This window comes from Clupea harengus, chromosome 21, assembly GCF_900700415.2.
Source record: "Clupea harengus chromosome 21, Ch_v2.0.2, whole genome shotgun sequence".
NCBI classification, from domain to species: domain Eukaryota; kingdom Metazoa; phylum Chordata; class Actinopteri; order Clupeiformes; family Clupeidae; genus Clupea; species Clupea harengus.
Window position 1 is genome coordinate 12,829,328 of NC_045172.1, and position 120,000 is coordinate 12,949,327.

Here is a 120,000-nt window from a genome sequence, read left to right on the forward strand (position 1 = left end):
CTGGGTCAAAGAAAGCTAAAACAATATCTCATTATTGGTTTTCACATCTTCCATTGCAGCACTGAGCCAATATGGAGGATCAGATTATACATTAAAAGAAATTGGGATTTAAATGAAGGCTTCCCAGAAATTCAAGCTATTTTAAAGTGATGACAATGCAGACGTTTGTGCATGGACCATGATGACAGAGACTCAGAGACTCAGACAGCACCATCAAGACATATACTGGATCTCATAACAAATGTATGAATAGCTTTCAATTTTCAATCTTAAAAAAAAAGTGAATACCAACAGGAGAATATTGCAGGGGATTTTGGCACATTTTTTTGGGCCGCTACCCACACAGTTAGCTGTGTTGCTCATTCCACGAATGCACGATCCTTACAAGTTGTACCTCGTTGTAAAGGTGACTAATAAGGCTTTCCAACGATATAAAATACAATACCAATTGGTATTATTAAAGGGGAGGAATAATCGACCAAAATAACGTTTCCGAACTTTTTTTGAGGAGTTTATCATGAACGCTGATGAGATCCATTCAAAACAGTGAAAAAAGATGGATTGCTTCCATGGTTAGATGCAACACAGTCCTAAAGGTTTTACAAATATCAAATTACATTAAGATGAAAGAGTGTGTGTGTGTGTGTGTGTGTGTGTGTGTGTGTGTGTGTGTGTGTGTGTGTGTGTGTGTGTGTGTGTGTGTGTGTGTAGACTTTAATTGAACACCTGAGGTTATATTTTCACCATTCCTCACTCTATTTAATACAAATATACAAGTATACAGTATACAATTTGATATTTCCTCCCCACTCCAGTGTATCATCTCCAGCCCCTTGACTCCCAAGGACTACCAGCCCCATTAAAAAGCAGGACTCTCAGCCTTATCAGGCATTGCTTGGGGACAACTGGTTTCTCTCCTCCATCCAGTCCCACACATGGACTTTCTATTGGGGATTTCTGGACCTATTTTGTACACAGACCTCAAGACACGCGCCCTATGTACAGGCAATAGCCATTAAAAACATGCTTGCTTGCTTGAAGAGGAGAAGATACCGCTTATTTCCATTTTCCCCGGGCCAATTAGTTGTACTGCTCCATGTTTGCTCAGAGAGATAGTTTGCCAGAGGCTGATCTGGTGACATTCTCTGTGTGCATGCGTGAACTTCGAGCAAATGAGAGAGAGAGAGAGAGAGAGAGAGAGAGTGAGAGAGAGAGAGAGATAGTGTTGTTGTCATGCAGTTGGGCCTAATGATAGCAGGAGCAAAAAAACTTCCAGAGGTAAATGTTTCGAGAGGCAATAAGAAACAACCACACGGTACTTATTTATGAAATTTCAGCATTTCTGCTCGCAGTGAGACCTGTCGATTGTAAATATACACGTATTTCTATCAATAAAGGCATTGACAACTCAATCAGTGAGCTACAGCTCGTTTGAGAATAGGTATTAGTGTTAGAACAGCTTGCTTCAACGCCATCAAACAGTATTGATTAGGCCATTATTAAGAGAGTGCACATGCTTTCATTGATCAGTTGTAGGATGCAGATCAGCGAACAGTGCTCGGGGGCGGGAGTGGGGCTAGGTACGATGAATGATAAGGATATTTTCCTCTCTGAGCCTTCCAGGAAGTTGAGGTGAGGATGGGTCAATGGGGGGGTGTTGCTCTGATGTGGTTTAGTATACCCAAAAACAATGACTGGCATCACTACCATTTGACAATTTTATCTACGTGTCTACATATAGACAAACACACACACATTGGTTTGATTTCATGCTCCTCCATTTTGTCCAGAACTCCCTATCGCAAGACCCCATCATCACCAAGGCAACCCTAGTTCACATACACTGCGTGTCTTTTGTGTTGTATTCACAATTCATAGAACACAGTTGACAGAATGTCTCTCTTTATCAGCTCAGGCATGATGAGTATTAATAGATAATCACACACACACACACACACACACACACACACACACACACACACACACCTTTGCAACACATATTCACACACATACAGCACAGACACACAGTGAAATACCAGCTTGTACACATAGATATGAAGCCCATTATCTGGTTGCCACGTGGACGCATATGAGCTCACGCTTCCTCATCTTTCTCTTTCGACTCTCTCTCTCTCTCACTCATACGCTCTCTGGTACTGGTGCTCTAATGAGCGAGGCTCTTCAGTGAGCCATTTATCTGGCTGATGAGGTCTTTCCTGACGGTGGCATGCTCAACCACAACTCTAATCATCTTCCCCGTCTCTCAAAGCCCAAACAGCCTTCTCTCCTCCTCTCTCACTGCAGCCCTCTCCAGTACACTCACACACACACATTCTGTCACACGGACACACATATGCACACAAGAACACACACACACACACACACACACACACACACACTCACACACACACACAAACACTCACACACACACACACACACACACACACACACACACACACACACAAACACACAACATCAAAGGTGCCACATAAACACACTCACACACACTATCTAACAAAGATCCACATGCATACACACACACAAATGCCAATGTTACCAGCATCACACATATGCACACACACATAGCATAATCAAAGAAATGCACATGTCTGCAAAAATGCTCATGAACACAGGGATTTGCTGACACAGGCACATTCACACTTATACGCACAACTCCTCGATCTGTCTCTTATTTTCATTCACTAATCAGTCCAGGGAATCGCCTATTCTGACTGCAATCAGAGAATGTACATATGAATACAAGACACATAAGCAGCTAAGCTCTCTACTCTCTGATTTATTTTTCGCTCTCCCTCTTTTTCTCCCGCGTTCCTATCTCAAATTCAAATTCAGTTGTTTCACTATATTAGCATGACTGCCAAAACACAAAGAACAATAAAAACTAATCAACAACAGCTAACAACACACTCTCTTGCTCTTTCTGCCTTTCACATACACACACTGTCTAAAACACACAACCAAACACACATAAAAACAATAGCACTCTCTTGCTCATCAACTCATTCTTATTCAAACTCAAACCCACTCACTCACTCACTCACTCTCACACACACACACACACACACACACACACACACACACACACACACATACACACACACACACACACAAACACACACACACATGGCCCTAAATCAAAACCAAACCAATCCTAGCGTCATCATCTATGAGGTTGCATGTCAGTACAAATTACTGTTATCTCTGAGATTAATGTCAGTTATAAATTCAGAACACTACCGTAGCTCTGATGGAGACACTTAGCCATGCCCCAATTTATACCACACTTACTGATCGCTTGTCAACATCATGAATCATCCCTCTGTTGCAAATCCTCCAGTGGGGAACACTCCTCGTCTCTCCCTGCAGTTAAATTGGTTCCTCGTTGAGGTAAATAAACACAGGTCTGTCCTCAACCCTCAAGCCTTTCATCGCCATGGGAACCAGTGAGGTTTCCATTTGTGTGTCTCTTTTTAGGTTTTTATCCTTGATGTGCAGCTATCTTTCTCATCATCTGTGCGATACGTGATGAAGCTAATGGGAAAAGAGGGCTCAGTCGTCTTGTCCGTAACACTTACGGTTGCAGTCTTGCTTCATCATTTGGATTTGGTAGCCATTGTACAGCTGGAAGGAAAATATAAAGTGAGTGGGTGTTGGATTCTGTGACAAAGTACTCTACGCACAAGATGGAAGATGGCTTTTGTCTGGTTGTCTCACCATCACACAGATTCCTGTGTTTACCAGCTGAGTTGTCTTCTCTGCTGACATGGTAACTACAGTGAGCCAAGCACTCCACTCACAGATGCTCCACTCAGTAGGGGAGGCGCAACATAAAAAAAAAAAAAATTCTTTTGAGCAGAAGAGTGCCATTTAAACCACAGCACTGGGTCAGGCGACATCCGTGTTTTTGTCACGGCCAGCCCAATGTTGTTGATGGAGTACTCGGGATTGAAATGCGACTCGTGGTTAGAATGGCAGAGGAGCGCTTAGGCGTGTGTGAATAGGCACCCGGGGCCTGCTGCTGCGGCATCGCTGATCCAGAGCCTGCCGCCGGGTCGATGGTATCTGGGCTCATATCTGACCGTCTGGTGGGAGAAGCGGTGGCTGACCCGCAGGCTGCTGCTTCGATGTCAGCGCTCCCTCTGTGGGGTTTCGACAGCACTGCTCTGCAGCAGAAGCGGTTGTTGGACAGAAATAGCCCAGTCCAGTTGGGTCAGCCCAGGGGGGAGTGTTCCACAACCCGCATGAAGGAGATCCGCTATCCTGCATGGACACACACAGTAAGATGCACAAATTCTTTCTCTCTCTCACACACACACACAAACCTGCAAGTTACCTTATCTCTATGCGCACACAAATGCCCCCACACACACACACACTCCTACATAATGTAAACAAGCACACAGCAGGTCTGCAATAGCAGGGGAGCTACCTAACTGCAACACTCCAATACAGCCACAGACAGCAATCTGAAGTGACTCATTCCTCATTATTCCCTTAGGTACAGGATCATGGCAGTAGCTGTAGACACGGTTGGCTAATGTATGGTGACCATGTTTGAACTGAAAGCTGTAAGAAACTTTGAGGGTGTGCAAGATCTATGCTGTCATTCAGTGTGCTGGATTTTCTCCAGGCCCTTGGCCCTTTTATGTCCTCATGTGCTGAGAGACTACGAGGGTCACTGTGTGAGGTGAAGAAACATTCACACGATGGCTGAAAGACTACGAGGGTCATTGTGTAAGTGTGTGAGTGTGCTCAAGGGAGTGTGTGAGTGTGGGAGTGTGTGAGTGTGCTCATGGGAGTGTGTGAGGTGAAGAAGCATTCACACGAATGCTCCTAAGCAGCGGTTTTAAAGATGGAGGGTGATTTCTGCCTACAGTGGCCTTCTTTAGCAGAGCATACAGCAGTCTACTTTTACATTAAAATGCATGTAGAAAACACAAAGCACACCAAATCTATTATCGCACCAAATCAGTCTATTAAATCTGTCATGGTTGGAGAGCTGAAACGGACGCGCTTGGCTCCTTAAGTCACACTCAGTGTTAAATGCTTCAGACACGCTTCAGTGTATCCACAAGTATATTTATAGGTATTGATGAACCAATAAAGAATGCAATCAATAATGGTCATGTCCTACAAAGAGACTTCTTCAGAGAGCAAGAAGGACAGAGAGAGAGAGAGAGAGAGAGAGAGAGAGAGAGAGAAAGAGAAAGAGTGAGAGAGTGAAAGAGAGAAAAAATAGTCAGGGAGAGAAAAGAAAAGAACAGGTGAAGGGGAAAAGAGAGAGTGAAAAAGAGGAGAGAGAAAGGGAGGAAAGGTGAATAGAAAGGCAAAGATTGATGGTGCTAACATAGAAGGAGAGGCTAGCACAGGCTTTATTTTTGGCCTCCTCTTTTGGGCTCCTATTGTTCTGCAGTCAACAGTCACCATCTCAAGTGTAAAATCACCTCTTTCAACAAAGGCTGCGCGGGGGGGGGGGGGTAGGCAGGCAGGCAGGCAGGCAGGGCGCCCCAGGGGGATGGCTGGAGCCTCGGCTGCCTCACTCTTGAGCCGGCCGCCTGTCAGGACCAAGTTTTATAAGGCAGATGGGTTTGTCTGTGTGTTGAGAAAATGCCCCAGATCTCAGCCCCTCATCCAGAGCAGCATGCAGTGAAATCTATGCTGCCGGCCGTGTCGACCTGTGAATTCAACACATGCTGTTTTACAGACCTTGACAGAATGAAATCGGTCTTTAGGGATACCTGGGGGATGGAGTTGGTGGAGCATCCCCTGGCAGAAGTATGAGGAGGGAGATGTGTACATTGTGTGCTTTAAAAAAGAAACTGTGTGTTAAATGCAATAAAGACTGATCCAGCCAGAGTAACTTAAAGTCACGCAAAAGAAAACCTTGGGTGTAGGTCTATCCAGCTGTATTTTTTGCCTGTTTTTGACTTGAAATTGCAGACTCTAACGTCTTTAAGAGCTGCTTGGGATTCTTCTCTGGGGCAAACTCCCTGCTGCCTCTGGCCACCGAGCAGAGAGAAAAAAAAACGTGTCAGCCGCGACAGGTAGCCTCCGGTTGACCAAACCCACAAATGGCTTAACACCTTCCTTCATCATCTCCCAGCCTCAGGGCAAAGCCAATCTGTAATTCATTCATGGCAAAGTATATCTATGACTCCAACCTCCATTCCCCCACCCCCCCCACACACACACACACACAAATACATATTTTTTCCTCCCAACCTGCACTGACTAGTTCCTATTACCTTGGCTAATTTAAGCTGATACTGCTGAGGTGTATCGCTCAGCTGCAGGGGATGACTAAATCACCATGAAGACACCAAGTTTTACAGGGCTGGCATTATGGGATGGACAGGGAAGGTAGCGGGGGGGGGGGGGGGGTGGCTGTGGGGATGTTAGTGTCTTCCCTGCAGGTAGTTGCCTGGTATAGTGGGTTTTCTGGGTGAGAGAGGTGATGAGGAGAGGAATGGTGCCTGTGGGGATGCTGCTGCTGGTAATGATCCACACGAGACACTGGAACAGGATATCAAGGGCTGCTCATGCCACAAGCAACACACACACACACACACACACACACACACACACACACACCTAACTCTCAGTAAACAAATGCTTTAAAAAGCACAAGAAACACAATAAAAACAAACAAGCAAAAAACTCACTACGCTACATACAGAAAAATAACTCACTAAATACACTACATACAGAAAACAAACTCACTAAGTACTCTACATACAGAAAACAAACTCACTAAGTATGCTACATACAGGAAAAAAATCACTAAGTACACTACATACAGAAAACATTCGTTCAAAGACATACATATAGAGAACTGTGAAGTCACATACATTAAACATATGAACACAGATACACACGTGCATACACACACTAAACACCCTGTGGACACACAGGACAACAAACGAGGCAAAAACACAAGCACTAAGGAAACACTAAGGATTGGCATATACCAATGAGTGAGTCGTGAAACCTTAGGGATATACAGGCAGTTGTGTGTATAAATGCAGCATGTTTTCATAATGCTCTAAGGTGGTAAATGTATTCTGTTTCAGTGGACTATTATGAGCTTTTGTTGTTGTTTTGCCTTAGTGTGGGTATGCTTATATTAGCACTGGCAGAGTTTCTGTGAGTATGCATGAATAGTTCATACGTTTCTGTGCCAGCCAATATATTTTTGTGACCTGCTGCGGGTTGGTGATGTTAGACTTCATGGCAGATGTAAACAGTTTTTGACAGTGGGGGGAGGCAGCGAGGTTGATATCAGAAAAAGGTTGTGCACTCTGCAATATTTAGTTTTGACATAAAGAGAACATGAAGGCCAGAAAAATCAATGCTTTTAGTGTTTGTGAGTGGATTTTCAAGGATACTGCATGTCAGAGGCCACGCTAAAATCATGAATGAATTACATGAAAAGGAATCATCAACTTTTGCCTTAAACTCAGCATACTTTGGTTCACATCTCAGTATGACCCCTTGCAGAGAACTGATGTATGCAAAGCATAAATTCAGGTGCACATCTATGAGATATCAGCACTAGCAGTTTTGCATGCATGTTTCAGTTCATGGTCATAGTTCCAGCAAAAAGACGTATGAATGGTCTACCTGAATGAATACACTCTCCATTCTTGTTTATTATCATAGTCTCTGTGGATCCTATAACCCATTTCCCCAGCAACCATGCCAACCGAATCATTTTGTAGAAATCGATAAAACATATGAATTCCATGTTTGGGACATAAAAGAGCTATGCAAAGAGCATGCAAAGAGTAGAGACAACAATGCAACATGACATGCACTTCACATAAAGCAGCATTTGAGCACGATTGCGTACAAATCGATTTCTCGCTTTCACAACCGTCTTCTCGGAGAGGCTGGTTTGGGAGATCTGAGCTGATCTCGGCCCGGAGACTTCAGTGATGATCTTTTATTCCGTGAGCCACAGGGGCACCAATCATACATGCACTCGCGTAGAGATACGCACCTTCATACGCTTGAATGAGTTATTGATTGATGGAGAAAATTAAAAGTGCTTTGCCAAGCAATCAATGCAGATCCCACCGGGGCAAACACGCACACACATGCATACAGAAAATGGTTCATGTTTAGCACTGTTCATTGAATATTACGCCATCATATTTTTGTGTTGCACAACTGTAAAACACTGAATTATTATTGGATTTTTATTATCTGCACAATTTAAGGGAGAGGGTGTTTCTAAGTGGCCAAGACTTGGAGTGGTCTAGACTAAGAACTACCGGAGGCACTGGGTGAAGCGGGCAGCTCTACCAATGCATTTTCTCATTACCTTGAATGGACTGGGCCGTGAACCAAGGCTTTTTCAGTCTATTTCTGTGAGCTATTAGAAGGGAGCAGCTTGCATGCAGAATGAGACTGGGCTCTCTCTCCACGTGGCTGAGGTTTACCCTCCTGCATCCATGTCTGGCTTGAGTGGAAATACTCATGGAGAAAGTAATTTAGGACCATGTGTTTTAGAGGTTATTACTGTTCCTCCCACCCACACACACACACACACACACACACACACACACACACACACACACACACACACACACACACACACACAGATACACAGTGCACGGTACAAACACACACACACACACACACACACACACACACACACACACACACACACACAGATACACAGTGCAGGGTACAAACAGACACACACAACAAATACATGGACCTCACACTCCCATGCACTCTCATAGCTCTCAGGTTGCATGAAGCAGAACCCAGGTAGAGGGCATACACTTGCAGTTCACTGTGCCTCTTACCATCTCTTCCTGCAGGAAAGGAATATCAATTTCCACTCTTTCCTACTTTCACTGGTAAGTGCACTCACACTCACATTCTCTCTCTTATACACTCACAAATGCACACACACACACACACACAGAGAAGCACACATCTACACACACACACACACACACACACAGAGTAGCACACATCTACACACACACACACACACACACACACACACACACACACACACACACACACACGCACAAACACACACACACACACTCTGTGACCACACTCATGGTGTCACCGGAGTACGTGAGAGGTCCCAGTATGACAGTTGTCAACAGAGTCACAGCAGCACTGTCTGCTACTTCGTTTTACCCAAAACACCTTCTCTCCCTCTCCTTCTCATCCCCTCTTTCCCACACACTTACTCTCTCTCTCTCCCTCTCTCCTTTGCTCTTCTTCTCACTCACTCAAAGTCATTCACTCATTTCTCTCTAGCTTCCATTTTCACTCTCGACTCTCTCTCTCTCTCTCTCTCTCTCTCTCTCTCTCTTTCGCTTAATTTTCTTCCCCCCAAACCATCCCGGTGTGCCTTTCTCCCTATGAATCCTTCAATCTCTCACTCTCTCTTTCCCCCTCCATCTTTCTCTCTCTCTCTCTCTCTTACTCAGTCTGCTTCTCTACTCCCCTCTCGGCACTCCCTCCCAATCTCTTGAAAAAAATGTCCCAGGTTGGCGAGAGCGACATATTAATTCAGAGGGCTGTGCCCTATCATGTCTAGCATCTGTAAAACGTTTTGCCCTCCCCAGGCTCCTGCCTACAGATGCAAGTTATCAGACACTTGACACCGGGGCCCTGTGGCTGCAGGTAGCCAACGTGAACCGATACACTTGTTTAAGATTGCAGATAATGAAAATATGGTAATACATATATATTGCAGTCTTCAATATTTAATGAGAAGAAAGTCAGGGAATACAAAAAATAATACTGCAGACCTTGAAGACAAAAAGGCTGAAACAGGACTCTGGATAAATAATTAAAATATATTATACTGCACTTTATTGATTCATATTTGTTTTCCTTTTTGTTTTTGCTCTCAGGCACATGTAAGAGAGCATTTACTAGAAGGACAGTGTTGCTGTTCCACTGCACAAAACAGCGTTTGAACTTAGGTACTTAGGTCACAGCAAATCTGACATCTGCCAGGCAGACTGGGGGTATGATTAAACTGCTTGTCATTTTTCTTTTGTTTTCATTTTTTCCCATCTATCCTTTTCAAGCCAGCTGTCACAAAACGGTAATCCCTTGCTAAGATGGCGTCCTCCTTACTTAACTGACAGGAGAAATAAGCGACTGCTTTTCTGAAGGATTTCCCTGTCCGCCTATTTATTTGTTCACTGCTGACTTGTGTGCCATCATTTTGAAAGCTGATATTTTGCAAACCCTATCACAACATCAACTGCCCACAACAAGTGAGGAGTGACAGTAAATAATAGGTAGAATTACAGTTTTATTTAAAGTTATGGGGGGGAGGACACAACCCAGCAGTTCGGGCACCACCTCACTGTTTTCAAAGATGGAAACAGTGAGAAGAGAGTGCCTGGGGCCGCTTGTCTTTAGGGCCTCTGGGAGACTTGAAGGGCAGCTTTGTCATTTAATCGTGCCTGTTTGAGCGTGCTGTCATTAGTGAGAGCCCCCGCCCGCAGGTCCGCACCACGCTGCTGTAATAATACCAGGCAGAGAGGGAGCAACTGAGAGAGGATAGGAGAGGAGAGAAGGGCGAGGACAGTAGACACCTGCGTGGGGGTGGCCGAGCCGTCTGCCAAGTCAAAATAACATTTATATCACAAGGAAGGGCTGCATCGCTCAAGGAAGAAAAAGGTGACAAACAAGGGACAGAGACAGAGAGAGAGAGGGAGAGAGAGAAAGAGAGATGGAGAATGAGGGAAGAATAGAGAGTGAGGAAGAGAGAGAGAGAAAGGGAGCAAGGACAGGAGAAATAAAAAAGTGGAGGAATGAATGAGACATGTTAATGTTTAAAAATACCATCACAGTATTATCATTATTCCGAAATAGGAGGTGGTTTGTCCTCACATCCCCTTTAAGGTCACCCTCACAGTGGCTTAGGATTCATCCATCTGGAATGATAATGGGGGGAAAATAATATCCAACTTAACAAAAGAATGTCTAAAAAATGGGCCATTTCGATTCAGGCTGTACCTCACAGACATTCTGGTTGGGCATCCGCTTGCAGTTATGGGGTTAAAAGAGAGATTGTCCTGACCCAAATGTGATTGATTTTAAAAGTAGACTGGACATTTAATATCGGTCAAAGCAATAAAGCTCGCATCGTGGCATGTTGCTGCGCGTGTAATTTCTCTGCCCCGCAGAAGCGCTCCATTGTCTCTGATTGGACATGGGCCTGTGGATGATGAGAGAATAGATTACATTCAGATATAGAACGGAGAAAAAAAGAGATGGAGAGAATAAGAGAGAGACAGAGTGAAGAGCAAGAGAGAGAAATGAGAAAATGATAAAAAGGGAAAGCAAGGGAATGGAGAGAAAGAGGGAGAGAAGGAGAAACAAAGCGAGAGGGAGAGAAAGAGAGAGAAAGGTAGGGAGAGAAAAAAAGAATAGAGAAAGACAAAGAAAAATGGAGTGAGAGAATAGAGAGATTGTGTTTGCATTTTGAAGGGCGTGCCTCATTTCTCCTGATCTTGTGCTTTATCCTGGCCCCAGGGGAGAGAGTGCTTCTCAGAGCCATGGCCTCAGTGAGCTCTTCCTGAGCTCACTGGAGCTCCTTTGAGCTCAAATCCTCAAAGGCAGCCACACTAGGCAGAGGTCAGGCTGGAGTGTGCCACTGTTTGACTAAGGGCTTCTCACGCCAGCTCTGGAGCTGCTGCTGTTGTTGTTATTGTCATTGTTTGGTTCGTTTTCTCTGTAGTGACGGCCTTAGGAGGCGTGTTTGATTCTTAGGGAGCGAGTAAGATGTTGTCTCCTGTTACAGCCCAGAATTTGTTTTAGTGGTGATGAGTCGGCCAGAATTCCTTTTTCGAGCAGAGGAATCAATCCGACTTAACAATCCATACATTGATACCAATGACCTATCACAAGCCCTCAAGCGATTACTCTCTTTGAAGTCACCTTGGTTAGATCCCTTCAAGCCTGTGTGTGTGTGTGTGTGTGTGTCTATGCCTGTGTGGTAGAAAGAAAAAACACAAGAGGCTTTGCTCTCCCCACCCGAAAAGAAAATATTCATCACTTGTCCTAGTTTGTTTTTTCCCCTCTAGCTTCATCCCACTGAAAACACACAAGTAACAGCTCCTGATGCACTTCAAAAATTTCCAGTAGCTAAAACTACACCTCTCAGACTAATCCAAAGCTTTCTTTCCATTTGGAATTGGTTATTAGCTTATTTACTCAACCCATTTGCTTCTCAAAGTCAAGAGAGCCAGAGTCTCCGCGGTGACATCTTAAACACAGCTCTTTGAAGTGACGTGGCTTTGATCTTGGCTTCCCAGCTTTCGTCTTTGAATTGTTGCATACTTTTATTTTGATCAGATGCCAATTTTTATCACTGTATGCCGCCAGCCTAAAAGGTTGGATCTTTCTTTATTTCTTTCTCTCTCTCTCTCTCTCTCTTTGTATGGGTCTCAAAGGGACCTTCAACACATACCGTGACCCACCTGAAATTACTCTAAACCCGCCTTTGTTCTTGTGGGCACTGTCCAGTGCGATTCACAGGGACCGCACCACAACCACAACACATATCTTTGAAGATACTTGGCGGTCTCGGAGGCCTTAAGACTGCCTGTCTAACAGCCTGTTGTTCAAGAGACACAATATATGTGAGAACTTCAAAGCTGTTTTTCTCGTTGACATTGCTGGGAGAACCGGGCTGTCCTGACATACCTCCTACTAACAGAGACTTTAACTCCTCTCTTACAGATACATTCACTTATGGATTCATTTTTATTGCAGTTCTCCGAGTTTTTCTTCCACCAGGAACAGGTAGATTCCAGTACAATCCCGACTCACAACATTTGAAGTCTACAGATGATGGTGGGTCAAGCCAAATCTGGGAGAAATGCCTACTTCACTTTCTGACCGCCAGCCCCAGAGAACACTCCGTTCCTGCCTGGGAAGTGTGAGTCACAGTTTACTGACACATGCCTTCACTTTTTGGGGCAGCAGGACTTGTCATCCTGATACCCAAAGTACGCAAACAAGTATCTCCTCTTTTGAAGACCTGTTTTCAGACAGCCGTAGGCAAAGTCCTGTCCTACTTTATGCCTGTAGGAGAAAAACAGAGCCATATCACATAGCTGTTCACTATTTAAAACTTGACAGACATGTGAATCTATGAGATGATGCCAGGGCATATGCACTGCTCGGATGCTAAAGATAAAAAAGAAAGGGGAGAAGGTAAAGCGAAGCGTGTTCTATTCCCGCGTGTGAGTGTTTGTGTAGTGTGTGCGTGTGAGAGAGAGAAAGAGAGTGTGTGTGTGTGTGTGTGTGTGTGTGTGTGTGTGTGTGTGTGTGTGTGTGTGTGTGTGAGTGTTTGTGTAGTGTGTGTGTGTCCCAGAGTGAAGAGGCTGCCGAGTGTGTTTGAGGGCAGCATCTGACTCACAGTTTTGGGTCTTAGCTCTCAGTTCCCACTGACTCAGCTCAGTAGGGGTGCAGTGGGGCAACCCCATGCGGGTATGTGTGTGTGTATGTGTGAAAAAGTGTGTGTGTGTGGGTGGCTGCAAGCCCATGGATACATGAGTTTGTATACTTGAGTTTGTGTGTGAGAGAGTGTGTGTGTGCGTGTATGTGTGCATGTTCACTTAGATGCATGAGTTTGTTTGTGTGTGTGTGTGTGTGTGTGTGTGTGTGTGTGTGTGTGTGTGTGTGTGTGTGTGTGTGTGTGTGTGTGTGTGTGTGTGTGTGGGTGTGTGTGGGTGTGTGAGAGAGAGATAAAGTGTATGTGTGTGTGTATGGGTGCATGTTCACTTAGATGTATGAGTTTGCATACGTGTGTGTGTAGATACTTGTGAAGAAGCTTGCATATGAAGTGAAAAGGAGTGTGGATGGAATAAGATCAAAGTCACCCTCCAGGGGGTCTGCACAGATTGAGTTGTGTCAGCGCTCCTTTTGGCTGTAATGAGATGAAGATGTTGAGGGCTTTAAAGCCTGGGAGTCACTGTGCGATGGCCACAGGACAGTCTCTATTCCCTCAGAGACCTCCTTTGAGGGGTCTGCCAAAAACATTTTTCAATAAAATGTAATGACTTTGAAATGTGTTTACAAACTATTCTATTTTTAGCTTTTATTTCAAAGAATATGAAAATCTGTACTATACCTAATGTTATATATTGCTCTGATTCGCCTTACTGTGAAGACCGAGTAACTGTCCAAGGTCCTGAAATTGACATGGACAGGATCCCTGAGGTTTCCCTGAAATTCATAATAATTTTACTGATAAAAATACTTCTTAAATTTCACACAGATTAAATCACAAATTATCCTAACGTTTGGTGGCATGTAATATCCTTAGACGACAAAGAGTAATGGGAGGAAAAAAGACCGAGCAAATGAGTGCGTGAGAGACAGAGAGAAAGAGAGCGCGAGCGAGCGAGAGAGAGAGGGAGAAACAGAGAGAGGAGGGTCTCTTTTCCAGACTCATGCGTGGATTTCTCACTTCTGACTGCCTTCTCACTCGGTGAGAATCAAACGCGCAATCGGGCGCTAAGGATAACTTTGCGAGGACAGAGACGTGAGGATAGCGAAGACGGACTTTTCGCAGAGGCATGGACGCCAGCCGTTTGGTGATAAACATGGAGTTTAGAAGAGGTGGCTGGCTGTCCTGTTCTACCGTTCTCTTGGCCCTTGCCTCTGTCTTTGGAGCGAGCAATTGTGAGTTATTCTGATAACCTCTGTGAAAGTGTCTGCCGTCTGTTGTGGTTTTACATTAGTAATTACGTAAATGACAGAGTGTGATTCATTCAAGTCAGCAAAGTGATATCGTTGGCTATCGATTTAATCTGAATGTATAAAGATTAGGAATACACGCAAGAGCGAAACGCTATTTAAGCAACGTCTACTGATAAGCAACGTCTACTCTTCTGATGCAGCCGCGGGATAGCTGTGAAAGCGTTGTCAGAGATTTGGTGTCAAATTGAAGGGGACATCTAAAGTACATAGATCAGTGACTGTTACTGTGTTCGAGTAGGGTAGATTGTATCATTTAACACGTTCTACGTCTCGGTAAAGTTTATTCTTTCGCTTTGTTTTGAGCAACACCAGAACTCTAGAAGATTACCCCTTCGCGCGCATTGTGTAGGCTTCCGCCAGAGTGGAATTGTCCCTGCTTCTGCACAATGTATATTAGCACAGTCAGGGAACATGCTGACCAGAAACTGTGCCCTGACCACCACATAGAACCTCCTCAAGAAAAGTCGTTTCAGAGGTTCCTGTGATAAAAGTTAGAATTAAATGTGGACACGAGATATTTGCTATCTTGTGAATATGCAAAATAGTAAATATGATTTAAGTTTAGATACGGCTTATTTGTGCTGCCTGTAAAATTGTTGACAGTCTACAACAGAACACTGCCTTTGCCGTGTGGTATATACAAAGGGGAATGAAACTGATATTCCTAACTGTTGTTTTGTGTACGGTATTATTTGTATAATTCCTTTTGCAACGGTCACTACTTACACCACTGTTTACAGCTAACCTAAATGGAAGAAAATACGAAAATCTTCTAGTGATCATTTTTAGATTCCAGTTGTCTCTCTCTCTCGCTCTTTCTCTCACACACAATAGCCTACTGTTGCACTTTAACTTTCCCTATCGCCTATGAAGCAGTTCCACCTTTTTCTTGGTTTTCTGTTTTTAATTGTGGAGCATAGGCTTCCGCTCGCCGTCGTTATTGTAAAACCAACAGCAACGCTGCCGCTGCGGTTTAGGAGCACAAATCTACTTGATAGGAATATTAGATGTATCTGTCGCTCTCTCATTCGTTTGTGTTCCGCAATTCTTTCTTTTCTTTAAAATCTGTTTTACTCAGAAGGACGTTTTTTTTAAAGGCTCCAGTTGAAATGCGCCTCAACTGTATATTTTACTCTTAAAAACGTGTAGCCTAAAAGTCAGTCATACTGTGACAGGAATAAAGCAACGGATTTATTTTCAGAGGGGGACACTGAACTAAATTGGCCACTGTACTGTAACCAACGTCCCGTCCCTCTTCAGAACAAAATAATACTTGGAAGTGTAGTGAAGTGAGAGAGAGAGAGAGAGAGAGGGAGAGAGAGGTTATGGTTAGGTGACGCCCAACACTGCCGTTCTGAGGAGGTAGGTAGGACCATAGAGAAAAGTCTTTCATGTTAAGGTAGACATGCATACTCTTACATTCATGGCCTACGAGGGACCTCGTACTTAGATGGAACCGCTGTCACGGTTTACCCCTATTACTTCTTGTCACTAGTTTTACACTGACAGTTGACATGAAACACGGTGCGTGCATTGAGACAGCGTGACAGACAGTATGGCTCTTCACGTTTGTCAGAGTGCATTTCATAGCAGTTGGCCTGCAAATGTTCTGATCAATGTCGTTCTCTCGTGTCCATGGCGCTTTTATGTTGCCACACAAGCTGGGAAGAGCTGATAAAAGGCTTCTTTTAGTGCGCTCCAGTTCTTTCAATAAGTCAGCTTCTAAACAAATAATTGCTACATAGCTCACCTCAAACCTAACAGCAGACCGGGCAGTCAATGCTGGTTACATGCCTATGTCTGTGGGGTTTTGGCATTACCCATAAATACTGGTTATGCCCTTGATTGGCAGCAGTCTGGTCTGGTCTTATGTTACTTTTAGACTCCTCTTCAGTTAGCTGCAGCAGATGGTGTTTGGTTTCAGCACAATCATTTGTACATTTATCGGCACAACTAGGAGCGCATGCATATCAAATTGCGAGGATGATGGAAGGCACTCCTTACAAAGTATTTGGCCACAATTGAGCAGAATCAATACATCTCACTGAAATTTTGCTTGCATCATTCCTCCGCCTTTGTTCGAATTCCCACACCTTTCAACCAATTTGTGATGGTACCGATTCAGTGCATATTCTCACTCACACACACCAACACACTGCAGGTGGGGACACAGGAAGTACTTGAGCTCAGCATGGACAATACTGATGAAAATTCTAATTATGCGTGTGGTGTGTACCATGTGTGTGCATTGCTGTGTTTACCCAAATTGCTGTTGGAGGAGGTAAACATGCTTGCAGCTGTTATAGCAGATAAACACTTGTGTGCCCACCTGTGAATTAGTGTTGCCCACACCTGCTTTGTTTACACTGATTTGTCGATCTGTTTTTTGTGTTGGCACATGGCATCATGCCATTTTCAGATGGTGAGAGTGTTTTTTAGTCAAGGGGACTGCCTGACATTTGGACTCTGCCAGCTTTTTAGAAGTGATGTTAATATCCACCATCCTGCCCGGATATCACTTGCAGCAAAACAGCAGAAAACAAAACAACAAAAATAAAACCCCAGTCAAACAGATTCAAAAGGTTCTATGTGAGCAGGAACTAAATGTACACTTGTTCAGGGGATCTTGGGTGAATTAAATCCATGTTCTCAGCCAGTTCCTGTGGCAACGTTTGTTTTATTAAAGCGCTGTTGTGAGATGTCACTCCATGACTGAGTCCACAGCTGTCCTCAAGGACAGTCAACCCTGGTCGTATCTGACGTTTACAATTCTTAAAAGTGACAATGTAGAAATGAGTTGAAAAGATGAGGAAACTGGAACGTCAAGAATAATATAAATGCTGAGCCAAACCTGCATACACAAAAACAATAGCATGCCCTAACACGCACAAATATGCAGGTATCTAACAGATGTACCCAGTGGGAGTGCTGGCATTCGAGTCATCTCTTTAGGGGTCATCACTGCACCTGAGGGACAAATACAGACAATTGGCAAAATCCCGGGATTCATTTCTGTCATCCAATGAAAGAGGATCCATCTACTTTCAGCATATCTCCCGAGATCCTCCGACAGCCTTCACACATAATTATAGCTTTTCACCAGACAGGCCTCAGCAAAAGCAGAGACCTTGAGCGCTGAGACAATGAGGTTTCATGAAAAAGAAACAGGTGCATCTGAAGACAAAGAGGAAGCTGGTTCGCTCTTTTCCATCAACTGGGTATTCAGCTGCTAAACATTAGTAACGGAAAGCACAGACATCGCTATTAGAAGCTGTAATCAGTCATCCATGGAAATCAACAGAACTGCATTCCCAGAGCTTCGTGGGAAATATGGGATTCATACACAACTCTCAGAAAGGGGCTGGTAACAAAAATCTCAGATCCTGGCAATCAGCTGACTTTTGTCATGTTTTTATTTGTGTTGCTTCAAGTGTACAACACACATCTATCAAACTTAACTCAGCCCAACCTCTCACACGCCCAACTACTAGACATTAAAAACCCTGATAGCTTGAATCACAACCTAGCTGATCAACAAAACACAATCAGGTTTTTGTAATTGCATCATGAATCAGGTTTCTCATTGTCTCTCAGTAGCAAAAATTGCTCTGCAAAAGTGTGTTGTTTGAATCTTGAAGGCTCAGTGTACAGAATCTATTTGCCAGATTGCGTGGCAGCAAGGCATGTCATCTTGACGCCCGCCTTTGTGTGTGTGTCTGTACCTCTGTCAGAGCCTGTACAGCCATCTCCCTCAGCCTCCGCTGCGGAGCCGAGCCGAGCATGTCGATCATCTCGGTGTGATGCTCTGCGGTCCCAGCGGGTCAGGCTGTCTCTCCAGAGCCATTTCGGAGGGAGCGAGCGAGCGAGCGGCCGACTGGCGCCGCATGTCCCCTGTCACATGGCATTGTAGAGCAGACGGCTCGCCAGTGCAGAGGGCTGTCACAAAGGCACTGTCACACTGCCACGTCCACAGCTCTCTTTAGGTCTTTCAATGGAGTCTCCAGCAAGGCAGCTCTATTCAGAGGCGATGGGAGGGGGTTAGGGAAGTGACTGAAGAACACCTCTCTCCACACGGCACCACGCTGGCACATTATGTGGTGCCACTTCTTGGGGGAAAATGGAACGGTGTGGCACTGCACATTTTTTCGTGGGAGCTGCTTTTAGGGGTGTAGGTTGTAGATATGCATGCGAGTATCTGAATGATGATAATCATGTTAATTATTGAATCATGGCTGATGGATATTTCTGTCTACATGAATCACATCAACGAAAAGAACCATTTGGGGGGATGTGAGGCAGATTAAATAATGTACTGACATCAGTCTAGCGTGTTCTGGGCAAGTTTACCTCAGGTTTACTAACTGACATTTAGAGACATTCCATTCTTGGGTCAACTGAAAAAAAATATCCCAGAACATTGCCATTCTGTCACTTTGCACAACTTGAAGTAGGAGATTTCAATACAGACCGCAGTGTGCACACACAATTTTCAACTTGTCTGAGAAGCTAAGAAAACACTGTGCGGAGTTCCTCATAAATTATCTGTTGACAGTTTAAAGATAAAAACATAGAGGAAATGAAGGATGTGGGCAGCACTGAGAATAGTTATATGAAAGTGTTTGGTCATGGGGAAAATGGCCCCTTGAAGGTTGAAGGCTTTTCCATTACCTGAGTTCATTTCTGATATTTTATTTATTTATTTGCTCATTCACTTATTGCTTGTGCTTATCAGCCTCCCGACTTGCTGACTCAGGGAAGTGGGGATGTGATTACAGTTTATTTCACCTGCTCTGGCCGACTTCCAGAAGGTGTCAAATCGCCTCCAGCTGTTAGCCTGTGGTCAGGGAAGAAATCACATTTTGTCTTATGACACTAATGACCTTTTGAAAGTACCCTATTCGCTAAATTAAGTAGTTGTGGAGTCTCCTGTATATGTATTTAAAGCATGTAAATGGGGCACACTCTTCTGGACTGCCCTGAAGATCTATCGCCCAAATACTATCCGCAACAGAGGTCTGTGGGAGGAAGGGGGTGAGGGGAGGGTGGATGTTCCGAGCAGGTGAAAGGAGAAGGGTACGTTAGGACACACTCTATCTGGAAGTCAGCAACCGATACAAGCCGACAGTTGTGAAAATAGAACCCACAGAGGAAATAGAACTTGTGAGAGGCACAAACAGCAAAACAAGATTGTCCAAGCCAGAACAAGACAGAGAAGCAAGGTTGACAACCTGTACTACCATCAGGGGAGAGGGTACTGACATCAGGTAAAGGAAATAGTAAGTTGAATAGTAACTAATAGTATCTTTTTAACATTGGACCAGACATCTGACCAAACCAAGTGGGCCACAAGGATGCACAAGACATCATTAATGAGTGTATTAAAGGAAGCTACTAATAATCCTAGTCAACCACATACCACTTTGCTTGCCTTTGACAGGACAACATTGGCACATTTAAGGAAAGAAAACAGCTCTCACAAATTAGACCATAATCTTGGTCACATTTCTTTAGGATCACTTCCTTTCAATAACATGCCGGGCAAAAAGTCAAGGGGTCACCAAAGGGTGGTTTGTGTGAAGTTGAATTATCGTTCCCTCCAGGACGATCCACATTTCCTACCTTAGGAGGTTTAGCACTGAGATGTGGACTCAGTTTGTGTTTATTTTGTAAGTGTATCTCTTTAAAATTCTAGTTCTTGAGTGATCCTAAAACAAAAAGAACTATAACACACCTATGAGCAAAACAGACCTATATAAGCAAAACTCTACAAGAATGTACGCCCAGTGTGAATTGACTGTAGCAGTATACCTATAAAATAACCAATTGCACTGCTGACTGACACTAAATGAAGCTCCCACATAACTATGGTTACTAACAGCCCAGACTACAAAATGGCCAATCTAATAACCCTAATGCCCAATACATTAAGCTCCTCCAGCTCATTGACAGCTCTCATAGATTGCTTTTCAGAAAAAGAGAAGATGGCTTTTGTCTTTGCCAAATTCCCACAAAAAGTGCGATTTGAGGTTTCCTAATTCGCCAGTGAAGCATCACTGGGCTTCAGGTATTATTTTGATTAGTCATTGCCTTATTTCGCTGACACATTCTTACCTCTTCTTCTTTCTTCTTCACCTTTGAACTTTCCATCACCTTCCCTACCCAATCACAGTGCTCATAATTCATCAGGTGATGTATTGATGATGAGCATGAGACCACCCCAGGATACCTGTTGCAGAACAAAACAAATACATTTACTAGTCCATGCATAATACACAAAGTGTGTATTATATAATACAATTCATAATGCAAAAGTGAATTAAGTACATATTGTGCATTATTCATTACACCTCTAACCTTACTACACTACTTTACCATGACCACGAGTTGTGCTTAATGAGAGTGCTTGTCTTCAAGGGAATGCAACATTTGTGATCTGCTCAGTTAGATGAATTGTGTCATATCCAATAGCTGTGTCCAATAGAAAAATGGATGTAACACTGCTGTGATGATGATGACACAGTGCAACACTGCAGGTGTAGCCCAAGGCGTAGTTTATTTAGTGACAGCAGTTAGATTGATACAGAGAAAAAAACTAATTACAGTAAGACAATAATGAATGAAATGATTGATGATGCTGTTGCAACTCCTTGCAATTAGGGGCTGAGGTCATTTTTCTACGGTGACGATTCTTTGATATCATGAGCCAGGATAAATGGCTTGCAGAACTGAAATGGCTTTGGAATTAGAACTTACCGGATCCCCTGGCAACATAAAACAATTAGATTTACCTCACAGGCATGGATGGTCACAGAAGGACATCCTTTACAAAGACACAATCAGGTACCATCAAACTGTAGTCACAGAGACAATAGCATGCAGTTTTAAATATGGGGAACACTTATATGCATTCTTGGCTAGGCACACTACTATATTTTCTGAGCACATGATCTGCTAACTATGTTCAAAAGCTCACTGAGTAGTACAGCAGTGAATCATTGTCCCTTTACCCATTCCTTCTCTAAAGTGGGCGAAATAAATCTGACCTTGGTGGTCAAGTGGCTGTCGTCTTTTGTCATAGCTCAGCATGAACTGATGAGATAAAGACTCCATTTAGCAAAACAGTACCAGTTCCAGTACCATCACTCCATGAACTAAGTGCTAGCCTACAAGGGGGGGGGGGGGGGGCAGTGAGTGGTTGGTTGGGGTGGGGGTCAGGTGGAGCAGGTAAAAAGGGGAGGGAGGTGGTTGCCAAGCACAGGGCTGTACTGAGAAACACCACAGATGGAGATCAAAGGCAGGGAGTGGGAATTTCTCGAAGATGAGAAGTGAGATAAAGGACAAACAAACCCCCCCCCCCCCCCCCCCCCCCCCCCCCCCAGATGAGTGGATCATCAGATGAATGCAAACAAAAACAGTCCACTCCAGTCACCACCACCGAACGACTCTTCAGTGCCACAACCAAACACACAATATCCACCCTTCCTCTCAGGGGGGATTTACCAGCATCCCACCCCAGGCTTCAGTTTTGGGGGGCATTAGCAGGGGCATTAGTGTGCTGGAGGATGGACAGCAGGCCGTGGCACACCCGCAGATTTACGGCTAAATTCGCTCCAGGAAGCAAATGGCTGTCTGATTTCAAATGGCCAACTTCTCTTTGATCGCAGCTTCTCTTTGATCAGATGGGTTAGCGGCAGGATTAGCAAATAAAGAAAGCGGTATTTAAAGAGTTTGGGAATGCCACAGCAGCCTTGGTGGAACCTTAAAGGGCTCACTTTCACCATTTAAATGTGCGACTTGGAGGGAGGATTGACCAAAGCTCCAGAACGGGCAAGAGAGCCCAAAGTCCCTCTGTCTGCTCGGGCCTTTTAAGACGTGAGACGAGTGAAAGCCAAAGTGTGTGTGTTGACTTAGCCACTCGCGCACAGTTTAAAAACCAATCCTCTCCTCTCACACCTGATCCCTCGCCACACTCCACGAGCCATCAGATGCCAGCAGAGAGAGAGAGAGAGAGAGAAAAAATAAGTCTGAGGCGAAGCACTCTGGCACAGCGGTGCAGAAGACGGGTGGGCGGTTTTGGGGGTGGGATCCTATTACTGTCGAGGCTCGTGTTTCTGCAATTCAGTCGATCTGTGAGGTGGTGATTAACACCCCACTCACACACACACACACACACACAAACACACACACGAACACTCACACACATGCGTAACGGAAATACACTGAAGCCCGATAATCTCCTTGTTAAGTCCCCCGTTAATCAGCCATATCGTGTGCACAGAGCGTCTGCATTATCGATCCCCCCTGCTATACATAGAGGACACAAGGCTACACACACACATACACACACACACACTCACATACACATAGACACAGCAAACACGGCAGTAATCTCTTTTCATTACACAGGGTTTAACCCGTTTAACAAGGCTGTTGTAAGTTATCTGATTCGTTAGGGAGGTGGGCATTTGGGGATTTTTGCTAAAAGATGGTTGCACCACCTTGGGCACTGAGGCCGTGTCTGAGATAGCCACTGCAGTTTAATGCTCGTTTTAAAGTTGTCAACACATTTTCTGTCAACTTTGGCATGTGCACGGACTACACAAAATCCATTCATCCTTTGTTCAGTCTATTTTTTTGTCGTTTCCTGTCTCCTTTTCTAGCATTCTCTCCTTTCTGTCCATCACCCTTTCTCCCTCTGTCTCCCCCCCTCTCTCTCTCTCACTCTCAAACACCCGCTCACCCACCCACCCACACCCACACCCACACCCACACCCACACCCACACACACACACACACACACACACACTCAGATACACAACACAGCTGCAGGACAAAGGCTCTTGTACAGTGCTCTTCCCTGCGATAAGCCCACGCTTGTCTGCTGGTGCGGTGTAACAAAGGCTGCCCTTTAAAATAATGGCCGCAGCTCCTCTCACTCAGTCAGGTCAGCAGTGAGGGCTCTTCAGTGGAGGTCGCTCTTGACAGACCCCCGCTGAGAGGCTGACTCATGTTCACCTTTAAAGCACGCACAAATCTACATAATATCCCCACCTGCCTCCCCTAATGGAAGCAATTGAGGCCACGATAAAATTTCTCCATTGTCACAGTTGTGTTCTGATCAGTGTTTGAATGTGACAGGTGTGTGTATGCTAGTGTGAGTGTGTTTGTGTGTGTGAGAGAGAGAGAGAGCGTGTGTGTGTGTGTGTGTGTGTGTGTGTGTGTGTGTGTGTGTGTGTGTGTGTGTGTGTGTGTGTGTGTGTGTGTGTGTGTGTGTGTGTGTTGTAAGGTAATTATATTTTACTGGACAAGCAGGCTCTTGACTGGCAGGCCGCGGGGGTGTACGATGGTACGCTGCCGCGGGCTAAAAGGCCAAAGAATGCTCTTCAGGCCTTTTGAGATTTAAATGTGCTCTTAAAAGAAGCTAGTGTGGACGTTCCACAAATGACTGTAAGAGTGTCCATCAAGTGAGCACAGTGCGATGCATACAGTGCACTAACGAGTATTGTGTTAGTGAGCCACAGAGGTTGTGTACTTTTACAATACAGTATCTAAGATTAGCATTTTATGTAATCAAATTTTTTTTCCCAGCTCTCCCTGAAAAAGCTCTCCTTTTATACAGAGCCACAGTACATGAGAACCTACCACAAATCCTTTCCTACTCTCAGAAAAAACTCAAGCTTTTCACACCAGGCCGGTTATATTCAGATTAATATTTGTCTGAATATAACAGCAAATGCATCTGAGGGATGCACTGTGTGGTTAAAGGCCTGTGGCATTGCGAAGGCTCTGTTGTGATCATATTTGAGAGTCTGAAATGACTTGCTTTTGGTCACACAAAGGAAAAAAAGAGATCACAATCCTACGCACTATTAGCGCTGAAAGAGGTCTTGTTGCTGCCGGGCACTCTTAAACCTAAAAGAGCAGCTGCCCCTGAGATGCTCTTTACGCTGACCTTAAAATGAAGGGCTTCCTATTTTCACAGAGTCAGTCATGCTCAGTTTCTCTCTTTCACTCACTTTCCCTCTCTGTCTCACCCAGTTTCTCTCTCTTTGTCAGGAACTGATGAAATCTCCCTCGTCGTGTTCCTCAAGGCTCTGACGTGCTAAACTGCTCTATTTGGCATGCAGCACTTGCAGTGAGGCTGGGGCATCCTCTGTGATTTTCAAAACATCCCCAAACTGTTTGTTTATGAGGCATCTCAGCAAGAATTTCACCATCCTCAGAGGGCCTTACAGAGTAGTCTTACAAAGTGTATACCAGTGCAGGTTTGCTTCCGTATACAGAAAAATATGTGTTTGACATAAAATAAAGCTTACAAGTGATGCAAGTGATTAGCCTTGCTCCATCAGCCTATTGGTCCCTAGCCTTCAGTGTGTTATGCTATGCTGCTATATAGTGCAGATCTAGCCAGGTTTGACCAGATACATATTGACTGCTTACTACTGCTTACTATATATATATATAGAGAGAGAGAGAGAGAGAGAGAGATAGAGAGAGAGAGAGAGAAAGAGAGAGAGAGAGAGAGAGAGAGATAGATAGATAGATAGATAGATAGATAGATAAATATTGAGAGAGCCAAAGATACTGCTTACTGTGCATAATCCCAGCAAAGCATAGTATATATGGCATAGTGCCACAGCTTTTATATGACTGACTCTGTAAAGCTTTAAGGCCTTGTTCCTGTCTGGTGCACCTTGTGCAAAAAAGTGTAACTAACTTCTGAAGGCCTATGAGGCTTTCTGCGCAAAGTAGGTTTATGAGTCCCCCAGGAACCGCTGATGTTTCAGGCCCTTTTTAAAATAAATTTAATTCAGACTCAAATGAGCTTTCGTCGGACGAAATGTTTCAGCGTTTGCTCGAAACAGGGCAATATTTGTGCCTGACCCTATAAAGTGCTTACACCACAGAAAGATCAAGTAGGCTTAAAGTGCTCCCTGGACAGGCCTAATGGATTCTGATTTAGCAGCTGTTGTTGTTTTGTTCCCTGGTTAAATGTGCAAATTGCTGAGAGAACATTTTGTTTGACACACAGGAAAAGATGATTGTGGAAAGTGCGGCATTGGGCCCATCAGTGCACTGGCAAAATACAGTGCTGTGAAACTGCTTTAACACCATTCACACTTGCATTTAGCAGGTTTTGTCCTTTTTTCTTAGTTTTTTCTTAGTTTTTCACAACTCCTATATGAGCTCAGCATGCCTCTTAAATGGCATATGGTATGTAGAATTCCTGACAACGCTGTATCACAGTCCAAAGAGAGTGAGCTCTGATCACATCCCGTAGCACTACTAAGTCTGCTGAGGAAAACACACACAGTCTGAGAGGTGAAAGTCACACATTCTCACATGACGTCGATACTGCTTTGGCTACCGTTCTTTGTCTTTCCTGTTAATTCTTTTTTTCCCCTTTGTTTCTTGCTTTCCCTTTTTGTGTTTTTTTTTGTCTCTCCATTGCCACAATGGAGTGCAGAAATAACCCTGTAAGGTTTTTCTTTAAAAAAAAACAAAAAAAACATTTAAACTCTTCAGAGGTCAAACTGAAGACTCTTTCTCTGAGGTTACTGTGAAGTGGTCCGCTGGAAGGGTAATTGGCTACTACACCCTCATTCTGATTCTTCTGACCCAGAACAAAGAACTGAAAGGGCATGCTGGTAGGTTTCATTCTCCTCCCGCTCAATCAGGCCAGGCTTAGCCAATGTTAGAGGACAGATCCCTGGCCAGATGAAATCTTCAGAATGTCAGTGACTCAACCACAGCTCAATGTCTCAAATGCCCCCAAAGACGCGGAAATAATCCGTTAGGATTTTCCCAGGATTTTATTTTTGTTGATGGAAAATCAACAGACTGAGATGAAACAACGGACGAGCATGTAATCCATTTATTCTTGGAATTTGTCACACCCTTAAAGAAACTCATGGCAGTTTGCAAAGGGTCAGGTCAGGCGCTTTTTTCAGATTTCTATCAAAAGGTTTTTTTTTTTGTGGTCTACTGGGTCGTTTAGGAAACCAGGTAGGAAAATTGATTTTAAATGGCTGTGAAGTCAGTTTCACCAGGCTGAAATGTCTGATCATTGCAAAGAGACAGAAAGGAGTCCTTAAGAGGCAAGACATTGAGAGAAATGAAATAGAGAATATATAGAATAATAGAAAATAGAGTGCCAGTAGGACAAGACAAAGCCATTGTCAGGGTATCAGAATGGAAGAACATCAGGTTTTTAGGAAGATAAAGCAAAATGTGTTGGACCACAGAACATGGAAGACTACAAGAGGAACCATTATACCAATTACTTTGCAGCATCAAGAATTTGAACTTGACGTGGGCGGCTGTAGGGAGCCAATGAAGAGATATGAAAAGTGGTGTGAAATGCACCAAACCCTAAATGTCTCCATGTTCTGAGTCATCTGAAGAGTTTTGACTGTATATGCTATCAAACCTGTTAGTAGGAAACGCAGTAGTTGAGCCATGAGATGACAAGTCCCAGCAAAGAGAGTTGTACTCAGACAGATGGGGCCTGAGGTTCCCTGAGGTACAGGGCAAATCTACATAACTGAAAAACACGTGAATCATGGCTAGTAAAGATTAAGTAGTGACCAAGGGAATCGTGTGATGGAGAGATAAAACTAGGTGTTGTATGCAAAGTAATGATACCAAAACATATTTAAGGACAGGCCTAGATCCAGGAAAGTGGTTCACATTAAGGGGAGGGATCAAGTATCAGACCTTAAGGCACCACAGTGGAGTGACAGTGTGATTTGGACATTTTTCTCCGCCCAGAAACAATGAAGGTATGAGTCAACTTAAGAAAACGTATCGGATGGGATATAGAAGATGAGACTAACACTGGGACTTGGTTAAAACAGCACATACAAAGTAAAGGAGAAAGACAGGCTTGTAGTTATCCACAAGAGATGGGTTGAATATTGGTATTGATTGTGCAGTGGTTCAACCTCAGCCTTCTTAAATGTGATGAGAACATACCTGCTGTGAGACAAGCATTGATGATGTGTGTGACTGCAGAGGTGAGTGTGGGTAAAGACTTGGAGGACATTAGAGAGGAGGATTAGAGAGGATGCAGAGGGCAGGTTCTAGTATGGCTGGGAGAAGAAGTTTGAAGACATCTCTATCCATCAAAGTGGTGAATGAGGAGAGGGACACAATCAGGTGTGGAGGACCAGGTACAGTAGGTCACCAGGTCAAGAGGCGACTATGGAGTGGAGGATACTTGCTTCAAGTGAGGAGGAAATGACTGTAGGGGTCAAGAAGTGGAGACCAAGGCAGGAAATGAGTGGGTGTCAGTCACCACGGAAGAGCACAGGGTAGGAAATAACTGAATGAAGTAATCTGATTAGTGCGATGGGATAACAGTTAGATTGCCTGAGATGGAGTCATACACTAAGATGTAGTCCAGCCAGATGCCAGCTGTCAGGGCACAGACCTGTATAGGGATGAAGGAGGTTAGTAGTGCTGGAACGTTAGCAGAATTATATTTGTACAGGGATGTACAGTAGGTACAACTGCTGGGTGTTGCTTGCAGTGATGGCTGATGCTTATTGGTTAAACGTGGTGTGAGTGGAGGACAACAACAAGATTTACCATTGGTTATGCAGTAAATACAGCAAAATAAATTATAGCTTACACAGTAAGCTTGTTGAGGTTACATTCACTGAATGAACACAAGCAAAACGTCAGCTGAAATACTATATAGGCTTTAATTAATCATAGTGGTGCTGGTATATTCATTTATGAAGTAAAGTGTCAACTTGACCTTGAGGTAATCCTAACATCAAGAAAATCTCTGGTTCAATTTATTTTTTCCAGCTCGGAATTGAGGTCCAGAGCGAAGAGCAAAATATTAGGCTTTGTCACTTGTAGGTCTTTAGTTCTTGCACCGAATTGGAAACAGAAAGTCTGAAAGGGCCGTTTAGGGGGGCCCTTACCGTAAACGTTCGGACCATCTGGAAAGAGACCGGACTTTCTGCAGTTGAAAAGCACCTCAACATGTCTAGTTTGATAAAGTTCCCCAGCTGATCTGGTTGACAATTACATAGAGTGGTTACCTTGATTCCATTCCAGAAAACCTATATTGTCTTCCCACCCTGATGAGAGAGAAATATGAGAGAAAATGAAATTGCTAGGGGGTACAGCTGGTGTAGTTGCATTCTCTGTAGTAATCCAGGCTTCTGTGACGCCAACCACCTAAGCAGTTGACTGGGTAGCAAAGGCTGGGATGAATTCCATTTCGTTGCCTAGAGACAGGTGTTCAAGGTCAGGGACGTGATAGGGGCATACAAGAAAGAAAGAAATGTCAGTGTCTTTGGATAGAGGTGGGATAACAGAAACAAGTTAAACAGCACTTCCTGTTTAAATTCAGTTGTACAGTTCAAATTATATCTATTTCCTATAATCACATATCCAGACTGCTTATCTAGGATTGGTGGATTTGTGAGTGTGGGTTGTGTTACTCAACAACAATCCTACAACAGCTTCAAACCTACATAAAAAAAAAATGTTCCCTAACAACCCATGAATATTGTTTGTAGTTTCGTGATTGATTTTCATATTTCAATTAAAATGTATGTATGTGATTTTAGATAATGAGTTTCACATAGCCTATTGTCCCCCACAATTCACATGGAAATAGGCACATGCATAAGAGGAAGTTTGAAATTATGACAGACAGAATCATTGTGATCCGACACATGATTGCAGTGCAAATACAATGTTTAACATTTGTCATCATTTTACATAAAAACAGTCATGGTCTATAAAGCCAGGTCTTTTCTAACTCTGGTTGATATTCATAGCTTATATAAAAATGGCTGGTATTCTTTGGAATCGCGACACTGCACATATTTCTAATTATACTGGGAGCCTAAAATAAAGTAAATATGTAAAAATATGGCATCTTTATACATACACATGATTAATATGTCCATTATATACTGTACCATCATTGTCTGTCAAATATGTGTAAAATGTTTATGACCAACGTTAAAGTCTTGATCACCTGTTTTGCACATTAAGTGATCCATTCTCCTTCTCTTTTCCAGATTACTGTGAAGACCCTTTGGTGACCTCCTTACCACCAGGCTCTTTTGACAGTTCCTCAAGATTCTCCAGCAACCACTTGCCACAGTTTGCAAAGCTAAAAAACAGAGACAGTGAGTTCTATGTGCTACTTCTTTTTTTGTGATTAACTGAAGGTTTTTGAAGAAAAACAAACAGAACAAGAACACAGAAACATCATACGTCATCAAATGTCATCACCATAAAAATGTATGACAACACCAAGGAAAACACATACAAGACAAGACAGAAAAGGAAAATTGCATAATTTCAAAGATTTACATACTTTACAATTTACATTCTTACTGATCTATAGGTTACAAATATCTACTACTGTTTTTACCCAGATAGCCACTGTTTTGGCCTCCATCCTATTAAACCTGGCAGTGGCGTACTCCAAGTTAAATGTATATTGTACATTAGTCAGTCATGATCTTATTATATTTATTTCCTCATTAACCCAGAGCTCCAATATTGTTTTCTTGGCTGCAGTAAAGCCACAGAAAATTATTCTTTTATTTATCAGTGTAAATTTTAATTCAGTTTCATGATTCAACAAACACAAAGGGTTCTGTGCTAATTGTGGTCCCGAGTATCTTCCCCATAGTATTACAATCATGAATCCATAAAGTATTTACCTTAGCACATTCCCAAAATATATGAAGTACTGTTCCCATAGGGAAATTTGAACACAAAATACAAATGATGCCTGAAATGAATCCCATTCTGTAAAGTTTGCAGGGAGTGGCAAAACATCTATGGATTATTCTAAAATGTATCAACTGGTGGTTCAAATTTCCAGACATGTTTAACCAAACACCAAACATTTAACCAATGTCTTTGCCAGTCTAGATGAAAGACAGCTTTACTTAACTCTCTGCCCCAAATCTTTTCAACTGGTAATGTTTTACACTTTGCACTTATCAGAGAGTTTTAATGTTGAATGAAAAATGAATGAAGGTCACAGTCAACATATATAATCTTTAAAGTATTAATGCCTTTAGGTGCCCAAGGAGTACATTTGAAGGGTTCACCTGCAGTTCAAATATGTTGATTGTTCCGTAGTGGAGAATTCAAAGAGACCCTGGAAAGTTATAGAGGCAGCATTAGCGACACCCTACATATTGCAAGATCTTTTGTATATTGTATATTGTATATTTTTATATCTTTTGTAAGCGGAAACGGCAAAACCCAAATACCAGACTAGGAGTCATAGTATACAACTGTTTACCTTGGAATAAAGTAGAGAAACATCTACGGAACACACCTAGATATCATAAACTATCACCACTACGGAACACACCTAGATATCATAAACTATCACCACTATGGAACACCTCTAAATATCATAAACTATCACCACTATGGAACACACCTAGATATCATAAACTATCACCACTACAGAACACACTTGGATATCATAAACTATCACCACTACGGAACACACCTAGATATCATTAACTATCACCACTATGGAACACACCTAGATATCATTAACTATCACCACTATGGAACACCTCTAAATATCATAAACTGTCACATCGGCCCAGGTACGTAAAGCCCGGAAAGGCCCAATGATAAAAAAAATTATTTGGCAGTGCCAATCCACCACTTAATTAAGGGCGCTGTGAAGTGGTTTTATTTCATTCTTGCCCGTTTACCATTCCACAGAAATTTGTGGCATGGGAGCATAGAAAATAAAAAGTTTAACCGGAGTTTAACCGGATGATGGAAATCCTCCCTTGTAGACACAGGCAGGATGCTCCATCATTGCATATCACCTCTGATCTTCTGTGTAGTTATTATGAACAATTTTGGACAGAGCTCTGCATATATTAATGGCAAGATACATCATGGCATTATCGGTAGGGATACATGGGGGGAGTTTAATCTTTTGAGTCGCTGAGTTAACAGGTAGCAATACAGATCTAGATACATTTATTTTATAGCCAGCTAAATCTTTAAAGTTATTAAATAAGGACAACACAGAAGAAATTGAGTTCTCAACATTGGAGAGATGTAGCAGGATATAATCTGCGTAGAGAGAGATAAAGTGTCTCCACTCATCATGTAAGTGATGGGGGAAGTATACTTATGTTCTCTACCAGCTTGTGCGGGAGGTTCTAGGGAGAGTGCAAATAAGAGTGGGAAGAGGGGGCAACCTTGTCTCGTCCCCCTCTGTAAAGTAAAGGGTGAGGACTGATGAGTGCCTGTTACTACAGATGCTGATGGAGAGTTATAGAGGGTCTGTACCACAGAAATACATTTTGGGCCGAATCCAAACTCCTTAAGCACCTCCCATAAAAATGGCCATTCTAACCTGTCGAAGGCCTTTTCAGATTCTAAGGACAGTGCTGCACAATAAACTGGAAGGGTTTGTGCTATGACGACAATGTGTAGGAGTCTAAGAACACTGTCAACAGCAAGCCTACCCTTCAAAAAGCCAGTTTGATCAAATTGGATTAGTTTAACAATTACCTCAGCAACCCATCTAGCTAACACTTTGGCGTTTTCTCCGCAAATTAATGAAATGGCTCTATAACTTGAGCATTCCAGAGGACCTTTTCCACTTTTTAATAGAAGCCGTCTTCTGGTCTCTAATAAATGTGTTACGTTCTATCTTTTGACTTATCTTTTTTAAAAGATTATGCTGCTCTCTCCAACAGCTAACAGGTTTCTCTAAAAAATCTCTGGTCATCAAGTGTAGGTAAAGATATTTTGAGAAATGTGTGCATTTCTCTGTATAAAAAATAATGTCTGATGAAAAAAAAAAAGTACACATACAGACGCAGATAAAAGAATAACAAAAATACGGCAAAATGCAACAATAAAGATTAAAAGACAACATTGTAAGAGCGTAAGAAGTGCAGGCGAGCGAAACAAAAATCAGAACTAAAAAAGTCCACCAGCAAGAGGAAGCTCTCCAGTGATGTACTAAGGAGGCGAGGGGTTACTCAGTGCCTGTAGTCGATTGGCCTACAGTGTTGTGCTGGAGTGGGCACTCAAAGGAGAGCGCCTCCCTTTGATAATCGACTGTAGGCACTGAGTGGGGTGCTACGTTAGAGACTGGAAAAAGACAGAGGTAAAATACTGGCTGTGCAAACAGCCATTTTCTACAGTTTCTTTACAGTCAATGAGGTAAACGGACACAGGTGTATCTCTGTAGGGATCCTTTTCATATTGTCATTATTCCATTGTACCCTTATAATAAAATGTATGAGTCTGCCGGTGGCAAAAACAAGCGGCTTACTTTGACATACCGGCTTGCCTTATAGGATTCCATTGTAAAGCCGTTTGGCAGGTGCCTGTTTTAGCGTTCTAAGTCAATACTGGCCCGACTTTTAATCGTTAATTTGAACCCAAAAAGATCTAAAAATAGGGCCCAACTTGGAAAATCCCAAAGTTTCCTTTTACCAAGTTGTCATTTTGCTGTCCTGCATTTATATGGCTCTGTCTGCCTAAGCTGCTGTTTCTCAGCATTAGACTGACCCAAGGCCATGGCCTCTCGTGGGTCTCTCCAAACACTCAAACATATGTGTCTATGTCTACTTTGCCCCCATCCAGCAGAACACTTTTAAACATTAAATCAGGCAACCTTGGAGTGTGGCCATACGTTTAAAAAAAAGAAAAACATGTGGTCTCATGTACAAGTGCAATTGCATGAAAAAGTTAGACTGTTAAGCATCAGAGAGCACTTGACCTTTGACCTGGGTGGTAGACCTTAATCATGTTCCCTAGAGTGTGATTTTTTTTTTTTTGCTTGAGCATTCCCCATGGGGTGACACGGCGTGGTGTAAGATTTCTCAACCTCAGCTAACAGGAGCAGCTCTGCGATTTCTACTTGATCAGAATGTATACATGCAGGGCAACCACAAAATAAGTTACTCCAAAGAAAAAGGAGCTACCGCCTTATCAGACTGAATTAGGGCAAGGATATGCACACACCAGTTTAGTAAACTGGTCAGTCAATACTAAGACATCAACAGACTTGTTTTAAGCATCTTTTGCTGACCAGAAATCAATGCAGAATAATTCTAAAGGAGCTGAGGTAGAAATAGAAACGAGAAGGCCCCTAGCCTTAGATTCTGGAGCCTTGCTAACAACACACCTCTTGCACCTGTGAACATAATGTCTGACGTTTTTTTAAAGAGCATCCCACGCTGCTGACCCTGATGACCTTTCCCATCGTGAACCTCTTTTTTGTTCCCTGGCTTCTTTAAGTTCTAGTCAGGCAGTGCATATGTCTGGGCCTCATGAGGTCAAAAGTCAAAAGACAGCCAACCCAGCCACCCAGAGCTGCATGCAAGCATCAAGCTTTGGCTTCATCAAGACATACTTAAGCAGATTGTTGTCTGTCCACACAGTGAACCTGTGACCCCATAACCAGTGACTAAACTGATCACAAATAGCCCACTTTATAGCAGAGAACTCAAGCCCCTGAGCAGGATATTTTGACTGAGTGCGATTCGAAGACTTACTTGTGAAAGCAACAGGCTGAGCGTGGTCCTTATTAGGCTGAATCTGAGTCAGAAAAGCCAGACACACTACTCACCAGTGCAGACTGAAGATTCACTCAGGGGATTAACTTCTGCATAGGCCTACTCACACCCTTACTTTTGCATGGCTGCTTAGAACCACTTGTAAGTGCAAAAAGTGGTCTCATGAGTACAGAAGAGTTCTTGGTAAAATGCCGATAGTAAACCTAAATACCAACAAAGAAGCAGATTTTATTCACAGATGGAATGACACCTTCAGATCAGATCTGACTGCAGATCGTACAGACCTCCTAAGAAAGTTGCACTTCAGGTTGCGTTTTCAGGTTGTGTTTCTTTAGCCGATCAAACACCATGCGCATGCTCTGCAAACTGTCTTCCTCTGATCTGCCAAACATTAATAGGTCAGCCAAATAACAAAGGAGACTTAAGAAATTTGTATTCCATACGGGAGAAAAACACATTACCATCCAGAGCAGCAAGGACATCTGCTTGGTGGGAAAGTGAGTAGGTATCTTTAACAGTGCGCACATTAAGCCACCTAAAGTCGGTGCATATCCACAAGTCCCTGTATTTCTTCCCAAGAAGCACTTAGGGAGAAAACATACTCACTGCTGGATTTCTTGATTATTTCCATGTCATCCAGGGTCTTTTTCAGCTTTTGATGAGCTGATAATGACAACCTGCAGCATGGCAACCTGAAGTGACGGCCATCTGTCAATCTAATCCTATGGTAGAACTCACGCGCCTCACCACAGTCAAGATGACTGACACTCTCATATTCCTTTATCAGATCAACTCACTTGTCAATGGCCACCCAGGCCAAGACTCTGCGGTGTACAGTCACCACACACAACTGCCAGAATCACTTCTAACAGATAAGCTGCAATGGGAGATGCCTGGACACACCTTACCCGCATTCTGTGAAACAAAGTCATAATACTGATTAAAATACGGTAAAAACTGATTGCTGTCCTCCTGACTTGCAACATCAGGCTGACCCACAACACGCCAGAAACCATCCTTGGATTTAAACTGTCGGATAACACGTTTTAAAACTTTCGTGTCTATAATCAATGGATACACCTGCCCCTCAACAATCAACACAGGGACTTCAAAACACTCAGAGGACTAGTCTGCTTACCTTCACAGCCATTCAGGACAATGTCAATAGGGGCCAGACACTCACCTGGCAACACACCTGCTTGCCTTAGACGCGGCACAGTGTCTGCACCATCCATGGTCGCCATCGACCCAGGATCCAACCACACCTTTAATGCAACCTTGCCCTTCACCAACACATAAATGTAAAACAAACTGTCACTCTGAGCAGCTCTGATGGTGCTCTGCATGACTACCTTACTTGCTTTTGGCAACTCCTCACACTAATTCAAATAGACAGACTCTACATCATCCTTTAAAATGGAGGGTAAACGCAGCAGCCTGCCACTGCCCTCCTCCGAATGGAGGCTCTTTAGTTTCACTGAGGCGGTTTCTGTGTAGTCCACATTACAGCAGAAACGCCAGCACGTTATGGACATTATTGTGGAGCCAAATCCTAATTACATCCCTTGTACGGTCTATCAATCTTCTAACCAGCTCATCTACAGGTTCTTTCCCATTGTAGCAACTCTTTGGATACCCCCTCTTTGGATACCCCCTCCTTAATCCATTCAACTCACACGAAGAGTACTCAACCGTGCTACCACCACTAAAGAAAAGTGTCTCTTTCCTGTCAGGTCTTAGGACAGATTCAAGTACAGATTCAATAAAAGTACCACCTTGCAGGGAATGGTCAGCAGAGAGAGCTGGTCAACCTGGACAGTATTTAAAAGGCTTGCACTAATTAACTGAGAGATGTTTATAGAAATCTCTTTAACCTGCTCATTTGTCAATTTGACAAGGATATTAAGCTCAGTGCACTCAAATGGTGGCAAATCATGCGACACAGGAGTAGAAAAAACATACTTTTAACGGCAAGACAGGAACAATATGCTAAAGAGGCAGAGGTGAGGTAATATCAGATGTTAAGAACTCCCCAGCGTAGGATTCAACTCATGCCACACACCCTGCCCCCTACTACCATCCCGCAGATCTACAGAGGCGTGTGAAAACACAAATGCACACACGGACGGACGCTGCACGAACTCGAAAGAAGAAAAACATGACCCAGCAGTGGGGAAATTCAGGGAAACACTTTCAACCCTCCAACACAGCAGTCACAACTCCCTCTCATCTCTTTTTTGACCACAGGGTGCCCTCTGATATGTGCCCATGACCACAGCTGCCAAGTTCCAATTAATGTGGAGACACTTCCTCAAGGATTACCCGTGGCTCTTGCCAAGAGGCTGACGTTCCCCTGCAAGGCACAGTCAGAAGGATTGTTTTATCCTTGAGGTGATCAAAATGAAAATGCTACATTTTCAACTTTCATTTTTACTTACAAACAAAAAGCATTAGGTGCCAGAAAAGTTAAACTGCTACACTTGCCATGCCGTTTTGGCTTCAGGAGTGTTTTGAAAGCAGCTGGTCTGTTGCTCCGGTCAACCAGGAGCGCCTGTTTTGTAGCAGCTGATTATCAACCCCTGCCTTTCTCTCTTTAAAGACACTTAAATGGGAATGTTTATTCCAATTCCAATTCATGAAGATATTTAATAACCACAAACACTTTGTGGGCTATGTTTATTCAAAAATACATATGCTTATTTACAGTTATTGTGCATGGATTTACTGTAAGGTATAATGGTTTTGTGCTATGTTATTGCTAAACGTTAGGTAATCAAATTGTTTTTGGAGACAGTATTTGATGGAAATGGTGTGAGCAGAATGGTCCACACACTATTGGTGCATGCTCATCTTATTTTCCAAGCACAACCTTTTTGTCTGAGAAAACTCAACCCTGTCATTGGTGATGCAGACAAGAGTTGCAGACAAGTCAGCACTTTAGATTTCTGAATCCATAGTCCCGAGCCTCAAAGTGATGCACTTATAATGTGACCGTGGCTATGCAGCTGAAGCTGCTGTCAGACTCCTGAATTCATGTGAAGTCCGGTGAAGAGCAAGCCAACCTTGTTCCATTGTCATGGGACAAGCCAAACACATGGTTAGTGATGCCTCAGCACAATCAGCACTACACTGAAGTCATATCAATAAGCCATAGCCTTGGACAGAACCCTTTTCCCCTGTGTTCGTAGGAGGAGTACCGGACCCTCAGGCTAACAGACCTCAGAGTTCACATTAGCATACACTTGCCTGACCCGGACTTCTGACTGTTTACTAAAACACTCACACTGCAGACGGCGCACTGTGCTGAGTCCATCCTGAGGCGCTCCAGCCTCGTTGACCTCCCAGTGGTCCTGTGACCTGGCAGTGACCTTCCAGTGACTAACTCTTGACTGAGCTACTCCACCCGCACCGCCCAAATAATTGACAATAAATAATAAAAAAATAAACATTCCCTCTCACTTATGTCCTCCTGCCTCTGCCAGTTTAATTCAGCCTTCCATTTTCTCTACCCTCCTTTTTGCCTTTGCAATCTAAACTCAATGCGCCAGAAACGCGGCGCGCAGCTATTCTCCACGGCCATGGCTAGCTCCCCCCCTGCCAAAGTGCTTGACGAATGTGGCTATTTATATTTTCCAGGCTTTATTCCAAGCAAACAAACGAGCCAGAAGGAGACAGGTCTGCAGCAGTACAGTCGCTGAAGCCTTCCACCTACAGGGAGTTTGAGAGGCTTTTTTCCCCTTTTCCCCCTCTCTCTCTCTCTCTCTCTCTCTCTCGCTCTCTCTCTCTCTTTTGAGGGAAGGAAAAGGGTAGAGTGAGCAGCAGCCCAGGGAGTTTGGGTTGTGTCTTATAGAGTTATAGTGGAAGAATGTGCCAGGGCAGCGGTGGCACGGGGGTATTAAACCAGCAGATGTATGGCACACGTTCACATCGAGCCTGGGAGTGGAGCAGAAAAAAGGCCACAGAGGTGAGGACGTTCCTGGTGAAGGATGGCAGAGCACAGAAGTCACAGAGTGAACTGAAGCAACCTCCTCCCATGCTTCAGTGATCAGCAGAACCCTGAAATACTTTACCTCTATAATACAACCTTTATAAATACAAAAGTAAAATACATCAAACGAAAAGTAGTTAATAGTTGAAAGAATCAGATCCCTGACCATTCTTACAAACCCGCAAACATGGTTTAGGAGCCTTGATTAATGTCTATGTGCCAAAGTAGCTTTGAATAAATGTCTAATTATTTCTCCAAATTGTGTGCACAGTTGGATGTCTATTCTGACAGCTGGTGGTTTGCTCATTATATTCTTTCTGTTAGTGAATTCTCCAGAATAACCACCTCAGAGACTGCCGTGTGAAGTCTCTTTCACTCCTTCCTTTACCTCCTTCTTTTGCCCCCTCTGTTCTCTCATTCCCAACACACTTTTACACCTCTCTTCACATCCCCTTCTCCATGTCTTGCTCTCCTTCCTTATCCTCCCAGCACGGTTGCCTTCCAGATGTTTCCGTCCTTCCATCTGCTCTTCCTCTATTTATGGTGCTCTCTTTCCTCCAACCCCATCCCTTTCTCTCCCTCCCACACCTCTCCCTTTCACCTCATTTGATACCCTCATCTCTCCTTCGTCTTTATCTCCCTCAACCCATCTTGATCTCCTCCTCCCATTCCACTTTATCTCTCTCTCCATCTCTCCCTCCCCTCCCCTGTGCGCTCTCATTCCCATCATCTCGTCTCTACCTCCCACTATTTTGCCCTCTCGCTGTCTAATCTCTTTCTCTATACTCTATTCTTTCTCTCTCTTTCTTTTACTCTCTCTCTCTCTTTCTTGTCCCTCCTGCTCTGATTACCGTTTCCCTCTCTGGTCCTCCCTCAGGTGGGGGCGGCTGGTCACCTGACCGAGAGGATCAGCACCCGTGGCTGCAGGTGGACCTTCGGGAGCGCATGGAGGTGACGGCCCTGGCCACTCAGGGCCGCTGGGGCAGCCAGGACTGGGTCAGCCAGTACCAGCTGCTCTACAGCGACTCAGTCCGGGCCTGGAGGCAGTACCGCCACAGTGACGTGCTGTGGGTGAGTCCACAACTGACTCGGATCTCTGTTCATATGTCCCTTCAAAGGGGTGCTGCTGAGAGACAAGCATGTTAATCAGTATATGGTTGCCTGGGTTTGGAATATGCATTCCTACTCACAGCTGGAGGTGCTGTGTGTGTGTGTGTGTGTGTGTGTGTGTGTGTGTGTGTGTGTGTGTGTGTGTGTGTGTGTGTGTGTGTGTGTGTGTGTGTGTGTGTGTGTGTGTGTGTGTGTGTGTGTGTGTGTGTTTGTATGATTGCATGTGTGTGAGGATATGGTTTGTGCCAGTCATTTAAGTGTGTGTCTCAATAACACAATTGGAGGTGGTGTGTGTGTGTGTGTGTGTGGTGTGTGGTGTGTGGTGTGTGGTGTGTGGTGTGTGTGGTGTGTGTGTGTGTGTGCGTGTGTGTGTGTGTGTGTGTGTGGGCATGTGTACTGTGCCAGTTACCTTAATGTGTACCTTAGTTCTGACATTGTCCGTAATGGGGCTCCAACTTAAATTACACCATCAACGAAGAACAGTATGTTAGCCTGCTGAGCTTTGGCTTTGTGCCATTAACTTTAACTCTGCTGCCAGTCATAATATTCAGCGTCTAATGCAGTGACATTTCTCATTACAACCAATACTCACTGAAACAATAACGGAAGAAGGCTATTTTCAGACACAATCAGTATAGATATCGGGAATAATTACAGAGATTTAAACGAATAAAAGAAAGAATCCTGTCAAATAAATTAAAAAGTATCTTGTTAAAAGTGTCCTTGTACATAAAAAAACAAGTAACACATGCAGTGTCCTCATGAATAACAAAGTACATTTAATGGCGTCACTCACTTTTACTCTATTAACTGAACTGAGAGCCTGTAAACAAAGAAATGTTTCTCTCACCATGGAAAGATGATTGCCATAAGATAAGGTGAACTTTTGGAACAGCTATGCAGCTAATTTCCCGCAGTGTCAGTATCGTCTGAATATATCACATTTAACTGTCATTGTTGAGTTGATGAGATAAATGACTTGTTAATTAAGTTTTGCTCAAAAAACGGGGGGGGAATTAACGACCATGAGCAATTGTCCTTCAACAGGGTTGTTTACTTCGAGGAGTTAATCATGTGAAGGTATTTAGCCTTGATGAGTATTCTGGAGACCACTGGAGACTGAAGAAGCCTATGGCTGTGCATTTATTAGCTTGTTTTCCATGACTTTCGTTTCGCTTTGCTCTGCTCCTGAGCAAGTCGTGAATGGATTCATCATTAAATGTTCATGCTTGTAGCCTGTCAGCTAATGGATTTGTGTGCAGAATTATGAATGACTTGGCCTCCACCACTTGTGGCAAGGAATCTTTCTCAGTGAAGGTTGAGTTTGTAGATTAATTTATAGCCCACAGTAAATGCTACCCTTGCATGTATTCAGTTTGTTCAGGAAAGCATGTATAAACCACTACATGATCAGTACATCCTGCAGTCTACAAAACCCCATGCTTTCAAACATAGGGAAGTCTCTCTCAGAGGCGCTAGCCATGCTGCTATGCAAGGTTTGGCGAATTGGCACAGCTTCACTATGTGAATCTAGGACCATCTGTTTCCTGGGTCACCAGGGTATGGGAAATGCACCGCCTGATAAAAGTATTTAATTAAGAGGTAGTACCATTGAAATAATCATTAAAGACCAATACGCCTACCTATCTAAGTCACAGCACTAAAGGGATAGCAGCTCTGTATTAGTATAGATAATCATTTTGCTTTTGTACTGCGGCTGATACCTCCACACTCCTCAGCTATGGTTTGCTTTGTGTGAGCAAACTTGTAAATGCCCCCGGAACAAGGATTAGTCATGGCTCTGTTTCGGCCTTGATTGTGGACACATCTCAGTGAACAAACAGCAGACCCACAATCAGAGATTAGAGGAACAGACTCGTGATTCAAATTTCACTCTCTCTCTCTCTCTCTCTCTCTCTCTCTCTCTCCCTCTCCCGCTCTGTCGCACCCTCTGTTTCTGCTTCCTTCTCGCCCCGTCTTCTCACCTCTCACCTCTGTGGGCAGCCTACATGGTAGACCCAAGCCAAGTCATGCACCACTCTCTTTGCCACCCCCCACCACCCCAGCTCCCTAAAAGCCCTTAGGCTTTCTTTTTTGTCATGCATGCTAGTGCTAGTACGCTAATATTTTTTCAGCTTTAGCAGGACAGGCAATTACAGCCCAGTCAGTCATTTCTCACCTCCCTCTTTCTCACTCCCACTCTCCGTCTGCTTCACCTGCACAGCGCATTATGGTCACACCAGTGAGCGCATGAGAGGCACTCTGTGCAAGGATGAGCCTGTGCCTGTGTGTGCGAGGGAAAGAGAGAGAGCGGGAGAGAGAGAGAGAGAGGGGGAGAGAGAGAGAGAGAGAGAGAGAGAGAGAGAGAACGCACAAAAGACCAAAGTGCAAAATAATAATGAATGTTTGGATTTGGTTTGACAAAGTCAACCATCTACGTAAGATAAGTGAAAGTGGGCGTGCTTAAATGTACGTGTGTTTATGTACGTGTGTGTGTGAGTGCTCGAGTGTGTTTGTCCTCCTCTGATTAAAAACCAGTTCCTGGGTGCCCTTGGTGTGGCTGCTGTATTGTGTGGGTAATGAGGCATGTCTGAGGGCGGCGTGACTTTAAAGAGGAACAGCGTGCTCCAATGCCATCCCTCTCTGCCTTCCACTTTCCTTTGTCACCGAACAGACACAAGCAACCCACTGGGCCGACCCGAGGCACACCTGAAAAGCTCAGAGAGTGTGTGTGTGTGGGGGGGGGGGCACTTTATTCTATTCTATGAATCACTTATCAGGAATGCGATGACCTAGAACAGGATTGTGGTTGTTAGAGAACAAAAGGTGTATGAACTTTATAACATAGTTACATTCCCTTTAAAAAACACCCCTGGTGTGCTTTTATTGTTACTATTGAAAGTATGCCTTTCTGCAAGTATTAAGCACTTAACCCTGCATAAAAAAAGGTAATGGACAACAGTGTCACACACCACTGTTTAAATTCTCAATTTAGTGAAGGCTGAAATGCCAAATGACTAAATTGACTTGACCACAACAGTTGGCACAATTGGCCAATCAAAACCAGAGTTCAGTTGGTTTCCCAGTAAAATACTGGTGCTATTTTCAGATAATTTGTGACAAACTGCCATTGTCTGTTTGTATCCTGTATGTAACGCCCCCTAAAAGGGAGGTTGAGGCTCGGACGCAAAGCTCAGAATACGTGCAAGAGAAATCAGAACACTATTGTTAATAGTAAAATAGATTTATTTAGCGACTCCAGGGAATTGATAATAAATATTAAACATTAAAATGCGCTTCCTAAAAGTATTGCCAGCACTCAACGTTCAAATGTCTGTCTGGGGTGTCCAGGTAGGTCCGTATGGTTTCAGCGCCGTGCGCGTCAGTCTCGTTCTCTCGGGACACGGCCAAGCCAGCCGCTCTTCTGGTTCTCTGATTCTCATTCACACACACGACCCAGCTTGGACAGGGTCAATGGCCGGCAGTCCTCAAGCGACTCACATCTGGTCCAACGATACAATGGACACAATGGACACAGCGTCAGGCAATACTCTTTACATGAAACATAGAGAAAAGTATAGAAAGCCCACACCAAAGAATATCGCGATCACCAACCTTGATACAATGGACACAGCGTCAGGCAATACTGCCATTAGCTTGTGGACACGGGTATAAGTAGAAATATTGTGATGGGAAACACCTAGAGAGTGGCATAATGCTAGGCACCTGTGCTTAATTAGTGATCATGCTACACACGTGCGGTATAAAAGGTTCGTGCTCAGTGCTCATTTAAAGTGTGCCAATCACCACTACAATCATGTGAAACACTACACACCACTCAGAACACACTGTGAATCACTGCAAACAACCCTCAGGCCCAAAACACCATGTTAGTTACATCCTGTATGTAATATAGTTTATGACCACAATCTTGACTAAGGGAGTTCCTTGAAAAACATTAGGTGTAAATCATAAATTATGAAGGCTTGAATACAAGTCCAGTTGGTCATATAGCTGTTTGGTCACATTTTCATGCATTGGACATGATCATGATCATCGAAACCCTAAACTTTCAATGTACTATGGTTCTGTCAAAGTGAGAGAAGAATAAGAATGAGAGTTCAATAACATAAAAACACATATGAAGATAAACACAGTAAGCTCCTTTATTCACTTGATGATAGGACAATTGTTGCTAGATGTCCATCTTATATAGATAGCATTCTCTTCAAAATGTGGAACCTGTTAGTGTGGCCGATTAAAGGAAGTGAGATAAGCTGTAAGAGAAGGAGTACAATTATGATATTAGAGTATTAGAGTGGATGTTGTGATGAAAGGACCTTTGTTGGTAGTGAAATTGCAGCTTGTTTTAGATGGTGGTAAAACTACAATCTGTGAAGGCAGTGGTGAAACATCTTTGTAGATACATCTTTCCCGCCAAAGATGAAAACCTGTATATGTCAAACACAAACATGATGCAATACAGCCTCAGATAGAGAGAACGATCGAGAGGGAAAGAGAGAGAAAAGGAGAAGAGCCAAGAGAGATAGACAGACACAGTAAATGGAGAGAGGGAGGGGATGAAAAGTAATGAGATGTGGGCATTTTAATTCAGCTCTGTGATGTGGATGTTTAGGATGTGGTTTAAAAAAGCGGGGAGCAAAACAAAGAGTCCAGCATTTATATGGCCCTCTCCACGCTACTGCTGCTGCGGCCGATACCACCAACGCACCGGCACCAGCAACCAAACACAAGGAGCTAAATTAAATATTCAGGAGCAGAGTCTCTCTTTCAGTTCAGCGAGGCATTGCACACCATTAAACAACTATCACTACAACCCACACACAAAAAGAAAAAACGTCTCTCCTATTCACAGCTGCTCTCCAAAGGTTGCCTTTCTTGACTAAAACTCCAGTCAGATCCATTAGGGTAAACCAACAGAACCAAAACAGGTTTTTTCAGGTTTTTGTCCCCATAATGAAGTGGGAGGAGAGATGAAGATGAAATGAATGATGAAAAAGCTTACCTCGGAGCACTTCAGCAAACACATACAAACATCTCAAAAGCACTGCTGAGGACACGCTCATATCTAATCTAACGGTCGTATCTAATTAATACATAGCTACTAAACACGGCAGGTCACTGAATTTTGAGACATTGAACTTGAACCCCTATAAGCCAAAGGAAGGAAGGTTTTTCTAAGAAGGAGCTGGGCTTTATGGACTTGTTGATGAGCTGCTCACTTGTCTCTGTGGGGAAATCTCCTGATCTACCTGCCCTATTCTCCCCGCTGTGTTTGGATTGCTGTGACGTCCCGTATTGACCTAAATTGCCTCCCGTTTGCTTTGGACTTACTATGACAGCTTTGAGATCGATTTAACTTAGCTTGGCAGTACAGACAGTTGGCCCTGAGTTCGCCCCAGTAGTCCGGGTGTGTCCCACCTGCCCAACAGCCCCCATGTCTCCCATACACACACACACACACACACACACACACACACACACATACGCACATTCAATCAATACATTTCATTTTAGAGAACAGCATTTCTTTCCTCTCTGTAATACTGCAGATGTTGGAAAAGCACTCTAGGGGAAGTTGCAAGGAACAGATTAACCTGCAGCAAAGCATTTAAAAAAAACGAAACAAAATGAAATAGAGCAATAGTGCATTTCCTTCTTTCAAAAAACAATTCTCCAGAATACAAGTTAGCGTTAAATGTGATATAAAGCTTGTGGGTCGATAAAGCTGGGCAGTGCTATTGACCTGAAACTTCAGAGTCAAAGTTTGCTGAGATTCATTCTCATTCCTCATGCCACACTCCGTTCAAACTTTTCCTTATTATCCAGCTGCTCTCAGACCAGGGTGAAGTTAGCAGGTCACGATTTCCAAAAGGTCAATTGAAAGAAATGAACGCTCCACTGTTTGCCCTCCAGGTCCTCCAGCTCTGGCTAATACATTATTCTGACGCTCCGCTTGTGCGCGCACTCTGACGGAACACACCCCACCTTTTGTAAAGCAACATAATAGGATTTGGGTGTCCAAATCAGCACACGTCGTAAAATCAATGCCATCGACTCTCCGGGTTTTTACCTTGAGATACGATCAGGGATGGAGTTGCAGCAAACATTCATCACGGCGCGACAGGGCCCATTATGTGACGCTAAAAAGGTCAATCAAATCAAAAACATGTTTATGGATATTTCTCATGCCCTTTTCGGAGTGGCGGCTTTCGTATCTGTCTCACTAAAAAGCCATTTCACAATCCATTACATATGATTAGCGCCTCTCCCTAGCCGAGACCGTCCGAAAAGCGCCCATGGCCTCCTGGGGGATATCGATCAGCGTGAGATAATGACGTCCCTTTACAAGTAATCGGGCTGCTAAACCAGACTATCCTACTCTATTCTCCTGCAAGCTTTGGAAACAGAATGGATTCTAATTTTGGCCACAATGGTGCCATATGAATACAAATTCTAAGAATAGATAAAATCTATGTTTTATTATCGTCTCAATTTCTCTACTTTACATCAGTCGACATGTGCACTTACTTGCCACCATCATCCACTTATGTAGTACTCAATGTCTGGACTTGACCTAAGACTCAAGGTTACCTCAGAGAAGCGCAGTATCTATTATTGTAGAGTTTTGTGAGTTGTATAGTTGTTCGACTGAAAATGAGTTGGTTAATTAAAGAAATACCAAAGAAAGGTTCCTCCTAAGTTCATTGTAAGACACTTAATTTCAAACAGATGTAAGGTGCATGTTGCAGTGCTGCATTGGGACCTGAGTAAGCTTGACTTGGACTTGGCAGCTAGTGTCATGACGCACATAACACACCAGACACAGTGTAACAGAGAGTGACAGTGTCATGTGAAGACTTCCTGTGCCTGTCATAGGTCAGACTACTCAATACATTTATTCATTCTGGCAGAATAGAAAATGCAATCGAAGCAAATATTCTAAGAAAGCCTGATGAGTCCTGTTGTTACACGTTGTCGTGCTGGATTATAATGCAAATCTTCATGCGGGTTCCACTTGGTCTAAAACCTTAAGGCTTAATCTTTCCTTCAGGAAGAAAAGCCTAGAAATGGCCAGACAAATAGGCTGTTTTGAGGGAGAGACATCTAACTATAGTGTGAAGACTGAGAAGTATATGCAATTATCAACGCTGGAGCTCTCTTTGGGTATTAAACCCACGACCCTTTCTGTTGTTAGACTTGTGCTCCAGCAGCCCAGCTCCAGGAGGAAGGCGCGCCCTCGCTCCGAGTCCGACCCCTGCTGTAATCCTCCGAAGCCCGGCGCCTGCAGCTCTCGCTCGCCTTTTTTGTTCAAGGATAATCCTGCCACAGCTTTTTGTTTCTCTCTTTCTTGCTTTCTCCTCATTCTTCTCTGCCTCTTTATTCCACCAAACTTCTTTGTTTTTTTTGTTGTTTCTGCTCTTTCTCCCCCCCCCTTCCCCTCTCTCTTTTCTTTCTCTTCCTCCACCTCACTTTCTTTCTCGCCCTTCATGCATTAAGAGTGTTGGAACTCAACTGGGGCTTTTGTTCAGAGTGGAGATTAAGCTCTGAAATCGGAGGCCTTGAATAGAGGAGGTGAATTATTTGCAAATTAAGTTGCTGTGCCTCTATCAGAGCGAAAGTGAAGGGATTTGATGGAAGAATGCCATTATTCCCCTGCAGATTTATAAAAGCACCACATTTGATTCAAGGCTCCCTAAAAAGCACTTACGGCCAAACACCACTCACAGGGTTTCAGACATCCTTTTCATTGACCTTAATTCAGATGAGAGAGATGAATTGTTTTATTCCTTTTTTATTCAGAGACAATTGAGGGTTAAATGACAGAACCTCTTGCATCCAGAAAAAGACATGGGCTGATTACTCCCAGAACAAGCTCTTTGTGTTTTACTACAATAAGAGTACGCTAAACGCTGCACCTGCACGTGTGTGTGGTTGTATTGTACTTTTTATAGATACCAATATTCATATGAACACCTTGATTATGTTAATTGTATGCCTCATGAAAGAGTTTCAAACTTTATGGGAAGCTGGGTGTCTTATGCTGGTTGAGTGCTCTCACACTGTTTGTGTGAGACGCATGCTACTTCAGGCAAATTCCGGCTGTTCACATGAAGACTTTGACTAGCGCCCTTTCTCTTTCTTCCTTTCTCTTTCTCTCTCTCCTTCTTTCACTCCATCTCTCTCTATGAACGTAATTAGGACTGAATAGGTCCAATAAACCCGACAGGAGACACCAGAGTTAATCTTTATGTAAAAAGAGGTAGTTCATTAGCGGAGGAGTTCCAACTAACGCATTAGTTGACGCATTAAGTTTGATAATGACTTTTTCTAGGTCTCTCCATCATCCTTGCAGAGCAATTGTTTGCTTTGTAAGGTGACAATAGCTTGAGGAGACACCTCTTGCTGGTTCTTCTGTGTGTGGTTCTCCTGTTTTGATTGGTTATGCAAACCACTTGTGTTGGGTAGGGGAAAGCTAGTAGTCTGCCACATGAAATTGCACAGCAAAAAAACAAACATCACAGCAATCATAACTCAAATTTAAATGTGCCTCTGGAGGATAATCCACTTTTCTGTGTTGTTCCTCTCTCCTGTCCTCCCAAAGCCCTCCACTCTCACTTATAACCCGTCGCTCCATCCCTCTCCACTCTTCTATCTCAACCATTTATATTTCCTGTTTTCCTGCACAGAAAGCATGACAAAGTGGCATCCTTATTGATGTTTTCAACTAAGAAAGAGCACGCCTTTTGGTATATATATGGTGATATACAGTGAGAAGATGTTCTTGCAAGTGATAGTTTAAAGTGATGGCGTAATTACATTACATTTGCATAAATGTCTTCTGATTGCAAAATTTGTAACATTTAAACTGGCAGGGTCTTAGGGTTAGAATTCTGTGCTGGACCAACAGAAGGGCTTCAGGCATGCGGTAAATCAGTCACTGAATATGAATGCTTTAGTGCTCTACATATGTCCAGCCATACATAATGAAAACATACTGAACAGGACAGGTAATAAAAAGTTAGGTATCAAGTGAAACAACCGTACATACAACTAGATGGCTTAAGTTTTGTAATGATTTACATCATTTAGAGAGAAACAAATTACCTGCCTACTTAGAATAGGTGAGACAGCCTTCAAAGCTAAAGATGTTATATAAGAAGACGTTAACTAACAACGTTGTGATAGCAGCTATCTGGATGACAGGTTTCTATTTTTTATTCTTGTGGGGTACGTGCGTTGGGGGAATGAAGGTTTGCGTCAGGGCTGGCAGCCATATTCTCATACGTCGGCTCGGTGGGATGATTTATGAGTTAGGACGTCTTCATAAAGCTGCCAAAACAAAGCAGCCCGGCGGAGACGAATTAGCTCAGGGAGAGAGGGGGGAAGGCGAGAGACCATCACCGTCAGACATCATTCAGACTAATCATGGCCCAGAGAGGACCATTAGCTCCAGGCAGTCCATGAATATCTCACCAACTCATACTTCTTCGAATTACCCCAGCCTCCACAGCGTGTGGCTGAAGCCAGCGCTCTAGAAAATTGGGCAAATGATAATTATATCGATGTTCTTCAGTGCAGGTCTAATATTGAGATAATGCAGTAATCTCAGCAGGACAAGTCTTGCATCAATTCAGAACGTCGATTTTGATGTTGTCCTGAGTCATATTGATTACATTTACTTATTGTAAGTGTGTGTGTGTGTGTGTGTGTGTGTGTGTGTGTGTGTGTGTGTGTGGTGTGGTGGGGTGTGGTGTGTAAAGACCTTTCCAGGAAACACAGACATGGACTCCATGGTCCACCACAAGCTGCCCCATCCCATACGAACCCGTTTCCTGAGGCTGGTACCCCTGCAGGGAAACCCCAGAGGTGGCATGGGCCTAAGAGTAGAAGTGTACGGCTGCACATACAGTGAGTATTTCCAGCATCTTGAAATTGCCATATAACTTATAACAGTATAACCAGAACCATACCCTCATCCTGTCTGAGCACCCAAGAAAAAGAATTGACTCATAAATGTAGCACAATGTGAGAAACCTCCGTGCCCTGCTAAAACATTGTACTCTGCCATGAGCCATACAGCAGGCTAGTGTAAGATTTGATAAGCACTAGACAGGTCTTATGCCAACTTTGCAACACATTTAAGAATAACAGACCACCTTAATGAGCACATTAATTGTAATTACAATGGCTGTATGTATCAACCATCATGAAAGAATGACCCCAGGTTAATTGTCTTTCTAATATTTACCATAGAGTCAGATGTGGCAGATTTCGATGGCCGCAGCGCATTGCTGTACCGGTTCAATCAGAAGTCGATGAGCACGGTGAAGGACGTGATCTCGTTGCGCTTCAGGAGCAAGCAGGAAGACGGGGTGCTGGTCCACGGGGAGGGCCAGAGGGGCGACTACATCACCCTGGAGCTCCAGCAGGGGAGGCTCATCCTACAGCTTAACCTGGGTAAAAGCGGGGTTCTGCCTACTTAATGTGCGGAGGAAATGTAAGATAACACACACTAGCATTGAAATCAGAGTATTAACCGATCTACAGCTAAACCTGGGTATGAGTAGAATGCTAGCTTCTTAATATGGATTATTAATAAGAATACTTAACACATACTAGCATTTAAATCAGAGGACCAAGCTAAATTTACTTTTACATTTATTTTATCTTGCAAACACTTTTATCCAAAGTGACTTACATGTAGAATCTATAGCTTAACCCATGCAATGTCAGTGTGCTAACTATTAGCATTGGCTAAGAATTAGCTCACCTATACCATCACAGCCGAGGCTGCCATCACTTGGATGCATCACATGGTGGTGTCCTCTAAGGTATACTACATGTGAGGATTTTCTGGTGTATCCAGTAGAAGGCTAGTACACTTCAGATTAGCACTTTTTAACAGCAAATACATACTACCAATTCCTCACCCAACCCCCCCCCCCGCCTCCCTGCAGATGACTCTAAGCCCCGCAGTGGCATCACCCGTTCGTCTGTGACGTTGGGCAGCCTGCTGGATGACCATCACTGGCACTCTGTCCAGATCGAGCGCTTCAGCCGGCAGGTGAACTTCACCGTGGACCACCACACCCAGCACTTCCGAACCCAGGGCCAGGAGGACTCTCTGGAGGTGGACTATGAGGTGAACACCTACCAAACCTCGCACAACACCCCCCCCCCCCCCCCCCCCCTGTTATTTGTATTTGTAAATATTGGTCAGGTGCTTTTATCCGCCGAGTCTTGGACCATTAAATGTTCCAGTAGCTCAATTGGTAACCATTATCAAAATAATCAAATGGGTTTGTTTTTCTGGGTTCATGGGTCATGGGTTTGTTTTGTTCAATTCAGTTCAATTCATCTTCAATTGAATCAGTTATATGACACTGTGGTTACAAGGGCTTTACCCTACCATGTCAAGTGGGTTTAGACTTGGCATTATATTTATCACTGAAAGCATCATTTACATTGTTATTGATGCAAAAAGGCCTTCCCACTATAAACAGTTTTACAGAATGAATCCCAAGTAAAATTGTCAGGCTACAACACCTACTTTCTCTTCTCCATCTTGTCCTAAAGCAGAAATAATTATTGTGATGAGTCATTTAAAGGGCATAGCATGTCCATTATCTCTCTCGCAGTCTTTTTTATCCTAGACTCATTCTTGGCATATTTTCTCTTTCATCTCCCAGTGCTACACTTCCTTTAAATATGTGTGGTACACTTTCACATTTCAGTGCCCTCTTTGGTTTTATGGGTTATTTATCACCTCAATTCTGAAGGACTGGTTATTTATTATGCATTAAGGCCCCCCTTCACCAAACAACTTAAATATTAACAGTTTCTTGTCGCTGGTTTCAACCTTGACAGAAAATTGCTTTATGTATTATTAACCAGCAAATTGTCAGTTCACAAAATGGGCACGTTCAAAGACAGTACCTTAGAGAATGATAGACAGTAAGGGCTGTTATTAATAATGAAAATATAAACTCCAAAGCTGCCACTTCTGATGTAAAAGAGGTCAGCTAGAAAACAATATAGTTCTCCATGACAGAATGTGTATAGCAGACTGCTTCAGAAATAGTCAAAGAGTATGTGTTACACTAAGATTTAGAAGCCTTTGGTTTTCAAACAAACAGTTCTGGGGCGGTAAAATCATACCTAGGTCTGAGAAGGTGATAAAAAGGTGCATCAAAACAAAATTAGTGATGGTTTCCTAATATGAAAAAAGAACAAGAGGTTACTGAAAACCTTACAGAGCTCCTGCAGAAGCTAAGTGAACAAACATGCTTTAATGCCATTTTAATACCTTCGGTTAGAAAAGGTTACAATTAAGTGCATCATAAGTCATGAGCTGAAATACATTTCTTTGAAGTGACCCTGCGTCTTTTACAAAATAGAAGTAGGTGACAGTCTGTGTCTGTGGGTGACAGAAGTCTGATGCGTGTGCGTGTATATACACGTGTGTGTGTTTCTTTCCCACTTCACTCAAGCTCAGCTTTGGGGGAATCCCTCTGCCTGGCAAGCCAGGGACTTTCCTGAAGGAGAACTTCCATGGCTGTATGGAGAACCTGTACTACAACGGAGTGAATATCATTGACCTGGCGAAGAGACGCAAGCCGCAGATCTACAGCACGGTATGCACACACATACACGCTCACACACACACATACACTTATGAACCTTCCTGCTGTGGAGTCTGTTATTAATTTACTGCTTTTAAAATACAACTCAAGTGATTATGCTGAAACACCAGGGCAACGGTATAGTTCCCTGCCATGCTTTCTGTGATTGGTCACAAAGTTGTTAATGAATGTTAATTTAAATACAGCTAATTATGTTGCACTCCTACTTGCTAATAAACTCATTGTTAAACTGTAAGATAGCAGTCTTCTATGTGTGTGTGTGTGTGTGTGTGTGTGTGTGTGTGTGTGTGTGTGTCTATGTGTGTGTCTGTGTGTGTGTGTGTGTCTATGTGTGTGTCTGTGTGTGTGTGTGTGTGTGTGTCTGTGTGTGTGTGTGTCTGTGTGTGTGCTCAAGTGAGCTGGAGCAAAAATTGTGTGAGGTTTTTGATCGCTAATGTCAGTTTTTAGTCCAATTAGCAACTGAAGAAGGCAGTGAAGCATACCGCCCCATCACATCTTTTCCACTTTGGTGTTGAAAATGCGCAAAGTGGGCAAGAGAATTATACTGCAGCCTACACCCACACACGCACACACACACACAAACTGTCAGCATTGCCAACTAGATCTGCTCCCTCCAATCCCTGATAAACTGTTCTGTCTTCAGAACAGTATGACCCTGGCCGACATCCCCTGTCAATCAAAGTATGCTGTCCTCCTCAAGACTGAGTGTTATTTTCAGTGAATATTAAAAGTTTAAGATAAAAGCTGCATGGGCTCTGATGGTATCATTTTAGAGAACATCTTGGCAGTTATGATAGAGATGGAAGGGAAAAGGTGGCAGCGAATCTGAGTGACAAATTAATTGGGGAGGCAGACTAGCAGTTGCAAGCGCTTACTCATAGTATTATTCTTTTTGATCATAATAATCCTAACCTAACGTGATGACAAGCCATCTTCATGTGTGCTTCACGCCGGGCTTTTTAAAATGTAATGGTTTGGGGAGGAATGTCCTAAAATAGCTAAGTGAGACAAAACTGTGAATGAGAGAAATGACCAGGTGTCAGTCAAGTGGAGAGCTAAATGGAAGGCGCTGTTTTTCATTAGAGGACTCAAAGGACTCAGCAGTACTTCAGGATGCCTTTCATCACAAAAAGCCTGTCTTGACAGGCATTTGCACCCTTTAATTTCCTCCCTCCCACGCTCCCTCCCTGCCTCCCCCATCTCCTTCCTTTCCCCATTTGCACCTTCTTCCACAAGCGTGTTTCTCTTTTGTCCTCGCATCCACCTTTGTCGTTCGCTTTCCAGGGGAACGTGACCTTCCATTGTTCCGAGGCTCAGCCACTGTCCGTGACGTTTCGCAGGCCCGACAGCTTTCTGACGGCACCCGCCGACCTTGGGACGGAGAGCTTCTCCGTCCGCCTTCAGATCCGCACGTGGAACCGCGAGGGGCTCATTGTCATCGCTCCGTTGGCATGGGAACCCCTGCAACAGCTGTACCTGCGGCTCATCTTACAGCTCCAGGGGGGGCGAGTGCTCCTCTCCCTCGACAGCCACGCCAACCCCCCCACACACGTCTACTCAGGTGAGACAGAAAAACGGAGCTATTATGGTAATAAATTTGGTAACATTGGTCACACTGACAACACTATAAAATCAAGTACCCATATGGCATTATAAATGCACTCATGCAAGATTATAGGCTATTCATAAAGCTTTATTATGTTTCACACAATTCTCCATAACTGTGCATGAACATTAATCATTTCACTGAAATCTCAGGCATTATACACTCATTATACACAGTGTAACATTATGCATGTGATCATATCTTCTTGTCATTAACACATGGCATGACTCACAAATACCAGGAACACAAGCATAAATATGAATACTTACATACGACTAGATTAGGTATATTGCAGTGGCAACATACTAAGTGGCAGTGTAACAAACATTGCCGTCTCTAAGTTAACCACCCATTTCAGTGCATACTCACTGGGTTTGTGCTGTATCTGATGTCGTCCAGAACAGACAGTGAGTGACGGACAGTGGCACTACCTGAGAGTGGAGATGAAGGACAGGCAGATGTTTCTGACCGTAGACAGGCAGAGACCCGTCATCTCTGAGACCAAGCTCCACGTCACCGGTGTGAAGAGACCGGCTATCTTGTTGTTTGGGGGTGAGAGTACATTGCTTGTTGTTGCTTGTCCACGTCATTGGCACAAAGCGTTCTGTCAGGGTACAACATTTATGGAGCTGCAGGGGACAGAGTAAATCAGATTTTTGAAAGGAACCATTTTAAATTCTGCTTTTAGGGGTTTGAGGTTAAAAACGTGGTCATATCAAAAGCAGTTTAAGGAAATTGAGCTGAGCTGTAAAATTTGTGTTTTTATAGTTTTCAAATATTTGTTGATGTTTGGTCCAATATGATTATATGTAATGCTTGGAAACACGTTAAATATTTTTTGTGTTTTTCAGTTTTCAGTAAGCTTCCGCCATATAAAAGCATTAATGTATTCTATTCAACAATCCCCCTGAATTTTAAAGTTTGAGACATTGCTTTGAACCCCCACCTGTGAGGTGTTTGTGTTTAAAAAACAGTGCATTGGAAAACAATACTTGGCTTAGCCGAAAGTAATAATTTTACCCTCAGGTTAAGGATGCCATTGTAAATCAAATTGACCTTCCCATTCTGCCTAACAAAAGTCTTCTATAATCTTACTATACTCCTCAGTTTGAGGCTTACCTGAATCTACCCATTTTTTTTTTGTTGGGGAGTCAACCTGCCAGCTTTCATAATTCTCACATTCAAAAAGGCCGTTGGAGATTAATTTAACAAATACCTACGCGGTGGGAAATTCCTCGGAGTTGAAAATGCAATTACTGCTGAGAAAGACTACCATTCCTCTCAGTGCCATTTCCTGTAATCTCTGGCCTGAACCTTCAACACCAAAGTAAGGCTTTTAAATCCTACAATTCAGACAGCTGCCTTAGGAGACAAGACAATTCCGCTAAGATGTTCTAAGCAGCTTTTCGCACACCTCAAACTAAATTTGATTCTGGAGAGCCCAGGCCACGTAAAAATCGTGTTTGTTTCAAAGGTGTATTCATTTTCACCCCCCACTTCATATATTCCAAAACATGACGATGCCCTTTTATTTGTTGTTGTGTCATTTAAGGATGCGCCGTGTCCCAACCCGACCTTGTCTGCGAGGGCGCCGCCTTGGCATTCCAGGGATGCATGCGCCTCATGTTCGCAAACAATCACCCTGTCAACCTCCTTCATGTGCAGCAAAGGACTCTGGGAAACTACAGCCAGCTAGATTTTGATGTTTGTGGAATACGAGACAGGTGAGGAATGGTGAAGCTTCGAAGACAGGACAGTGAGCACTTTTCTTTGCTCCTCAGCAACCCAGTCACATTCACCCTACCCTGTCTGCTCCAATCGGAGCCATCAAAAGACCTAAGAAACTGGCCAAGTATTTGATTTGATGCAGATATAGCAGGAGTTGCTTGTCTCTTATTTGTGGTTGGACTGATCGCCTTCAAATCCTTTCTGGGAGAAAACATTGTAATCAGAATTGATTAGCTGTGAATCCACTTCAACACTTCGACAGCATCCCAGTCCCTGATTTTAGCTGAACTTCGACTGCAAAGAAAAATGTCTTCTCCTAGTCTGACTTTGTGTCCGTGTCGTAGGTGTACCCCGAACTACTGTGAACACGGGGGTCAGTGCTCCCAGAGCTGGAGCCAGTTCTACTGCGACTGCTTGGGGACAGGCTACACGGGAGCTACCTGCCACAGCCGTGAGTTCAGTCACAGAGCTCATACTTTACTCTGAGCTCTGAGCTTCTATTGATATTGACAGTGTGTTGAGTGTCTGTGTGTTACTTTTCTGTCTGATGCTGATGTGGCCCTTTTACAGCTGGTGCATTTCATCAGTCATTGCTCTTAATGAGTTGAATTGTTGATGATAATGAAGTTGTACTATATGGCCCATTGTTGTACGTATGTATAGTTTCTTTCAAGACTAGTTTGATGTGAATTTCTTATATTCTAGCCTATAATCCTTTGTAGATATTCTGATAATTTTAAGGCGTGTGAAGAAATAAACACAAGATATTGAATTTCCTAATATTTTGATGTTATCAAATAATAAATCTTATCTCTCAGCAAAGACTCACTTCAAAGCTGTATCAGAGCAAGAATATTTTCAGTTGATATTCATTCATAACAAAGGATGTCTTGTTATTTAGTGAATGGTATCCATCTAAAACATCAACCAGTTCAGATTTCAAAAGCACACAACGCCCCTCGAAAAAGGAAAACATCAAAAAGTTCACAATCTAATTGTTCCGACCTCTGACACCTTCATCTCCTGCGAGACACAAACAGCTTTACAGAGCTCTTTTTCCACTCAAAGCGTCGCGATGACTAAGACCGCCCCAGCCATTTTTTTTTTCTCTTCCGCTTTATTTTTTTTTCTAACAGGGGCTGTAAAGAGAGACGTGTTTAATCAAAAGATTACTTTAATCAATATGTGTGTTTGCCGCCAATGTTCTCTCAGCTGCGGGGGCTTTCTTGTTTCTCCCCGTAAGCTGGCGGCTCCAGACAAGCCCCCCATAAGGAGACCAGGATCGTCCACGGTTCATCGGCAAGAAGCATCACATAGCGAGCGAGAAGGAAGGCGGGGAAGAGGGAGTGAAATAGACATTTTTCATTACTTCCTCCCCAGTGCTGCCATATATGCACTAAACCCTGGCAAACTGAGTGCCGGGGAAAAGAATTAGCAAGCGTCTCTTTGGGGCTGCTGGTTGTCATCCGAGAGGAGAGGATAAGGATGAGGAGGAGAGGAAGAGAGGATGGCAAATCAATGAGGGTTTGCTGCTGTTAACATTGGCAGGGGTTTTAGGAGAGGACCGCTCCCTGTTCGTGTCCTCACACAGACACTTGTGCACAACGTGAGCCCATTTTAGTCTTATCGGTTGCTGTTCCTTCATGAGTGGCCTTGGATAACAGCGACAGCAGGCTAACAGAAAGGTTAACGCACTCACCTTCAAATTGAGGTGAAAATGTTTGAGATCAAGGGGATGTCAAAGGATGTAACATTTTCCTCCCTTTAGATCTTGTACATGTCTTTAAATTGACAGCTGAGAGAGAATAACTGAGCTGAAGGAATGTAATGGGTCATGTTATCATTTTCACAGCGCTGTACGAGCGATCGTGCGAAGCGTACCGCGGCAAAGCTGACCCCTCGGGCACTTACACCCTCGACCTGGATGGAAGTGGACCGCTGGAGAGCACACCGGTGACATGCAGCCAGACAGGTAACACACACACACACACACACACAGACACACAAACACACACACACACACACACACACACCCTTAGTACCCTTCAATATACACACACTCACACACAGACAAAAAACACAAACTATTTTGCCTTGAGTACCCTCCAATATACACACACTCATACGTGCACACACCACACGTACATACAGTCATCCAAACACACACCAACGCTCACTAATACACACATACAATTTATCATGGATGGTAGTAGAATGGGTCTGGTAATTAAGCACTCTAGGCCTCCTGGCTACTCTACTTTTATAGCCATTGATCACCGCCAGAGCAAGCTGACCCACTGTGAATAGGAGGAAACACAGACTATTTAGCCATTTAGCATGTTCAAAAGCACAGCACGCGGAGGCAAACATACACAGCTGCATCACCGAGACTTATATTCTATGCTGTTGTGTTTGACCATGCGGTGTCGTATCCAGCAGTGAGACAAATGCTTGTTTGCCTATTGTAATCTCTGTTCAAAATACGCAACCACAGGTAAAAGGTGTATAATGATGGTGTGAATCTGTCTCTTAAACATTATTGTAAAAGACTGATGGCTGTTAGAGTGGTAGTCAACCAGGCAGTAATTAAGTGAAAGCCTTAGTCGATTGTATCATCATACTTTGCTTTCAAGGAATAGCCGAGCTAAGAGACTATGTTCCCATTCCTTGTGGGGAGGTTTGGAATGGAATTTGCAGTTCATCTTGCCTGATGCTGTCAAACTGTATCTAACACCAGTCTTCTCTGAGTATATTAGCTGAGAATGCTTAAGAGAGAAGCGCTAACAGCCAAAGTAATCACTGAGCCCTTGTAAAATGCTCAACCCATACAGAGCCTATTTAGAATGATTGCTTTGAGCAGTTTTGAGCAGAACATACTACCGTTTTCTTCTTGACACACAGTGAGGGCCAGCTACTGCTGTGTCATGGTCTGTGACTTTGGCTGGAATTTACCAGCAGCTACCTGCTAGGTAATTTGTCTTTAAATCAAATTTATACAGCGCATTTCATACCAGGAGGTAGCACAATTCGCCTTCAAGACATCAACAGAAGCATATACTGTAGGGTTTCAGTACTATGTTCAATGATACATTTATAAGCTTAGTATTTGACTTGTCTGAGTAAAATGAAACTGCCTGGACTCTTCCCTACAAATAAAGGCAGCTACTATTTAATAAACACGCGCAGACTCTGTTGAGTTTAGCTAGGGCTTAGGGACAGAACATGTCCAAACAGACGACCATCTCACCCGAGCAGAGCTGCACTACCTACCCAGCCAAGTTTGACCAAGGCTCACCCCAATTACTGGGCTGTTGACCATGCAAATTTCTCAGGCCTTGGCAAATAGGTACCTTTTTTTCGGGGGGGGAGTGAATGTGAAGTGTGTGCAAGGAGAGTGGTGCTGTGATAGAGGGAGGTATGTAAATGGAGGAGGTGAATTTGCATGGAGAGAGACTGAGAGAGAGATTGAGAGAGAGGGAGCTGAGAGGTAGGGCCCTCATCATTCCTAAGCACAGGCTGAGTGACCTTTTGTTCCTGAATTAATATTCATCAGGTATTTGCGCTTCACTCAATCATGGAGTTAATCTCCCAGGCGGATTCATGCGCACACACTCTCACCAGGGGGGTCAGCCCAGGTACTTGAAAGCTGGAGCATCGTTTTTATTCCCGGCATTCCTTAAAAGCAGGTCTCTGTGTGTGTGTGTGTGTGTGTGTGTGTGTCTGTGTCTGTGTGTGTGTCTGTGTGTGTGTCTGTGTGTGTGTGTGTGTGTGTGTGTGTGTGTGTTTATTGGTTTCTCCTACGTTTAGAGGACAAAGTGTGGACTGTGGTCGGCCATGACCAAACGGAGCCTGTCCGAGTGCGGGGATCCACACTGCAGAGCCCCTACACCAGGTCCCTAAACTACAGCCTCCCCCCCAGCCACCTCCAGAGCCTGGTCACCACTTCCCTGCACTGCCAACAGGAAGTCATCTACCAGTGCAGGAAGTCACGACTATTTGACACGTGGGGTGAGTCCTGGCATCTCAGTTAAGTCCATTGCTACTGCTAACACTGGGACAATGATTTTAGTTAGCGCGTTAGCGATTTAGTTTACATAGTACTATATCAATACTCTCAAAACTCAAAGTTTTGAAAGGCATTACATGCAGAATAAATGTAGCACTTATTGGGTGGAATAGCAGGTTGGCAACAGATATTTTTTTGTAACACACTACTTTGTTTATTGGGGGAAAGGAAAATGTGCTGGATTGGGTGTCACAGGATGTATCTGATACTATATTAATATCTGAGACGCTGTGTACTGCTGCATTGGGATCGTACAGAGACTTAATTATGTGGAGTCATCAGGCTGGAGCTAACAGCCTGTGTTCTTGCTTCACCTGCATGGTACCTGGCTGGCAGGAGTGGGAGAAAGAGCCCTGTGTAATCTTCCACTCGCACTGACTCTTAGATCCTCTACATACACACACACTGAGCTTGTCTTAAAGAACACATCACAGAAGCAGCACCAGCTTCACTTGAAGTCCCTCCTGCCAAACAGGCATGGAGTTGCCCACTGAGCCCTGTAAAAATTATCCATCCCTCCCTAAACAGCGCAGAAGCAAATATGACCAGAATTGTTGGTACACAGAGCGAAGTGAACTGGATCGCCGGACATCTTGTGTCAACAGATTGTCTCGGCAGGACCGGCGAGTTGGCAGCAGCTTGCATCCTGTAGAGCTGGCATAACAAATGCCCACTCATACTCTCCTCGCCGGCACTTTCTGAACACACACACACAAACACACACACACATACACTCATGCACAGACACACATACATACACACACACACACACACTTTCACACACACACTCTTGCTAACCTGTGGACACACACATCTCAGACACCACTGCCCAGCATTACCACGCCCCACCTGCCGCCAGGAGCCTAGTTCTGGCTCTGTCTGGTCCCGGGAGGGGTTTATGTCTGGCTTATGTAGGAGTGGCCGAGCGTTTCTGTTTGTGCACACATGTGGGCCACTCTCCATGCACACATGCTGCTCAGTATTGGAACGAGTTTTGGCTGTCAGACACCATGACCCAGGATGCTCAGGAACAAGGTCTTTCAGACACCAGCAGACTGGTGGTTTTTGTTTTGTTTTGTTTTGTTTTCTGAACGTTGCATGTTTCCAAAAGGTACGTGGTTGTCAGATGCAAGTGGCCAAGAGCATCTGTTGAATGGAAGGCTGTTGCCAGGGTGATGTTTGTATTCTGCCTCATACCGAACCTTGTCTGTGGGCGTAGTTGAATGCTTTTTAAAAGCTGCTCCTCACACAGGCACCTTAAACCCACATAGTGCCCCCTGCATGGGTGTGAAGGCCTAAGATGGTATTGCGGGTCTCTACGAGGGCACCAGATGCGAAAGCTGTGGTGCTGTTAAAGTGGGCCCACTGTGTGGTGATCAGAACAGTGACACATGGTGGGAGCAAAACAGAACAGAGACTGTAAAGTCATGTTGGCTTATTGTGTAGCCATGCACAAGCAGCACTCACTCTCTCTTTCTCTGTCTGTCTGTCTGTCTGTCTGTCTGTCTCTCTCCACACTCTCTCAAGACAAAGTTGTGGCCGTGTTTCAGTTTAGTTACATCAGCTTTTACTGACATTTCCATTTATGAAACTTTCATGGATACTTTGAAACTCCACAGGTGCAACTCTTTCATGCATTACATGTAGCCTTGCTTCATCATGCTAACCTTTCATGCTTTTAGCACAGCTAATTATTGACGGCGTTAACGCAAACCCATTTTAACGCCGTTCATTTTTTTATCGCAAGATCAATGCTATTTTTTTTTTTTGATTAACATTCTTTTTGGCCTCGCAAACTGTGGAGTAGGCTAACGTTACGGTTTGAGTGAATGGTGAGCACGATACGGCGAAATGGATGATAAAAAGCTTCTGAATGGAAAGTTTACTTTTAAAAGTTGTGTTGTGCAAAAGAAGCGAGCTTCACTGTTGTCTGAAAATGTCAATAGGCAGCTGGCTGAAAGCAAAGAAGTAGTAGGCTTACCTTTTATTGGTAACCTAACTGATTACGGTTCAATGTTTCTGAAATAAGAGGCCTGACTGCTATGTTCCCAGCAAACTTGAAAAAAAGAAAATATTAAGCCATGGTTTAACTGCACCTGAAATGTGCACTTTATAATTTTATTTTGTACCGCCCTGTTTGGCAATATCGGTTTTCAATAAAATAAAACATTTGCATAAAGCAAGCCAATCAACTTTTCCATGTTGATAAGGGTATTAAAATAAAAATAAAATGATGGAAAAAATAAATAAACGAAGGGACATTTAGAATAGATAAAAATTTGCAATGAATCGCGATTCATTTTGAGTTAACTATGACATAAATGTGATTAATCGCGATTAAATATTTTAATCGTTTGACAGCACTACTTATAATGTATACTTGTCAATCAAAAGAAACTCTGGACTAGAGTCAGTATGTAACTTGGCCTTGGTTGATGCCTTTGGCTGTCTTAGGGCCCTGATTTCATTGAAGGACAACAAGATAAAGCTATCGTGTGGCACGTGGGAGCATTGTGGTATGGTATTAAATTAGCAAAATGATTTTGGCAAGTTACTAAATTAGCTTTATGAAATTAAGTTTGATTGAATCACTCTTCAAAGAACTGTATCTCTGGTGACCCTCTCTCTTTCAAAATATTGATAAAAATACAAAGGCATAATTGTTTCATGACTGACAACAAAATATAATTATAATTATTTTAATTATTATTGTTATAGGTTAACAAAAGAGTTTTTAATTGCCAACACTGTTATTACCACCCACCAGCTAACCTATACTTAATTTGTACTTCCTACTAGTTTTTTGCTGACCTCTTGCTTCGTTTTCTTGATTTTTTTATCATAGGTTTTATTGTAATTATCTGCTAGAATATGCTAGAATTGTAGTGTTATTTTATATGAAAATGTTTAGATGTTCTTCACATTTCTCCATTTCATAGTCCATACCAGCACTGTCAAACGTGTGTAAATGTACATATAATTAATCTAAGACGTCTGTCTATTTTCCCACCCTTTTTTTGGCGTTTTGGCTTGTGATTGGCTGGATATAGACGGCACACCCCTCTCGTGGTGGCTGGACCGGGATGGGGCGAAGAGGACGTACTGGGGGGGCTTCCTTCCTGGGGTGCAACAGTGCTCCTGCAGCCTGGAGGGGAACTGCATGGACATGAACTACTTCTGCAACTGCGACGCGGACCGCGACGCATGGTAATCTAAACTCCATAACTCACGCAAGTCTCCGCTTTTCTATCTCCTGCTGCAGATCACAGGATTGATGTGATCTTCTAAGGAATTACAATCTCCTTAACTCAACAGAGTACTGATTATATTCCAGTTTTTGCAGGACAATTCAGTAATGTACAGCTGTTGTTGAATGACTAGTAAATCATGGCTCTATTTATAATTTATAAGTGGCATAAACTGCATATATGCAATATATACTGTACATCCATAAATGCAACATATACATCCATAAAAAATGAGGTCTCATGACAGTGTCATAAAACAAAACACTATCTCCCCAAGAAATATACTGCGTAAACATAGATATTTCAAAACAGCTACAGACAGCTACTAGAGCGGCATGCGTGTTCATGCATACAAGGCACTCTAAATACAAAGAGCCAAAGATAGGTACCAGAGACTCACAGATGTTGGAAAGACGCATATAACGCACTGTTCCTACAGTATGTCAATCAGGAAACTCATGCTAGTGATTTTGACGCATTGAAGGTGAAAGCATCATGACTGGGATCGCTGTTTTTCTTTGTCTCCACCTCTGCATCCAAGGAAAGCTGTCAATCCCTCCCACTACCCATCTGCCCTGCCTTCCTTTTCTAACCTCTCTTTCGCTCGGTTTCTCTCTCTCTCTCTCTCTCTCTCTCTCTCTCACTCTCATTGTCTCATCTACAGGGTAAATGATACTGGCCTGCTGTCTTACAAAGATCATTTGCCCCTGAGAGAAATTGCCATCGGCGACACAAACAGGACCGGCTCCGAGGTGGTGTTCAAAATTGGACCATTGCGTTGCTACGGCAACAGTATGTTATTTTCATCACATTTGACACTTGCAGAAACACTACCAACCACTGCCTCCAACAGCAGCTACATCCATTTCATTTTGTTTAGACATAACGGAAAGCTCAATTGTTTAAACATAAAGGAAAGCTCAGTTGAAATGTCTGTCTCTTGCCTTCTCACCTAGGATTCCTGTGGAACTCTGCATCCTTCTACCAGGAGACGTCGTATCTCCACTTCCCCCCTCTTCAGGCAGAGCTGACCCTTGACCTCTCACTTTACTTCAAGACCAGCACCCTCTCGGGGGTCCTCCTGGAGAATCTGGGGGTCCAGGCCTTCATCAGGTTGGAGCTAAGCTGTGAGTAGGCGGAATGAAGGACTCGAAGACTGTTTATCACATGAGCTGTAGCTTAGACAGCATGAACGTGAGAGTGAATGTGACAGTGAACACGAGAGTCAAAATAGACACGATAATCATCCTGACGGCATACCTTATAGATGTGGGAATGAACGAGATGGTGAACATTAAAGGAAGTGTGAACACGAATATCAGTGTGAGAGTGAATGCTCCACGCAACGGAGGTGTCTAGCCTGAGTACAATTGTTATATTTAGAATAGAATAGAATAGAAAAGCCTTTATTGTCATTGTATTTGCATACAACGAAATGTATGTTTTAACGACTATGTGAGGATTCTTGACAGTCAGGTTGACTACCTGTAGTTATCAGAGCCAGCCCCCTCAGGATGTAAGGATATGTCTCTCTCCTCTCCTGAGTTTAATGAGTGCCTAGTCACGTGTTTCCCCGATGGGTGACATGTCCAAATGTTACCACTGCGTTCCTTTAAACTTAAGTAAAATTATTCAAATTAATAACATTTTGTAATAAAACTAGTTATTAAAGGTGATACTGTGTCTCCTCCCTCTCTCCCTTTCTTCATCACATCTGCTCTGGTTTCTCCCTCTCTTTGCCTTCCATCTTTCATCTCTTCTTCCCTGTTCTACCCCTATTCTCCTCCCTCTCCTCCACACAGCTCCATCGTCTGTGACATTCATCTTTGACCTCGGCGACGGCCCCATCAGCCTCACAGTCAGCTCCCCCGTCGCCCTGAACGACCGGCAGTGGCATCACGTGCGTGCGGAGCGCAACGTGAAGGGGGCGTGGCTGCAGGTAGACCAGCTCCCCCCGCGCCGCATCGCCGCGCCCCCCGAGGGACGTCTGCACCTGCAGCTCAGCGGACAGCTGTTTGTAGGTAAAGACCCGTCAGACTCAGGAACACCTCACTCTCTCTGACATCTAGAACCGCTTAGATCCCTCTCACTCTCTCTGACATCTACAACCGCTTAGATCCCTCAAGCGTTCCTGGGCTTGCGTTCCGTTTTCAAGCTTCACGTTATTTCTTACCAGCCTCTGGTGAATCTGTCCTCGTAAGTTGCTTTTGATGTCTCTTGGCCTCATAGCCGTTTTTTGATTTGAAAACAAACTAAACATATTTCAACCTTTCACCCACACCCCTTTGGCAAAATGACACTTCTGCCAGGAAGCTGCCATTCTGCCCAGCAGGTGGGTTTACAGCTGAAGTCAGACAGTACAGGTGGTGTCAGTGTTGACTACAGGTAGTCAGGACCAGGAGCTTGCTTTCCTGTTGGTGGGTGCGAATGACAGGAATCAGTGGAACAGTGGGTGTTCTTTTTATGCACACACCCTTTTGTCCCTGATAGTCTTAGGGTACCAAGGAAAATGCATTTGTACACTGACGTAGGCCACGTCTAGACCAGAGCTGTCCTAATTAAGTTGTAGTTTAGCCGAGACTATTTGTTTGGTGGGAAATGAAATCAGTGATCCACTAATGCAGTACATTATATGAAATCAACATTTTTATTAGTTTATGATGTCATTGTGTTAGTATGTGTGTGTGTGTGTGTGTGTGTGTGTGTGTGTGTGTGTGTGTGTGTGTGTTTGTGTGTGTGTGTGTGTGTGTATGTCTGTTTTCTTTATTTTCTGCAAGCATAATAAACAAATGGCCTGTGCTACTGCACACACAGGCTGTAGCCATAACTACCACACACCAAGCGCAAAGAGTAACTGAATTGTGAACATCAGATGAAGGTAAATACACAAAACAGATTTAGTTTTCATCACATTAGTGTAGAAATGCATTATGGGTCATTCCACGCCAAACGGGACAATGGCTCCCACTCGACCGTCTCAGATTTGGCTGAAAAAAATCAAGGTTGTTCATACACTTCTTAATAGGTATAGTCCAAAATATTAGCTCTCTATTCCCAATGGTTTTGTCACAAAAAGATGTTTTAGGGGGGAGGGGGTGCCTGTACTTGAGACGCTTTTTGAACAGCGTTTTCTGAAGAGCCATTTTCAAATTGCTATTACTAGAAAAGTGTTTAAGCTAGCTCCTTCAAACTTTCTAGGCTTAAAATATGATACCATTACTTGAAGATTATGGACTCCCAAGGGTGTGGCTTGGGTATATCATAGTATTCGGGGTGCTTGAATTTGCGCGGAAATTTTACTTTACGCTTTGTTGTAGCATCTTTGAATACCTGTGGAAAGCTCAATGTTAAAGCTGGAGACCTGATATTATACACAGACCTTCCTTTGTATGCTGGGCGTGAACAAAAATCCCATATTTTCAAAAAAATATTTTGAGAAAACGAGGCAGAACACCATCACAATTTTTTTATATGTTAAGAACATGTTTCATGTTGGTAAATGCTGTAATTTTTTTGCTATAGCATGCCAAAAATGGCACAAATGGGTTTTTATCCATTTTCAAGCTTTAATATCTTCCAGCCCATTCATCACATAAGGACAGTTTTTTAATACAACATACGAAGCAAAAAAAATTCGCGCAAATTCAAGCACCCCGAATACTATGATATACCCAAGCCACACCCTTGGAAGTCGTTCAAGTAATGGTATCATATTTTAAGCCTAGAAAGTTTGAAGGAGCTAGCTTAAATACTTTTCTAGTAATAGCCATTTGAAAATGGCTCTTCACAAAATGCTGCTCAAAAAGCGTCTTAAGTATTGGCACCCCCTCCCCCCTAAAACATCCTATTGTGACAAAACCATTGGGAGTAGAGAGCTAATATTTGGGACTATTCATATTAAGAAGTGTATGAACAACCTTGAATTTTTTCAGCCAAATCTGAGATGGTCGAGTGGGGAATTTTCCTTTAATTGTCCCGTTTGGCATGGAATGACCCTTATATTAACAAGCTTAAAATGACAATAGGTTTTAGACATACAACTGATTCTTACAAACAGTCTGTATTTGATTTCACATTCGCAAGTGACCATGCTATAGGCGTATAACTCTGAGACATTCACCCCTTCAAATTCACTTTGCGACATTTAATACCCACATACTTGTTAACCCACCTTATCCCGATCGATGCTTTCGATAAAAAGTAGCGCAAGAAGTGAGAAGCGCCCCTCGCCCACGCAAGTAGACTACGTTTTTTAATAGTTCAAAGCGACTGAAGAAACATTCTGTCTGTGCACTACTCACAGGAATTGTGAGATAATATGGGTTGCCAAATTCATGTCATTGTCTAGAAGAAAGGCTAAAACCTGGCATTTTGGAGAGCTCATCCATCTACCCTCATAGCATTCCCAGAAATACTAGATAACTCTAGGGAGTTATCTGTCACAACAACAACAACAACGAGAGGTATGTAAGATTAACCTGTGTCCATACTAGTACAGACAAAGTCAGATAACGTCTCGGTTACGTACTCAAGGAACCAGACATAACAGTATGGTACATGACGTCAGTCATGGGGTACAAATCGAAGCATTTATCTATTCACGCCTGAAAGGCCGCGAGATCTGTCAGCGCGCGCTCCTGGGCCCGCCCCTCAGGAGTCCTATAATCTTATTACGCGCCCTCAGAACTACCTCGGAAAGAAACTGAGCAAGACAATCAATCCAAGGTAACACTGTACACGCCAACTTTGTTATGTCTGGTTCCTGCTCAAGGAACCGAGGTTACGTACGTAACCGAGACGTTCCTTGTCGCAGTTCACTGCGACATAACAGTATGGAACCCTATACATTCCCGCGTGATAATACAGTGGCAGCCAATTACACACACCAGCTTTATTGAAGCCTTTGCCCTCATAGAGGTTCATACGGCCGCTGGCGGTGAACATATTAACAGGGCAACCTTTATCATAGGCGGAAAGGATCGCGATCCTGCGCCTGTAGGAAACCACCCTGGAGTGTTTCATGTGCAACATAACATGTAGACACTAATGAACACACTTATCATATATATCGTTCTCAGGCCAGGGGATTCAGAGATCCCTTGCCCGCAGAACGCTATGAAGAAAACTAGGTTCAGCCACATCTAACATATAGAATCTAATGAAAGTGTGGCGAGAACTCCAGCTTGCAGCTTTGCAAATATCTTCCACTGAGACGCCCTTTAGTAAGGTCCAGGAAGACGAGACCCCCCGCATAGAGTGCGCATGCAACTTCTCCGGGGGATCTACTTATAAGACAACACGATAGCCTCTACTATCCAACGGGAGAGGCTCGGTTTTGATAGAGGTCTGCCTTTTGCGCGTGCACCGAAGCACACGAATAGCTGATCTGACTGTCTGAAAGCTCCAGTGCGCTCTGCGTAACAGCGGAGAGCGCGCACTGGACAGAGCTTATTTAAACGTTCCTCCTCTGCTGATGCAAAAGGAGGAGGCGAGAAAACTGCTAATTCAATCACCTGATTGCGGAATGGGGTTACCACCACTTTAGGTGTGTAAGCAGCATTAGGTCGCATAACCACTCTGTCTCCAGCGATCGAGAACTGAAGGCACGATGGACTGACTGACAGGGCTTGCATGTCACCAATGCGTTTTGCTGACGTTAACGCCAGCAGCAGCGCGGTCTTCAAAGAGACAAACTTTATGTCCACTGTCTCCAGGGGCTCGAACGGAGGCCCTGTGAGAGCACGTAACACCACTAGCAGATCCCAAGAGCGTATGAGGTGTCTCTCTGGCACCCTGAGCCGTCTCACCCCCGCCATAAAGCGTGGCGCTAGCGGGTGACTGCCAGGAGAGCTGCCATTAATGCCTGCGTGGCAGGCTGAAATGGCAGCCATGTACACTTTGAGAGTAGAAGCCGCCTTCCCCTCATCAAACAACTCCTGTTGGAATTCTAGAATAACGCCCAGGGCGCAGTTAATGGGGTCGTGCTGACGCGCAGCACACCACCGCTCAAAACTGCGCCACTTCAGCGTATACAGAGCCCGTGTCGATACAGCTCGGGCGCTCTGTATTGTAGCCACCACCGCATCTGACAGGCCTGACGCTATGAGCCTGCACCTCTCCACTCTGGATGGGGATGCCACACTGTCCTGTGCGCCTGCGTTAGGAGGTCTCTCCGCAGAGGCAGCTCCCAAGGCTGCTGCACTGACATATTGACTAGATCTGCCGCCCATGGCTGATTGGGCCAGTGGGGGACTATCAATATCAATTCCCTGCCCTTGTCCGCTATCCTGCACAGCACCTGCTGGAGGAGCGGGATCGGGGGAAAAGCATATAGGCGTAGAGCTGGCCACTGGTGGCCTAGCGCGTCTATGCCTAGTGGGGGATCGTCGCCCCCTAGCGAGAACCAGAGCGGGCAGCCGGTGTTCTGCCTGTTTGCGAACAGGTCCACCTGCGCCCTGAAAAAGCGCACCTAGATCTGGTCTATCACTTGTGGGTGAAGACACCAGTCTGCTGCTCGAGGATCGCCCCTCGATAACAGGTCCGCACCGTAGTTGAGGTGACCTGGTATATGAACTGCCCTGAGGAAAGGACGTGCCTCGCTGCCCACAGGAGCAGGCGAGCCCATCGTGCCCGACGTGGCGAGAAACCAGGGGGTTCTCCAGATCGCCAGGGCTTTCCTGCATCTGGAGGACACCACTACTCTGCGATGCCTGTCTGTGACTGCGTTGAGCCTCATAGACAGGTACCATATTTGGAATGGCCGCATACGCAGCATCCCCAACGGGAGCGCTATGACGGCTGACGCCATCATTCCTAACAGGCGTTGGCAGCACAGCGACGAGACTGACTGTCCCAGTCGGAACTGGCGCACGCATGTTTTGATGGCATTTATTCGTTCTTGAGACAGCCTGACCTCCATGGAGGAGGAGTCTAGAATCATGCCTAAAAAATGCGTAATTTGCCTCGGGCACAAAACGCTTTTTTCTCTGTTTATCACAAAGCCCAGTCGATACAAGATGGCCGTCCTGCACCGCTGCCGCCCCTGAATGAGAAGCAACTAACTAGTCGCCCAAACAGTTGTATATGCGTAAGCCGCGTAGACGTAACGGAGCGATGGCTGCTTCTACGCACTCTGTGAATACCCTCGGTGCTAAAGATAGGCCGAATGGGAGTGCGTTGAATTGGTACGCTATTCCTCCGAACGCAAGCGAGGCATCCAAGCCTGGAATACCTCCCTGCTCTTCTGCTGTTCTTCTTTACCTCGTGAGCGCAAACTGGAATGGTATCCATGGGATGTAAGTTTGAGATTTGAGTTCAGCCACAGCTGTGAATTTCCCAAGCTCATTTTGAAAAAAAGTCTGGAATAGCAAATAGCCGACTGGCAAAAGCAATTGAAGTTACAGTCATGGAAATTCAGTTGCTCTCTAGGCTCTGAGTGGGAAGAATAAGTTCAGCTGAAGAGATTGGGGAAACACACTCACACTTACAGCTTTGAACCAGATAAGGAACTGCACAGAAGTGAGAGGGATTCACACCATCTGAATCTAACCGTGAACTCAACTCAAAAAATCTCTTTGTTGATTGTGCTGAAGAAGCCTTAGGAGATCAATGGGAAATCAAATCAAACTGTGTAGGGGAAATAACGGGCACACATATTGTGAAGAGATGGGTCTGTTTTTGAGTGCTGGACGTGCCTGCCAAAACTTACCCACTTTGATGGAAAGGAGAAGTTGACTAAGTGGAAATGGTGATGTGCCTATATGCTCTTGGTTATCAGCAGTCTCTGGGGAGGATCCGGCGGTTCTGATTAATCTGTGTCAGATTAGGGCCGGTTCTGCTCCAGAGCTCGGCACTGTCTAGATGTTTGATTTCAGAGAGAGTCCGCAATTCACTTTTGCGAGAGGTTGTTGATATTTGAGCTCAGCAGTCGGTCATATTAGACCCCTGCCTTCAGTGCTCCTCAATTTGATTAGCTGGGATTGTTTATGGCTCTGTCTGAGCCACTATGTTTGTTCCCTATTTATAGAGCTAGGACTGTGTATCAATACCTGAGGTTTTTTTTTTTCAATCCAAACACTGAACGTACCCCTACAGGACCGTGAGTAGCAATTCCCTGACAAAAAGTGTATGGGATTACAATCTGAGGCTGTACCTTTAACCGATTGCCCAAATGTCCCCTAACCAATATGTTTCCCCCAATTCACAGGTCTGTGTAAGAAAGAACTTTCAAAAATATTTAAATATTTGTTGTTTTCATTTCTGGAACCTCTACTCAGGACATTAGATTATTATTGACAGCCAAATGTATTTGTTTTTACAAATGACAAGATACAACTCCATACCTGACTTCTCTTGGTAACAGGTGGGACCGCCTCACGACAGGGGGGCTTTCAGGGCTGTCTGCGCGCTTTGACCTTGAACGGCGTGGCCCTCGACCTTGAGGAGCGGGCGAAGACGACCCCAGGGGTGTCTCCGGGCTGCCTGGGTCACTGCAACGGCGACAGCATCTGTCACCACGGCGGCAGGTGTGTGGAGGAGAGCAACAGCTACGTGTGTGACTGTTCGCAGACGGCCTACGGTGGCCCTCACTGCAGCACAGGTGAATCAACACTTACAGTGTATGTTTGCATTCCTGTGTGTGTGTGTGTGTGTGTGTGTGTGTGTGTGTCCATGCAGGCTTGACAGTTTTTACACGATATCTTCACACAAAACTGTGACCTGGTTCAGTGTGGCTCATGTAATGCATGGTTACGTGTAACAGTAATGAATTAGGTTTTAACACCAAAATGTTTTGCCACTTTCAGGACCTTTCACCAGTCTGATGTATGTAATATCAGCTTTGGCTTCGGATAATTGAATACACAATCTAGATCTCCAAGCTGTATTGTTGGAACTTAGATTAGCATGACTGACTACATTGTGTATACATGCATGCCTCCATGCACTTCAGTAACATGAATAATATACCACAGATTAGCAGTGATCAGGTATATTAGTCCATGCATGAACTGGAACTGAAACACTTGAAGGAGACTTGCCAAAACAGTGTTGTGGAGATGCATATTCCAAGAAAAAAAAAGACAAAATGTATAAATAAATGAAATGAGATGGTTTGACAGCGAACTCCCCCACCGCCAGACGACTCTGCCGGCAAGTTTTTTTTGAGTGTCTGTATGTTTATGGTAATTCATAAGAACAAGGGAATGAAGCACATGTCTGCGTTGCTAAATGTGTCTTTGCTCTTCTGATTCAAAGCGGTGCCCTTGTCTACCAAACAGAATTTCATTAGCGTGGGAGTTCCGACTCAGGCCCTCCCACAAGTCTGTCAATCTAATGAGCCAAGCATTAGCTGGGCCCTGAATGCAAGGGAGTTCTCAGAATGCAATGGAGTTCTCAGAAACTGTGCGCACACACACACACACACACACAGACACACACAGGCATGCACTCACACACACACACACACACACACACACACACAAATAAAACTTTAAATGCAGGAGGGGAAGAACAAAGACAAAGTAGCATTAATGTCCCTGAGATTGAGCTGTAAGTTGATTCCACATCGAGTGAAAAATGATTTAGAGCCTGGCAGTGAAATGCTAATGCCCTCAGCGCTGGGGATGATTAAAAGTGGAGGGATTTGGGTTCCGAATCTTTGCCAGTTCGGCTGCCAGTCTGTCTGCATTTGCATAACTATAACATTTCTTTTATTTATTTTTGTCGTCTCCTTTCTTTTCTCAGTCATGGCGGCAGCGTTTGACGGCGGATCCTCCCTCACCTACTCCTTTCAGGAGACGCTGTCCGGGATCCGGGACAGAGTCTCCAAGAGCTCCCCTGCCAAAGAGGAGGCTGGGGTTGCCATTCAGTCGCCGGACAGCTTGACACTGGGTTTCCAGACGAGACGCACGCCAACCATGCTCCTGTTGGTGCGGGGGGTCGGGCAGCGCTACGTGGCGATCATCCTGAAGAGAACTGGTACTGAAGCCGCCACACAACACAACACAACACAACACAACACAGAGGGCTGCTTTCATTAAGAGCATCACTTTTTAAGATTTTTAACAATTCTGGAGACAAGCTTTAAGGTCAGTGGTGATTTGTTTTGGACTCTTTGGCAGCCACTCACAGTATGCCCACAAGGGTTATTTGCATTGGGAATGAAGTCACATCCTACCATAAAGTTACTGGCTTTCTAGAGATCAGATGAAAAAGTCAAATCAGGTGAAAACATCCCTTCTTTTAGTCTCACGAGAAATACGATGGATATTGTGCCATCTGCCCCTGCATCTGTACGTGACTATGGGAGCACATGATATATTCTTGAATGGATACAAGCCCCAGTTTAGGCGGCGCGATTAGAAGTGGCTCTTACCAGGCCTCCTAAATCTCTCGCAAGGCAGCCAGTCCGATCCATTTTTAGAGAGGGCTATATGTAAGAGTGGATTGATATGCAATTGCTTTTCAGAACTTTCTCCTGTTCAAACGTGCAAAGATCGCATAAATATCCTTTCTTTAAAGCAGCAGTAAGGAGTTTTGGACTAAAGCTGGCAAGATATCTACCTAAATGGCCTGCAAAAGCCTTGCAAACACTACCAGCAGCACAATTGGAACTGATTAAAAGCTTGCTAGAATGCTAACTGGTGTCTAGCTATATAGTTGATATTAGGATAGGTAAGGTCACATAGGTAAGGTCACATGGTAGGGAAAGCACTGACTTAGAAGTGGAGCTTCACTACCTGTGGCTAAATGGTTAAAGCACACCTGCCTAGGATCATGGCTCACAATTGGATTAGGTCCTCTGTTGCAACTAGTCCCACAAGTGGAACCACCACCAACAAAATCAAACCTGAACGGTTTTAATTATAAACCAGCGCTTGGGCTGGCCATGTTGCAGAGGACAGCCACCAGAGCGGGAGTGCAAACATGCCGACAGGCCTGTGACCGCTATCTGAGGTTCCTGCCAAGCTGGCACATACACACACACACACACACACACACACACACACACACACACACACACACACACTTCCCATGGTTCCCACTTCCAGGTAATTACAGCACATATGGACAGCATGTTAGGATGTAGCGGCCAGATCCTGTTTCTCTTGTTAGAATGATGAACGGAAGAGGGCCGTTAAACACCCTTAGACTATTTCCCTCCTCAGTGTCGTAACAGTTGGTCATGTTGTTAAAGCTTTTCTCACCGGTTTGCGGGGTGGTCCATCCAGGACCACAGAACTACATAGTGTGGTTGGGTGACCAAACCTGGGTAGCTGCCAAGGACAACAGGTGTATTTATCTGTCCTTCACATGATGATATATCATCTAAATGAATTTGGAGATGATACCAAAAGCAGTTGCCCCATACAAACATACTTTAATAGGTGGCAAATTGCTGTATACTTTAAATAGATTTTTTAAAATGCTTTCACACAAACTTTTTACACATTTTTACATATAACAGAATTTTTTTTTTATCTGTCACTCAACGATCAAAACCTTAAATCAAATCTGACACTGCCCTTCAAAATGTAAGACATATACCAGGAGACTGGGCACGGTCACTCTTTTTATGTATCATGTACATTTTTATTTATTTACAGTATATATTTATACAGTATATATATTTACTTCTCACATAGCTTTCTAAAAAAATACTGCGTATGATGTGTTTCCTTACTGAAACTATACTGTTCACATTCTCTTCTAAAAAAGTATTTGTTACTATTACAACCCTCGCATGGCTTTGTGTTTCAGTGCTGACTAAATATATTTCAATTTGCTATGATGATTGTTTTAGCTTACTATTTAGAAATTGGCACATTCTAGCACTAGTATGGACAATAGTAGTATGGAGTATGGACAACTGTGTGTGTGCAACACTTTAATCCACAGTGTTCAGAACACTGAAAAAAAGACACAAATTTGAAAAAGAACTGTATTCAGTCTATTGTAAACGGTTTTGTCAGATTGCTCAGCGCACTGTAACACTTTAACTACAAAAGGCTTTAACCTGACAAAGACAGGCGTGTTTCAGATGTATCACACCAGTGTCTAGTTAGTGATTGAAAAGTCTAACCATTTGAACAATTAGATTTTTGAAATATTTGATTTTGAAAAAAGATTATAAAGTTTTGAATGCAATGTTTAATTGTGCTGATTATTTGAGGTGTTTTGAATTTTGTCTGTGCAGTTTTGTGAATTGTGTGAGAGTTTTGCAAAAATGAGACCCAGTTGCAGAAAATATGTGTAAGCAGTTGTAAAAAAAAATGTAATTAAATAAACTGTAAACCCAGGAGCCGTGCAAACTTTTCAGCTCTTTTCAGCCCTTTTCCTCACATGGAGTGAACAAGAGATTATCTGAGCAAAACAAGCTCAACTCCATCTCTGGAAATTATGCTCCACTTCGGTGCAGAAGATGTGCACTAGTCTTGTAAGGGTGAACTCTAAAGTGTTGCCATGGTCCCCTTAGGAAGTATGCAGATCAAGTATCGTCTAGACGAGGACAAGGAGCCAGACACGCTGAGCCCCAGGTCCTCGAGTTTATCCGACGGCAAGCTACACTGGCTCCGACTCAGTCGCCAAGGAAAGGACGTGTATGTGCAAGTAAGTTAACTTTTTGAAAATAATTAACTTTTTAACATTTAATTTTACGGTGATTTTGTTTACTTCTAATATTAAAACCACATTAATTACCCGGAGTGAGAAAAATGGAAAAGCGGGTGTGGTGTTTTGGCGAGATAACTGTAACCTACTTTGCCCTGAGATTAGTGCCAACTATTTAAGCTTTCCCTGAGTCATTTCACATTTGAACACGTGTGAGGCAGCTTCATACACTCATCGTCAAAAGCCAGTGCTGCCAGGGACTTATTGGTCAATCAGCAGAAGGGTAACTGCCTGTGCTCCCCGCCGGGCAACTCTCCTTTCAGATAGATGATGGCCTGGCGCAAATCTTCACGCTGACATCTGGGTCTTCCCTCAGCCCTTTGAGGAGTGTGACGCTTGGCAAACTCTCAGGTGAGCCGTCCTCTCTGTGTGTGTGTGTGTGTGTGTGTGTGTGTGTGTGTGTGTGTGTGTGTGTGAGTGTGAGTGAGAGAGAGACACTGTGACAGAGAGAGATAGTCAAACGGCAGGCAAGTCGTGCCTCTATTGCACCTGTTAGCAATTCCCGTTTTGACTTCAACTCATCACCATAGATTTGCATCTGTCAAACCCCTCAAAAAGAAAGAAGAGTGTCTCTCACTCCGAGGCAATATAATTCTCTATGAATTTTAATGAAGAACAGATATTCTCCAGCACTCTCTCTCCTTCTCCCCCTGTGCTCTCCCCTCCGCCGACTCCCTTCCTCTCTCAACTTAATGTGGTTGAGGCTGTTTTTTTATTCCCTCAGTTAAAGGAGTTGGCGTATGTTAGTGCTGGAAGAAGGGGGGGGGGGGGTGCATTCTCTGAAGGGAACAGCAGGCGGGTTGAGTGAAGGATAAATTGATTTACCAGGCGTTGCCTTGGAGACCCTGTTCGCTTTGAATCTGGAGACTGATAGGACGGTGTGCCATCGTGGCTCTTGGTGTGCTTTGGCAGAGCGAGCAAATGTTTCAGATAAATTAGAAATAAAGCCCTCGCCAGAACACTTCTCGCCGGGTCCTCATAAAGCACCACAGGTGAGCAAAAGTGAAGAAAAGTGTTGAGTGGTAAAGAGAGGGGCGAGTAAGTAGGGGGGTCAGGGGTGAACGCATTGATTTCGCCTCCTCTGGTTTCCGTCTATCAGCTGCCTGTATAAAATTAGAAATGATTTTAACATTGAGTTCACCCTCTCATTAGGACATTAGTCCATGTCAAAAGCACCGACAGGACATTGTACATGCTTTAAACGAAACGTCAGTGTGTCTTATGAGTTTATCTATGTTAACAATTGCATTTGGAGCTGAAATTGGATCCAAATGCTGAGTAACTGAGTCAGTAATCAAAGCAGTGCTACACTCTTTGGTGAAAAGTGTTTTTGCCTGTCCACCGACGAGGCCTTAATGGTTCTAGTAGCATTTTAGGAGGGTTATTTATAGAAAGCCTTTACATCATTATGGTATCATCTTATAGCATTAGGTCATTGTATTATGTTAGATATTATTTATGAACACTTTGTGTTGCAAATAATTTAGAAAAGGGCCTGTTTGGGCCAAAACAGAGGTCTAAGCAAACTTAATGAGGACCAAAGAACCCATGATCTATGATTGTAGTTCTCTCTCCTCTCTAAGTGGTAATGTGTTTTTTTTTTTCTCCCACTGTTGCTTCTGCAGGAGGTGACATCATGGATGAAGAGGTGGTCGAAGCAGGATCACATGGTTTCATTGGCTGTCTATCCTCGGTCCAGTTCAATCAAGTGGCCCCTCTGAAGGAAGCTCTGAGTCACAGAAGCACATTGGTCAGCATAAGTGGCCGTCTATCAGAATCCAGCTGCGGCTCAGCCTCCAGTCCAAACACTCTGGCCACAACTCATTCGCTCGCCGGTCAGTAGCACCAATGACCTCTCAATGGCACTGACTAACTCACATCCTGATGGCACATTATTTACAAAAAAAACAGAGACTAAAGACTTAGCGAATAAAGAAGCAGAGGCACCAAGCATCTTGTGGAAGGAGTTTAAGTATTTAAAAAAGCACTATTGCACCATAGTTAGTCCCGTGGGACCAGCCATAACTTCAGGAGACTGTCTCAGACTCTCACTGTGAGGATTCACAGCCTGGTGACAAATCATTGAAATTGTAGACTAAAAGTGTGTCAAAAACATCATACTAACAAGGCTATGCCTACAAGGTTTTCCTCAAAGACACTCCATTTCAGCGTCTCTTTTAGACTTTTAGACAACCTTTTTTCAAACCTCCTTCGAGACCGGCCTCAAGGAGACGTTTGAATTGGGTTAAAATTTACGAATGCTCTCAATTCTGTAATCTCTCCCACCCACATTAAGTCCACTTTTCACCATGGTTGGCACACATCTTAGATGTTTATACACGTCAGGCTTGGTGGGATCACGCCAAACTTTCGAATTATCGTTTTCAAACTGCCAGGCTCATTATATCCTAGACATGTCAGTATGTTTAGAGTGACACTTGTCACCCATGACAGCTCTTTATCTGATTACGTCAAGTCACTTAGCAGACATAAGCAGCATGAGAGAGAGAGAGACAGAGAGAGAGAAAAAGAGAGAGAAGTAGAGAGGGGACAGAGGGATAGAGAAAGAGAGAGAGATAGAGAAATAGAGAGAAATGGAGAGGGGACAGATATGGGAGGAGAGGGATAGAGAGAGAGGCTGAGCGCCGGAAAACAAATTATAATCTCACAAATCACTGTCTCACCATTTCTATGCTAATCCCAGAGAAGGCTGATTATTCTCGTATTGGAATTCTAGCCCTATAGGCTACAGCCCCTGTCAGTAATGATGAAGCTGTTCAGTTAATTACAGCTACTGCTCTGTAATAACTCTGGCAGCATGATATGGGCATTGTCCTTCCAGTCAGGCTTATTTGAATGTTTTTATTAGCATTTCGTTTTTATTAGCATTTTTCATTGGCTATTGGTGATGATTGATAGCATGATATGAGCATTGCTCTTGCAGTCAGGCTCATTGGAATGTGTTTATTAGCATCTTGTTTATTAGCGCTCTTTCCTTTCTTTACCTCGTGTGACATTTTTTTCTGTCGTCACTTTACTTCCCAGACCACTCAGAGAAGGGAGACCGAGGCAAAGAGCCACGGAAGGAGATGGAGCACAATGAGTCAGCAGTAATCGGAGGTAGGCTGGTCAACTTTATTGAAGGAGTCTCCCTCCTCGTACTCACAGCCTACAGACACCTCAGCACACCGTTCCTTCTTTTACCTGCCCTGACTGACACACCACCTCTGATTTTGGGACAGGGGGTTTGAAAAAATATTGATTTTCATGTGCCTCAAAAGAAGTATCATTATTCAGAACCAGTTGTGCTGCTATCTGATCGCTTGCCAAGTCTGCAGTCTGGTGATTATGATGGATTTGCTGGGGATTCTTTTTTTTAACCTCTCACAGGTGTGGTGGCTGCGGTGGTGTTCACCACCCTCTGTGTTATGGGGGTCATCATCCGCTTCCTGTACCAGCACCGGAGACCCCGACCCCCTCCTGCTAAGGCCGAGAAGAAGGAGCAGCGCGCCAACCTGGACCCCCACCCTCCTCACTCGCCGCACCTGTACCGGACTGAGCTGGACCTCCACAAATCCACCAGGGACCATAAGGAGTACTTCATCTAAGCGCCTTGGGGGTTCTGCTGCCATGGCAAATCCCCCTGTTCTACAGGAGACAGGAAATGAAACTGTATGGCACTCATGTAAAATGCCACCCAAAAGCCTTCTACCCCCCCCCCCCCTTCTTCTCCACTGTCTTTATTATGGGCTAGCCCAGGAAAGGGGTGTGGCTCTACCTGAGAGGGGGAGGGTCCCTCACTTTGGAGATTATGGAACTCTTTCCATTGGAATTGTGGGATGTGGAGTCTTTTTTGTATCTGTTACTATCTAAATCACTCATGAGTAAATCACACAACACACCAGTACAGATATGCAGGTTTTTTTCATCAATCACTTTGCATCTTCACAGTCAAACAGTGTTTGGCCTCCAAGTTGTTGGCATATACAGTACTGTTTAATCTGTCAGTCGCTGTTGTGGTTTTTCTATGTCGGAGCAAAGCTTGTAAACAATGACAAAGACTTCAACTAATCAACCAAACCAACTTGAAGTAAACTCTAGGATTCAAGGACCCTCCAGTGAAGAGAAGAAAATATACAAATGCAAGAGTGTGGCTTTGAGTATGCTGAGCACTTAACAAGTGTTCAAAAAATGGCTTATCCCTGCAATGTCTCATAATCGGATATCTACTATTTGGTTGTAGGTGACAATCATTTTAGTGTCCAAATGCGATGGGAGTGTAGTCATGTTCAAAGCATTGTTGTTGTTTTTTTCTGGACCGCTGGCCTGGCATAGCATAACAAGTAAAGACCCCTGCACAGTGGCTCCCTGTGTCAGCCCTGCAGCAGTGCCATGTGACCTTTCGTCCTTCAGGTGCATGGTGAAACTTACAGACTGGTCCAAGCAAACCGGTGCCTTGGCCTGATGTCCTCTTCTTTAAGTGCATTAAGAGTCTGAGGAAACAGCTCTACAACAAGAAAAAAAAAAACCTCTTCCTTATTTTTCGTCCTGTTCATATGGACATTTGTTTATTTCTTCATTTTCTTCTTCTTTGTGTGTGTGCGTGCGTATGGTTTTGATTGGGGTTGTTTTGTTGGGGTTGGCTACTACTGTAAATGTTTGATGTAAATAGATTTCATAAATATATTTAATAAATTAAGCTTTTCTACAGCTTTATGTGCATAATGTAGGTCCTCAGAGTATTATTTAATGTCATTTATTATTTCTTTCTGTTAAGCTGAAAGATTGAAGGCCTCTCAGAAGGACATGAGCGCTGGGAGTTTGAGCTGTGTGTAGAAGTAACATAACAGTGAAGAAATGCGTCTCAGCTAACAAATTCATTTGCATCAGCGACTGTTACTTCTATGACGTTAAGTATCTTAATGTCTGAATTGGACAAAGTCTTTTAATGTCTGGATTAGCCATGTTCCTGATAAAGGATTATTATAGAAGATCAGTGCCACACTTAACAGCTTAAAGTGTGCAGTGAAATCATTACCTAAAGCAGCCATCTTTTGGCAGTTGTTGTTTTTCAGAGCCCAAAATTCAACAAATTGGCCAGCTACATTTTTGAGGGGTCATGTAGTTCTTCTCTGGTACCTACAGTATTACTTTTAATAAGACACTGAAAAGCATTAACATGACTGTCAACCTTGGACTTGGTTGTATGTTTTCTAGCCTCTTTTACCGTGACGAAAGTTTTTCTCTGGAGAAAACTCTCCCATTTAAATTAGCTTCCTCCCTCACAGCGACATTACCATAATTAACATTGGTAAATGTGTGTGTGTGTGTGTGTGTGTCTGAATGCATGCCCTAAATAAGGCACAGCTCTGGACATGTTTACTAAACATTTCTCTGCAGACTTCCATGAAAGTTAATCAGCCTGAAAGCCAGCACCCTGTATTGCATTCCGATGCTTTACTCCCAATGCCATCTGCTTGCTACCTCAAACTTTCCCTACACCAGCACACCCACAAAAAGTCTATAAATACATTAATCCATCAGCGAATCAGATCAGAACCCTTTAGCCATGGGGAGGCTTATCAGCAAGGAACCACATGGACCAGCAGTGTCATTATCACCACCTGAAAGAAACCGAAATGTGCCAATTCTGATCGAGGGCAGCATGGAGGAGTGAAAGAAAAGAGTGGTGAAAAGCGAGAGAGAGAGAGACACCCACACGTTTATTTTATCAGGTGTTGCGGACTGAGGACTGTGTGGTAATGACATGCACACTCTTCAGCCAACCGCTCAAAGTGGGGAAGATGATACTGAGCAGCGTAATGAGGAATTGAGGGCGATAAAACTCAAACTTCACCCCTCCTAACTTGTCACACTGTGTGACAACTGGGACCTAAATTCACAGCTTTATAAGGAAAATAAAGATGAAAAAGTGTCATTTTACACCTCGAATTGTGCACCATTATGCTAAAAATGAGCCATGCCAGAGAGAAATGAAAAGCACCCCAGTACACCCCAGACCATCTCAAGTCTCCTTCTGACATAAATCTCAAAGTATGAGAAATACAAAACAAATGGGGGGGGTCTGAGGATGTGCCTGAATTATTGTGTGTGTGGGGGGGAATCTTTTATGAGCTTTCCAGCTAGTACACAGAGGATATAATGTCACAAAGGAGACAAAGAGAGAGAGAGAGAGTGCTCCGCTCGGAGTGAGAGATGAGGGGGAACCCTGTCATTAAGTTCAGGACGAGCAGATGAAAAGGAAGAGAAGGGCAGAAGAGTAATCTGTGAGAACTCCATTTGTAGCTCTCGGTTCTGAGTGCTCCCTTTGCCCGTACTCAGACTCATCAGGAACTTTTAGACCCAGGTGAAGTACTACTATGAAGGCATACATCACCCCTGTATGGGGCTCTGTGGGGCTTGAAACCATGAGCCTGCCGTGAAGAGCAATACACCCTCACCCACTCGTGTCTATAACAAAAGATTTAACATTTTCTTATTTCCATGAAAACATACAGCATTAAGCAATAGTAAGGGAAAGATCTGTTCTCTCAGGCCATACTTGTCAGTTATGACATTATATTTGACTGGCCACCTCAATGTCTTTGTACACAATGTGCAATTCCCTCACAAAACATGAGATTGGAGGAGAATCACTGCTTGACAATCAGATGCTGGAGAGATTGCTTAAATGTCCATAACTGAATCCACAAATGACAGACAGGAGGAGGGCTAATTAAAATGATAATAAAACTGCCTAATTAAAATAGGAAAATACAATTATATCGGGCTGTGATTGCAATCGATTGTGTGGGACACCGTCTTGTCAGAACCCACCCTGCAGCCAAATAACCAACACAACCAACTCAAGCACACGTCCCATCACTTAACAATTACACACACGTCCACTGGCCTGAAGGGACCCAGAGCCAGCTAATTAACCTTGATTGACATTTATAGAAGGACAGGGAGAATATGTCTGTATGTGCACATACTCTTCACATATGTGTGTGTGTGTGTGTGTGTGTGTGTGTGTGTGAGTATGTGTTTGTTTGAACACATGGACAAGTAGGTATGGCAAAAGCAGAGAATCAGGTGAAACACCTCATGTCATTATTTAGTCATTCAATCACGTTTGTGTGTGTGTGTGTGTGTGTGTGTGTGTGTGTGTGTGTGTGTGTGTGTGTGTGTGTCCTGCATGCCAGCACAAATGCTGGACAGAGAACCTCATAATTGAATTACTCAGTGACGTACCTTCTGGCACTTTTTTTCCTTCACCAAGCAGGCACACCAGTCTTGCAGCAGCTGGTGACGGCGGGCACTGAGCCTGGCGCCTGGTAAACTGGCCAATGACGGGTCGGGCATCAGTCAGGCGCTAACGGGCAGAGCTGAGTCGAGTGGCCCTGCTGCTGCGGCACCCGCGCTCCAGAGAACGGCAGGAATGAGATACACACACATGCACACTGTTTAGGTGACAAGTCCCGGTTATATGTGGGTGTTGGCGCTGTGTGTATGAGGGAGAGAGAGAGAGATACACACGAATGCACACTTTGCTCACAAGTCCCTGTTTCCAAATCACACTGTTGCAGAGTCAGGTCTGCGGGGAGACTGCGGTACTTCTCGCCTTTCTCGCAGGAAATGTTCCCATCTGTTACTTACTTTGGCATACAGTGGGCGGGAGGCTGGGTGAAATGCTGCACAATGTGCACTTCTTTTGAGATGTGTAGCGCGGAACTGAGGGTTGTCTTGACTTTGATTGCATTGCCAGAGTATGTCTGTGTACAAAAAAAAAAGTACTGCTCTGTAAGCTCTTTCAATATTCAAAAGCTGCAGTTCAAGGCCAAGGCGCGATGTTCGTGAGTAAAGGATTAACAACTGGACAGACTAGGCTCTTTGTATTCCTGACACAGCCTCGCTGCCTCCAGATTGCCATTACATAGAAATATGGCCTGCGTGATTTTTGGCAAACTCGTCAGAGGGATTCTCCCGGCAGAGGGGCACAGTCCTGCGAGGGCATCCAAAACCCTTCCCCACCCCCCACACCTTCCCCACCCCTCACTCACACACACACACACACACATCCTCAACCCCGAAAAATTGCATACCTGCACTTTCTGTGCCCACTTCACAGAGGGCTGGGCATCATTTATTACCAGCGGCGATGTAATCCTGTGAATCTCCAACCACGGAACATTCCAGCAGCCCAGCAGGCTCTTTACTGATTGCTTGTCAGGGGAGCTGTGCTGAGCACAGCCCAACAGCACTGAGGTGGGAGCAGACACACAGACACGCAGAGCACCTCACACTCACTCATCCCCGCTCCCCACAACCGCTCCAGCATATAAAGAGAGAGACACAGCCAGAACAGCATGTTCCCCGTCTATCCGAATGGCCATACGTGTTGCTTATAAATGCGCCGACACGGACCAATGGCATGAAGAGGTTGCATAAGGTACGTATTGTCTGCTTGATTGGGTTTCTAAATTCATGGCGCTCTTCACATTACACAGAGTGACTTGCTGTCGTTCATGTTGATAGGCTATCCATTGTCTTCTTACTTCAGGAAAAAGTATATCTATAGACAGCACAATCCTCCAACTCAAGCCACACTTGACATTTTCGTGTAGGTGGCAGAACAAATTTGCATTGACATTGCCTTATACAATATATGCTAACACAAAGAGACCTTATGTACAGACAAGTATGTAAATCTCTTGGGGGGTAATACTTTGGGATTATTTTGATATTTTTCAACATTCAATACTACAGCTGCTCTTTATCAATACATACTGTACGTAGATGTGTGACGCGTGCCTCGCAAATCTTGTTGGTTAAAAGCAGTGGCTCTATAACAAATACTCATACTCAAGTTTAGACTTGTGTAACATGTTCAGTTGTATGTGTGCGTGTGTGTGTTTTCATTTTTGGGTTTCTTGCTTGTTTGCATACTTGTTTTGGTTCAAAAAGATGATTTTCAACGAGAGGTATTTTTGAACACTCACTTCAGGTAAGAGCAAGACTTGCGCCCACAAGGCAAGATTGTTCTCGAATGAAAAATATAGCCCCTAAGTCACACTCCAGTGGCTTAATGTTCCTCACATCAACTCTGAAAGACCCTCACAGTGTGGCACATGAAGTCATTCAAGGCATCAGTTCAACAAAACAAATCAGTACAAAATAAAGTACGCCATTACCTCAAGGTCACAAAGGCTGTCTGAGATAAGCCATGTCGATATGGTCAACCACACAGCAGGCTAACTAAATCAGTAAGTAAATGCATGAAGTTATAATGTTTAAAGCCATGGGGCACATGAGTACATATACCTCTGCAGTGGGTAAATTACATAGCATTAGGTCTCATTCAAACACACACTGGGTTTGAAACCTTTGTGCTCAGCATAATGTGAGCCTCAGGGTCTGGGTCTTGGCGTCACGTAGCAGAAGTCAATTCTGGCTCATTTAAAACTTTGAAGCAAAGGTTTTCTTTGAGTAATAGTGTAATCGAATTTGATAATCAGCTATCAATGTATCTGAACAACAGTTACACAAAGTATTTCTTATATAAGATGGTAATCACCAGCAGACTGTACATAACATGCCTGCTCTAGATCACAATACCAAAACAGGAAGATAAATAATTCTACTGACTGCTACCTCATTTAAATGAGTCAGACAGGCTTGACATGCTAAATTGGTGGATAAAAACGACTGCTCCGTATGGGAGGGCTGGTTTGTACTTCTACAACATTTCTGATGAGTACTAGCAAGACAACAAAATGCTTTTCAACAAGACAACACATTTCAAAACCAGGCCCTAAGTGAAAGTAACTGGGTACCATGTCAAGGTAGAATTCTGGATATGGTAGGCTGTGCTCCCAAATAGTTAGCCCCTGCCACACATCCATCCCCATAATGACATGGTTTCCCCCAGTGGGAGTGTCACTGAAAGTGTATAAGATTCAGCCCTCTGAATACTGAGTTAGTCAAATCAATTTGTCTGCGTTTGACCTGCAGTCACTTCCAAACTACAAGTTGGAATCCCTGTGTGAGACCTGGCACCGCGTGCCAACAGCATCCCCTCTACTGTGCCTGAGGTGGAGACAGGCTTCAGAGGTGAGCACTTAGCATACAGCCAGTTTGCTCTGATGTACACAAAAAGTTGCATTGCCTTCCATCCGTCGCAAAAACATCATCTGACTATAGCATGCCTGTCTTGGCATCAAGCAGGCAGCACCTTGAGCTCCGAGTGCAGAGGCTCATAATATGAGGAGATGAACGACTCAGCTCTGTCTACGCATCCTCAAACACACGTGTTCATTGCATCTTTTGCGGTGCCTGAGGGGAGAGAGTACAATGCAAAGTCTGTAAAACCTGTGGAAAGATTTCTGTCACGCATGAATAAAACATACAGAATGTAAAATGTGAAAAAAGACAGTAGGTGTATACATCACCAGCTGTGCTCTCTCAGGGCCGCAAAGTTGTGGCCAGGCAGCAACACATTCATCTAAGATCAGGAATGCATCAAAGGGTATCCAGAGTGACCCCTAGGGGTCCCAGGGAACAGGTGGGGAAATGGTGATTGTGACATAAAGGCCTTTACAAAGATCAGCATTCCCAAACATTTGGTGTAGTGGCATACGCATACATGACAGGTCTTGAAAACGTAGCACTCACTCAGAATGTTAATGTAATTAGTTTCACAATTCTAAGCATGGTCAAAAATATGTCAGCCGTGGACCAAAATGAAAACAACAGCAACCGACAAGAGAGAGAAATGAAGTGCTCAGTGAAGTACGCGTTCAGTGTGGGATGCCTCCGCAGCACTCTAACACATCACACAGAAATCAGCTGGTGACATTGAGAGAGAGTGGCACTTCTGTGTGCTTTTCCCCTAGCATTGACATTTCATTTAGAATTAATTTCACCCCCATTGCCAACAGACTGGGATAGTTGGGGCTGGTTAAAAAAAAAAGGACTGACAGTATGATGGCAATGTTACATCAACCCGACATTCTGCCACATTTTGATTTCAAGAATATTTTCATGGCCTTGGCTTCCGAGGCATATTATAAGTGAGTGACATGAAGGCTTTTTATTTCAGTTCTCTGCTAGACTGCTTCAGTCCTTAGACGCACTTCATATGAATGACATGGTTGATCTGACTGATAGGGTTGACTGAAGTGATTAAAAACAATGCAACTGATTTCATGTTTTTTTGTCAACCTGATCAGTACAGCTTCACTTATGGACTTTTGTATAGCCAGCTTTGGCATATTTTTCATAGAGAATTCCAATATGTTTTTGTGATTTCGTAATCTAGGGCAGGTTGGTCACAATAACACATTAGATTACCGATAATTATGGGAAAATGACAGGGATGTGTTGTTACCATTAAGAGAAAAGGCTTATTGTGATACTGGCCATAATTATTTAATATACCTGATGCACACACTTAGCTAACTAAACAAATACAGTGATCAGGTGTTCTTAAAATTAATCTTTGGTCCAAACGTGTGTAATGAGAAATAGAGGAGGGCTTTGTGGTTAGTGTCTGCTATAGCAGAGAACCTGAATGAAGATGAGGGTTTGTATGGAAGAGGAATGAGGCAAGATACAAAAAGCCCTCTCAGTATTCTTGTCCAGTAGATTTGTCCGGAACAATCAGTTGATAATGTCAGATGTCTTGGGAATATAAATGGATGTGCTGCTCTAAACGGACTGGTTTTCTCTAGGTGAGAGTGACACAGGTGGAATTGATTTAGCTGTGATGCAGTGAGTTGGATGTTATCAGTCAATCACTCCATCACACTGTATCCGTGTTACACTTTTCCTTCAAGTCATTTTAGTTCAAACTGAAGGCTTGCTAGCTTCTTAGTGTGCAAGTTCTAAGTGGGCATATTTTTTCCGCCACTTTCTCTCAAGGCCATTGTACCAACAACTGAACTGAACTGAAATTTATTTTTCTGTCTGTGCAGATGTCTACCCACAAGTATAAAGGATCCTCACTGTATAATGTGGTTCCTGTGAACAGCCTATTCTACTATTGAAACTAAGATGCTGGTGAATCACCATAAGGGGATTGTGCTGGCAGGATAGTACCAAAAGAATCAATGCCTTTATTCGCTCACTCCAAATACTGCCTGCTCAGGAAGAACAGACCTGCTGCTAAAGAATTCTGCAAATACTCAAAAACTCAAAATACTTAAGGAAAACAAACACATTTGTATAAACCTGAACACCGAATATGGATTGCTTTAAAAGATGTGCATCCCCCCAAAATGTATTTATCCTCTCATAAGTTCTTGTCTTTCTGTCTATTCTATTCACTGCATTTCCGTTTTATTAAGACTTATATTTCTTCAAAAATATACTGTGCGTGACAATGAATGAATGAATGAATGCACAGGGTCAGAGAGCAGTCTAGGCCAGTATGATTAGCAGATGAAATGAAAGGGCTTTTTTTTTACTTTTTTGTTTGTGTGTGCAAAGGAATATATAACTCATAGAATGCAAGTGATATCTTATCCAACAACTGTAACAAGAACGGAATGATCTGTTTGCCTTCTGAAGATGCAGGCTGTGATCTGTTGATATTTGAGCTCAACTACCAATCAAATTACACCCCACCATTCCATGCTCCTGAAGCATGTGTGTTAATTGGCTGGGATTGTTTACGGCCACTACGATTGTTTCCCAGGAGCCAGGACTGTGTGCGAACACCAGAGTTATTTTGCACCGCTGACACTGAACGGGCAGCTAGGCGAGCGTGAGGAGCAATTCTTTGAATTTGAGAAAAAGTGTATGGGATTAGAATCGTGGACTGGACCTTTCAATCACACAGGCTTCTTGCTGAATGCAGCGTTTAGCTCCAAGACAATGTTAAGGAAATGATCGGATCACCCGGCTCTAAAGCTTCTCACGGTTTGTCCAAATGGGTTTTGGGAGAACTACTTTAAATTGGCTGGGATGGGCTATCCATATTTCAGTCAGGATCGGACATGGCAGAGCTGGAGGATGGTGTGTCGGGATTTTCTGAATAGGCTTCACCTGAAAATAGCCATGTGACTCACCTTTATCGCCTAAACTTGTGGTGTTGAAACAGACACCTGGGTCGGTGAAGTTAATCTAATTTGTGTGCTGTACTAAATCTATAGAACCTTGTTAGGTTTGTACTCATTGTAATAAATTGTTTTTCTTTGGGCCTCAGCAGAAATGTTTTGGCAAATATCAGGTTATACATCATCCTCAGGCACATTTCTGGGTTGGCCTCTGCTAGATGTGATGACTATGAAGAATAATTATAGGCTATTGCATTGGCTGGGATGTCGGGATGATTCATTGAGAAATTAATAACAAGTTGATTTAAAAAGTCATTCCGGGAACATCCAGAGAGGATAAAAGGTTTAGAAAACAACCATTATTCAATGGCTGTCTGATGGGAAGCCTTATACTTTTTGTTTGTTTTATATACAACACGCATTCAATCGTTCATGACCTCCTTTACAAAAAAGTGACTATCAGTATTTTTCTAATGCTTCACTTTTAAATTGTTCACAATGGCTCTCAAGCAAAAGCCTGCTGACAGAGAGGTATATTGGGCCCCAGGTCAGCCCTGTTTCTATGGACACTGTAGCATAAATCCAAAAAAAACCCTGCATCTATGCAAAGACACAAAGAGAAGCCATGTTTCTTTAGCCATACTGCTTCTATTTCATTTTATTTGGAAGCCAACGACAAGCACTGATAGGATTACAGGCTCAAAGTGGCATAATAATTCGTATTTTACCACAATGAGGGTATCAGAATGAGGTTGAAGGAGAGACTGTATTAAAGTGGAAACACCATCGATCATAATGTTCCAAATGACACTTCTGGGCACCATAACACCTTTGGTTCTGATTGGGCAAAATGTGCAGTAGAGGTGACATCCTTTTTCAAGGGGGCATATGAGTTGTGAGACATCCTCATGAGTTCGGAGATATATTACAATGGAAGCGTTGGTGATGTGAGGTTTCAGATGACTCGGAGGCATCCCAAATGACTTCCCAGTTTGCACTATCCTGGTTTCATAAATCTTTCCCCGGCTCCTTTACACAGGAACAAAGAGTTTCTTTAGACAAGATTTAAAGATAAGACAAGATCAGCAGGAAGAAATAACGGAAAAAAAGACGCAACTTCACTAGCAACATACTAAAAATTTTAGCAAATGATAAATTAGGAGAATAGTTCAATACAAAAGTTCAAGCTACAACTAACGAACGAACTAACTAATTAATTAATTAATTAGGAGAATAGTTCAATACAAAAGTTCAAGCTACAACTAACTAACTAACTAAGTATAGCTTCTCTGAAATACACATTTCCTCATTATCAACTATCAAGACGCACCTTGAAATACTTATGGCACGTGAACACTTCTGATTCACACACACAGAGTCCAGAAACACTTAAAGTACAAAAGATTCTCTCCGCCTCCTCTTTCCCCATCTGTCTCTCACATGGAGATAATTATATGGATTACATTTGAGAAAAGAATAAAAACCCCACTGACTTCTCTGATGCCAGATAGCTCTGTAGAGCTCTGGAGCACAGGGGAACTTCGAATAGAGATGATGGACGTGTCACCTGTGCTGAAGAATAGGACACGTGGGGGAGCCCGCAGTTCACTTTCCATCTGTGGGACTCTCTGCCTAGCTACCAGGCTCATCCCACACATAAAGCCCTGGCACAAGTCGAGGGTTGAGACCTAATACAGAGATAATCTCTGAGATCAAGTCAAGGGCCACACTAGCATGGACTCATACCTCACACACACACAGACACACACACACACAGACACACACACACACTTTAACAAAGCCCAAATGCGAACGCATGCAGGGTTTAAGATCGTCATATACGTACATCTACGTGTTCACTCAGACGCACAGATACAGGTTTGATCATCACCTTGATTTCAACATTCTCAGTGTACTCATTTGTGGGTGTCAGGAGAGAAAATCCCATACAGTTTGGAGACCAGCGCCATCTTCTTGAATAAACCATGATTCATTTATTTATTCATTCAACAGTTGCAAATTACCAAAACGGCCCTGGCTAACTGACTGTAAAAATGTGAAACATGTAAACATGTGTGGTTACATACCACAACACAATTAACAGTCCCAAGTTGTCATGTTCCCCACTGAAACATGCTGCCACTTCTTCACACTGGGGCAGCTGCAGTATCGTAACGGTGTTAATTATCGGACGGCGTGTGTTATCGGCAAACGTTTGCGTTGTCATGTGAATCCATTATTAAACTGAAGTCATAGATTGTTAATCCATTATTAAACTTAGCATTTTGATTGAATGGCCGATGTTTGACACTGTCCGATAACTAACATAGGTACGCTTTGTTTCCTAAAGTATCCTAAAGCCGGAACTCTGATCTTCCAAAACAGGGTCTATATCAAGACAATACAGAAGGGAAATGGAAAGGAGAACGGGAACATTAAGTTCTCCTGTCATTAAATTGTCTTCACCTATAGGCACGTAAGTGGGTCTTCCTTTGTTCCCAGTAGGAAAAAAAGCAAGAACTTTTGTCTTGTTTTAATTTCCAGTGAACAGGGTGTACTTTTAGGCTGAAAAGAAAAAGCACCAGTGATGTAATGAGACACTGCGAGAGCTCTAAAATTAGCAGAAGAGCCCTGAGTAGCCGTGGTATGCCATGAATGAAAACAGCCTCAGAAGAAGAAGAAACTATAGGGACATTGTGTGTGTGTGAGTGCCACTGCTCTCAATTTCCATTCAATTACAGAAGCATGTGTTTCAGCCATTGGTGCACCTGAGCACCAGATTTCTGCGTGAGAAAAAGGAAGACGACAAAAATCAATACATTGACATTAAGAAGACAGATAGACTCTCCCCTGTAATTCTCATCTCCAAAGTGTTATCATAGCTCTCTCTGAACTACCTCGGCACACAAAAAAGAAAATCGATAACGCAGTGCCACAAAAGGAGTACAGATGACATGTCAGCACTTTTTCAGCATATGGGATGACTATGGTGGAAAGATATCGTATTGGGTAGGAGAAAAGGTGCGTTCATGGGTTTGAGACGAGCTCTCGACCTTACCATGGCCCCATTTTCATGCGTCTGAAGAGAGCTGAAAGGAATTATAGCATCATCTCAGCCGCTCTGTGACCTGGTCTGTTGTGGTGTAATGAAATAAATAAATGTACAAAGCTCTAGATGAATGACACACAGACGAGCAGACACAGGCCTCTTTTTTGTGTGGTACGGTCTGGTAACTGTCAGAGAACGCATTTCACACTTCATAAACTGGTCTAAATCAGCACAGTCGTGCTGTATCCAGTGTGTTCTTAATTAGTTATTATTCTAAGCTGTATTCACATAGCATCTTAAGGCTAAAAGTAGCTCCTCACTTGCTGATTTAGGAGAAACTCCTGGAAATAATGGGCATGTCAGTCTTAACCTTGGGAATATTTTTTTTTTACTAAGAGTAATTCACAGAGCCCCTTAGCACTAAAAGTAGCAAAACTAAGTTAAGAAGTAGTCGATAGGACTTCAAAATCACTCCAACTCCAACTCAATCAGACCAACTCCCAGACCGGAAAAAGACCGTTTGTACCATTCCGCATTACAATGTTTTGGAATGCAGAAGCAGAATCACTGTAAAAGTCTCAATCTCAAGGTAATAATGCTGGCGCTTGTAAAGGATGCAAAAACGTCACCAACCACCTGGATCAACCCACTCAGTGGCGAAAATGAATCGAACGAAACGTTTGATTGTAAACTTGAACTAGCTCCGGTCTACACTACGGAGGTATTATATAGATTTGGAGAGATGAGGAAGTACCACCCCCATTGATCTCAATGGCCAGTGCTATGCTCGCTACTTCAGCCCAAGAAACACCAAATTGACCACAGACATATTTAAAAAATGTCCTCCCATGGATACTTACTTCCGGCACCATTTATACTAAAAATCAATTAGACACCATATAGCATATGACAACAGGCACTAAAAATAGTATGTTGTCTATTGGGATGGGCTTTGGTATGCCCTCCACGGAAAAAAAAGAAAGATGTCAGGGTCGTTGTCTTGGAAATATCACAATAAATAAATAAAAACTATAAAAAAATGTGAGACTCTGGGAAATATAGGATTTCTTTACTCCTTACTCCTTCAATTATGTGTGTGGAGCTGAATTTCATGTTTCATTTACTTTTCCATATGCTGTTATATGTACTCACACATGTTGTATAATGAAGGTCTACTTATTTTCAATCTTCCGTGCTTTACTGCTTTTGCTACATATAAGTTTCACTGATGTTATAAATTACTCTATAATTAAATGACACACCATCATCCATTTCTTTTGATTTTTGCTTAACGATGCTATTTTTACAAAAAAGAGTCATTGATTATTTACTTGATTATATCACGGTTTGTCTTCTCTACAGATGCCTTGGCTGTCACCTGCAATCACGGGTGATTGCCTGCAGCTGTCGGTTCCCTTTCGGAACTGGCCACACCCCTCTTTCAATCTCTCTCTCACACTGCAACTGCTTACCTGGCGGCAGGACAAGCACCTTGCTCTCCACTTACCTTTTCCCCTATACTTAATAAATATATATACTGGTTAACTTAAGGTATTTGTGTCTGTGTTCTCCTTATGTTGCTTCCCAAGAGCCGGGTCGTAACACAACTAACTCACGTCCACTCTGTAAGCCTGGACCACGTTCAAATCAGATAGTCGGTCCCTTGAGTACCTCAGTTGTGAAGAAAGTGCAAAATGTAAAACTCCCAAAAGCACGTATTTAGGCATCGTCAAGGTAACGTAATCACAACGTGCTTCCCTTGCAGCCTCTCGCACTCAATCACTTACCAGGTGACTTTAATTAAGTCTGCGAGGGGTTCAGGCCTTAGGGGGGACACTGGGATTGGGCCTCACTGTTGGAGGGATTTATAACCTACTTCCACTCCCTGCTAACTGGTTTTGGATGACCTTTAATATGGCAGATCCTCCACATGAACTCACAGGGTGGAAGTAAGTAGGGAGAGGGTGTGGGTCCCTCCGGTTTAATCATGGCTCCGGCAGTTCCTTTTTATTGGCAGTTTATTGTATGTTGAACACACACCAATAAACTTAGGCCATGAGAGCTCAACCAAATAGGGAGTAAAATAAAAGCTTCAGTCAGTTTTAAGTGATGGCCTACTTGAAACCTTAGGCTATATGAACTTCACACAAGTGGCATTGCTGCAGTACCTTGAGTGGTGTTTCCCCATTGCAGCCCATATCAGTTTTTCCCCACATAATTTAGGTTAATTTAATTTAATGGGAAAGGTAATATTATAAAATAATTGAGCACCAAATAGAATCTGCAAATGTACAATGAAATGAACACTTCTGACAACTACCTTATCTTACCTTAGGAGTTTTGGCTTTTCCTCAATACAAGTTGGTCACAGCAGCTCAGCAGCAAACTTTTAGTTTGAATCATTTAGTATGAGTATCGTAGTAGTAAGATAAAATGCTTTGTGAATACAGGCCTTGATCTGACATACACTGATAATTAAGCATTGTTCATTGCATAACATACCGTACGTATGCCCACCTGATATGTCAAAATTGAATGCCAACAGTGAACAGCTTAACAATAGATAAAATTGGCTATCCAGTCTTTTTGAAAGATGAAGGGACTCAAAATCCAGGCAAATGAATCTGCCAATGCATGGATTTGTGCATCAAATTGAGTGGGGGAAAAAGTCCCTCACCTGAACCATGCATCAAATTTGTAGAACATATTTGCATATTCTACAATTCTGCATTTCACATCAGATTTGTTATGCATTTATATTCATTATGGAAACAGAATGTATTAATCTAGTCTTTACCAACCTATCCAAGTCTGTCTACAATCCCTCTTTAAAAACATAATGTATAATATTTATTTTCCCATTCATTAAATTAGTTAGTCACTGTTCCTGGGTCAGATTCATGAGTCTTTCACTATTTCTCAGCATCAGACCATGACGTCCAGGTATCCAATCATTTAGAGTTAATTCATAGTTTTTTTTTCATTCATAGTTCATTTTACTGTATGAATGAAAACCCAGAGGTCTGGAAAATTACTGACCTTGCTCCCTTACAATTTACTGACTTAACCAGCTCATTGTGCAAGACCACATTCAGACCTACAATGTTTTATTGAAAATGGGCTTCAGCACAAGCTTGTTGTGCTTCCTGGAGACATGGGTTTTGGTACTGCACAAACGCTTTGGTACTGACATTAAGAGAAAGGTATCCTCATCAGTTCTGCAGCACTTTGAGAAGACACACAAAATCCTTGTTCATCATGGTGTACTGATGCAAGGTGGAACTGCAAACATTACTGAGCACCTCCTTCAATGTGCTGAAGGTGGAGTCTCCCAATATCTACAGCCAAAAGATGTTCTCTTACAGAACCTTCTGGTTTTAACTCAGAACCTCCTTTGACATCTCTAAAACTCATGGTGGGGATACTTCAGCTGTGTTCACTACTCTCAGCAACTTCACCGAAAATCTGTGCAGGTGCGCCAACTCAGGTGAACAAAATCCCTCAGCCAAGGCTAACACGACATCATGTGTGTTCGTTCTTTGATTTCCTAAAATATCACATTGGCTGCCAAATCTGACACTTCAAAGACATGATGTAATGAATGGCTAAAGATAGTTAATTACAGTTTGGCCCACCTTCAAGAGCTGGATAGCTTCCAGAGTATCAATGAATCCTGTGGTATTCACTTCAGTCCTGCATAAAAACCAGCAAACTTTTCAAATACAACTTCGGTAAAACTTACTATGGTTAGACTCGGTTTGGCTCACGGTATGAAGTGTATTCTGTAGGCCATTGATCTATTTGGTAGAGGAGACAGATGGTGAAACTGGAGTGGAAGCAAACAGCCTGCAGAGGGGACTGAAGGTTCTTGAGTGAGTGAGAAGTCTTCTATTGTCATCTGTACAGCCTTTTCACAGAAGACCTCAACTAAACTATCGCTGAAAGAGGCAATAATACAGCCAATCCATTTTCACAAGTGGTGCTTTGCACCTGTAGTGCATCCCTGCTAATGTGGAAACGTCTTGGTTAGCGTAAGAAAAAAGGGAAAGCCCAACCTTACTAGTTCGGCAACAGCGCAGGAACCCCAGTGCACAAGGGCAGGAGCCTCATTCACCTCATGGGGCTTCAAAAACTAAAATCCATGGCTTAATGCAGAAGTTCCCATAGTAATAAAGATTATCGGCACAAAGGAACTTCCACTGGTGGGCCTGTAAACTACGGTCTCCATCCAGTGGTAGCAAACAACACTAAAAGAAAGGATAAGCATCAGATAGACCTCTTAAGGGGATGAAAAATCATTACCCACACTCGCTGTGTTGCAAATCTTTTATTATGTTTTGAAGCTTATGGTGAGGGTATGGAAGCGGTAAACAAAATTAAAATGCAATCAATATCCAACAGGGCAGAATGATGTTTCAAAAGGGGGATTTATGAAATGTGGCTTTTAGCTGGTTTGTATAATCTTTCTTAAGATGTATAATGTACTTTTTAACTCCCGGAGTTGTAGCAGTCCACAAGTCACTCGGTAAACACGGTAAGCACATCTCTTATGGGCACTTGCATACACTGGCATTAAATATGATTATTAAGAGATTAATTCTGTGCATACAAATAGTATGTTTACAAGGAAAATCTCAAGGCTTGTATAAAACACTATTTTGAATAGTCAACTTTTTGTGAAAAAAAACAAAAAAACAATAAAACACAGAGAAACAAACAACTCACCCACAAAATCAAAATGTACGATTTTAGTCTGGGATGACACCGCCATCCCAGTCTGTCAGTCAGGCCCACAGTGTCTAAATCGTCAAAATTTAAACAGGCATTTAATATGAGACATCATGTTTTCATAACATCCACTTAACACAAACATTTTCATACTGTTATACATATACTTTAGGTTTTGTGGTCATGAAAGTCCACAGTGGCTAAGATTTTTCGACAATTGTCCAAGAGCCGAGAGGCAGATTTAAGTATCTGGGGGTCAGAAGGCAGGTCCACTGTGTTCGTATGGAGCACGTCTCTGTCGGAAGGCAAACAACTCCAGCCACTCATGAAGAGTTGGATTGAATGGGGGAACTCACAAAGACGTAATCATAATTGCATACCATTAGAGGACTACAGCAGCTGATTAATGAAATAAGGCACAAAAAAAAAGAAAGAGCCCCCCCCCCGGATCTTTTAATTGAGTCGACTCTGTGTGAGCACAGGGATGTATTCTATGCGCCTATTATTTTAACCAGTGAACAAGTCCTACAACAGTTCACCCATGCCAATCATTGGCAGTACTCTTTGAGGGGAAAAAGGCTTACAATTGTACTTGACAGAGAAAGAAAGAGCCACATTTTATATGCATAGTATGACACTATATATGTAAACCAGGCTGTGATTGCTTTGGCTAGTGTGAACTCTGTGATATACACATCTAGATACATCAGTTGCCTGTATGTATATATATATATATAGTAGGCACGTACTGTAGTATATATTGACACGCCACGTTTGGCAATATAAGCCAGGCCCTTACACCAGAGATAGTTCAGTGCTGAGTTGAGTATAAAACAATATGATACATTGCTTTGGTGTGCTGAAGGCAAAAAACATAATAGGGCCAAAGCCGGAGTTAAGACATTACCAAGCCATCTGTCATATACATGGCGCAATATGCTAAACATTTCTGAAATGGAAGGACATTAGCATCGGATGGTTTAAGACATAATTAACGGAATACTAAATACAGTAAATCTCAGCTCAGATTCTCAGCTTTTCTACAAAGACAATTTTCAAATGTGACATACTTGAACCACGCATAACAATGCAAGACACGCTGTAGTGACAGATAATGAATGACCTGTAGCATTGATTAAGGGTCGATCAGTGAAGGAGAGACTAAGGGCAAATCTCTGAGCATCAATCTGCGTGTTAACATTGTTGATGGGGCTCGAGACCTTTTGAAGGGATATTGTCGATTTCCACAGACAAATAGGTAAGAACACAAAACTAAATACAACACGCCAACATGTCTGTGTATTTAAGAACAAATGTAAACCTGGGTATCTGACACACTTACAATAGATGTCATACGGCAGGTGCATAGTTCCAAACATACAAGGATCCACTGATTCTCTCACAGTCATTGAATTCAACTGTAACACAATCAGCTTACACCAAACTTAATGTAGCGTAACACTCATAAATGGCTTTGGGCAAAATTCTCAGCTAATTGTCATAAAAATGGCATATGTAAATATACCCAAGTTTGACATGTCTACAACACCTTGAATCCACTGAGTGCAACTATGACCCATAGGGGAAACCAAATGATGGAATCATTAGGTCTAGAGTATGTGGTCTTTTTACAGTGTTACTTTACACATTACTTTGGCCCTGAACACAACTGACACAGAATAACTTAAGGCTGTTTGAATGGATTACCCTTAGTCTCTCCAGCACATGTTGAGCACCACAGTGGTGATGAGGCCAGGAAGTGGGGTTCTGGCGCCACCTGGTGGACAGAGGGCCTACTTGCGCCCCAAGGTCTCAGCCAGCTTCTTCAGTCTCTTCTTCAGCTCCAGCGGGAACTTCTCATAGCACTTCTTGCACACAGGTTTCATGTCAAACTCCACAAACTTGTTCCTGGAGATGGGCAAAAAAAACAAATATTAGAAATGGAGCTCAATTCACAGAGCAAGATGTATATAGCTGATGTCAGCTTTAAGATCTTTACAATTCAAACTATCATACTTTAGAGAATCTCTTGAGAGCGGTATTAATCTCAAACATAACTGCAGGAACCCATTCAGTCTTACAAACACTGTAAGGGCTAAGGTTAGGTGAACCTTGGGGTAAGAGCGTTGGGGTAAGGGCGTTGGGGTAAGAGCACTGGGGTAAGAGCACTGGGGTAAGGGCTGTGTTTTACAAGTTTGAGTGATTTTTACTCATGCCAGGACAAAGGAAGCAAATTGAGTAAAAATCACTCAAACTTGTAAAACATCTCCCATCTCCAAAACAAAATCATTGATCTAAAACGGCAACCAAAGGAAACCACTTCAACGAGAGGCTGGAAAAAAAAAAAGAACAGCGGAGAGGGTGAAAAGTGAAAACACTACATATGACAGAAACTAGCCGTACAAGGAAAGAAAAATGAGACAACATTTACCCTTCAGAGGGGTAAAGTAAAAAAGTGAAGCGGATGAGGAGAAGTAAGGGAGAGGTGGGAGGAGGAGGAAGAGGAGGAAGAGGTTTACGGACACATGGCAGCTTTCTTGCGCTTGTCCCGGGCCTCGCGCTCGCGGCGGGCCAGCCGACGCTTCAGCTCCTCGGGAAAATGCTCGTAGCAGTGCTTACACACTGGCTTCAAGTCCACCTCCACAAACTTGTCCCTGCACGCCCCAAGCGCGTGGAGGAGGGGAAAGCAGACAAACACGGTGGAAAGAAAGTATGGGAGAACAAATGACAGAGAAAGAGTTCAACATGCAAAGAATATGAGTTTATTTAATGAGTATGAAGACGAGGGAAAACCATTTTTGAAACAGGTGTGAGATGAGAAAGAGCCATTGGAATGATTTAAATGTGTGGAATTAAATTGAGCAAAAAGGTGGTAATTAAATCATAGGGGATTGAAGAGGGTGAGGGTGGAGAGAGAAAGAGAGAGAGAGAAACGTGTTAGAAGCCACAGGAAGGAAAGACAGACAGGCACTCAGAAAGCATTAGAAGGGATGAGGAACCCACAGTGTGCAATCAACTTTTTAAATGTTTGCCATTTTATTACATTAGTCTGGCTGATACCTTGTTTCTGTGCTGCATCACTACAGCTTGTAAGTGCAAAGCCATTTAACTGTGTTGAAAGCAGGGAGCAATATGCTGGAGTAGGGCTGCTTGTCCTCACAGAACCAAGAGCACAGTTTGCTAACCCGTAATCCACACACAGTACCAAACTTGATTCGAGGATTCAATTTTGCACAATTGTTGTTAATCAATGAATCAATCGCTTAATCAGTTACGCTTTTTCATTTCCACTTTTTAAATACATTTTATTCTTTGTTTTTAACAGGGCAAAGACTATATACGTATATATTTATATATATATCGCTCTAATGAGGAGTTGATTAACTATTCTGATTAAAATCAAGATGTTTAGAGCGTCCTTTATGTATATGATCTAATTAACACAGCCAAGGTAAAAGCAGGAGGGTGAAAATCATCTAGTGTTTGTATGGCTGAAACCAAAAACACAACTACAGTTCCAACTCTCTAGCCGCCATTTCCTCCTCCACGTGTGAGTCAGACCATGAGGACAGAGTGAGAGTGCGTGTGCCTGACTGTGTTGTGACCGTGAGTGGAGGAGAGTGCTGGTAGTCAGACTCACATTCAGGCGGTGGTTCGGCTAATAGTGGTCACTGCCACATAAGACAAAACACACTCAAGGGGAAGTGTCTGAGCTCATTTGAGCATCACTTCCATGCCTGTTGCGTGTGTCATCTTGGGTGTGTGACGTGTTAAACAAGTATGAACGGGTGTCTGGGTGTCTGGGTGTCTGGGTGTCTGGGTGTCTGGGTGTCTGGGTGTCTGGGTGTCTGGGTGTCTGGGTGTCTGGGTGTCTGGGTGTCTGGGTGTCTGGGTGTCTGGGTGTCTGGGTGTCTGGGTGTCTGGGTGTCTGGGTGTCTGTGTGTCTGTGTGTCTGTGTGTCTGTGTGTCTGTGTGTCTGTGTGTCTGTGTGTGTGTCTGTGTGTCTGTGTGTCTGTGTGTCTGTGTATACACTCACTTGAGGGTAAGCTTGGTGTTGCAGGTGGAGCAGGAGAAACAGTTGACACACCAGGCTTTGTTCAGAGCAGAGACCACTGATGGTAGAGAATCCAGAACACAAAATGAGCGGAGGTGATATAGAATTGCCACACACGATCACCCTAAATTACATCTCAGAAAACAAACATTGGGCTCTCACAACTGCTAAATATATGCTACAGCTACCAAACATGATCATGATTTCATCAGTCCGGCCCTCACACCAGCATCTACTACTGACACTTTTGTTCAACAATCAAGGGCAACACTACAACAGCTATGGGCATGGTTCAATTAGGCATGTGGCGTCACAAAGGTCAGAGGTCACCACTCACCATCGCCCTCAATCACACGGTTGCAGTGGTAGCACACGTCACCAAAGAGCTACGGGAGAGAGGAACAAACTCAAAACTCAGTAACAATGCAGATTCACCCAAACACGCACACACACAAATAGTCACACCACCCTCATTTCCAATCCCATGGCAGTAAACCATGCAAAATGCCAAACGTGCACTTGAATAATAGCAGTGTTTATACCTGCTCATGCCTACTGATATCACACACTACTTCACGCATTTGAGCAGGATTACTGAGGTCAGCCGAAAAGACTGCACTGAATAAAACCAGAAATGGCAGTTTTCACATCAGACCATGTTCAAGCACGGTTATTCGGCAAATTCACATAACTTCCTTTATGAAATACCACAGCCCCCCACCCGTCCCTCAATAAACGCTGAAACACCCCAGTTAATATCAACAACACAGGAGGAGCAAGACGGCCATTTTGCACTTGAACATTTCAAGGTATATACTTAAAAGTGACGTGGTTTTACCTGGTTATAGTGAGTCTCACAGTAGGCCAGTCCTTTCCTCTCATAGTGGCGGTGACCGAGGAATGGCTTCTCGCACTTAGCACACACAAAATGCTGCAAGCACATACACACACATACTATGCGTCATGCTGCTGTAGGCAAAAGCCACAGTACTTAACCTGGTACATCATTCAGGACAGATGGAAGACAACAAGGCACAGAGAGCAGAGGGGTGGCAATCCTACCAAAGGAAACGGCACACTCTGTATACACACACACACACACACACACGGGCACTTTTGGTCCACAGTCTTGTTTGTATACTGTCTCACCATGTTAAAGTGTGTCTCACAGTAGGCGTGGCCCTGCCGCTCGTAATACGGCTGGCCTTGATAGGGCCTCTCGCACCACGCACACACAAAGTGCTGCCATGGCAACAGTGGAGGAGAGAGGGAGTGAGGAGGAGGACAGGAGTGAATGAAGAGTGAAAACAAAAAAGGGAAATGAGCGGATGAAGGGATTCAGTGAGAACAGGAGAAATGGAATACAGGAATGTGCAGAGAAAAGTGTGTGTACACACACGAAGGATGAGAAGATGCAACGACAGAAGGGATAAAAGGAATGGGGTGGAGTAAAATGAAAAGAAAGAACATCTCACAGAGCGGTCGCATTTCAGTGAGAACTTTCTTCTCTTAAATAGTAAAACTCGTACAAAATAAATCTGACGAGGTCACAACTACAGTACAGTATGTGCCTGTGTTTCAGTAAGTAAGACACATCTAAAAATGTAGTATTTATAAATAGTAAGAGGCATGTAAGAAACTTGAACCAGTGCCATCAAATATAATGTAACCACGTGGCCTATAAACTAAGGTCACTTCACCAACTGCAGTGACGACAGTGTCACTAAAATTATAGTAACAGAAAAATAATATCTGATGTTATTGTGGCAACAGTTAAAGAACATCATCATCATCATCATCAACAACAACAACAACAACAACAAACCAATGAAGTGTCTAACATGACACAGGGATATTCCACGGGGTACCCACCTCCACATGCCACTGCTTCCCCATGGCATTGACGACACGGCCCTCTATGGGTCTCCTGCACGCCCCACAGATGGGCACGCCCATTTTATCATGGCATGGCAGGCAGTAGAGCTCCCCCTTCAGCTCTCGGGCATCGGAAGTCAGCTCCTTACTGGAACACACACACACACACATTAGCATGTGGCATTTTCCTGCAATGTAATTAATTGCCACCATCGACATAGTTTGCTCTTAGGGGGTTTCAGGCCCTGGGCTCTGTAAAGTGCCTCGAGACAATTTTATTGTTTTGGCACTATATATGTACATACAATTTAATTGAATTCACACACACACACACACACACACACACACACACACACACACACACACACACACACACGGATTGGGTTCTTGTAGCGAACACACACTAAGAGAACAGGGCCAGAAGCATGATCCTCCTTGTGTTAGCAGTACCAACATTCAGTTCCTTACAGTCACAAACACACAGTCTTTATTAGGGGTCTGACACAATCCAAACAGTCAGGGTAGAGTTGTATGGGAATAGTTAACTTTCAATCACACACACAAACTCAAACTTACCCGCAATTGTTGCAGTTGAAATGGTCAGGGTGATAAGGGTCATTCTTGAAGATGAGGGGGTGCTCTTCAATGATGGCGTGACACTTCTGGCAGATGTATTTTCCCAGGCCACGTGCTTTCTCGCGGTTGTGACACGGCCGACACAGGTGTCTGCAGTACACACACACACACACACACACACACACACACACACACACACACACACACACACACACACAGACACACAGACACACGAGTTAGGGTGAACTTCTACTTCTACTCTTGCTTTTCTTGGCTTTTGAGCCATTAACACTCAGGTTTAATGCTGATCATGACTACCACTGTAAAAAATATGTCCATACATTAGGGATAAAAAAGAAAAAAGATTGTCTGCTCATAGCCATGAAAGTTGACTGCCATGTCCACATCGCTAACTGCAGTTTGTTCCACAAATATCTCACTTCATAACTTGATGATTTCATGACAAAATTCTTTGTAATGTGTGCACAGATGTGGTAGCAGTACCACAGAGGAGTTTACATGCCTTGTGCTGTGAGACCTAGCCTCTCACTGCTCCACTGCCAGCTGTGGTGTTGATAGACGTAATAACAAGTGTAGCCTGGCTTCCATATTCATTTCCCCATAGCTCAGCCTGCCTACTAGCCAGGTCTGACAATGAAGCTAAAGCCAATGGAAACATCAGTAACGCTTAAGTGCACTGCAATCTACTGATAGATAGACAGACATAAATGGAAATTAAAAGACATCATTAAATGATATGACAATCTTTCGCTTTGCTTTAAATAGTGTCTGGAGACACGGAGAGTCTTGCCAAGGGTAATGGGGAGTGAATTAAGGGAAACTTCTGAATTTTTCAACCTGGGACCTGAGGGCCCTCTGGCTAAAACAAGCGGTGCACTCTGACGGGCATTCCATTGTATGAGGTCATGCACATGCTCTGACAACGTCACTATTTTCAGCCTCTGAGGTGCACGTTGACTTTTCATGTAACGTTACGCTATTTGTGAATACTCCTTTTATTTTTAATCATTTGGCTAATTGTAGTTACCTTCATTTTCAGGTCAATGGGACCTGTGTCACAGGCTCCAAAGAGAGCACCTGGCTGCCTGCCTGCCTGCCTGAGAGTCTCCAGCAGTGGGCCCAGCCCAGAGGAGTTCAATTACAAAAGGACATTAGAACTGATTTTCTCAAAGCCCAGGATAATTAATTAAATGCCCAATCCAGGGTGCAGTTTGCCAAAAGGGATGTTTATATATACCATGTCCCCTACCTATAATAATTCATTATGAATCTGTATTAAAGGCATACATGGACTCTAATGGGTTTGTACTATTCATCGAAATGAGAAATTGTGTCATCCACCCCCCTACGTTCTATAGTTTGTTTGATCGATCGAAACAGGTCTATTTTCGGCAGTTGAACACTCGTAACCACTTCTGCTTAATTTCTTTAATGTGTGCTCTAATCGGGTTTTTGTTTTCACCGTTTGTGAACTGTTAAACTCCATTACTATGCTTTGTGGGTGTGACCTTTGTGCTGTGTCATCACCATTCATATCTATACAACCAGTGTTCATGATTAAATTACTAAAGCACAGAGTTTTGAGCACAAAGTTCTTCATAGATCTAACCTCTTCATTTTGCTCTCAAAGTGCACCAAAATGATGCATTTAACTTGTAAAATATACAAAAGCAACTTATAAAGAAGGTGTATATAAAGTGGTCCAATTCCCAGAGCACAAATACTGATATACTGATGGAATCTGTCCATTATCTGTACTAGAAAACGCACTTGAATGAATAAGGGAATAAATATGTTTGTAGTCTTGAGAATTTATGGAGCACATGTAATCAACTGTGCTCGTTTAAATCCATATCTAACCATCACATTCTTTAAATAACTGCTAATGAACTCCCCACCGTAATAAGCAACACCTGCGTTTGGAGTGAAATTGATCATTATCAAGACCCCCCCCTCAGCCCCAGATTGGCCCTGTGCGCTAAGAACTCACCGGCCAGCGTTCTTGACGAATCCCACGTCAGCCAGCACAGCCTGGCAGATGTCACAGCAGAAACAGTCCGGGTGCCAGCTGTTGTTCATGGCCTTGATCACGCGGCCAATGATGAACTCTCCTACATATCAACACAACACAGTACAATGCAGCCCAGCACACCAAAGCACATAACAGCAGAAAATGTCAGAGGCATACCTTTAGTACACAACTGTCGTGTAGATATCTCTCTGGCTTAAACAAACCCAGCATGACTTTTGTGTGAATAAACACAGCTTTGTTTACATTCTTATTTTTAGCACTAAATCAAACTCTGTGACTCCTTGAGAGCTTCTGGACAGCGAGTTGAAGTCCAGTTGGGACACCCGCCAAATTATTCAACCATGGCCACAAGAATGATACAACACATAATACTACATATACATATTATACTACATAATACTCTACCCTGCTTCAAACACACACACACACACACACACACACACACACACACACACACACACACACAGTTTATACTACATAATACTCTACCTTGCTTCACACTCACAGACACACACACAGTTTATACTACATAATACTCTACCCTGCTTCTCTCTCTCACACACACACACACACACACACACACAAACACCAGAGCCAAATAGTTTTATGAGGGGAGCCAAACTGCTCAATCACACATCCTAAGGGCAAAATGAAAAAATGGCCATCCTTCAAAATCGTTTTTTTTTTTTCAACAGCACAAGATGTACTAGGTTGTACATTTCGGAGTTGTTTTGGAAGACTAGCATTCACTCACCACACTGGTGACAGCAAGGGGCAAACAGCATCTGGAAATCATGCTCACAGTACTTCCTGCCCTCAAACTACAGAGATAGAAGAGGGAAAGAAAAAACAGAATAACAGTTTAATTTTGTGGAACAGAATTATCTCTCGAAAAAGCTGCTTATCCAAATTTAAACATAGCGAAAACTCCAAAATGTGATTGTCACAACTGTTGCGCTATTTACGCCTACATGTCACTAATTCCCCAAGTGTTACATGAAATGATGATGCACTGCTCATGCACAGCAAAGGTCTTCAGAGAAGTGGTCTCACCTCATAGAAGAGCCCTTCGGGAAACTGCTGGAAGCACTGGGCACAGACGAAGCACTGCTCATGGTAGAGCTCCCCGTTGCTGTTGACGATCTTCTCAGCCGGAGCGAACCCAGCCTTGCAGCGTTCACACGCCGCATTTGCCAAGGCATTGGCCATGTTACTAGGAACACACGGGGAAAAAAGAGGTTAGACACATTATGGGTCCTAAAACATAATTGTTTTTCATCAAGGCATCGGCAATGGCAGATAACATACAGTTAAGAACAGTCGTCTTTATCATGGCATTGCCAATGGTATTGCTATCACAGTGATGCTGAGAATGTCAATGATGTTGCCACAATGTTACAACACAAATGCTACCGCAAACACAGGGCTATGGGCAGGGGCGGTTTTTCCTACAGGCGGTATAGGCGGTCGCCTAGGGCGCCACTCAGAGGGGGGCGCAAAAAACTGCGCCCAGCAAAAAAAAAAAAAAAAAAAAAACAAGAATTGTGGAGTTTTTTTTGCGCCCCCTTCTATATCTCCAACCAATATTTTGACATAAAAAAACTAATTCTAACATTAGGGTAAAATGAGCCAAAAATCGAAAACGGAAGGGGTACGTACGTCCTTGTTGTTGTCAGAACATGCAAGCACAGTGAGGCGTTTGGTTAGAGTGTGTGTGTGTTCAAGAAACTTTGAAGAACAAAATAATGAAGAGGCAAAAGCCATCCGGGGCGCAATTTAGGAAGAAAAGAAAGGAAGAAGAAAAGAAACGTGCCAAGGAGAAAGGTAAATCCTTAAATCCTGTTCTAGCCTAGAATGAATTCCAGATAAGAAAACGTTCACGAATGCGTGAATTGCCCGCGGCACTTTAGTGGAGTTCAGAAGAAAAGATGTACCTTATCATTGAACGTTTTCCTACTCCCTGTCACATAGTTCTTTAATGATTTTACAGAGGCGGGTATATCAAAAATGATGTCCATTTATTCTACATTATACAAAAAAAGACATGATTAAAATAGGGGCGCACATATAAAGCCAATAGCCAGTGCAACAACACTACACATATCTTACTCGTTGCATAGCACACCCATTAAGGAAGCCAAACACGGCAACTTGTCAATAAGTGAGGAATACTGGTAAAAATCCAAGTGTTGTCAACTTTAGCGAATGGTTTGTATGTAATCTTGCTAGTTAGCTAACGCTAGCTAGCCAGTGACTTGTGACGTTCCTTGTTATTGCCATTCAGTCGAAACATCAGTTCAAGTTCAGCTGTACCGCAATTTGCGTCATTTTGCGTCATAAAAATTTGAGTAATCAAATTTGGACAGCTTTAGTTTTGGTGGAGCGAGCTAGCCAGTTTAATTAGACATGATTCAACTAATCAAGAGCTATGCATCTTGGGATAAAAAAATGTCAGGCTGTCCAAATACACCAACATGCTTAATAACTACATAATAGCTAAATTTAACAAATGATGATAATACATACTTTTGTTATATCATTTTAGATTCACTTTTAGAAGACTAAGAAAACATTATTTGCAGGCGATTGGGAAGATGACGTGGAGGTGGGTGTGTGTCCATAAACAGTTCAACAGGGGGCGTGGCCGGAGCATAGTCCAGCACAGGCGTGACATTTTCTCAGTGATTTGTTCTTGAATTAATGTTTGTTCATTGTCGCGATCGTTGTTGTGTTTATGTGAAAGAAATGCAGTCTTACAGGGCAAAATAGCGTTTGAAAGTTGCAATTCCGTTTTCGTGGGGAAAACAAAATATATTTTATTTGGGGGGGGGGGGGGCGCCAGAAGTGAAGCTCGCCTAGAGCGCCAAATGTGCTAGGGCCGCCCCTGGCTATGGGGTAATAACCCATCCGAAGCCCATTGAATTAAATATGACGCTGTAAAAATGCCAAAACACGCCAGAGAGAAAGAAAACCTATACCCGTCCCATACCATGATAATTTACAGCAAAAGCAATAACCAGAAAACACATTTCACCATGAATACCAAAAGTATGAGACTAACCTCTGTGCGAGGTAATTATTAATACATGTGTGGAACGAGACAACAGATAATACAGAACAACATCTACCAACACAACTGATTTGGATCATACACCCACAGAGAAAGTGATTCAATTAACAAATAACTTGTCCTAGGCGGTGTGCTGCCCCCTTGTAGTAAAAAAAGTACACAAGCTTTGGCCTAAGACAATTTTTTGAAGACATAAGAGATACATTCACTTCACATGGCAAAAGGGGCCTTTCTGTGGATGGAAAAAGCTTTGACCACACCCAATAAGTCAGAGTGCCTGTTCGGCGGTTAAAAGGCTTGTCTGACCACAGACATATTCACAGAAGTTGCATTTGCAATTCTCTACACTAGCCTTACTCACTTACTCATAAATATCCTGCATCACTAACTAGGAAAGGCTATGACACATTAAGTAGCCTAGGCTTACAAATAATGTTTTACTAATGACAAAATTCACATTTCATTCATTTGGTGTGCTATTAATCAGCTGTGACGGCCGCACAGAAATTATGTACTTGGCGCATAAGAATTGATTTTGTACTACAGTACTGCGCAATGTAAGGCACGTTGGAAACAATGCTATAACTGAGGATGCACTTCACACAAATGCTGAAGAAGAAAAAAACAGCTATGTTAAGATAAATGCCAAGGCCTACAATTGTTGGACAGTGCTATATGTGTCTCTGACTCACAAATGCACACACACACACACCACTAAGGGAAAGACCAATTCTCAAGAATCCAGCCACTCTTTCTCCTTCCCTCTACCCACACACTTTTAACGCACTGTCAGATATGAATCACACACCCCCGCCACCCCTCGCCCAGTCCAGACATATCATCCCTTTGACATCATAAGTGGAGGACTAGCCTATAGGGGACAGAGTGTGAGTGTTGAGCACTGTAGCTACGGAAACAGTGCGCCCACTCTAGTACTCTTAGGTCTCCTAATTTGGTCAAGATGGCTGTCATTATTCACAGCATGTCCAGCACCAGTGTTCACAGCATACCAGCAAGGGACGGTTTACACATCAGAACAAGATGTGAGAGATAGCAAGGGAGAGGGAGAGCTACCTTGCACACTAACTTGATGAGCGTGTGTGTAAAAGGAAATTCAAAAGACAAGTTACTGTCAACACTGATGTGTGAGATGTGCTACCTCACAACTTCACAGGCACTTGAGACAAACTAGATTGACAACTGGATGGTTAAATGCTCAGCGTCCATTCTTGAAGAAACATCTGTAGACTGTACGGGTTTGTGCACTTTCCTGCTGCAGAACCTTATCACGGCAAAACTAAATCATTCACATCATAAGTGAAGGCAGTGGCACTTTTGGTAGTATAATCTGTCTAGATCATAATCTGTGTAGGTCAGTCATTCCTCAACTATAGGTAAAGACTTTTAAAACTAACTAATTTCAACAAATCGCAAGAAAGCAAGCAAGAAATTAAATTAAAGTTATAAGTGTATTCACATGGACCTTGCCACCATTACAAAGCCGATGATTCTCCACTCTCGGAATTTGTTATTAAAATATAGACACAGTAAACAGTAAATCATGGGATAGTGTGTTGACAGGAAAGGGGTTATTTTCACAAGTTCCCAAAGGAAGCATATCTGAAATCCTCCCACAGCCGTCATCAAGTATGTCAGGAATGTTAGTTAACATGAAAAGCATATGGCTCATATTTTTCCTTCTCATTAGAATTCTCTTTTGAACTACTTCTGTATGCTCCAGCGGACAACCTAAAACGCCATTTCAAGTTCGAGCAGTCATCGCTATATTTATATTTTCATACAGATCTAGTGACTCACTAACGTTACTATAGCTGTTTGGGTGTAGCCCTGTAACTTACCAAAGCCAACTTTATTACTGACCGGCTAAGTTAAATGGCTAACTAAATTTAACAAGCTAACGCCTGATATCGTGCCATCTTATGTTGTAGGAACTGATGTCAGTGGGGCCAGTATGGTCACGTAGACATTAAATGTCTAAGTTGAGTGTCCTTCGACTTGCTAACTAGCTAGCCCATCCCGCGAATACATGGATGGGTTCGCACTGACTATATTTGGTTGGCCAAATAGACAAGAATGCAGTCAATACGTACTTCAGATGTTTTAATAGTTACGTAAGGTAATGATGATTTACAAACAAGGTTTACCTCTCTGTACGATAGTTAAAGTTGGCAGTTGCCCAAATAGTCGAGCTGGCTAATGATTTAGCTACCTAGCTAGGCTATATACAGCTACGCTAACGTTACCTCGGATTGATGCTCGGATCGCTAGTTGGTATAAAGCAAAACACAATAATTAGCCTTGTCTGTCTTTTCACAGCAATGACTCTTACCTGCCCGTCATATCTGCAACCCCCAGCATCCCCTTCTAACAACAACTTCAGAAAAGGTTTTGGCGAGTCAACTCTCAGTCCGGGTGTTTTAATTGCAAGAAAAGGGATAGACAAGGCTTCCTATGCGACTTTTCCCCTCGACTTCGAGGTTGTGGAAGAACCACCCTGTTTTAGGGAGTGTCAACAAGTTGCCGTTCTCCAAAAACAGGCGCAAGTGTCTAAATAACGCCACCCAACCAATGTGAGTTTAATACTTATTGAATGTTATGAGTTATCTGTTTAAATTAACGCCACAGGATTGACAACAGATTGTGAAACTGTAGAGTGATTTGTTATAATGCAAGCTAGTCTCTAAAACTTTGCATTGCTTATCATGATCCCTCACCTTGACCTACATTGCCAGTTTATTGTCAACGTTCCTCATTTCACCTGGCGCTGTCTCATGATATAAGCTATTTTCTTTACATCCATGTGAGAAAAGAACATTGCTGTTTTCTTTGGTATAGATTGTAAACATACATAAGGTACCCCCCAGTCACTAACTAGCCTTTGATTTGGAAAAACGTTTTTAAAAGAAGCTACCAGATACACGATAGACTATGAGTTTGAGATGCATCATTTAGAGTGAATATGTATAAACCTTGAAAGTAAATCAAGGTCAATTTTCCAACAGATAAAACAAGTTCAAATTTAATTTCACTGCAGTAACAACACATGTACAGAAGCAGAACAATACAATGAATGTCTCCTCGTGTGCAAAGATTGTTCTAAAAGAAATGAATGAAAATAAAAAGTATGCATTTTAAAGATGAATTAAACCAAGATGCTTTGCTACAACAGTGTCACAGCCAGGGCTACAGCAGTGCGATCATATCTATCCAATTGTCTCTCCTAGGTGGAATACTCGTGGCTTGTCTTAAAGGTCTGGTGGACCAGGCAGCGTTTGGAGCCTTTCTGCTTCATCAGCATGCATATCAGGGTCTACAGCGCTTCGCCCCTAAACCTGAACGCCTAGCACTTGGTATGCATTTTCCCAGATATGAGAGTAAGACCTTGCTCATACTGATGACGTTATTGGTGCAGGTGACTTTCTGATGGCTATTTTATCTCCACCGGGCTTTTGAAAGGTGAATGAGGGCAAAGTGCACTTTAATACCCATAGTGACGCCTAAAGGAATTTGATTTACTTTCTGAAGTCTCTTAGAGTCAACTGTCTTTTTTAATGTGACGCTACGACCACTAGATGGCAGTGGTATATACATTTAATCTAAAAGTTTCAGAGGGAAACGAGCCAAAATATTTTACCTGTCGGTAGACGATGGGTGTTAGGGGTAGACGATCGGTATACCCGGAAGTAATATTAATTAATGTTTGGTTAAGACAGGTCATTTACTTTGTCGTAGAGTAGCGGTGTCGATTGCCTGATTTTTTTTAAATCGTATTGTATTTTGTATGTTTTGCCAGTAAGTGCAGACATTTCATGACATGAGTAGTGGGATGCCTTGACGTTCAAGGTAAGTGACGTGTTGTCAAAATTGAACCCCATGTGAAATAAGCAGCTATGCCAAGATGGCAATAGTTTGACTACCAACCTAACGCTTAGTTTACTGATGCTAGCTTGTAACTATGTAAGTGTGTATCTTATTTCACACTGTGTAAAAGTTTGATTAACAGGTCAGTTGTGTATCTAGCCAATTAACTTTTTTTTTTTAAGTACGGTCGTTTGAACATTGGGCAATCGACACCATTACTCAATGACTAATACTCCTGGTATTAGCCCATCATTAATTAATATTACTTCCGGGTATACCGATCGTCAACCCTTCCACCCATGACAGTAGCCTAGCCTCACACAAACAGATGATCATAATCACTGGTGAACCTTCGGTATCAATTACCTGACTGACCTGAGAGAGCAGCAGTTTGCACAGAGGTCTCGATATGAGCTAGCAAGGACTTGCACCCAAACACAAACAGGTCCTGTAAGCATTACCAATTAATCAAATCAAATTGGTCTTGAATGTCAATGAGTGACAGAAAACCAAAGGCCAGAAGGTTTTTGCCAAATATCAAGTTCAGCTTCAAGTTAGACCTACTGTTTAATGTGCATTGTGTCATTTTATCATACCATCATAACTGATTTATTTTAGTGACTAATTGCATTGCAACGTGATAGCGCCTGCAAATGTTGTGATCTCCCCATAATGCTGCGCCTGTGGCAATGTGAGCTAATGTCTAATTTGGTGTCTAGTGTTCCTTTTTAGAATGCACTTGTGTCTTCTAGCTTTTGTTAATGTAAGAGGTATTTCTGTTATCCTTTTTGAGTATGAGTGATATGTGTAATTGACTGAATGCCATTCTCTGTCTGTTAGCGTAATTGCCCACCCTTACCCAGTGTCATGTAAGATAAGCCTTTCATTTCACTTATAACGTGTATAACAATTAAGGGTTGATAGGCTAAAGAAAGCTATCTACTGGTCTATTATTACAGTATTAAGTAATATATATATGTAATCTGTTTCAGTCTGCAGCAGCCCCCAGTTGGACTCTCAAATGAGGCAGTGAATGAGTTGAGCAAGTCTGTTTCTGAGACTGTCTAACCCTGAGGACATGATATCAGGGCTGTCTGATTCATCATTACCCCTCTGAGAGGCAGACTGTTGCCAGTCCTCTCAGTTTTCATTTAACTTTCCACAGCATGCATTTTGCTGTGATGTTCTGTTTCTTAGGGGGATATCTACTATTTGTTTAGCAGATGCTTTTATCCCACGTGCATTACATTACAGATAGGGTATGTTATGTTATATTGGTACAATATGTTACTGTGTTGTGGTACATTGTGTATGTTTGTGTTCCTTGGGATTTTGATCCCATTATCCCTGTGTAAAGATGTCCCAGCCTGATGTTACAATAATTCATTCTTCACCTCCCAGTTGTCTTCAGTGTGCATGGATATAACATTAGCATGAGTGCTAACAGGTGTGCAGAAATACAGTGCTGGGTAGCAGGGCTCATTGAAGACCACAATTTAGTTGACTTGTCCCTTGAAGTCAAATAATTTTGATTATATAATACAATTCCATTATTCTATTATTTTCTTTATTTTATTCATCAATTATGTAGTTATGTATACTACTGGACAAGCACTTTTCTAAAACGTCATAAAAAGAATAACAGATGTGTTAACCATAACCCAACAGTCCGGGGCAAGCTCACCCTGAAAAAAACAGACTCAGTTTGAATGCTTTGCTCAGATGGAATTACCTTGTCGATTAAATAAAGAAAAAAATGCAATTGATTCGGCTAAATTAGAGTGTCAAGAGTTTGTAGACCCTGTAATTTCATAGATTCCTGGGCTTTCCATTTGGTCCCTCAGGCCCTTTTTTCTCTATCATTACACTCACTCAAACACTCACTGATGTCTCTTCATGGGTGGTTGTGTGACTGAAAGGTGGTTACCTTCCGAGGAGCAGTTTCCAGTGTGTCCATTACATATCCAATTATTATTGAACTCCTGGCCATGGACATATGTAATGAACTTTTAAAAAAAAAAAACATGATGGTGTTCATGAATTAAACCATTTGTATTCTCCGATGTCATTCTGTTATTAACAGATTGTAATCCCTTAACCAAATGTATCATATATAGTGAATAAACCTGGAGATTCTGTGCTATTAATTACACCAGTTGGAGATACCACTTGCATTTTCATGTCAGTGTTCCATGATTCTATAGTTCACATTGGCCCACAGTAGTGTTCTAAGGAGCTGTACATAAATGCAGTGAGGCTGATTTAGTGTGGAGCATTTAAGACTGAGGTGACATTGCTTATCCTCGCTACTGACAGATCAGCACAACAATTTGGGCTCAGAACAAGCTGTAATTTTATTGTCCAACAGTAAACTCAATGACGGTTACATAACGTTAAAAAAAAGTAAAGATCGAAAAAGACACAGTGAGAACAAAACCTCTTGATAAATGAGTATGCGTTTGAAATGTCAGTGGGATTTTTTTTTTTGTAACTGCCAACAAGCATCACCATGTGCCCCTCTCTCCACAGAGACAGAAGATAATCAGTACATAGAAGCTCTGAGCTGTGTATTTTAGGAAGACGCACTCCCTCACACTTCTCTATGCTCTTTGAGGACTTCCTTTGTACATTTTCCTTTGTATTTTGCAAGCACTGTTTTATCATATTGTTGTTCTTGAAGATAATTCTTCCAGGTTGATTAGGAGGCGAACATACAAGTACACCATTAACTGTTAACTGCATTATGTATCTCCGGTTCCTTGAAGAACTTCATTATTTCATTATTTATTGCCACCATCCCACGGTCTGTGAATCATGATCATGTGACTGATGTAAACGTCCTCAGATGATCTTGTGACCTTCAAGGCTTTGATTGTTCTGTGGATAGTGCATTGGTGATCCTGTTGCTATGGATATGATGGAACATTCTATTTGGCAGGATCACTTGTGAGAGTGAAAGGTAGTTATGATTTCTAATTAATATTCATAGATACATAACGTGCTCAAATTACATAGGGAACAGAAAAAAAGAAAAGATAATGTGAGTGGCAAAATACTTAATGTTACTTAACAAGGTCACTTTTATTTTAGAGAGTCTTAAATATATCATAGTGTCAGTATAAATGAATGTGCACAAAAGGATAATACACTGCATGTGTTTCCAATGCCTTTCCCTACACATTTTTTTTGGTGGTGGACCTCACAAAGAAAATCTGATGATAATGCTCCGCTAATGATCGTCCATTAACATCGTCTAATCTGACGTAACTGGTCAGCCAATGCCATAACAACTAAGAATAATCAAGTAAAAACAATAATCAGCAAGCCTCTAAACAAAAGCAGAAGATGTTCAAGTGAGCTTCTAAAGATGTATTCTCTCTGATGCTGGCCCCTGTGATTTTTAAGAGTCTAATCACAGTGAGTCAGAGAGCTTCATCAGCAAAGGGCATCTCCATCTTTGCTGCACTACCAAAAAGAATTGCAGGTATTTGATTCTGTGCAATTCTGGATCGCCTATCAGCATTATGCAGCTGATAAGTCTTAGTGGGCCTCAGTCTGGCAACACAGAGATGTTCAGCAGCCTTTCTTATTTATAATGGTGTAATTTTTTATTTAGGTCTGAACTCTCTTAGACTAAGTATGTGTGTATAAATGCATGTGTATGTGAGTGTGTGTTTGAGTGTCTGAGAGAGCGCAAGCACATTTAGCACCCAAGCAGTGAACTGGAACTGGATTAGACTTCATTGTGAAGCCACAGACCCTCTCGCTCTATGTCTTTCCAAATTTGCAGCCACTTCTTTTTGGTTCTACTTCCCACAGCGTTGTCGGCCATAAGTCGCATCACACAACCTTGTCTTGTCACGCCACACCCAGCAGAAATCAGTGTTTTATTCAAGATTGTTTTTTGAAAGTTCACCTAGAGAGACTACCATGGGAGCTCTTCCTCATATGTTCACCAAGTGTGGCCATCCAACTGTGCTAATAGAACACTGTCAGGAATCCTGGAATTCTGAGATGGAAATGCCAGTGGAGGAGTTACCAACCATGCTCATTCAGAACCACCAGTGGAGAAGGGTTTATTGATCCTGATCCAAATTTATGGCTGTTAATAAACTACTACAGAGGAAAAAAGTTTGATTTGATTGACTTCGTCCACAGCCAAGTTGTCTTTTTATGGCAAATTAAATTCAAACCAATTTCAAAAGCTGTGGACGGGGAAAAGCCAAGAGGAACCCCTTCCGTGTTCAACACCACAGACAAGAACACAGGCAGTCATCAATTTTCAGAGTTTGTTAAAAGATAAGTTCTGTCTTGTTACCTGTGAAATCTGAAATGATTAAGCCCCGCAACACAGACGCCTCTCCACACATTTGCTCGAAAGGTTCCTGAATGTTTCCTTGCCTCTGTTAAAAGGGTGGGCAAAATTATTCAGATGCACTGACTCATGCTGAATATCAATAGACAGGGCCGTTGTTGTCCCCAGGGATGCTGATGCCAATCTCACACATGTAATTACTTTCTGCAGGTGAGCTGCACATTAACAATATGCCAGTAAGTAACTCAAACAGACTCACATAGGAGACCACCGCTCACCTGCCCACAACCACCCACCCCCCGGTTGTGCAGTCACCTTAGCTTTTCCAAATCTATCACATTGATCAGAACCATCTCTGGAACTACGAGACCTTTCTCCTTCATAATTCCTTGGTGCACAAGGCCACAGTAACTCCTCCGTGTTTCTCCTTTCAGCGTTTCTGTGGGCTACGTTTGTCTGGCTTCATCTCTTGTGAGGAAGCCGTGTTTTTCTATGGCTCTGGATGAACCCCCAAGGCCAGAGAGCTGCTGCTGCTGCTGTTGGAATGAGGTCAGACACGGCAACAGCGGCAGCAGCCAGAGTGTGATCCGCAGGGGAACGGCCTCATCAATACACTCTCCACTCCGGCCCCTATCAGCAGCAGCTGTGTCTAGCTCACAGGTGCCTCAGATCAAGAAGAGGTTGTGGTACAAGGGGGAGTGATGACTCAGTTTGACTGTGATTGATTAACTGGTGGACGGTCCCTCCTGATGTTTTGTCATGACAGCATTTCGCATTAAAGGGTGAAAATTGCGGCGGCGGTGATGTCTTCTGAGTTGATCTGCGAACTTGAAAAGTTTAAAATATCCGAACGGTAATGTCGTTATGATGCCATTTCTAAGTCATCTGTATTTGACTGGCTGCTCATAAACGACAGCACAGAGGCACAGATCCACACAATGCAGACAGTGTGCACATATACCAGCTCACTGACACACACAGATAGACAGACACTTACACACACACACACACACTCATGCACATCTAAAGTATTTCATTTACTCTTTTGTGTGGTTGAACTCTTCCCTCCGCTCAATTTGGGAGTCTGCTTCGGTTGTAAATGTAAATGACATGCATGGCTGAGATGTCATGAAAAAGCTCCACGGACGGCGAGATGGAAGCCAAATGTCAGCTGAAGGACACTCTATTCAAGCCTGCTGTCAGAAAAAAAGGAAAAAACTGTCCATAACAAAAACATTTCCAGTGTCTTCAGTGCCAAACGATTTCAGACTCCTTGAGGAGTTCAGAGCAAAGCAACAGTCTCTCTCAAAAGCCATAAACTGGAAGAAAAGAATTCTCAGTGCGGAGATTGATTGTGCTTATGCAGCCGTAGCGACTCGTTGAAATTTCACACCTTTTTTTTTTTTTTTTAAAGGTAAACACAAATACACACAGAAATACACACTGATACCAACACAATCTATGAAAGAAAGTAAAAAGAAAACATGTTTGTGCATTTCTGCTTGTGTGTATATATACTGTATATACAGTGGGGAAAATAAGTATTTGAACCCCTGCCGATTTCGCAAGTTTGACCACTTGCAAAGAAATGTGTGATCTATAATTGTAATAGTAGGTGTATTTTAACAGTGAGAAACAGAATATCAACAAAAAAATCCAGAAAACTGCATTTTATAACATTTATGACTTAATTTGCATTTGATGCAGAAAATAAGTATTTGAACCCCTAGCAAAACATGACTTAGTACTTGGTGGAATAACCCTTGTTGGCAAGCACAGACGTCAGACTTTTCTTGTAGTTGGTCACCAGGTTTACACACATCTCAGGAGGGATTTTGGTCCACTCCTCTTTGCAGATCCTCTCCAAATCCTTAAGGTTGCGTTTTCAATGGGAGGGAATGAGGGAATGAGGTTCAAGCCCAATATTCCACGTTACATGGCCCCATCCATAGTCCCCTCGATGCAGTGGAGTCGTCCTGTACCCTTGGCAGAGAAACAGCCCCAAAGCATAATGTTTCCACCTCCATGCTTGATGGTGGGGATGGTGTCATATTCAGCATTCTTCCCCCTCCAAACGCGGCAAGTCGAGTTGATGCCAAAGAGCTTGATTTTGCTCTCATCTGACCACATCCTGTCTCCCAATCCTCCATAGAATCATTTAAGTGTTCATTGGCAAACTTCAGACGGCCCTGTACATGTGCTTCCTTGAGCAGGGGGACCTTGCGAGTGCTGCAGTACTTCAAACCATTACGGCGTAGTGTGTTGCCAATGGTTTTCTTGGTGACTGTGGTCCCAGCTGCCTTGAGATCATTCACAAGCTCCCCCTGTGTAGTTCTGGGGTTATTCTGCACCTTTCGGATGATCACCGATACCGCACGAGGGGATATCTTGCATGGAGCCCCAGACCTAGAGCGATTGACAGTTGTTTTGTGTTGCTTCCATTAACGAATAATCGCACCAATAGTTGTCTGCTTCTCACCAAGCTGCTTGCCGATGGTTTTGTAACCCATTCCAGCCTTGTGCAGGTCTACAATCTTATCTCTGACGTCCTTGGTCAACTCTTTGGTCTTGCCCATGGTGGTGAGGTTGAAGGTGTGAAGTATGATTCTTTGGACAGGTTTCTTTTATACACGTCACCAGTTGAGATCAGGTGTACCTTGTTAGGCCTAATGAGGACTAATCTGTGTGCTTCTTGGGCACATAACTGGTCATTGGGAGCCAGAATTCTTGCTGTTTGCTTGGGGGTTCAAATACTTATTTTCTGCATCAAATACAAATAAAGTCATAAATGTTATAAGATGCAGTTTTCTGGATTTGTTTGTTGATATTCTATTTCTCACTGTTAAAATACACCTACCATTACAATTATAGATCACACATTTCTTTGCAAGTGGCCAAACTTGCGAAATCGGCAGGGGTTCAAATACTTATTTTCCCCACTGTATATAGTATATATATATATATATATATATATATTAGTGCTGTCAGTTTAACGCGTTATTAACGGCGTTAACGCAAACCCATTTTAACGCCGTTAATTTTTTATCGCGAGATTAACGTGAATTTTCTTTTTTTTAGATTACCATTCTTTTTGGCCTCGCAAACTGTGTAGTAGGCTAACGTTACGGTTTGAGTGAATGGTGAGCGCGATACGGCGAAATGGATGATAAAAAGCTTCTGAATGGAAAGTTTACTTTTAAAAGTTGTGTTGTGCAAAAGAAGCGAGCTTCACTGTTGTCTGAAAATGTCAACAGGCAGCTGGCTGAAAGCAAAGAAGTAGTAGGCTTACCTTTTATTGGTAACCTAACTGTTACGGTTCATTGTTTCTGAAATAAGAGGCCTGACTGCTATGTTCCCAGCAAACTTGAAAAAAAGAAAACATTAAGCCATGGTTTAACTGCACTATCAGCTGAGTCCTTGTTTACCTGAAATGTGCACTTTATAATTTTATTTTGTACCGCCCTGTTTGGCAATGTTGGTTTTCAATAAAATAAAACATTTGCATAAAGCAAGCCAATCCACTTTTCCATGTTGATAAGGGCATTCAAATTAAAATAAAATGATGGAAAAAATAAATAAACGAAGGGACATTTAGAATAGATAAAAAATTGTGATTAATCGCGATTAATTTTGAGTTAACTATGACATAAATGTGATTAATCGCGGTTAAATATTTTAATCGTTTGACAGCACTAGTATGTATATATATATATATATATATATATATATCTGTGTGTGTGTGTGTGTGTGTAAAGAATAGATTGAAAACTATAGACACAGAGAGTGGAGAAAGAGAAGCAAAGAGAGAGAATGACGGAGAGAGAGAGCAGTTAGTTTGAGCAAGTGAGTGAATGTTACAGAGAAAAAAGGAGAGACTGAATGGGAGAGAAATGGAGTGAGCTTAATGGAGA

General features: G+C 43.1%; 2 protein-coding genes and 1 long non-coding RNA gene across 4 annotated transcripts; 1 reads left to right on the top strand and 2 right to left on the bottom strand.

Annotated features, from left to right (window-relative positions):
• The first annotated feature begins 14,230 nt into the window (after positions 1-14,230).
• On the top strand, positions 14,231-80,154 carry cntnap5l (contactin associated protein family member 5 like). The gene is made up of 24 exons (XM_031559192.1): positions 14,231-14,706; positions 29,832-29,942; positions 39,212-39,405; positions 49,230-49,377; positions 49,723-49,926; positions 50,427-50,611; positions 51,960-52,103; positions 53,397-53,673; positions 54,118-54,270; positions 55,271-55,442; positions 55,791-55,897; positions 57,299-57,418; positions 59,254-59,454; positions 62,563-62,719; positions 63,425-63,552; positions 63,717-63,887; positions 64,563-64,781; positions 71,123-71,359; positions 72,505-72,738; positions 75,236-75,369; positions 75,693-75,780; positions 77,055-77,264; positions 78,475-78,549; positions 78,820-80,154. Exons 1-24 carry the CDS (start codon positions 14,601-14,603, stop codon positions 79,035-79,037), a joined length of 3,993 nt encoding a protein of 1,330 aa, XP_031415052.1. The 5' UTR covers positions 14,231-14,600; the 3' UTR covers positions 79,038-80,154.
• LOC116218135 lies at positions 42,673-44,883 on the bottom strand. Its single transcript, XR_006151456.1, has 2 exons — positions 44,471-44,883; positions 42,673-43,895 (listed from the first exon to the last, which is right to left on the bottom strand). It is a non-coding gene; the product is annotated as an uncharacterized LOC116218135 (long non-coding RNA).
• Positions 80,155-96,978: 16,824 nt separating the features above from the next.
• On the bottom strand, positions 96,979-110,402 carry lims1 (LIM and senescent cell antigen-like domains 1). Of its 2 annotated transcripts, XM_031558633.2 has the most exons (11): positions 110,243-110,402; positions 105,876-106,035; positions 105,577-105,643; positions 104,781-104,901; positions 102,770-102,919; positions 102,191-102,341; positions 101,157-101,249; positions 100,656-100,704; positions 100,301-100,376; positions 98,788-98,918; positions 98,104-98,172 (listed from the first exon to the last, which is right to left on the bottom strand). In XM_031558633.2, coding segments are annotated over exons 1-11 (1,029 nt in total). In that variant the 5' UTR covers positions 110,272-110,402; the 3' UTR covers positions 98,104-98,170. The 2 variants fall into 2 exon arrangements, with proteins under 2 accessions (XP_012696204.1, XP_031414493.1); XM_012840750.3 differs by lacking the exon at positions 98,788-98,918 and having other exon boundaries at positions 96,979-98,172.
• Between the last annotated feature and the right edge of the window lie 9,598 nt (positions 110,403-120,000).

Bases quoted from the DNA above. Each gene is read 5' to 3' on its own strand.
- cntnap5l (XM_031559192.1), top strand. From the start codon at position 14,601: ATGGACGCCAGCCGTTTGGTGATAAACATGGAGTTTAGAAGAGGTGGC. The intron at 14,707-29,831 runs GTGAGTTATTCT...TCTCTTTTCCAG, and splicing joins TGTCTTTGGAGCGAGCAATT to ATTACTGTGAAGACCCTTTG. The intron at 59,455-62,562 runs GTGAGTCCTGGC...GGCTGGATATAG, and splicing joins ACGACTATTTGACACGTGGG to ACGGCACACCCCTCTCGTGG.
- lims1 (XM_031558633.2), bottom strand. From the start codon at position 110,271: ATGCTGGGGGTTGCAGATATGACGGGCAG. The intron at 106,036-110,242 runs GTAAGAGTCATT...GTGTGTTCCTAG, and splicing joins GTTGCAGATATGACGGGCAG to TAACATGGCCAATGCCTTGG. The intron at 102,920-104,780 runs GTGAGTTCTTAG...TGTGTACTGCAG, and splicing joins TTCGTCAAGAACGCTGGCCG to ACACCTGTGTCGGCCGTGTC.